The sequence below is a fragment of the Trichosurus vulpecula genome, chromosome 7 (assembly GCF_011100635.1).
Source record: "Trichosurus vulpecula isolate mTriVul1 chromosome 7, mTriVul1.pri, whole genome shotgun sequence".
NCBI classification, from domain to species: domain Eukaryota; kingdom Metazoa; phylum Chordata; class Mammalia; order Diprotodontia; family Phalangeridae; genus Trichosurus; species Trichosurus vulpecula.
Genome location: NC_050579.1, coordinates 262,010,416 through 262,153,168, shown reverse-complemented (window position 1 = coordinate 262,153,168; position 142,753 = coordinate 262,010,416). Strand labels below are relative to the sequence as shown.

General features: G+C 43.8%; 6 protein-coding genes across 7 annotated transcripts; 2 read left to right on the top strand and 4 right to left on the bottom strand.

Moving 5' to 3' along the window:
* Positions 1-32,498: 32,498 nt before the first annotated feature.
* MOGAT3 (monoacylglycerol O-acyltransferase 3) lies at positions 32,499-36,539 on the bottom strand. The gene is made up of 7 exons (XM_036765955.1): positions 36,467-36,539; positions 36,210-36,317; positions 36,040-36,110; positions 35,330-35,534; positions 34,980-35,154; positions 32,740-32,936; positions 32,499-32,653 (listed from the first exon to the last, which is right to left on the bottom strand). Exons 1-7 carry the CDS (start codon positions 36,537-36,539, stop codon positions 32,499-32,501), a joined length of 984 nt encoding a protein of 327 aa, XP_036621850.1.
* A 6,507-nt stretch (positions 36,540-43,046) lies between these two features.
* On the bottom strand, positions 43,047-52,663 carry PLOD3 (procollagen-lysine,2-oxoglutarate 5-dioxygenase 3). The gene is made up of 19 exons (XM_036765951.1): positions 52,215-52,663; positions 51,753-51,844; positions 51,500-51,636; positions 50,536-50,699; positions 50,146-50,258; positions 49,851-49,914; positions 49,510-49,607; positions 48,871-48,972; positions 48,351-48,479; positions 47,925-48,046; positions 47,400-47,504; positions 47,128-47,253; positions 46,385-46,526; positions 46,180-46,293; positions 45,887-45,955; positions 45,404-45,508; positions 44,899-45,045; positions 43,900-44,025; positions 43,047-43,511 (listed from the first exon to the last, which is right to left on the bottom strand). The coding sequence occupies exons 1-19, from the start codon at positions 52,393-52,395 to the stop codon at positions 43,356-43,358; spliced, it is 2,292 nt and encodes a 763-aa protein (XP_036621846.1). The 5' UTR covers positions 52,396-52,663; the 3' UTR covers positions 43,047-43,355.
* A 1,805-nt stretch (positions 52,664-54,468) lies between these two features.
* On the top strand, positions 54,469-57,924 carry ZNHIT1 (zinc finger HIT-type containing 1). Its single transcript, XM_036765960.1, has 5 exons — positions 54,469-54,583; positions 54,694-54,864; positions 56,599-56,678; positions 56,812-56,981; positions 57,258-57,924. Exons 1-5 carry the CDS (start codon positions 54,562-54,564, stop codon positions 57,277-57,279), a joined length of 465 nt encoding a protein of 154 aa, XP_036621855.1. The 5' UTR covers positions 54,469-54,561; the 3' UTR covers positions 57,280-57,924.
* A 6,456-nt stretch (positions 57,925-64,380) lies between these two features.
* LOC118855916 (ER membrane protein complex subunit 3-like) lies at positions 64,381-65,426 on the top strand. Its single transcript, XM_036765956.1, is given in 2 exon segments — positions 64,381-64,710; positions 64,713-65,426. Coding segments are annotated over 2 exon segments (780 nt in total). The 5' UTR covers positions 64,381-64,505; the 3' UTR covers positions 65,288-65,426.
* An 11,996-nt stretch (positions 65,427-77,422) lies between these two features.
* CLDN15 (claudin 15) lies at positions 77,423-95,220 on the bottom strand. 2 transcript variants are annotated; one of them, XM_036765958.1, is made up of 6 exons: positions 94,696-95,220; positions 91,459-91,623; positions 79,975-80,056; positions 79,644-79,757; positions 79,469-79,553; positions 77,423-77,497 (listed from the first exon to the last, which is right to left on the bottom strand). In XM_036765958.1, the coding sequence occupies exons 1-6, from the start codon at positions 94,910-94,912 to the stop codon at positions 77,438-77,440; spliced, it is 723 nt and encodes a 240-aa protein (XP_036621853.1). In that variant the 5' UTR covers positions 94,913-95,220; the 3' UTR covers positions 77,423-77,437. The 2 variants fall into 2 exon arrangements, with proteins under 2 accessions (XP_036621853.1, XP_036621852.1); XM_036765957.1 differs by lacking the exon at positions 77,423-77,497 and having other exon boundaries at positions 79,083-79,553.
* Positions 95,221-97,199: 1,979 nt separating this feature from the next.
* Positions 97,200-101,049, bottom strand: FIS1 (fission, mitochondrial 1). The gene is made up of 5 exons (XM_036765962.1): positions 100,914-101,049; positions 99,861-99,993; positions 98,455-98,531; positions 97,933-98,038; positions 97,200-97,601 (listed from the first exon to the last, which is right to left on the bottom strand). The coding sequence occupies exons 1-5, from the start codon at positions 100,956-100,958 to the stop codon at positions 97,504-97,506; spliced, it is 459 nt and encodes a 152-aa protein (XP_036621857.1). The 5' UTR covers positions 100,959-101,049; the 3' UTR covers positions 97,200-97,503.
* Between the last annotated feature and the right edge of the window lie 41,704 nt (positions 101,050-142,753).

Sequence of the window (142,753 nt, the reverse complement as noted above, 5' to 3'; positions counted from 1 at the left end):
CCCCCAGATGTTGGCTGCCAGCACATACTTTCTAGTATAACCCTTACCATCTCCAATCCCAATCTAGCTTAGGAGAAATTGGTTAACTGTAACTATAGGTGAGGGTGACAGGAACAGATGGCACATGATGTTGAAGCCAGCAAGTCAAGTACCTTGAATGTACCTTGGCACCTAAGTACGATCCCCACAGAAAGCATCGGATGTTGAGGTAGCACCAAGTTCTGGTCTCCATAGTCTATCCACTACTATATACCCTTGGCAACTAGAAGGCTCTTGCTGGGTTAGTAAGATTCCAGTCCCCAAAGTTAATCCTGCTCAGGAAGACATTCTGATGTACCACTGGTGACATTGGTAGCAGAGCTCCATCCCCAACAGCCTCAGACACAACTTCAGATGGCAGCAGAGAGATGCCAGAGGTCCAAGGCTACAACAACCATGCCAGCAGAGCTGAAGCCTTGGATTGAACCAAGAGGATTCTCCGTAATAGGGAAAAAGCTGGGGGAAAGAAGGGAGGAGAAAGTTGCTTGGCCCATCACTTGTCCTCTCTGGGCTAGTATTTTCCTCTATGAAGTGAGGGAGTTGGACTAGATAATGTTTGAGAAATTTTTCTGCTCTGCTATAATTCCATTATTCCTATAAGGGAAAACCTTAGGGAAGGAGAAGATTGGCTAAAATACATTCTGAAAGTTGGCTACCTGGGCCCTGGGGAGAAGGAAGAACAAGTGACAAGTGTGAGAGTACCATGGAACTGATGGTCAGGATACCTGACCTGAGTCCCAAAGAGCAGAGAGAGCATATTAAATTGAGAGTTGAGTCGAAGGAAAAGAAATCTGGCTCTCTGAGAAAGTGGCCAGATGGATTCAGAGCACAATGTCTTTCCTGGGGCACATAATACCCTTAACACAAAATGTTTATTGAATTGTATGACTGGGCCCTTAAAGGGGATGGCCTCTAAGAAGAAAAGGGATTGGCTGGGCATCCTTGAGGCCAGAAAGCAAGTGAAGGATTACTAAGGATCTAAGATCCAGGAGACACAGAACACTGGAGCAGGGACTTCTCTTTGGGATCACCTCACCTGCCTGGTGAGTTGCTTCTTCAGCTCCTGAGGACCTACTTAACCATATCATTGAGCAATACCACCCTGCCCCATGTGTGTTGCTACTTGACCAACTGCAAACAAGTGTGGCAGCAGCCAGCTCTGCTTACAACTTTGCCACATGATGTCAGTCTCCCTGGTACTGATTTCATGAACCAACTCAGAGTGATCTAGAGGGAGGGTAGGATGAGAAGAGATAAGAAGTCTGGTAAGTCCCTCTCTTTTCCCTCAGTCTGAAATTTAGGGCATCATCCACCATACCTACTAACCCCAAGACTTTAATGATCCCTTTTGGAAGAGAGGTTCAAGAGAAAAGCCCCTGGATCTCCTCACAGGGATGCTGTGGCTCCAGGCATCCTCATCCTCCATGGTGGGGCATCCCTCTGGAGCTTGACATCACAAACACATAGACACACATATATACATACATATATAAACACACAACACTCACACAACTTCAATCACTGCTCCCTTCTTGTGTTCGCCCAATTACTCAGTCTGTCCTGTCTGTATCCCTGCCTGTTTTCCATCCCTCAGGACCTAGGCTGGACTTGCCCTTGCCCTTCTCCCACAGCCCAGATTTTCCAGGCTTGGTTTCCAATGCCCCCTACCCAACATTCTGCCAGCACTTGTTTGATTAGATAACAAAATTCCATCTCCGATTTGTCCTGCCCTTAGCCTTTGCCATAGTCTCAGTTTGGCCCCCACCCCCACGCCCTTCAATCTTTTTTCTCTACTCATCATCTAGCACTCTCTGAGTCTAGTTCCAATTTCCTGTTCTCGGGGCATACCCTCTAATAAGTAAGTTATAGCTTGGAATTCTCTTTCTCTCTTCCCTTCTCCACTCTTTTCATTAGCCTCAAGCATTTTTAATCCCATCCCACAGTTCACACCATTAGTGGTTCCTTTTGGCTCCACCATCAGCTTCTTGACCCTGTTCTGTTGATGCTCACTACAGATTCCTATTGGCCTCATTCTCCAGCGCCTCACCTTGGTATCATTCACCCCCTGGTAAATCCACTAGGTCCCACCCTCATGAGCTCACCCTGCTCCTGTTCTCCTTTGCCCTGCTTAGGTAGTTACCATACCTCTTCTGCACGTGAGGAATTAGCAACTGGGCAGGTGGTAGATGCAGCTGTAGATGCCCCTAGGCATAGTATCTTTTAATGGATGGGGACCCTTGCTAGATGGCCACCGCAAAGTCCAAAGGCTGTGCTCCTGCCTCAGGCCTGGACGCTAACCCAGAGTAAGCCTCCACCTCAGCTACTCCTCCCCTGAGCACCACTCCATTTCTGACCCTACTTCTTGTTCCATCTCTAACACTGGTCCTTCAGAGCTCCCTCCACCTCTCTGAGTTTCTAACTTCATGAAGAGGTTAGGAGAACACTGTGGGTGTCCCCTCCCACACACTGTGACAGTGAGGCCCTAAATCCTTCCTTAAAGCCTACCTCTCCCTCCCCACATCTACTTCCTCTCTGCCCTACAGGATACCCTGAAAGGGGAGACTCCTCCACTTTCCACTGAGCTTTCTGACAACTTCTACCTGGCCTCTGCCTCAGTCACCTTTATTCTTCCAGAGCCTAGATTATTTATTTACCAACCAATGTCTAATTTTGGACTACTATTAAAACTTTAGGGATCCCATCTTCTAAACCATTCCCCCCAACACCAACTTCATTCCTCCATCATCATCATCATCACTACACACACACACACACACACACACACACACACACACACACACACACACACCATATACTCCAAGATTAGCAACTTTGGGTAATAGATTACCTGTTCCACCCTCTGCAGGGGCTGGATCCCAAAAGCAAGGAGGTTGTACGTTTCTCAGATCCACTCGCCAGTTGTAAGAGTAATTAAGGTGGGACTTTTTGCTGTTGACCTTTAATGATTCTGGCCTGTTTGAATGGGGCAGATAAAGTGGGATATTTTTGTATTTCTCAGCACTGAGACAATTGGGAGTCATTGATTTGTATCTGATATGATATTGGGGGAAGTCTTTTCTGATCCTTCTTCATGCTAATGCCCTTCTCTGTGTTGATTATCCTTAATTTATCCTGTATATAACTTGTTTTTTTCCTAGTTATTCCCATGTTGTCTACCCCATTAGATTGTGAGCTCCTTGAGAGTAGAGACTGTCTTTTACCCTTTTTTGTATCCTCAGTGCTTGGCACAGTGCCTGATAGACATAAATTACTGACTGACTGATTGATGGACTTCTTCAGTGTTATCAGTTAGTATCATGACCACTTACCACAAGGCACTATTGCTATAATCCAGCAACGCTTCTGCAACCCAATTCTCAATTTCTTATCCTGGAAACCTTAAATTCATTATACACTATCCTTACAGAGTGGCTTCAGATTTGACAGCCAATTCAGCCCCAGAGAATGAAATAACTGAAATTTCCTAGCTCTGCAGTTGACCTTTCCCCCCTCAGGGCCCTGAACAGGATATATAAACCCAGAGGTTAGCATTCTCTCTCGGAGCTCTGTGCCACAGCAGGTGGGGCATGTGACTCTAGCCCAGCCATTGTAATGAGCTCCCCAGCTAAACACTCAGATGTTGATAACTACGAATTGTATTTGGTAATTCAGAGTGCTGGTTTTTTCCCCTGAACTAAGTAAATGATATTTGTATGCTGGATTAAAGCAAGCTTGTTAACCCCTTAACGTTGCTCTCTTTAGTAAAGCAGATCAAAAGGACCTGGGCTTGCAGCATTCTGTGAACTGGTTGTTGTTGGTTTTACACCCTCACAGCAGCTGCTAGCTGGATTGTTGAAACACCAGTCTACAGGCAACCTCAACAATTGTCCAATTAGTGAAATTAACGGCTAGTAATTCAGTGGTAACTAGCTATTTCATGCAAACTTAAAGGGCATAAGACATTGCAGGCTTGTAGATGGGAGGACATATAACTCATCTGAGTTACTGCTAACAGTTTTCTTCTAACAGCATAGGAAGATTTAGGAAGGTAGGTTCCTTTTAATCTTCCAGAATCAGTTTCTGCTGGAGTGGGGGGTGGGTAAGGGAAGGAAGGCCCCAGCATCGCAGCTAATGGAAAGCCTCCTCTGACACTCTCAGTCTCCTCTGCTTTCTCATTTCTAGAAGTTTTTTCACTGGAACTCCAAGTCCCATCAGTCAAATCAACAACTATTTATTATGCACTGTGCTGTCAGGCCCTGAAGCAGATAGTGTCCACAAACAGGAAAGACTTCAGGGCCTAATGGACCGTCCCCACACTCTCTTCCATGCTCTGTCTCCACAAAATCACAAACCTCTTTCTCTTAAACCACCTTCCTCCTCAGAATTATATCTTCCATGAGGCCAGGACTGAGATCAAAGGAGTTAGTCCTGTGCCCCAGAGTTGGAACATGGCACACTAGAGGAAAGAGAAGGGTGGAGAAAGAATGGACTTCCTTTCCTATCTCCCAAGGCCACTGTTCCCTTTCGGTCCTCATGAAAATGAATATGATATGATTTGAATGGAAAAGAAAGAAAGTAGCTGCAGATTCTGATAGGTCTGAAGTTTCCCCGACCATGCCTCCCTGACATACACCTAGAATATTGATGTCCTTAGAGCATCTCAGAATTTTTGAAGAAGGAGATGAGAGGGAACATAGAAACTGATGCCCAGAGAAAGAGGTAGCACAGAGAAAAAGGAGGCAGAGCCAAGAGTAAAGAAAGTAGAGAGATAATGGGAGAGAACTAGAAAGAAAAAAAGATGGAGAAACTAAGGAAAGGCTAGGAGGAGATTAAGCAGGCCATAGGTACCAATACTTCATGATTCCATAGCTAAGGGCCACCACTCCTCTCCTGAGAACTAGAAGTAGGAATCACTATGACTGTCCCCATTCTTAGAAGGGAGAGACTAGAACTAGGTCTGAGACAGAGAAATGTAGAGAATCAAAGTGTGGGGCAGGGGGAGAGAGAGAGAGAGAGAGACTGAGAGAGTGTGTGTGTGTTCTGAGCAAGAACTAGAGACAGAAAACTGAGTCAGAGATGTCCACAGCTGAAGAGGGGTTTCCCAAGACTAGCCCTTCCTCTACCTGTCTCCTGCCCAAGTGTTATTTCCCTAGAGGGGAGATCCAGATGGTGGGATACCTACCCAGTGGTACAGGGCTCCCTAGGGAGTGAAATGGCTACAAGAGGGGGCAGGAAGAGACCAACTCTGGCTATAATTAGTGATACTTCCCCTTCCCCTTCAATGATCTAGGTCAGCAGTTCTCAAAGTGTGCTCCACAGCCCCTAGGAGTACCCAAGACTTTGAGGGGATCCAAGGAGTCAAACTATTTTCATAATAATACTAAAACATTCTCATTTATAATACAGTAAATAACAATAGTTATAACCCACATCTTTTAGCTGGGTGGGAGGTGTACAAGCAAGGTCTTGAGACCAAAAGTTTAAGAACCACTGATCTAGATTACCTAGAAAGGACTTGCCTCACCTCATACCACCACCCTCCAAGAAGGGTCAGAGTAGAGAAGAGGAAGTTGAATTAGAATTCAGATCAAACTTCCCACAATGTCTCTGACTTCAGGTAAGATTCTGCAGATCCTGAGAGTCAATTCATTTGGCTGAGACACACATTTCATGTTCTGCTTCAAGCTTATTAAGCTTAAGGGATTTCAACTTCTAGGCAATCTGCTCTTGGGCTGCAAGGTGAACTGACTTTGAGGAAACACGGGTCAAGTCTCAGGCTACCTGTCCAGCTCTCAAGAGATCAGGGACTTGGGGCAGGAGGGGGGCAGTGAAAGTGAACAGGGGAAGAAATTGGTCCTTCTACTTCCAAAGCAGTTTGGGGGTGAGAGGCCCTCAGATGGCTCTAGCCCTTCCTCCTAGGCTCTGGATCTCCATTCCCTCTGCCCTACTCTTCCTTCCCTGTACCATCCCAATTCCAAAATCCCTCTTGTCTTGTCCAGTCCCATTCTCCCAAATCATTCAGAAGCAGAAGACAAGTAAACAGGAAGGAAAAAAGGAAGTAAGATGAAAAGAGGAAGGAAGGAAGGAAGGAAGAAAGAAAGAAAGAAAGAAAAAAAAGGAAGGAGGGAGAGAGGAAGGAACAAAACAAGACAAATAAAGACAAGACAAGACTTGGGCAGGGACATGCAGAGAAAGACACAGAACTGAAGAAAGGCAGAAAAATAACTTTATTTACCATCATCCAACTTCAGTTACCATCAGCTACTCAGCTTGGTTTTGACTCCAAAGATCTGCTCATCACCTGAAGTCTCATGATCTTGGAGACTGATTCTGCTTTGATACTCAACACCTCCTTAGCTAGAAGCAACTAGATGGATAGAGTGATGGGCCTGGAGTCAGGAAGACTTATCTTCCTGAGTTTAAATCTGGCCTTAGACACTTTACTAAGTGTCTGGGCAAGTCATTTAACCCTGTTTACTTCAGTTTCCTCATTTGTAAAATGAGCTAGAGAAGGAAATGGCAAACCACTCTAGCATCTTTGCAAAAAAAACCCTAAATGGGATTAGGAAGAGTCACTACTGAACAAACTGCCTCAACACCCTAAGTGGCCTCTCCTCTCTGATTGGAAAGCTGAAGGGTAAAGCAATGAACTCCTTCCAAGGACTCCCTTTATAAAGAGCTTAGACCAGAGGTTCCCAAACTTATTTGGCCCACCACCCCCTTTAAAAAAAATTTACTCAGCTCTCCCTAGAAATCTACTTTCTTTAACCCTTTAACAGTGTTTTTTTTAAATTTGTGTCACTTCAAAAATATATATATTTTTAAATGACATCTTAAATTTACTACTTTATTGTAAATTTGTGGGGGTCTTCCTTCATTTAAATTTTAATGATGCAATATTGCAACTGTATAGCATCATACTATAAACAAGTAACCATATAAACATATAACCATGTAAACATATAAACTATGTAAACATATAAATATAAACATGTAACCATATAGTATCATAATGTAAACAAGTCATTACACACACATATTCCTGCCAATGCATGATGGACTTCCCAACAGTATGCAACATGCTCACCTGCCAACACTTGCTGGTTAAGACCTGTTGCTAGACTTGACCATTTTGTGTGCTTATTTATATAAAATATTTATTTATATAAGATAATGTAATCACTGACTTTAACTCTTTTACACAACAGATGAAACATGTAGGAATGGTTTTTCAAAATTTTCTTCTCTTCTTTCCTTATACTTCCACCACCCCCTTATTTTCATTCAATGCCCCCCAATTGCACTCAAGGCTACTACAACCCCCCCATTGGTCCAGCACCCCCCCCAGGGGGCAGTATTGCCACTTTGGGAACTTCTGGTAGACTTGGAGCTTCTTTTTGTGCTTTGTCTTCTTTCCTATTGATGGTAAGCTCCTTGAGAGCAGGGACTGTCTTTTTTTTTATTTGTATCCTGAGTGCTTAATACAGCACCTGGCACCTAGTAGGCACTTAATGTTTATTGACTATTCACTAGGAGGTCAGAAAAGGAGAGGAAGAGACAGAGTTCCGAAGAACTACCAATATTTGGATTATATTTCTAGGAGCCAAGATGGCAGAGTAAGCAGTAAGTAGCTCCCACTCTCCCTTATTGACCTCTAAAAACCCAGAAAATATTTCCCAAGGAAAAATCTTGGAACAACTTAGCCAGCAGAAAGATGGAAGGCAGCAGTCTTTTAGCCCAGGAGGCTTGGGAGATTAATAGGAAAAGTCTCTCTTGGTCTGGTGGAAGGGGAGCAGTACAGAATGGGAGGTGTAAAAGCAAGCCAGCAAGAGATCCTGAACCCCAGGGTGGTGAAGCAGGCAAACACCAACACCAGGACCCCCAGAGTACCTTGGCATAGGCAAGGGAACCAGTAAACTCCAGCTTGGAGAATTACCACATGCGCTGGTGGGCAGGCATCCTCCAGCAGCCAGACCTTCCTATGCTTCAGCACAACTCCAGGAAGCACAACTCCAGGTGGACAGGTGTCCTCCTGTATTTCAGAGCAGCCTGGGTGAGCAGGCATCCTCCAGGGGCCAGACCCCATGCACACACCCTGAGAGCTTCAGTGTAGCCCCAGGAAAATGCAGAAAAACCCCACCTGGACACCACCACTAGGACCCTAGCTCAGCACCAGGTAAGTTGCCAGACCCCTACAGCCTCCAGATGCCAGCACCCAAGCCCCCAGCACACAAAGCCAGTGACCAGGTCCTTGACCCCCAGCACAAGAAGCTTAAGACAGTATTCTCTGTGCTCCAGCAGGAGAACTCAACTTTAAAAGCCAGGAAATAGGCAAACACCATGAGCAAAAAGTAGAAACAGACAATGCATAGATTCTTTCTATAGGAACAGGGAAGATCAAAATACAAATTCAGAAGAGGACAACATTGTCAATATACCCATGTTTGAAACTTTAAAGGGGAATATGAACTAGTCTCAAGCCCAAAAAACCTTCTTGGGAAAACTCAAGAAGGATTTTAAAAGTCAAATAAGAGCAGTAGAAGAAAAATTGAGAAAAGAAATGAGAGGTATGCAAGACAGAGTCAATAGCTTGGAAAAGGAAGGACAAAAGTCAACTGTAGAAAACAATTCCTTAAGAAATACAATTGGCCAAATGGAAAAGGAGGCACCAAAACTCACTGAAGAGAAGAACTCCTTAAAAAGTAGAATTAGCCAAATGGAAAAGGAGGTACAAAATCTAACTGAAGAAAATAATACATTAAAAATTAGAATTGGGCAAGTAGAAGTTAGGGACTCTAGGAGACATAAAGAATCAGTCAAACAAAATCAAAAGAATGAAAAAATAGAAGGAAACATAAAATACCTCATTGGTAAAACGACTGACCTGGAAAAGAGATCCAGAAGAGATCGTTTAAGAATTATTGGTCTACCTGAAAACCATGATCAAAAAAAGAGCCTGGACAGCATCTTTCAAGAAATCATCAAGGAAAACTTCTCTGAGGTACTAGAACCAGAAGGTAAAATAGTCATCAGAAGAATCCACGAAGATTCCTAAAAGAGATCCCAATTTGAAAATGCCAAAGAATATTGTAGCCAATTTCCAGAATTATCAGGTCAAGGAGAAAATACTGCAAGCAGGCAGAAAGAAGCAATTTAAATATCATGGAACCACAGTCAGGATTATGCAGGACCTTGCAGCTTCTACATTAAAAAATCAGAAGGCTTGGAATATGATATTCTATAAAGCAAAGGAGCTTGGATGACACAGCCAAACTGAGCATAATCTTTCAGGGGAGAAGATGGCCATTTAATTAAATAGGGGATTTCCAATCCTTCCTGATGAAATGACCAGAGCTGAACAGAAAATCTGATCTTCAAATACAAGACTCAAGAGAGACATAAAAAGGTAAACAGGAAAGAAAAAAACAGTGTTACTCAATAAGGGCAAACTGTTTGCATCTCTACATGGGAAGATGATACTTGTAACTCTTAAGAACTGTTTCTTTATTATGACATTTAGAAGGGGTATACATAGACAGAGGGTGTGGGTATAAGTTGACTTTGATGTGATGATAAAAAATCTAATTAATTGTGGGATTAAAGGGATTGTACTAGGAGAAATGAAAAGGAGGAGGCAGAAACACAGAACGACCTATTACAGTAGAGGGAAAGAAGGGAGGGAGATGAGCATTGTTTGAACCTTACTCTCATTGCATTTGGCTCAAAGAGGGAATACCTCAGCTAGGTATATAAATCTAACTTGCCCTACAGGCAGTAGGAGGGGAAAGGGTAAAGAAAAGAGAGGGGGTGGATAGAAGGGAGGGAAAAAGTAGCAAAGGAAAAGGGAAAGAAAAGGAAGAGGGATGATAGAAGGGAGGGCAGATTGAGGGAGGCAGTGATCAAATGAAGTACCAACATTCTTTATATACCCTGTCTCCCTGCCCCTGTCCTAGCTACCTGTCCCCAACTAAAAATACAGTATATCATAACATCAACTCAGAACCTACAAGTATACAAGAAATTGGTTTTTTTTTATTTTTTTTCTTTTTTTATTTATTTATTTTTAGTTTACCACACATGGTTCTACATAGTTTTGAGTTCCAGATTTTCTCCCCTCCCTTCCCCCCTCCCTCCCCAAGACAGCATGGAATCTCATATAACTGTCATGTATAACTTCGCATTGAATTAATTTATGCACTAGTCAAGTTGTGGAGAAGAATTTTGACCAATGGACTGAATCATGAGAAAGAAGAAACAGAACCAAAAAAAAACAACCCAAAGACAAAAACAAAAGAGAAGCAAAAAAGGCGAGCATGTAGTACGCCTCGATCTGTATTCAAACTTCACAGTTCTTTCTCTGGATGAAGATAGCATTCTCCATCGTGAGTCCCCTGGAGTTGTCCTTGCCCCTTAGGTTGCTGAGAAGAGCGCAGTATGTCAGGGTTGGTCCTCACGGAATCCATATATCTGTGGCTGTGCACAACGTTCTCCTGGCTCTGCTCCGCTCACTCAGCATTATTACACAAGAAATTGTACAATAGGATCAGCTTGTCTCTTAGCTTAGATGTTATCTCATCTTTCCCTAGCCAGTAAGTTGCCAAAGGCTTTTTTGTTCAACTTACTCCATGATTTGCCTCCTATTACTTTTCTCTCCATTTACACTGCCAAAACCCTAGTTGAGGCCCTAACCATCCTTCCCACAGAAAATTATAATAGCCTTTTAATTGTTCACTCCCCTCTCCAATATATATGCCACACAACTAAAAATAATCTTTCTGTGTCAAAATCCTAACCATGTTATACTCCTACACAAAAACCTCCATTGGCTCCTATTCCCTCTAGGATAAAATTCAAATTTCTCAATCTGACTTTTAATACTTTTTGCAGTCCAACTCAAACCTACCTTTCCATTCCAATTTCAGTTACTGTCTTCCATGCACTCTACATTCCAGCCAACTTAGGCTTGAAGAATGGACATGCCATCTCCCACTTCTGGGCATTCTTTTCCTTATTTTTCAAAAACATTTTTAAAAATTCTTAACTTAAACACCAACAAAGAACAGGTCCACATGAAAAGAGGATTCTATATGAAACCATGAATCACTATTTCATACCACATACTTTTTAAAAGTTTATAATAAATTTTACACATAACTTTCAAAACTGTCTTTTTATCTATGTTTCCTTTACAACAATTTCCTTCTGTTCTCTTCTGTGCCTTTAATGGCCCTCTGTCTTTGCAACACAATTGTTAACCTTTCTCCAAAAGAAAGGGGGGTGGGGATCCCCTTGTAACAAATAAAGATATTTGGGCAAAACAAATACAAACATGTAGATTTTTGGACATGACCATGTCCAAAAATATATGTCTCTGCTCCTTGTATCTATTGCCTTTCTGTCAGAAGGTGGGTAACATTTTTCAGCATAGGTTGGAGACATGATTAGCCTTTGCATTGCTCAAAGATCTTAGACTCTTTCTAGGTTGATTTTGTTTACCATGTGGTTTTCTTGCATAAAATATTCTGATTCTTCTCATTTTGCTTTGCATTAGTTGATAAAATCTTATCTTCTGACATTCCTTACAGAACATTAATATTCCATTACATCAATATACCAAAGTGTGTTCAGCCATTCTCCAGTTGTAAGAGGCAATCTAAAGTACTTCCTTAGATTCCAGTTCTTTGCTTTTCTTTTCCTCCTTTTTAGTCCCTGCTTCAGGTTAAGGGAGTTTGTTTTGTTTGAAACTGTTCCTTTTTTAGATATTATCCTTCCCTATCTACATCTTTGATTATTTCCCTGTTGAGTTGGATATATTTCTGCACTAAACTATGTATATGTATACCCAACCTTCCTTTGTCTATTTTAGATAAGTGAGGTTCATCTGATGCTTGGTCCTCCAATCCTTTTCTCCATGTTTATATGTTCTTCCAACACTCCTCAATTATGACAAATAGTAAGTTCTACCCCTTCTTGCTCCTTTTTATACTAATGCTTTCCTTTTACCTTCCTCTCTCTTTCGCCTTTTACAGATTCCCTGGGCTAATGGGTGCATTCTTGCTCAATGTGTTTACTCTGACAGGTCTGGAAAAATGTGGATTCTCCCTTTTGTCAGACAGGTGATATGGAAATTGATTAGTCTCTTTGACCAAGACCAAGACCAAGACTTTCAGTGATCCAAGTCATATACCCCAAATACCCTCATTGTAATGTAGCCCACCTTCCAATATAATATTCATTCTCTCATCTTACTTCTTGACCTTTTTCAAAAGACTTTATAAATATCCAAGATTCAACAGGTTCAGTCTCTTTGGCTACCAAGGAGACAATGAGCCTGTTTTTGTTGATTCTTTTCTAGAGGTAGTCAATAAAACTGGCTTTAATTTACCCAGAAAAAATAAGACTCTCAGGACCTCTGTTTTTATTTTTGAACTCCCTCAAAATCCCTTGAAGATTCTAAAGGGATACTTGCTCCTTCTCTCCCTATTAAAATGTTATCACTATGTCAACCCACAGCCCCTTTCAATACTTGAATAAATTTATTTTTCTATATTTCTTTTGACCCATGTTTGTATTTCAAATTTCAGAACTGCTTGAAAGTTCTCTATTCTATTAAAGATCCATTTCCTCCCATTATAGTATTATACTCAACTTTGCAAGATAAGTTATTCTTGGTTATAAACCTATCTCTCTTACCTTTTAGAAGATTGTATTCCAAGACCTCCTCTCAATTTTGTAGAAGTTACCAGATCTTGTGTGACCTGACTGTAGTTCTTTGGTATCTGAACTCTTTCTTTAAAGATATTTACAGTATATTTTCTTTGACATGGGAGCTCTGCTACTTAGTTATGACTGTCTTTGCTTTACCTTCTCATTCTAATCAATCTAAGCAGTTCTCATGATTTCTTGAAAAACTGTCTATGCTTTTTTTTCAATTTGGGTTTTCACCAAGTCTAATAATTCTTAAATTATCTCTCTTTGACCTATCATCTAGCTTAGTTGTTTTTTGCATGTAGTGAAGACTATCTCCCACATGTAGCATAGTGGTGTCAGCATATAGCTCTAAGGGAAGCAGAATAGATATCTCTAGCCTCTTCTCTCCTCTCCCCTCTACCCCCTTCTCCAAGGGAAACTTTATTTTCTACCAGGAAAGGAATCAAGAGGTTGGAGGCAGCAAAACTACTCTAGTATCTTTGCCAAGAAATCCTCAAATCGCCTCATGAAGAGTTGGACATGACTGAAAAACAACTGAACAAAAAAGCTCCCTTAAATATTATTTGTCTAGGGGATGTAATTTTCAGGTTCAAGCTAAATTTTTTATCACTGTTCCTTACTGGAAGAAGCAAGTCCCTAAGATTTCTGTCCAAAGCTTGACTCCTTTCCCAACAACTACCAGTTTCACAATGAACATACACAGTAGGTAGCAAAAACATCCATTTATCTAAGTTGATAGCAAAATAGAAGTCAAAAAAGCATACACAAACACACACACAATATAGAGTGAAGGAGCTCTCCCTTTGAGAATGAGGTAACACATCTCCAACAAGAGAGAGTCCTACATTGGTGGAACTGTGACCTGATCCAACCATTCTGGAGAGCAATTTGGAACTATGCCCAAAGGGGAGCCAAACAGAATACCCTTTGATCCAGCAATCTTACTACTAGGTCTGTATCCCAAAGGGATCATTAAAAAGAGAAAAGGACTAAATGTGCAAAAATATTTATAGCAGCCCTTTTCATGGTGGCAAAATATTGGAATTGAGGGTATGCCAATCAATTGGGGAATGGCTGAACAAGCTGTGGTATATGAATGTAATGGAATATTATTGTGCAATAAGGAATGATGAATAGGCAGATTTCAGAAAATCCTGGAAAGATTTGTACAAACTGATGCAAATTGAAATGAGCAGAACCAGGCATACATTATACACTATATTAGAAACATTATGTGGATGATCAGCTATGAATGACTCAGCTCTTCTCAACAACACAATGATCCAAGACAAGTACAAAGGACTCACAAAGGAAAATGCTGTCCATATCCAGGTAAAGAATTGATGGATTCTGAATGTAGATTGAAGCACTTTTTTCACTTATTCTTTCTCATTTTTTTTTCCTTTCACAACTGTGACTAATATGGAAATTTGTTTTATATGATGGCACATGTATAAACTATATCAGACTGCCTACCATTTTCAGAAGAGGGGAGGGGAAGGAGGGAGGGAGAAAAATTTGGAACGCAAAATCTTGTGAAAACAAATGCTAAAAATTTTCTGAACATGTGACTGGGGAAAATACTATTAAAATCAAATAAAAAATAAATTTAATGTATACTTTTAAAAGCAAAAAAAGTGCATAAACCCATAAAAAAGAGTCCTAGATCTCACCCTAAAGGGAAATTCCCCAAAGTCCCTAGTATCACAATCTGAAATTAGAGATTAAGAAAGAAAACATTCTACTAAACTTCTTTTATAAGACAAATAATCAATGTTGGAAGGTCTACAGGAAGATAAGTATATTGATACAATGTTGGTAGAGGTTTGAATTAGTCTAATCATTCTGAAAAATAATTTGTAATTATGCTTAAAAAATTAACTAAGTTGTCCATACACTTTGTCAGATTTCCTCAAATGCCTCAAAAATCAAAGACTGAAAATTCTCGTCTACACCAAAATATTTCTGAATATATTTTTGCATCAGCATTTATTTCCTTGACAAAGATTAAAACATTTGTGGGCTTGTTTTACTCAACCGTTTTTTCTTTTTTTCAATCTTTACTGCAAGGACATAATGGTGAAAGGACATATTCAGAAATGGATTAAGGTAATACAAAATTTAATAGGGGTCTGACACACGTGTAGTTCCCATCAGTTTGCTCAGCTAACGCAACCGACCTCTTCAGGTTGAGAACCCTGGGGAGATGAGAGAGAAAGAGAAAGACTTTGAAGAGTGTCCAGTATACAAGACCATGTGGTAAGGGGTCTTTTGGTCCTTCTTCCCCTCTGACATCATATGGACCCACAAAAAAGGGCCTGGATCCTTGGCCGTTTCACTCTCTTCCAATCTATGTGCCAAAAGTGCAGTCTCCAATTCAAAGGCCTGAAAAAAGAACCACGGGAATTCAGGAGTTCAGATCCAGGCTGGATATGAAGCCAGCAAGGCATCAATGCCCCAAAGAACAAGTAGAGGTTTTTGAGGGTGACCTTTCAGACACTAGACCAGCAGAAAGATTCAGCTTTGGACATGAACGAGGTGGGATCAATGCTATTCAAGCACTAACCTGTTTTGAGCCTACTCCCCTACAGACTGAGGTGGTATAGGAGAGAGAGAGTGCATTATGGAGGTTTGGGGAAAACCATTTATACTTTCCTCTTGCTATATCTTTGAAATAAATGTCCCTTTTATAAAAAGTTATTTACTGTTAAGTGGTTAAATGGAACTAGGGTGCTAGTCACAGGCACAAATGCGGAGAACACAGCCAGTGGGAGCTCAAGCCAATGGCAGCAATAAAGAGACACCCCCAAAACCCCTCAGGGTGCCCTGGATACCTGAAGGTTTATGTAGATGGCCTGGCCCTGAAAGACTGGAGTCCAAATACATACATTGTTACAAAAACAAAAAGTCATCAAAAATAGATAAATCATGTAATGATTATTGTATTTAAGCAGCAGTGAGTACATTATCTTACCTCTCCAAAAATATGTTCAACATTCAACAAGTGAATATATTCTTCCTTTTCAGGTTAATTCACCTTGTGACCCATGAAATAGGTAATCACATTTTTAAAAAGAAAAATCCCAACTTGTCTGAATGCAGACTAAAGCATATTTTTTCACTTTATTTTTCTTGCCTTTTCTGCAACATGTTAATATAAAAATGTGTTTTGCATGTGTATAATGGATTTCATATGTATAATGGATATCATATTGCTTGCCTTCTCAATAAGTGGGGAAGGGACAGGAAGGAGGGAGAGAATTTGGAACTCAAACTTTTTAAAGTGAATGTTAAAAATAAATAAAAAATTAAAGAGAAAATAAAAGGAGTTACTATAGATACCCTTATACATATAACTCCTTTTCCTCTTTGATTTCTTTGGGGCATAGGCCCCATAGTGGTATAGCTGGGTCAAAGGGCATAAGTAGTTTGGGAATTTTCTGCATAAAGTTCCAAACTGCTTTCCAGAATGGCTGGACCATTTCCCACATATTTTCCCACAACCCTCCAATATTTGTCATTTACCTCTATTGTCAGTCATTTTGGACAGTTTAATAGATGTGAAATAGAACCTCAATGTTGCTTTAATTTCATTTTTCTAATTATTAGTGAGGTAGGACATTTTTGTACACAGTTGTTAGCAGTGTAGATTTCTTCGTTTGAAAAATGACTATTCAAATCCTTTGACCATTTGAATTGCTTTTAATCTTTTCAATTTAAATCAGTTCCTTATGTATCTTGGATATGAAACCCTTATCAGACAAACTTGCTGCAAATATTTTTCCCTTCTAATTTTAACTATATTTGATTTGTTTGTGCAAAAAGTTAATTTTATGGATAATTTTGATTACATTAAATTGAAAAGTTTTTGCACAAACAAAGCCAATGCGACCAAAATTAGGAGGGAAGCAGAGAACTGGGAAAGAATGTTTAGAACCAGTATCTCTGATAAAGGTCTCATTTCTCAAATGTATAGAGAACTGAGTCATATTTATGAGACTACAAGTCATTCCCCATTTGATAAATGGTCCAAGGATATGAACAAGCAGTTTTCAGAGAAAGAAATTAAAGTTACCTATAGTCATATGAAAAAAATACTCTGAATCACTATTAATTAGAGAAATGCAAATCAAAAAACTCTTAGGTGCCACATCACACCAATCAGATTAATATGACAAAATAGGAAAATTTAAAATGCTGGCAAAAATGTGGGAAAATTGGAACACTAATTCATTGTTCATGGATTTGTGAACTGATCCAACATTCTGGAGATCAATTTGGAGCTATGTCCAAAGAGCTATAAAAATGTGCAAACCCTTTGACCCAGCAATTCCACTTCCAGGGCTGTATCCCAAAGAGATCATAAAAATGGGAAAAGGACCCACATCTACAAAAATATTTATAAGCAGCTCTTTTTGTGGTGGCCAAGAACTGGAAACTGAGGGGATGCCCATCAACTGGGGAATGGCTGAACAAGTTGTGGTATATGAATGTAATGGAATACTATTGTTCCATAAGAAATGATGAGCAGGCAGACTTCAGAAAAACCTGGAAAGACTTATATGAACTGATGCTGAGTGAAGTGAGCAGAACCAGGAGAACATGGTACACAGTAACAGCCACATTGTGCAATGTCTGACTTTGATAGACTTAGTTCTTCTCAGCAATGCAAGGACCTAAAACAACTCCAAGACTCATGTCATCCACACCCATAGAAAGAAATATGCAGAATTGCATATTTCTGAATCTGAATGCAGATTGAAGCATACTATTTGCTCTTTTTTGTTTAGTTTTGCTTTGTTTTATTTTTTCATTCTCATGGTTCCTCCCATTCGTTCTAATTCTTCTATACAACATGACTAATGGGAAAATATATTTAATAAGAATGTATATTCTAGAGCCTGTATCAGATCACATGCCATCTTGGGGAGGGGAGAGGAAAGGGAGGTGGAGAAAATTCAAAACTTATGAAAGTAAATGTTGAAAACTAAAAATAAATACATTTATTTAAAAAAGGTTAATTTTATAATGATCAAAATTGTCCATTTTACCTTGTGTAATCCTTGTTATCACTTGTTTAGTCATGAATTCTTCTCCATCCATAAATATAAAAGGTAATTTCTTCCTTGATCCTCTAATTTGTTCATGACATGACTTTTTATATCTATGCAATGTATCCATTTGAAGATTATAGTATAAAGTGTCAGTTGAAATCTAATTTCTGTTCGACTGCTGTCCAATTCTCCCAGTAGTTTTTGTCAAACAGAGAAGCCTTCAGTAGTAACTGGGGGCTTTGGGTTCATCAAACACTAGGTTACTAGGCCCATTTGCTTCTGTATATTGTGTACCAAATCTGTCCCACTGATCAACTTCTCTTTTATCCCATACCAAATCATTTTAATGATTCTCCCTTTGTAGCACAGTTTGAGACCCAGTACTAATCAGTTCCCTTGTGGGGGTAGAGCCAAGACAGAGGCTGGAAAGCAGGGACTTGCTTAAGCTCTCCCCCAAATCCCTCCGAACACCTGTAAAAAATGGCTCTGGACAAACTCTACAGCTGCAGAACCCACAAAATACCAGAGGGAAACAGGTCTCCAGCCCAGGAGAGCCTGGATGGTCACTGGGAAGGGTCCATCACACTGTGCTAGGAATGGAGCACAGCCCAGCGTGGGCTGCTCCAGGACAGACCAGACCTGGAGTCAGCCAGTCAGAACAGTCCTTAAGACCATGAATCATTGAGCTGTGGCAGTTACCAGACCTCTCAACCCACAAAAGCCAAAGAGCAGGTTGGAGGGAAACTGCGGGATCAAGTTCAGAGAGTCTGGCCACCAGCCCTGGGGGTGGTGGAGGTGTGCAGCGGTAGCAGTGGCAGCAGCAGGAAGCTCCTGAGGCTGCTTCCGGAGCTCCAGCTTCATCTGCTTCCCGAATCCCTGGCTCACATGGTGGGAGGAATCTAGCAGCAGATCAGAGTGGGAGTGCAAGGAGTGCTTTGTGGGCACACACACTCTTGCTGTGCCCTGCTTGGATCTGGATTGCAGTCCTGGTTGGCAGTTCTTGGGGGAGGAGGAGTACTGCTGGGACAGAGCCTGGGGTGATGGTGAAGTAGAAGTAGCTCTGAAAACAGCAGTGCTTGGACGCTAAAGCTTGGGACAAAGTACTCTCTACTCTACAAGCAATCATTCACTGACAAAAAGCCCAAGGGTCAAGTAGCTGGCTAGGAACATGAACAGGCAGTGAAAATGAACTCAAACTCAAATTCAGACTCAAACTCAAACTCTAGATTCCTTTTTTTGGTGACAAAGAAGATCAAAACATACAGCCAGAAGAAGTCAACAAAGTCAAAGAGCCTTCTTCAAAGAAGCCTCCAAGAAAAATACAAATTGGTCTCAGGCCATGGAAGAGCTCAAAAAGGATTTGGAAAAGCAAGTAAGAGAAGTAGAGGAAAAATTGGGAAGACAAATGAGAATAATGCAAGAAAACCATGAAAAACAAGTCAATGACTTGCCGCTAAAGAAGACCCAAAAAAATACTGAAGAAAATAACACCTTAAATAGACTAACCCAAATGGCAAAAGAGCTTCAAAAAGCCAATGAGGAGAAGAATGCCTTGAAAGGCAGAATTAGCCAAATGGAAAAGGAGGTCCAAAAGACCCCTGAAGAAAATACTACCTTAAAAATTAGATTGGAGCAAGTGGAAGCTAGTGACTTTATGAGAAATCAAGATATTATAAAACTAATCAGTTCCCTTTATTACTACTTTTCCATTATTACCCTTGGGTTTCTTGACCTTATGTTCTGTCAGTCAAATTCTTTTGATAGCAGTTAACTTACAATTTTTTATTTTTTCAATCTTTTAATTATAATATTTTTTGTCTCGTGGAGTCACTCATTTTTCTTTGTTCTAATTTTTATTGTTTGTTATGCAGTAAGTTTTATCACTTTCTTTTCTAAGCTATTTTTCCCTTCATTCTTTCTTCCAAGCTTTTATTTCATTCTTTTATGTCACTTATCTCATTTTTTCCCCCAGGTATTCATGTAGCCCTTACAGAAAATCCATTTTCCCCCTTTGAGGTTGTAGAATTAACCTCTTTCTCTAAACTGGATTTTGGGGCATCTCTAGATCTATTGTGGTTTGTGTTTTCTGTTTCCTCGCATCTTAGGTCTTAGAGCATGAATTGAGTTTTATTCCAGGGTCAGGCTCTGCTTGCTGCTGCACTTTTGGGCAGGATGGTCTGCCCTGCTTGGACTTGACATGGATCACCTAGTTTCCTGTGCTGACCTTCATCTCCCAGGGCATGTCTATACTAAGGGCACTAGTAGGTTTTAGGCTCCCTTGGATATTTAAGTTCAGAGTACTGGATCTTCAGGGCCCTCCATCCCATCTCAGGAAAAAGTACTATGCACCACAGAATCCCTAGACCTGAGATGTTCCTGAACTGGTCACTGCCATTCCTGGTTGTTTCCTAGGCTCTGCATTATGGATTTCCAACCACCTTGGGGCTTTTTTGGAGGAGCTAACCACATTTGCAGCCTCTAGACAGTACCTTTCAAGCTATATGTAGTTCTGATCTATTTCTGGTCATTCTGGGATGTTACACTGTGGCTGGCTTTTCTGGCAGATCCCTTTTCCTATTTCACATGGATTTCTGGTTGACTTGTGCAGTTCTGGGGTAGGTGAAGTCATTTAATATATTTTCTCGATGGATTTTTCAATTATCATTTTTCGTGGAGTAGGGCTGTGGGAGTTTGGTTGAATGGAGCTCATTCAAGCAGTCATCTTGATCAGAACTTATCCCTCCCTCATTTCATTCTTTAGCTTCCTAGTTTCAAGAAATTATACTGAATTCTTTCTTTACCTTCTAGGGAACACTGAATATCTGTGTAAGGTCTCTCTGGACCCATTCACTCCCTTTTTCCAGATAAAACCTGGTTGTTTCCTCTCTCCATCTACCCAATTGACTTCCCTCTTCACTTCAGTATTTTCTTGATCTCAATGACTTGACCTACCCCCACCTATCTGAATGCCTTTGCTCCCTAGGAAAAATATGGTCTTCAGGGCCCCAGCTAGTCTTTACCACCTTACAACATTTGAGGCCCTCTACCTTTCATTGCCCAATGGACCTTTCAAGTCCAGAATTACAAAATGCTGAAGCTTCAAAGTACCCTCACAGATCCAAATCCCAGTGCTTTTTCTATTTGTTGTTGTCTGGTTGTTTCAGTCATGCCCAACTCTCTGTGACCCCATTTGGGGTTTTCTTGGAGTGGTTTGCCATTTCCTTCTCCAGTTCATTTTACAAATGAAGAAACTGAGGCAAACAAGGTTAAATGACTTGCCCAGTAAGTGTTTGAGGCCAGATTCGAATTCAGGAAGTCTTCCTTACTCCAGGCCCGGTGCTCCCTCCACTGCACCAACTAGCTGCCCTCAGGAGACCTTCAGAGATGATCTAGTCCAACTCCCAGTGTTTTTGCTACTACCTAACTCCTTTCCTGGAGGAGGAGAGACCTCAGCCTGGACTCTTCACTGTACATACTGGCTTGGACTAGTATGCCCACCCAAGGATGGAAGAAGGTATGGAAGAATCCTGTGTTCTCTCTTAACTGTTAGCACAGACCACAGGCTTCATGAAGGCCCTCTTCACAGCTTCTGTTTCTACCCTCTCCCCTCAATCTACTAGTGTCACAGAGAGCAGGGCAACGGACCTGGAGTCAGGAAAACCTAAGTTCAAATGGGAATAATAGCAGCACCTACCTCCCAGGGTTATTGTGAGGATCAAACAAGAGAAAATAAGTAAAGAGTTTTGTGAACCTTAAAGTGCTATATAACCTGGGACAAAATCCCTTGACCCTATTTGGGACATGGAGAATGGCCCATCTTCTGGATTTGGGCCAAGGGTACAAAATAGGGGAGATCCTCTCCCACTCCACTGAGCTTCTCTTATATTTTCCCTGTTTGAGGCTGGTCCTACTCCATGAAAATGAACTCTGCCAGGAAAGACAAAGTGAGAGAGTACATGTTTGAAGGCTTGTGTGTGAAAGAAACAAGTGGCAAGGTAGTATATAAGGCCAGAGCTTGTTCAGGACAGCGGAGACTATCTAATCTTGTCCCTTTATTTTAGACATGGAATTGAAACCCAGAGAGGTTATATAACTTGTCCAAGCTCACACAAAAGGTAGTAGCAGAGCCCAACTAGAACCCTGGGCTCAAATGTTTGTTGAATGATTTCCAAAGACATTGGTTAGGCATCTCTCTCTTCTGAGATTTTATACTGCCCTTTCAATCATCCTTCACATTAGGTCACCCAATTATTTTTCCATTCTCTGTCCTAATTGGTATCTCCCCCACAAGAAAGGAAAGAATCATGCCCAACAGAGCTGGCTTTTACCAGTTATCATCTCCCCATAGGCCTGTGACTGGGGCCCTGGACTGCCTAGATTCCTTCTTCTATAGGGGCATCTTAGCCAGATATGGCCTCCTCTGAAAGCCTCCATCATTAACATTTAAAGCTAGAAGGCATGGTATTTGGGGTCAGAAATATCTGATATTGTGAACCAGAACTGGGAAGGTTTAAGCTAATTCTTACATACCTGCCACACCCTGTTGGGTACCAAAATGCTACAGAGCAGATGTGGGGCAGTTTTAGTAAACTTTGCTCCAAGGTGGACTGATTTGGGACCCAGCTGTGGGCCCTTTGAAAAACAGTTTTAGGACTTTTAGAGGGGAGATCCTGAAACACCAAGGAATCTCCTTGCTGATTAATTTTCATTTCCCACTGGAGATTTTTACCTGCTTTTATTTTCCTGGTACTGCTTTTTACCTCTTTATGGATTATGTTTTACCTAGGGGTTGGCAGGGTTTTTATTGTTGTTGTTTTCTGTTTTGTTTTTTAATTAAAGGGATTTGAACCCTTAGACTCTGTGTGACCCATTTCACCAAAAATGGAAACATAATGAGGCTGCCTTTCAAGGTCACTACTAGCTGCAGTCATCCTAACTAGTGCACATCATGGGACACCTTCACCCAAGAACGTGCTGGAGCCAGCTGTGCAGCCTCTGAAGAACTGATTATTAAATTCTCAGTGTGAGTATTTACACTTCAGAAATCAGCAAGTGGTACACATCAGGGCTTCATTTATTATTTTGTTGATCGTCTAGACTTAAGAAAGTGATGGATAAAATCTTAATAATGCAGATTAAACTTAGAAGTATGTCCTGCGCACTTTTTCCCAGAGAGCTGGTTGCTAAGCATTTACTAGCCTACCACTATCTCCACACCTAGATACTGAAAACTTCAGATCAGACAGAGGAGACATGACCTAATTGTAGGCCCAAATAAACAGCTATGTGGTGGTGGTGGTGGTGGTCAATGTGGACACTGGTTACAGTTCCAGGGTGAAATAGGGTGCTTGTGGTCACTTACAGACCAGGGTGCAAGCTAGGAGAGTAATAAACAAACCTTTCCTTCCACTTTGGAAGAACTTAAAACTTATAGACCCCCAAAACTAGCTCTGAAAACAACTGCACAAAAAACCTGAAGCTTAGGACAGTGTCTCCTCCACCCACAGAGCGGAAACCAACTTTAACATAAAGTTAAAAATTAAGAAATAGACTGGAAAAATGAGCAAACAAAGAAGAGTAAACAAAAAAGAACATAACCAAAGAAAGTTGCTATGGTGACAGGAAAGATCAAAACACAAACTCAGAAGAAGACAACAAAGTCAAAACTGCTACATACAAAGCTTCAAAGAAAATGGGAATTGGTCTCAGGCCCAAAAAGAATTCCTGGAAGAACTCAAAAAGGATTTTAAAAATCAAATAAGAGAGTGTATCAGCAAGGCAATATTCACAGCACCAATGGTGACTATGAATATACCGGCATAGCTCTGAATCACAAAACATAATAGACTCCCCATATAGAAGACAGAAGCAAAACATTTATTCAGACACTAGAAAGCCAAATTCCAACACCAGTAAACTGAATCCATCATAGCAACAAAGAAGTTAATACACATTATCACTGCAGGGAGCAATGCCAACCTAAAGCTTTCCCCCTGCTCGAGCCTTCCCACAAACAAAAACTCATAGCTAGCTGCTTGCCTCTCTCTCCCTCAGCTCTAACTGCTCTGACCAACTTCCTACTCCACCCTTCCTGTTCCACTCATTCAACAAGCTCTTCCCACTACATGTGACTCAGGCAGGTCACATGGGCCTATTAATGGATGGAAAGATCTTCAAATTAAGCAAAAATATATTAACAATACAGAGAGCCAAAGAAAAAATTGGGAAAAGAAATGAGAATGATTCAAGAAAATCATGGAAAAAAGTGAACACCTGGGTAGAGGCACACAAAAAAAAAAAAGCCCTGAAGAAAATAACACCTTAAAAAACAGAATAGGCCAAATAATAAAAGAGGCACAAAAATCCACTGAAGAAAAGAACTTCTTAAAAAGCAGAATTGTTCAAATGGAAAAAGATATACAAAAATTCACTAAAGAGAAGAACTCCATAAAAAAGAGAATTGGCCAAATGGAAAAGGAGATATAAAAATCCACTAAAGAAAAGAACTTCTTTGGTTTGTTTTTTTTTTTGGGGGGGGGCAGGCAGGGCAATTGGGGTTAAGTGACTTGCCCAAGGTCACACAGCTAGAATGTATGTCAAGTGTCTGAGGCTGGATTTGAACTCAGGTCCTCCTGACTCCAGGGCTGGTGTTCTACTCACTGTGCCACCTAGCTGCCCCCAGAAAAGAACTTTTTTTTTCCTTTTTTTTATTATTATTTATTTAATATTTTTAGTTTTCAGTATTGATTTCCACAAGATTTTGAATTACAGATTTTCTCCCCATTTCTACCCTCCCCCCCCCCACTCCAAGATGGCATATATTCTGGCTGTCCCATTCCCCAATCAGCCCTCCCTTCTGTCACTCGACTCCCCCCCCACCCCAATCCCCTTTTCCCTTACTTTCTTGTAGGGCAAGACAGATTCCTATGCCCCATTGCCTGTATATCTTATTTCCCAGTTGCCTGCAAAAACAACTTTTTTTTTAACATCTGCTTTTAAAACTTTGAGTTCCAAATTCTCTCTCCGCTTCCCTCCCCACCCACCCTCCCTAAGAAGGCAAGCAATTCAACATAGGCCACACATGTATCATTATGTAAAACCCTTCCACAATACTCATGTTGTGAAAGACTAACTATATTTTGCTCCCTCCTATCCTGTCCCCCTTTATTCAATTTTCTCCCTTGACCCTGTCTCTTTTCAAAAGTGTTTGCTTTTGATTACCTCCACCCCCTATCTGCCTTCCCTCTATCGTCCCCCCTTTTTTATCTCCTTCCTTCTTTCCTGTGGGGTAAGATACCCAACTGAGTGTGTATGTTATTCCCTCCTCAAGTCAAATCCAATGAGAGCAAGATTCATTCATTCCCCCTCACCTGCCCCCTCTTCCATTCCTACAGAACTGCTTTTTCTTGCCACTTTTATGTGAGATAATTTACCCCATTCTATGTCTCCCTTTCTCCCTCTCTCAATATAGTCCTCTCTCATCCCTTAATTTGATTTTATTTTTTTAGATATTATCCCTTCATATTCAACTCACCCTGTGCACTCACTCGCTCTCTCTCTATATATGTGTGTGTGTGTGTGTGTGTGTGTGTGTATTCCTTTCAGCTACCCTAATACTGAGGTCTCATGAATTATACACATCATCTTTCCATGTAAGAATGTAAATAAAACAGTTCAACTTTAGTAAGTCCCTTATGATTTCTTTTTCTTGTTTACCTTTTCATGCTTCACTTGATTCTTGTGTTTAAAAGTCAAATTTTCTATTCAGCTCTGGTCTTTTCACTGAGAAAGCTTGAAAGTCCTATTTTATTGAAAATCCATATTTTGCCTTGGAGCATGATACTCAGTTTTGCTGGGTAGGTGATTCTTGGTTTTAATCCTAGCTCCATTGACCTCCAGAATATCATATTCCAAGCCCTTCAATCCCTTAATGTAGAAGCTGCCAGATCTTGTATTATCCTGATTGTGTTTCCACAATACTCAAATTGTTTCTTTCTGGCTGCTTACAATATTTTCTCCTTGATCTGGGAGCTCTGGAATTTGGCAACAATATTCCTAGGAGTCTTCTTTTGGGGATCTGCGGAGTGCTCTATCTACAGCACTCGCACTACTGTCCCCACCACTGCTAGCCCGTCCTCTCACTCACCAAGTCGCAGCATGATGAGTCTTCGGGGCGCCACCAGCCTCCGCAACCCTTGCGGAGGAAGAACCAGACAGAACGCCTGAGGTAATCAGGGAGCTCTTTATTCCCTCGCGACTACATCCCGGACCGCCGCACTTCCCCGAAGCGAGTGCTCTTATAGCTTTACCCCTCCCTATGCGAGCTCTATCGTCCAATCACAGGCTGAGTCCTACTTTATATCCTAATATGGCAATTACAGCAAGCTAGCTCTAAGTGTTCCCGCCCCCAACATCTCCCGTTCCCGCCCCCAACAGGGATCTTTTTCAGGAGGTGATCAGTGGATTCTTTCAATTTCTATTTTACCCTCTGGTTCTAGAATATCAGGGCAGTTCTCCTTGATAATTTCTTGAAAGATGATATCTAGGCTTTCTTTTTGATCATGGCTTTCAGGTAGTCCAATAATTTTAAAATTATCTCTCCTGGATCTATTCTCCAGGTCAGTGGTTTTCCCAATGAGATATTTCACATTGTCTTCCATTTTTTCATCCCTTTGGTTCTGTTTTATATCTTGATTTCTCATAAAGTCACTAGCTTCCACTTGCTCCATTCTAATTTTTAAGGTAGTATTTTCTTCAGGGGTCTTTTGGACCTCCTTTTCCATCTGGCTAATTCTGCCTTTCACGGCATTCTTCTCCTCATTGGATTTTTGGAGCTCTTTTGCCATTTGGGTTAATCTATTTTTAAGGTGTTATTTTCTTCAGTTTTTTTGGGTCTCCTTTAGCAGCAAGTCATTGACTTGTTTTTCATGGTTTTCTTGCATCACTCTCATTTGTCTTCCCAGTTTTTCCTCTACTTTTCTTACTTGCTTTTCCAAATCCTTTTTGAGGTCTTCCATGGCCTGAGACCAATTCATATTTTTCTTGGAGGCTTCTTTGATGTAGGCTCTTTGACTTTGTTGACTTCTTCTGGCTGTATGTTTTGATCTTCTTTGTCACCAGAAAAGAAATCTAGAGTATGAGTTTGAGTCTGAGTTCATTTTTGCTGCCTGTTCATGTTCCCAGTCAACTACTTGACGCTTGAGCTTTTTGTCAGGGTATGACTGCTTGTAGAGAGTACTTTGTCCCCAGCTTTAGGGTCCAAGCACTGCTCTTTTCAGAGCTACTTCTACACAGCAAGCTCTGCCACACCAGTGCTCCTTCTCCCCCAAGAACCGCCAACCAGGATTGTGGCCCAGATCCAGGCAGGACAAAGCAGGCTTTGCACTCTCGCTCTAATCTGCTGCTTAATTCCTCCCACCAGGTGGGCCTGGGGCCAAAAGCAACTGTAGCTGTAGCTCTGGAAGCAGCCTCAGAGATGCACCACCTCCACTGCCCCCGGGGTGGTGGCCCACCACCAACTCCTTTCACTCTGTCCCAGCAGCTTTTCCCACTAACCTTCTCTGTTGTCTTTGGCGTTTGTGGGTTGAGAAGTCTGGTAACTGCCACAGCTCACTGAGTCAGGGCGCTACACCAGTTCTGCCTGGCTCCTGGTCTGGTTGATATTGGCATGGCCCATGCTGGGCTCTGCTCCTCTCCGCTTCCAGCTCCATGCAATAGACCCTTCCCAGTGACCATCCAGGCTGTCCTGGACTGGAGCCCTGCTTCCCTTTGCTATTTTGTGGGTTCTACAACTCTAAATTTTGTTCAGAACCATTTTTTATAGGTGTTTGGAGGGACCTGGGGGGAACTTAAGTAAGTCCCTGCTTTCCAGACACCATCTTGGCTCTGCCCCCACCCCCAGAAAAGAATTTCTTAAAAAGTAGAATTGGCCAAACAGAAAAGGAGGTACAAAAGCTCACTGAAGAAAATAATTCCTTAAAAATTGGAATTGGGCAAGTGGAAGCTAATGACTCTATAAGACATCAGCTAACAATAAAACAAAATTAAAAGAATGAAATAACAGATGAAACTGTGAAATATTTCATTGGAAAAACAACTGACCTGGAAAATAGATGCAAGAGAGATAAATTAAGAATTATTGACCTACCTGAAATCCATCATAAAAAAAAAAGAGCCTAGACATCATCTTGAAAGAAATTGTCAAGGAAAACTGCCCTGATATCCTAGAACCAGGAGGCAAAATAGAAATGGAAAGAATCTACCATTCACTCCTGAAAGAGATCCCAAGATGAATACTCCCAGGATTATTATAGCCAGATTCCAGAGCTCCCAGGTCAAGGAGAAAATATCACAAGCAGCCAGAGAGAAATAGTTCAAATACCATGGAGCCTAACAGTCAGGATACCATAAGATTTGAGAGCTACTACATTAGAGGGTGGGAGGGCTTGGAATATGATATTCAAGAGGGCAAAGGAGATAGGATTACAACCAAGAATCACCTACCCAGCTAAACTGAGTATATAATCCTTGGGGGAGGGGGGAGAAATGGATATTTAATGAAATTGAGGACTTTCAAGCATTTCTGATGAAAACATCAGAGCTGAATAGAAAATCTGACTTTCAAATACAAGGCTCAAGGGAAGCATAAAAAGGTAAGCGGGAAAGAAAAATCATAAGGGAGTCAATAAGGTTAACTGTTTACATTCCTACATGAAAAGAGAATAGTTGTAACTCCTAAGAACTCTACCATCATTAGAGTAGTTAGAAGGAGTGTACTTAGACGGAGGTGGCGGGTGGCGTGGGCATGAATTGAATAGGATGTGACGATATCTAAAAGCATAAAATTTAGAGGTGAGAAACAGGAATGTACTAGGAGAAGGGGGAAGTAGAATGGGGTAAATTATCTCACATAAAAGAGGCACAGAAGAGCTTTTACAGTGGAGGGAAAGAGTGGGAGGGGGTAACCACTTGAACCTTATTTTCATTGGAATTGGCTTCAAGAGAGAATAACATATACATTCAGTTGGGGATAGAAATCCATCTTACCCTGTAGGAAGGTAAAGAGCGGAAGGGGATAAAAGAAGCAGGGGACTGACAGAAGGGAGGGAAGACTGGGGGAGGCAGTAGTCAGAAGCAAAGTAATTTTGAGGACGGACAAAGTGAAAGGAGAGAGTAAGGTAAATGAGGTGAGGGAAATAGGATGGAGGGAGATACACAGCAATAACTGTGAAAAATTTCTACAGCAAGTTTCTCTGATAAAGGCCTTATTTCTCAATATTTAGAGAACTGAAACAAATGTATTAGAAAATAAGTCATTCCTCAACTAACAAATGGTCAAAGGATATGAACAGGCAGTTTTCAGATGAAGTAATCAAAGCTATCTATAGTCATATGGGAAAAAATGCTCTAAACCACTATTGATTAGAGAAATGCAAATTAAAACTCTGAGGTACCATAGGACAGAAATGTTGGAAGGGATGTAGGAAAAACTCTACTATTGATAGAGTTGTGAACTGATTCAACCATTCTGGAGAGCAATTTGGAACTATGCCCAAAGGGTTATAAAATCACACATATCCAGTAATACTAAGTCTGTATCCCAAAGAGGTAAAAAAAAAAAAACAAAAAAAACCTATATGTACAAAAATATTTATGGCATCTCTTTTAGTGGTGGCAGAGATTTGGAAATTGAGGGGATGCCCATCAACTGGGGAATGGCTGGTGGTATATGATTGTGACAGAATACTATTGTACTATTAAAAATGGTGAGCAGAATGCTCTCAGAAAAACCTGGAAAGGCTTACGTGAACTGAAGGCAAGGTGAAATGAGCAGAACTGGAAGAACATTGTACAGAATAACAGCAATACTGTAGGATGATCAATTATGAATGACTTCGCTATTTTCAGCAATACAATAATCCAAGACCATTCTAAAGGCCTTATGATGAAAAATGCTATCTGTCTGCAGAGAAAGAACTGATAAGAGACTGAATGCAAATTGAAGCTTACTTTCTTTTTTACTGTGTTTATGGGGGAGTGGGCTTTCTGGTCTGTGTTTGCTTTCACAACATGACTAATACGGAAATATGGTTTGAATGATTGTACATGTATTACTAGTAGGGTCCCTATTGGGGAGAAGCCATAAAATACAATAAGTGAAAAACCATAAAAACTTAAACTCTGTGAAAGGTGGAAGCCCAAACATGGTGACCTGTTTAGAATCATAACTTAGATACTGAATTATATTTTAGACACTGAGTCATAACTTCAGATACTATGACCTACGAAAGCCATAACAAGAATATTGTGATATATATGACAGGGATATGATTGATATGCAAACTTATATTTAGGCATAACATTGACTTAACACCCAAACTCACTGATAAGCAGAAAAACAAAAATATCCTCCAGTCAGTAGTGATGCTCTCTCCAGCTCCTCTTGCCTTTGTCTGTTTTCTATAATTACCGCAAGGACTTTTGGAGTTCTTTGCAGGGATCCACTAAACTGTCTGGCTGCTGCTCCAGACCAAAGATTGCCCATTTGTAAGTATTCATAATGATTGATTAAACTATTACCCATAATCAATTTGGAGATACTTGGCCTCTTCCTTTGGTATCAAAAGAATACCCCATGGTTCTAAGGTAAGTACAGGGTTCCCCAGCCAGGGGAATTCTGGACTTACAAACCTGTATCAAATTGCTTTCTGTCTCAGGGAAAGGGGAGGTAAGAAAGAAAGGGAGAAAATTTGGAACTCAAAATTTTAGAAAACAAATGTTAAAAATTGTTTTTACATGTAATATGGGGGGAAATGAAATATCAAATATATTTTTTAAAAATTTTAAAAATAAATGATACGCAAACTAGAGATAAAGAAAGAAAATAGGAGAAGAGTTAAAGGCACTTACAGTAGACCACCTTCACAGGTTTAGCCAACAGAGACAGGAGAGATGGGATATTAGTTAACAGGACTGGAAGGATCAAGTGAGGACTTTTTGAGGATGGAAGAGACAAGGGCATATTTATAGGCAGTAGAGAAGCAGCAAATAGGGAGAGACTAAAGAGTGAGGATGATAAAGGGGCAATCAGTTGGAGAAGATGGGATGGAATAGGATCACTTCTGCATGTAGAAGGGTTCAACTTGGCAAGGACATATAGTAGGTGTTTTATAAATATTTGTTATCCTGATCAAAAAAAAAAAGAAACCATTGAAACATTTTTTAAATTGCACAGAAGAGAACAAAAGAAACATTGACAAGAAAGCACAGACAAGCAAGCTAGTTTTTAGAGTAACATAAAATTTATTATTTAGGTTTTTTTAAACAAGCAGCATAACGTGGAAGTTCATTATAGTATCCTCTTTTTTGTGTTCTGATGAAAGTATGGAAATTCTCTTCTTTGGTGTTTAAATCCAGAATTTGAGGGGAGGAAAGGGTCCTCAGCTGGCAAAGCAATGAGGAGAGGAGGAAGCAAATTGAGGGAGAGTGATATAAACATAGGCAAAGAGGTAGGAAAAGGCATATCAAAGTGTATGTGTGGAACCATGTGAGATCTAGGAAGGCCAGAACCATGTTTTACCAAACCTTCACAGCAATTCAACTTGGTGGTACAGGTGCTGTAGGAACTGAGAAGGAAAATCAGCGAGGGTTAGAGTCATCATCAAAGCCTTAGCAGAAGGGAAACCAAAGCTAGACACTGAAGGTAAGTGGGATGTGGCTACTTGAAGAATATTACAAGTGTTTTGTTGGAAAAGAAATAGTAACATAGGCACAGAGGAGAAAAAAGAAACACAGAGTCGGTATGTAATAAATTCAACTGAATAAACATTTAATTGAATTCACAATTTAGTCCAGGTGAAATGTACAATTATGTATAGGGCAAAGGGGATAAGGCTGAAAAGGTAGGTTACTGTCAGACGGTATAACCTTGATTGTCAGGCTAAATGAAGTTTCTATCTGAAAAATGAGAAAGCTAGACTGGATTTTTTTCTAAGGTCCTTTCTAATTTTATCATCCTACAATTCTAGTAATAAACAAGTCCCTCCTCCATCTACCTTTCCAAGGAATTTCTAACACCTTATCCAAGGGGAGAGACAAATTTAGCATAGCCAGTCCCTAATCTGACCCCATCCTACATAACCAACTTTATTTCTTGCTACTACCCAGGGGGCAACAAACTTTTCCTTCGTAAGGCTGCCCCAGTAGCTAACAAAGCTCACTTCCCTGCCAACAAAGGTTTATATTTTTTATCTACCCCAGCCCCACCTAAATCTTGGATGGTCTCTGAATAGCCAGATTCTACATATCTAATTCCTTCAAAATCCAGCTCAGGTCCCACATCTTACAAGAAGACTTTCCTGACTGCTCTAATCTTTCCTGATCCTATGCAATCTAGCACTCCATTTCATACCATTTTATATAGAGCTTTCTCATTGCCTTGGGTAGGTGGTATTCCTGTCTTCTACCTACGCCAATCACAGCAAGAGCAGTAACATGGTAGGTGCTCATTTCATACTTGACTTATTCTTCCATGTGACCAGAGGGAGGGAAGAGTATAAGAGGGAGAAATCATGTTTTCCAAGCCAGGGCAGGTCTCAATCCACTTCTGAGAGTCATACCTGCAAAGAGGTAGGGCTAGGATGAGGAAATACACAGAGTCAGGGTAGTGGGTGGAGGTGACACAGGAGCAGAGTCCTAGACGAAAGTGAGATGGGTGGAAGGAGAGACCCCACAGCTTTCTTTGTGTTCCTCAAACATCTGTTCTATGGCCTCCATGTAGAGCCTGTGGTACCAGTCAACTTCCTCTTGGGTAGGATTTGGACGATGGGGGACGGTGATGGGGCGGCCCACTGAAGAGGAAAAAATGTTTGTGGGTTACCCAGAAGAGGTGACTGTCATACCCAGAGCAAACAACTTCAGAGGAAAAGGAACTCACCAACAGTGGTGATAGGCACAGGGAAGGGCAACAATCCCCAGGGGAAGAAGAAACCACAGCCCCAGAATATGCAGGGAGCAAAGCCGATGTATCTCTTGAAGGCTTCCTGCAAAGACCTCTGCCAGGACCCTCTCCCAAATGATGCTTGTGTGAAGATCTCATTCTCCCCAAAGGAGTATACAGGAACCAGGGAGGCCCTGTAGGACAATGGTTTGTGATTGCTCCATTGTTTCAGTTGTATCTGATTCTTCATAGCCGCATTTGGGTAAAGATTAGAAGTGGTTTGCCCTCTCCTCATTTACAGATGAGGAAACTGAGGCAAACTGGGTGAAGTGACTTGCCCAGGGTCACACAGCCAGTAAATGTTGGAAACAGGATTCGAACTCAGGTTTTCCTAACTCCAGGTCTGGCACTTTATCCCCTGCACCATCTAGCTGCCCTAAGGGCTGGTTAAAGGAGGTTATAAAGGGAATAGAGAGAGGTAAAGAGGAGACAGGTAAAGTCAGGCCACAGAGGTACCCTAACTCCTCACCCCACCCCAGCTCCCCCATCACCATGCAGGCAATACCCAGGAAGCTGGTGGGAGGAGAACCAAAACAAATGCAAACACGAAGACTGTGAAGATCCTGTTAGTGGCTCTCTAGCCAGCTCAGGGCTCTGTTTGGAGCTGCAGCCCCACACTCCTACTCCAGCTGGTTGCTACTCCAAAGGCATGGACCTCAGAGGTAACTAAATGATGGGATTTTGATGTGGCCTCTACCACGGCGACCTAGGATCTCCCACTTAACACCCCTAGGTCAGAGTTATATGAGGCTCATGCAGATAGAGCAGAAACTCAGGAAGAAGACCTTAGTTCAAATTCCAACTCAAACACTATGTGACCACAAGTAACTAATTTAACCTCTCTGGGCCTGAATTCCTCTTCTGTAAAATAAGAAATTCAACGACCTCTCAGACCCCTCCCAGCTCAAAATCTAAAACCCTCTAACTCGCCCCAGGGGCAAACACCAGGCAAGGCATCATCGGAATGGAGATCTGAGCCCATTAGATGCAGCTGGTGGCGCAGTGGACCAGGCCAGACTCAAGAAGGCCTGAATTCAAATATGATCTCAGACACTTAATGTGTAGTCCTGGGCAAATCCCCTAACCTCTGTTAAATAGGAACCATAGTAACACCTACCTTCCAGGGCTGTTGTGAGGATCAAAGCAGATAATATTTGTAAAGCATTTTAACTCAGTGTCTCGTCCAGTGCTTGTTACCCTCTAACTTGTTCCCTCGCCTTCCTGACTCCAAGTCTAACATTCCCGTTCCCCTATGTCACATTGTCTCAAATAAAATAATACTGGACATTTAGACGGACATCACACACCTTCCCAGCTTTTTATCACATCACTTCCCTCTACATCTTAGCAAAACTGGACTCAAACCCCTCCCCCCCGCCACTGACTGTATACTATTTTCTCCCCAATCCCAGAGATCTCCTCCCTTTTCATTACTGAATTCTTACCTATCTTTTAAAGGCCAGTGCAAATGCTAAACGCCTCCAGCAAGGCTTCCCTGATCTCCCCTGTGGGTGCCATCTTTCTCCCTCATACCTCTCAAAGCATTTTTGGTAACTTAAATGCATTTTATAAAGTAACATGCATTACAGCGATATCTTTTTAGGTATTATCTTCCCCTACTAAACTGCAAATTCCCAAAAGAGCAGGGCCCATGTTTGTTTTAAGCTTTGTATCTCCACGGACAACTAAATATACTTCTCTCTACAAACAGTAGGTGCTTAATAAGTGGTTACTGTATTTATATTAGGATCTAAGACTTTCAGAATACTTTTCAGTTATCTCATTTGGTGAAACTTAGAACCATACATAGCATAGCAAGAGATAGAAGGCACCTTAGTGGAATCCTTCATGAAGGAAAATGAGACCCATTGAGGCCTACCTTAGGTTACATAGCTAAGGTGAGACCAGGTTTTATGTCCCCCTGTCCCAGTGTCTCTCTATAGCACTATACTGAAAGATGGCATTTTCACTGATTGACTAGGCACTAAGTCTCAAACACACAGCCACTAGAGAGTGTGAACTCCAACTTCGTGTGTTTCATAAAACTCAGTTTTATTCCGGCAGGCAACACCACCAGTTCAACGTCTTTGTTTTTAAACTCTAGTTTGCCTTCAACCCCCACGTTATAGCCCTATATCCAGCGCCACATTCTTTGGCCTTGATATCAGCAAACTTACCCATGCCTCAAGGCCAGGCGCACGAACCCCTGTCGGTTACGGAGGGTGAGGCAATGCTTTCCCGGGACCCCGTGCAGTGACTCAGCAGCGCCCCCGACCAAGATGACCACAGCCTGGCCAAGCTGGGGCCCCGACAGCAAGAAGTCCAAGCTGTGACGGCTCACTGTGCACAGCCCTGCGGACAGACTCAGACTCCAGGACCCGAGAGCTCAGTCTTCTCCTCCAACATTCGCGCCGCCGCCCCCCCCCCCGGCCCCGCCCCTTGCCATTGGTGCGATGGTGCGGTGCTTTTCCTTCCCTCCCACCACAAGCACAGACACACCAGGACACACGCATGCACATACACTCACCTAAGCTCATGAGGTACTCCCGGTATACAGGGAGTCGAAAGAGGCCCGCCAGTCCAGCCACGAAAGGCCGAAGACCCGGGAATTGACGGGAAAAGCCATTGCCCTCGGTGGCAAAATTACAGAAAGTCCCAGCGCACATGATCCCATGAGGGTGTGAGGCCAGCACATAGTTTCTGTCTGGGGGCAGTTCTGCCGTCTTCACCAGCTTTGCGGAGAAGGGGCGTGTGTGGGGACGGGGAGCGGAGCGATGCGAGCTGAAACACCCACACCGACCCCCGCCCCAAATCTCTCTGGTTAAAAGCCTTCTTCCTGAGATTAGAGAGCCCTTCCCACTCACCTACCCTCCCTGGTGTCCAGCCCCCCGCCCTCTCCTGGGAGCAAGCATGGGAATCTAAGAATTTATTCTCTACTGGGAGTTAAAAAATACCAAAAGATCAGCCCTGTTGGAATGGGAAAACTTTCTTTTTACCATCCTAACCTTTAAGCTCGAGATTGAAGGAATTAAAAGCGGCGCAGGCACAGATACATTACACACAAACCACTACCCCATCACCACCTCCCTTGTCTTACTGTACCTCAGACACAAGTTTTATGTATTAGCCCATTAAGAGGGAGAGAAGGAACGAACCGGTCAAGAGGTTAGGGTGATTAAGTAGAGACAGACGGTATTAGCAAATGGGGGCCAGGCACGCCCAATATCCCTCTCTCACCTTGATGGGATAATAATCTCTAAAATGTTCCCAAACCTTACACTTCCTCATCCACTCAAAGCGCCGACCGCCTGCAAGGAGGAAAGGGGGAGGTGGAGAGGTGAAGTCTGAGAGGCGCCTTCCCCCACTCATCTCCCCCTCATCATCCCTCCCTTTATGTCATTCCTCACCTCGGTCTGGTGTGTCCCAGTCTAGATAAAGCCACACCAGGTAGAGAACGGAAAGGAACCAGAACGGCGTGAAGAGAAGACAGAGGAGAAGAAGGGAGGAGAAGAGGCCTGTAAAGAGAGAAAAAGGGGTGGAAGTTGGGAGAGAAAGATTAGACTTCTAAGACCCAAATGTCCAGGAGCCCCACCACACTCCCTCGTACCCTCCCCACCCCAAATCCCCTGTCCCTTCAACGACCCAGTTGCAGAGCCAGCCTCACCCATGAAGAGGTAAGTGATTACAAATTGATAAACGCTGAGCATTTCTATTCTCTGCTTCTTCAAGGTCTTCATGGTGGGAGACGGTGAAAGTTAAACCTATGAGGGAAAAAAAGTGACCAGAGGGAGGCTAAGGAATGAAATCTTAAGGGACAATGAAAGTAGGAAGGGATGGGAAAGTAGGAAGGGAAGGAAGATTAAGTGGGCACCTCTCACCAGAGGAAAGGTCTGGTGCGTTCTGAAATATTCCCAAACTTCCTTTGCTTACACTTCAAATTGATCTTTGACCTTTGACTTACTTTTCTGGTTAGTCTCGGGGTGAAACAGAAAACAGCTGTAGGAGGTAGGTCACTGGAGGGGGGGGGGGGGAGGGGAGGTCCAGTGGGATCCTTGAAGGTATTTAGAGTAGCTGGGGAGCTGGACAGCAGAGCCCTTACTGAGGATCAATGGTAGGAAGGATCGTGTTTTTTCCTGCCAGCTCCGTTTCTCCAGACGACCTCCTCTTATATGCAGATCTTAGGTGGGGTGGGTCCAGACGACTGAACTCGGTCGCCCACCCACCCCCCCTGCTCCCATCAGGGGTTTCTTGGGCATCTCAGCTTTCCCTAACCCCCATCCCACCACATACGCATAAGGAAGACAAATACTTTTTATTTGTCCCCACCACCACCACCACCACGCCCCCGCCTTTTTTTTCGGTCATAGAGGGGCGGTGGGCTGGAAGATACCATCTCCCTCAAGGGTGGGGCGTGGGTGGGGAAAAAGAGGACAGGACTTCGAACCCAGTCGCTCCCAGGCCAGGAGGAGGAGGCAGTTGAGACATGCTCCTTGAAGTTCTTGAGAAACTGGAATGAGGCATTCTGTCTTGTCTTTTTTTTTTTCTAATTAATAAAATAATCATGGTAGAGACGTTCATTCTTCTAATAAGCCTGCTGATCTGGTATTCCCAGTTACCAGCATGTTCACTTTCCCCAAAATGTGAAGTCTTTTTCTTCATTCCACCCCTCAGAAAAGATAATTTAAGGGCACGAGAAGTTGTTGGCAGCTTTGAAGTTCTTGGCAACGATGTAGATCTCATGGATCATGTCCTTCCTGCAGATGATCCCATATTTTCCAAGAAATTTTGCAATAAGGGCATTGTCAGGGCAATTCTTGTTTCATGTTTATCAATGGAGTCATTCACAGACTTCACCTTTGGGTAACCCAATGCCATTGCACGGTTCCATAATCCTCTGCATGTTAATTGAAGTCATATTAAGGTTAACAAAAGTGCCGTTGATACCTATGATTCCGATCACAAAAACTAACTTAGTTGCCAGCTTTGTGTGCCATCCTTGTCAGACAGATGTTGTGTCTGTACATCTGTCTGTACTCCTTATGTTAGGCTTTAGCTATTTTGTAGATTTCTCTTCCCCATATCTTATGGGGCTTTTTTATAGCCATCTTTTTCTTCAAGTGGCTGGCCTTCAGTATATTCAGAGGTCTTTTACTTTTTCAGAAGACATTCTGGAACAGATGGTAGCTACTTCCTTTCTTCTACACCTACCATGATTACAGAGAGCTCCAAGTTCCCCTGGTGATAAAGGGGGTGTGCAGGGTTGTGGGATTGCTGACATTCACAAATATGGGGAAACAGAAAAATCTACATGCAACCCAGTTGCAGACCTGGGCTGAGTGTCTGTCCCCAGCCTGTGTGTGTCTTTGTCACTGTAGAGTACAGGATAGTGAGGAACCAGACTCATCCCAGTTTCAGCTGCCAGAAGAAACACAATCAGGTAAACCTGAGCTGAAGATTGGGTGTAGAAGGAAGGAAGCAACCTTCAAGTCCCAGGGGTCAGCATCTCATATTGTCCTGAGAAACAGAGTCCCACAGACTTCAGGAACACTGAAAATTCAGGAACCCCCAAAGCCAGTCCACCCAACAAAATAAACCCCTACCACTCATGGTCTTACCTGGGGCCCTGGAGGAAACCAGGGACTAGAGCAGGGGTGAGGAACCTTCGGCCTCAAGGCCACATGTGGCCCTCTAGGTCTTCAAGTGCAGCCCTTTGACTGAATCCAAATTTCACAGAACAAATCTCCTTAATAAAAGGATTTGTTCTGAAAAACTTGAACTCAGTCAAAAGGCCATACCTGAGGACCTAGAAGACCACATGTGGCCTTGTGGCTGCAGGTTCCCCACCCCTGGACTAGAGAAATGGACTTTCTAGTCTTGTTGTACCGCACACCCTCCCCCTGCTTTGCAATCCACTGACCTTGCTGGTGCCTCCTTGCTGTTCATTATTTCCTGTTTCTCCTGTATATAACTTGCTTGCATGGTGTTGGCATGTTGTCCATCCCACTGAACTGTTAGCTCCCTGTGGGCAGGGACTATCTTTTCCCCTTTCTTTGTATTCTTATTGCTTAGCACAGTGTCTGGCATATAATAATATATATTTAATAAGTGTTATTGGATGACTGACAGTAGAGTCCTAGGATAGTTTCCAGGAGGGAGTGAGATAGAAACAGTCATTTGTCAATTTACAAATCGAGCTCCTATGCTAGGCACTAATGTGTTAGATTCTAACCAGCTTATCTTTCCCACCAAAAAATAAAAACAAAATGAAAACTTTTTTCCCTGTTCCTTATTCCTGAGTCCCCTATGTTTTTAATAAATAAGTTTTTATTGATATCTTCTGTTTCTTATACCATTATAGTATCCCATGTATCCCTCCCTGTCTCCCTCTCAGAGAGCCAACTCATATGACAAATGGCTGGAGGGGTTTTAGAGAGGGCAAAAAAGTCAGAGAAGCCCAAAAACATGTGCAATGTGTAACCCCTGCGGACCTCTCACTTCCACAAAGGTGTCGGTTAGGTGTGATTTCTCATATCTCTTTATTCAAGTCCTGTTTGATCTTTATAATTTTGTTACATTTACTTTTGATTTGGGGGGTGTCATTCCTTCCATTTACTTTGTTGTTATTGTGTATATTGTTTTCATGGCTCTGCTTACTTCATTCTACATCAGTTCATGTAGATCTTTCCATGCTTCTCTAGATTTATCAAATACATCTTTTCTTACAACACAGTAGTTTGCTTAGTCATTCTTCCTCAGTTGATGGGCATCTACTTTGCTTCCAATTTTTAGCTGTCTTGAAAAAGTGCTGCTCTAAATATTTTGGAGTATGTGGAGACTTTTTTTTTCTTATCAATGACTTCCTTAGGGTATAAGCCTAGTAATGAGGTCTCTGGTTCAAAGGATATAGACTTTTAAGTCACTTTGTTTGCACAATCCCAAATTGCTTTCCAAAGTGATTGCGCCATTTCACAGATCAATCAACAATGTGCTAATATACCTGTTTCAACAATTGGGCTAGCAGCTGCTGTGGGGGTGAAAGACCAACACAAAGCCAACAACAGGAATGCTGCCAACAAAGGTTCTTTTGATCTGCTTTACTAAGGAAAGCAACGTTAAGGGGTTAACAATCTTATTTTAATCCAACATATACATAGAAACTCACTTAGTTCAGGAGGAAAAGCCAGCAACCTGAACTTCAGAGCAAATACAAGTACAAACACACATTGGAAGCAGCCCAAATCACAATTCATAGTTACCAAAAAGCTTCAACATCTGAGTTCAGGAGCCAGGGAGCTCAACAACGGCTGGCCCAGAGTCACACACCACTCTTCCTGTGGCTCAGAGCTCCAAGGGAGAACACCAACCCTCTGGGTTTATATATCTTTTTCAGGGCCAAAGGTGAGTCATACATGCGACTCACCCATGTGACCTAAAGCGTCACAAAAATGTGATAAATCCACATGGTCTAAAAGCCTCTGATGTCACAAACATGTCACTCAAACCCACGTAAATTAGGCTTTCCCTTGAGGCAAGGAGGTCATTAAGGACTCCTAATTTAATCAAGGAAACAAAGGCCAAACACTTCAAGGGTACTTGATTGAAGAAGTGTTAAAAATCCATCTTAATTACCAATGCACTATCTTTCTACAACCTCTCCAACATTGACTGTTTTCATTTTTGTCAATTTGCAGGGTGTGAGGTGAAACTTCAAAGCTGTTTTGATTTGCATTTCCCTTATTAGTGATTTGGAACATTTTTTCATGTGCTTGTGAATGCTTTGCAGTTCTCTTGAGAACTGTTTGTTTGTATTCTTTAGCCATTTATCTATTGGGGAATAGCTATTAGTCTTACATGTATTTATTAATTGTTTATGAATCTTGGATACCAAGCCCTTATCAGAAAAATTCGATACAAAGATTTTTTTTCAATTTGACCACTTCCATTCTTATTTTAGGTATATTAATGTTGTCTGTGTAGAACCTTTTCAATTTCAAGTAATCAGAATTACCTATTTTATCATTTACAATTACCTGTATTCTTGTTTGGTTAAGAATACATCTCCTACCCATAGCTATGAGAGGTATATGACTTGTTCTTCTAATTTTTTTATCCTTTATATTACAATATTAAGGTTGCATATCCATTTAGAATGTATTGTGGAGTATGGTTTAAAATATTAGTCTAAGCCTAATTTCTGCCAAACTGCTTTCCAGTCTTCCCAACAGTTTTTATGAGATCGGAAGTTTTTCCTTAGGTAATTTATGTTTTCTACTTTATCAAACGCTGGTTATTACATTCCATTGTTTCTGAATCTCCCTTGTCTTGTCTGTTCCATTGATTTATTTCTCTATTCTTTAACCAGTACCAGATGATTTTGATAACTGTTGCTTTATAATATAGTCTGAGGTATGGAAGTGCTAGTTCCCCCTCATCCTTACTTCTTTTCATTTCCCTTAATATTCTAGATCTTTTGTTTTTCCAAATGAATTTTGTCATTATTTTATCAAGTTCTGTAAAGCATCCCTTTGTTTGTTTGATTGGTATATCATTAAACATGTAAGTTAATTTGGGTAGTATTGGCATTTTTATTATATTGGCACAGCCTAGCCATGAGCACTGAAAAGAGAGAAACTGGCAGCAGCACAGAAAGCCTTCAAGAACAACCAGGGCCCGTCCCTGAGTGGATCTTCAGTGTTCAGCTGGTGTGAAGTGGTAATAGAAAGAAAATGGAGTTTCACTGATCAGTGGAGCCTGGAAAGGCAAGAAGCCAAGCCAATAAGCCTCTGAAGTATATCACAGACCTTCCACTATCCCTCTATGGAATCTATGCTTTATTCAGTAGGCAAAGAGGAGTCTTGAATAGAGCTGTGATTAGAGCAGCGCCCTATAATAATATTTATAGTCTTTGGCAAGACCATAAAGAATAGAATAGAGTGGAGGCCGGGAAGCCATTGACAGTAATTATTGCAATAGCAATGATCCCATTAGATGATACTGCAGGCCTGTATCAGTGTGGTGGAGTGGAAAAGAGGACAAAATGGAAATGCCGTCAAGACCAACAAGGACTGAGAGAAGGCTCCAAGTTTTGTGACTGTTTGAACGATTGGTGATGCAGGTGACAAGTGTTAGGGAAGTCAGGGGAGACTTCCAGGTCATGTGAGCCCCAAGATCGTGGACTAGGCATTTTCTCTGATCCCCATAACCTCTTAAATCTCCCCAAAATATAAATTATGTGTCAAAGATAAAGCTGTCTCCAAGACACCCAGAATTGAAGAGGTTAAAAAAAAAACAACCTATGAACTGAAGCTCACCGAGCAGATCTCACTCAGCACCTGTCCACCAGGTCCCATGTGACTATCAATGAGGCTACACTGGCAGACCCCAGGACACGACACAGGCTTACATCAAAACACACCCTTGTACCCTGGTTGTCCCTACTTCTTTGCAGTGCCATGGAGACCCTGACTCCAAGCTGCTGAAGTCTGCTCAGGCCTTGACAGTCAGGAGCAAAATCCTTCTGGGGGCTGAAACCCAAAAGCACCAATGCTGCAGTGCTCTGAATTGCTGGTGCTGGGCCAGATATCTGAGGAACAGGGAGACTGGGACAGCTCATCAGGACAGAACACCATGGGTGTGGGGGGACTGTGTGGCACTCCACCAAGCCTGAGGGAAAGAGCGGAGCATCTGGCTGGAGCCAGTTTTGACCACTTTAAAAGTCATTTAGAGTACAGATCTAAAGCATGAATTATCCAGTGTGGGAGGAGGTTAAGATACTTTGAGATTCAGCCCCCACAGGAAATCACAACCAGAGGAGGAGGGAGTCAGAAAGTGAATGGTAGGAAAAATAATCTCTTTTTCCAAAGCTGCTTCAGGCCTTCCCTCTTTTTCTCTCCTCTGTCCACTTCCCCTTGGTGAATATCAGTCTCCTTGTATTCAGTGATGTGTGGGGAGAATGGGAAGTCAATAAGGGATAGAAACCAAAGTGTATCATGGATTTAAAGCTAGAAGGGACTTTGGTGTCAACTAGTTCAGCCCCCCCATTTCGCAGATAAGGAACCTGAAACTTAGAGATTTAAATATGTTCAAGGATGCACCGTGAGTAGTAGAGTCAGGATTTGGATATAAGTCCCTGTACTCCAATTCAATGCTCTTTCCACTACCCCAAATGAGGACAGAGGTACAAGAATGGGACACTCTTCCCAGGATGGGTGCATGGTTGTAGGATAAACATATGGACACAAAGGTTACAAATCCTCCTTTATTCAATAACTTATCACACAGGGAACCTCTCCCAAACACACCGCCACTCTACCATTTGTGGCTGAGGGTAGGGAAAGGAAGGACAGGAGTTCCAAGGGCTACCTGAGAGGGCCATGTCAAGGAAAGGTAGACAGACACACACTGAACTGACAGACAGGTGCACAATAAATACACATCATGGGGCAGAACTCAGAGAAATTCTTCTGTCCCCTTCCCCTAGCAATGAGGAAGGGGGCTGGACCTAGGGCCCAAGAAGGCACAGTGGTGATGGGAAAAAGGAAAGTAGTTAACTGTCAGGGATCCACAAAAGACACCATAATGTATCGTGTGCCTTTTGTAGTGGGTAGTCCTTCATGGTAGTGGGTGAGGCGGCCAGGATGCAGAAGCCCCCAGCCTTTTCTTGGAGATGAGACAATGCAGTCATATCGCAGGAATCGGCAGCCTCCTCCCTAAATGAGGAGAAAACCCAGGAAGACAAGATATCATGGCAGATAAATTCAGATCCTCAAGAGCTAAAGCTGGGATAGGGGTGCAGACTTAGATTAATAAGAGACAGAAGTAAGAAGAGGAAGAGGAAGAAGTTATAAGAGAGACTTAAACAAAGAGAAAATAAGGGAGTGTGTGTGTTTACCAAAGAAAGAGAAATGGGAGACAAAAGGAGAGGTGAACATGTATATGAGATGAGAAACTCTGGGGATTTTTTTTTTTTGGACATCTTATTTTTCAGTCCTGGGGCCAATGATATCTCAGAAAGCAGTAGGAAGAGGGTCATTTCATTTGGTTCCCAAAAAAAGGAAAGGGATATCACATGGGGAGGGGACAGGTACCCCTGCTCACCTCATAGTCAAGACCCTTGCTATTGAGTGCAATGTTGAGAGTGAAAGTAGAAGAATCATGATGTGGCCGCAAGGATGGCTGCTCATCTGGCCGGTACCGGACCACAAAGTTCATCACTGCTCGGGTCTGGGGGAAGATAGAAAAGGATCATGGCCTGGGGTCTGGGATGATCCCACAGAATCAGGACAGGAGGATCACTGAGATGGACTTGGGAAGGACAAGGGAAAGTCCTAGGGTCCTCAACTAGCCCCTCTACCTTTCCTTTGAGCTCTACAGCTACAATCCCACGACAAGGGGGCTGAAGCTGGAGAGTGCCTCTGGGAGGCATCAGGCAGGCACTATTCTTGCCAGTGCTCAACGGGAACCAAAGTTAGTATCCTGAGGCTTATGCTAAAATAGTGGAATGTAGACCATTCCTCCTCATCAGGCAATGCTACTCCCCTGGCTCTAATCCATCTCTCAGGTGTGTAAAGGACCATTCTGTGGCAGTTCTTCCCTTTCTTGGGACTCCTGATGGGCAGTGTAGTCAGACCTCATCTGTAGACACAAGTTAGGGATGGATCTAGTGCGGCAGGTACAGTGGACAAAGTCCTGGACCTGTTATCAGAAGAACTGGGAGTCCTGGCTCTGCCACTTGCCTTTTATGCGGTCCTAGACAAGCCACCTCTCTGAGCCTCAGTTTCTTTATCCATAAAATTGGGATAATACCTGTCCTACCTACCTTAGGACTCTTGTGAGCACCAGATGAGATCTGGATACATGAGTTATCTGTAACTGCCGAGTACTATGTGAATATGAACATAAATTACTTGTTTTCTTAATTCCCTCCCCACCAATCCCCGGAGAAGGACCTAAAATCAGAAATTACAGTCCCAAAAGGAAAGACCTCAGAAGCTCACAGGGATCATGCAGGGAAAGGCAGGGTTGATATTGAGATCTGATGGGGTGGGGGGGAGGCTGTGAAGAGAAGTAGTTCCATGTCCCCTTGCACCATCCAACCTTTGTGTGGTACCCTGGGAATAGGTTCTCTGTCATGGGTCCCACATAGGTTCTCAGGAATTGCAGCCATTCATCCTCATAACCCAGCTGCTTCATATGAATGTCTACAGTCGGCACATTCTCATATCCTCCTGCCAGCCTGGAGTCCTAAAGGGGAGAGTTTGGGCACACAAAGGTTGAGTCATCTCTGCTCTCTCCTGGAAATACCCTTTCCCCAAGAGTTTCTTAAGCCCTTATTGCCACCCCTCTCCCACATTGACCCCACATCGCCTAGCCCCTGCCTGGAGTCCGATGTCCCCCTTTATCTCCTGGGTTTGTAGTCCTACGTCCCCCTTCCTCTCTTTTATCCCCTTCCCCCGCCTTCTCACTCATTCCCAAATCATCCCTAATCCTACCTTCCCTGGTCTTTTCCCTAGGATTCCTTCATTTTCTCTACCTCTCCTTTCCAGAATACCCAACTGTCCCATCTCCTGACTTTCTCCTTCTCCAAGTCACCCCATCCTACCTCATGCTTTCCCCCAGACCACTGGCCAAAATTCTCCATCTCTTCTACCAGTTCATCACACATCTGCTCCGACAACAATGGAAACCAGTACACATCTGGACATGGCTAAAGAGGCAGGGTTGGGGGAGGGAAAGGAAAGAACACAGAGCTCTAGAATCCTGATGATTAGACAGAGGAGAAGGACCTGGGCTGAGTGACTCATTTTTGATCTGGTAAAGTTGGTGGGGAAACAAAAGAAGAGGTAAGGGCCAGAATGGGGGGTGAGGTGGGTGATAAGGTAGAGAGGAAGACGCAGTGATAAGGACTAAGAGAACAAAGTGACAAGGATCAGAGGATGAGACAGGGCAAGGTGTGTGTGTGTGTGTGTGTGTGTGTGTGTGTGTGTGTGTGTTGGGCTTGAAGGCTATGGTTGGGATACTCCCTAGGGTATGGGGAGAAAGTCTATGTTTGGGTGATTGGGGATATTCCCTTAGAGGGGCTTACTTGTTCTACCACACCATCTCCATCAAGTGCCCAACTGTAGTTCTCATGAATGTATTGCTCTTGCCAGTCCTACAAGTACATTGTGGAGGAGACACCAGTGATTACCCCCCTTCCCCCCAGTCCCAATAGGCTACCACTCTAATATCAGACACCTCAAGACTGCTTCATTCTTTCACCTTCCTCTGAGCAAGGGCAGGTGGTTATTCCCCTGAAAGATGGGACTTCGGGAGACAGCCTGAAAGGCAACTATTCAGGCAGCAAGAACTGGGTCCAAGGAGGGGCCCCTTCCTCACCAGAGGGTTGTCGAAGATCTGCCAGAGGTCAGGGTACAGGTGGTCTGTTCTGTACCGGGATGTGGACAAAAGTCGCCCAAATTCCTCCTGGTTACTGAGATGGAGGAAGATACCCTAGGGAAGAAGAAAGGTAAAATGAAAAGAATTAGGGAATGGTGCTCCCAGTCTCCACTTGCCCCAGGGACCTAGAGATTGAATTTCATACCTTATCACGGACAGTCTTGCAGAAAGCCATGTCAGGATCACTCTCACTCTGTGAGAACACTTCTCTCTGGGGCAGCTCGTCCCGGAGAGTCTTCCCCTTAATCAAATAGGCCTGGGATATATAGGGTACATTCCATACACCCCTGTATATGTGTTGAAGAGAGCAAAGTTAGAATAATAATAAAGCTTGTACAGTGTTTTGTAGTTACAGAGTATTCTACATGTATTATTTTATTTGATAGCTCATTTCCATATTACTTGGGAGTTTACTTTCCTCACAGTCCTATAGGATAGATAATACAAATATCTCCATTGTACAGAAGAGGAAACTGAGGCTTAAGCTACCCAATTCCCTCAAAGTCCTAGCTGATGCTACCCAGGTCCACAGAGAGCCCTCCAACCCCTGAGGATGCACCTACTTATCCATCCCAGGGCCACAGAGGGACCAACACAGCTTTATCCTTTGTATTCCTCAACAGGGTCTGCCTTGGCCTGCTTCCTGCTTCCCCAAACCCTGCTCCTCTGAGCTATAAACCACAAAGATGAACTGTCAATGGGAATATGTCTGGGAGACTGGCTATTGTAGTAGTTCAGGGGAGAGGAAGTCAATAAACGTTTATTAAGCACCTGCTGTGTACTCAGTGGTGATAAGGGCCTGAACTAGGGTAGTTGCAGTGTCAATGTTGAGAAGGGGATGGGTAGTGGAAGGTAAGGCAGCGATTCCCATAAAGGAAAAAGACTCACACTCGTTTCCTCTGCACCAGCTCCACATAATCCTCAGATCGAGCATAGTACTCCTCAGGACTCAGTGCCCCCCAGAAATTAGACCAGAGTTTCCCATGTCGAGACAGCATAGGAGCTATCACCTTCCTGGAGGGAAAGGGAAAAGGGAGAGTGAGGTGAGAACTAGGATGAGGGGGACCTAGGGTATCCCCTAAGGGTGGACATAAGGGGACTCTTCTTGAGTGGATTTGAGAATCCCTTCAGAGACTTGGGGAGTGACCCAGCTGGGTGACCTGTTCTCCTCAATGAGGTTGCGTAGGGTCTGAGGGTTAGTGATGACGGCATCTGCATCCAGGCTGAAGTAGAATTCACACTCAGAATCCTGACGACAGCTGTCCCTGCAGACAAACAGATGGATTGGTGAGTCCCTAGATGCAAGCCTCCCCTCCTTTCCTCTCACCACCACTTTCAGCTCCAAGAGAAGAGGAGATAAATTAGTTCAACTTGCTACAATAAGATGAATCAAAGACAAAATTCTGGAAAAGATGCTTACTGTGGGGAATGGATAATATAAGGAAAAGCAAGGGCTTCACCTTCCCCAGACACGTCTAGGCATGACCCCACCCAAGCATGGGGATAGTTGGATTGGCTCAAGTATAGGGAGACAGGATGGCACAGGGCAGAGGCGGACAGTATGGAGGCATAAGCATGGCTAGGTTCACCTGTAATTCCGGAGATGGCCAGGATATAGCACTGGGATGATTAAGTAGGTATCAATGCGGCTGAACTGTCCCCTTCCCCACTCCAAGTCTACTCACATGGCCATGTCCCGGGCCTGGGCTGGAGTCAGAGCTTCCTCCGGTCCAACAAGCTTCACAGCAGAGAAATGGTCCTGGAGCTGAGGCCAAGCAGCTGCAATATGGGGTTCGTGATGGACCTCCTAGGGTTGAGAAGAAGGGAAAGACAGACAAAGATTGGGTAATAAGGGGCAAGATAAATGGGGAGATCAGAGGAAATTCAAGATTGGAGTGGTGGTGAGGAGAGGACAAGGGAAAAAGTTTAGAAGTCAGGAAGTCAGGGCCGCTAAAAGAGGCAAGACTTAAATGAGGGCTTTCTTTGAAATTGACAAGCATTACTGGGGCTCTGGGATACAAATCTAAAAGCAAAACAGTCCTGGTCCTCCAGAAGCTTATGTTCTACTAGGGTTAAGTGGGGAGGTGATAAGGAGGATGAGTTTATCTCACATTATTATGCAGGAAGAGTGTAATCCGATCAGGTGGATAGTCAAGGAATAGCAACCTCTGCAGGAATCGTGGCAGGAACGGGGTTGGCTGTTCCACAAATACAGACAGAAGCACTCTGGGGAAAGGCCGCTGTAGAGGGAGCCCACAAGGAAGACCGTCACTTGGAAGCCTGTCACTCCCACCCCCCTCCAGAGGCAGACACTATCGCCCTGATGATACCCACGAATATTCACCAACCTGAAGTCCCAGGGTGAGGGGGAAGTTACCTAAGGGGAAGAGACCAAAACCCCACGCTCTCTAGCAATAGCCCCTTAACAAGCAAAGCCAACAGAAATGGGTTGGGGAAAACCCAGACACTCTTTCTCCACTCTGTCCTCCCCAAGAGCTCCCTCTGACCCACTAACACCTAGCACGATGCTTTGAACACTGTTAATGTTTGTTACATTAGACTAAATCCTACCTAACTCCTCTGCACCATTTCATTTCCCCCTTCCCTTTCTCATCCTTACAATATCCTCACCTGCAGCTCCTCTAGGTCTATCTGGTCACGGTCACAGAACCCGCAGCCTCCCTCTGGGGTCCAGCCATTAGGGATGTAGTTTCCCAAGTAATTCAACTGGAGCTATTAGGGGGAGAAAAGCAGGTGAAAATCTGAGTCCAGGAAGCTAAAGCGGTCAGGAATTTCACAGAAGAGGGCACAAATTGGTGGGGAAAGGCATTAACAAGGGGAATTAGAGAGACATTGCAGTCTCCTCATCTGTCTCATCTGTTCTATTGAAGCTAGGTGGCACAGTGGATAGAGCACTGGACTTAAAGTCTGGAAGACTTGAATTTGAATCCTGCCTCACCTAAATTCTAGCCATGTGACTCTGGCCAAATCATTTAACCTCTGAAGCCTCATTTACTTCATCAATAAAATGGGTTGAATAATACCACCAATCTCACAGGGTTATTGTGAGGATCGAATGAGATAATATATCCAAAGAGTTCTGCAAACCTTAGAGCACAATGTAAATGTTAGCTATGGTTTATTATTATTATTATTATCATGACAAGAGTCACCATGCAAGCACCCAAGTTACAGGGGTACTGTAATCCCTGGGACACAGGGGTTCCTTAAGGATGTTAACAAGTCCATGAGATTGGGGGGGGAAGGTACCTTGGTGGGTCCATTGCCATGGATCACGACAGGGAGTGTATCATAGGCCACATTCCGAATACGAACCTGATTCCGGTCAAACTTTAATACCACCTCATCTAGAGGGAAGAAGGAAGTCAAGCTTTATGCTTCCCATCCCCAGGGTCCATAGTACTACAGACATGAATAAATTTTTGTTCCCCAAAAGTCAGATTCTTCAGGGGAGGGACCTCAGTGTCAACACAGTTACATGAAGTACTCCTCCTAAGTCTGGGATTTTCCCAACATCAGGCAACCCAATTGCCCATGAGAACCTCCCAACCATTCATCAACTTTAGTTGCTCCCTCTTCAACTCCCTGACCTATGGCTCCATTGAGATTCTGAAAGATTCGAGATTTGTGATCCAAAGCCAGGCCAAGTTTTTCCTAGAGGGGTCAAGATAGGGAATGTTAATTGAAGGAATCCCCCCACCCAACTTCTTTCTTCCCATATTTCTTTCATACCCCCCAACACTGCTTTCCATCTTCCCAGCCTCCCAGATTTTTCTCCAGCTACATTACTTTCCCTTTCCCTCCACCAGTGAGTTCCAACCCCCCACCCCAGGAGATAACCCTTTTCTAGGTGTTTCAGACTTCTTCCCAATCCCCTCTCCTCACTCTAAGTCTGGAGTCCAGGTAGAGCCGAGTGTAGAACAACTGGTCATCATCATCATCCTTGTATTTCCACTGACGAACAATATGATGGATAGTGGGGGCAAAGCCAATGAACCCTGTCCAGGTGGGGCAAACTTTGGAACCCAGGTGTTCAACTCCTGATAGACCAGGTATATAACTCCCTTCCCCCTAGTTCTCTATGCCAAGTCTTATCTCTAGGATTCCTAGGGGCCCAGGAGTTTGCCTTCCCTATTCCACAACTTCCTGTCTCAGACCAGGTGTCCAGCCCAATCCCACCCCATCCCGTATTATCTGTCCTTCATTCCAACCCTGAAATTGACCTAGCCCCAGTCACCAAAGTGGCGCAGCTGCCCGGCTCCCCTGCACACTTACCTCCAGAATTGAGGAAACGCTTTCCATTTCCCACAGTGGGGTACTTCTCTGCTAGCCCCCACTCTGGCCAGCAGAAACTCTCAGCTGAAAAGAGCAAGCGGCTGCCACTCTGAAGAAATTTCCACAGCAATTCTTTGGGGCTCCCAGCTAGAAGTACATCATAGCTGTGTGGAGGAAGAGGAGAGCATCTTACTAGAAACACAGCCTTCTCACTCCCTACTTGCTACTTCTGCTCACACATTTGGTGCATACATAGGAAAGACTGTTGGATTTGAAGTCAGAGAACCATCCCTGTAGCCTTCTTGCCCCAAGACATCCCTCTGCACTCAAGAGCCCCCTTCTCCCAATGGTGAGTTCCTCCCGGAACCTCTATTTGGAGGAAGTGCCCTGTGAACCATCACCTTCTCACCCTAGAAGTTCCCTCACTTCCTGTGGTCTTCTTACCCTGGAACATTCCTCTGCCCCTGTGGCCTCCTTCTCCAATTGGTGAGTTCCTCTCAGAACCTCCATTTTGAGAAAGGGCCCAAGACAGTCATTCTTCATGCCTCTCCTGGCTGTGCTTCTGATTTTCTGGACTTTGCCACCATACTTTCCTCCCTCCTCTTCTTATGTGTTATCTTCCCCAATTAGAGATATAAGCTTCTTGAGAGCAAGAATTTTCTTTTTTTTTGCTTGTATTTTTGTACCCAGTAGTTAACGTGGCAGGTACATTTACAAGTGCTTAGTAGATGCTCATTGACTTGACAAGAACTTAAATCTTGCTTCTGTGACCCCTTTTTTATCATGACCCCTTTGGGTCTCACTTTGCACATCTGAAAAATGATAGGTTTGGATGACCTCTACCATCTCCTTCCAGCTCTAAATCTATGATCTCGTGATCTTGAGCCTTCACTCATTCAGGTCTCTCCCAAAGATCTTTCCCTTTCCCCACCCCCAACTCTATCAATCATTCCCAGCCCTCTACCTGTCCACAAACATGATGACCATGTCCTTTCTTTCTGCATATTTCTCCATCTCCTTCTTCAGCCATCGAACCTTCTGACCCCCTCCAACTGTTCGAGCCACATCTCCTCCTCTCCATTCTTCTCCTAGGCCCAGTGTCTGTGGGAGGGAGAGAGAATGCCAGGAAGAAGGGACGTCTTAGCCAAACAAACCCTGCTCCCCTTGAGGACCCAGCACACATTCCTAACTCCCCCGCCCACCTAGAGGTTCCTCACCTGAACGGTGTAATTGAAAAACTTTGCAGACTGCAGGAATCTCAGATATCCTTCTGTCTCCTCTGTGGCAGCGGTGATTACCAGTAGTTTATCTGAAATGGTGACCGGTGAACAAGGAAACCCCCCCCCCCCCCAAACAATATTCCTAGCCCTGAGGAAGAGTAAGAATACCATATGGGGGAGGGGAGCTAAGGGAAGAGAGACATAACCAGAGCAAAAAAAGGGGGGGGGGGCGGGGAGGGCAATGTGCTTGTTGCCCCCTTTCGGATAAAAATAGAAGCCAGAGAAACTGAGTCGGGACTTTGCTTCTCAAACTTCCCACTCCTTTCCACCACCCTGCGGGCTACAGATGGAGGACTATGGGGGCCGTGGCCCGCTCTCCACCTTAAACTCTATCCCAAACCCAGCAAACTTCTTCCAGGTCCCGGGCTACGGCCCCTTCCGCACTCCGCCGCCACTAACCAGGATTGACTCTCTCGCCGCCGCTGTGGCTGGCGCCAGCATCCGCTACCGAAGCTTTCGCAGAGCCCGAGGCGCCTGAGGGTCCCAGCAGCTGCAACAATAGCAGCAGCAGCAGCGGAGGTGACAGTCCCAGCTGAAGCCGGAGCCCGAGCCGGAGGCGAAGCGAACCTGGGGAGCTCATGGCTGGGCGTGGACAGTGACACTGACCAGGCCAGACACCGGCTGGCGCGCCGGCCTGGGCTGCGGAGGAGTTGGCTCTAGAGATCCCAGATCGAGAGAAGGAGCATCGGAGAAGGGAAAGGTCTGGGGGTAGCCTCGGGGAGAGAGAAGGTGGTGTTCAGAAAGACCTGGAAAAAAAAAAAAAAGACGTAACCCGAGGCGACGGAAACTGAAATCCAACTCTGAGACAAGGCGGGGATTGTGCTAGGGCTAGCAGACGCTTTACTGGGGGCACGTCTAGGGAAGTGGGCAGGGAAAATTAGGAAGAGTAGGGCGGGGAGGGGGGAAGGGAGAGAATTTGGGAGAATAGGAGGTGGGGAGAGGGGTTTAGGAAGAAACTGGAGAATAAAGGTGGCAAAGGTTTAGGGAAAGTGAGACTGGACGATTGAGGCGAATTGAGGAAAGAAATTACAGGGAGTAGAGGGGATTGTAGATTTTAGAAGGGCAGGGGAGTCAGGAGACCTGGGTACCAGTCCAGACTCTGCCACTAATTACCTGTGTGACCTTAGAAAAGTTCCTTCCCCATCTCTAGTTCTCAGTTTCTTCACCTTTAAAAAGACTAGATGGAGAACCCCTCCAGCCCTAATATACATACCTACCACGAGTCTTTGGAGAAAGGAGGGTATAGATAAAGGAATAGAAAGGAGAAGGTAAACTTGGAGTATGGAGTGATGGAGGTGAGAACGCTTGGGACTGGGAAGAAGGAAAGGGGCGCCGGGAGGAGAGGTGGTTGGGACGAGGAAGACAGGCTGTAGGCTAAAGAGAGGGGGTACTGAAGTGTATGATACAAAGCTAGAAGCAACCCATTTATTTATCGATAGATAAGAAAACAGGTGCAAAAACGTTAGATGAGTCGCCCAAAGACACACAAAGCACCGAAAAAGGATAAGGATTAGAATTACCCTGGGCAGCCCTCAGAGAGGAAATTTCCCAGGGCCTCTCCCCTCTACTTCCTGAGAGACAAATCACAGATGAAAATTATCATCATAATCTGGATCCGACCTATCTTGGCAGATTTTCATTACTCACACACACAACCTACGTGGCCCACTTGTTCCCCATAAATTATACTCTATCACTCATTTCTCTGTGTTTGCAAAAGTTGTTCCCCGGGGCCTAGAATGCTCTCCCTACTTCCCTCCACTTCTTAGAATCCCTAGTTTCCTTCAAGGCTCCGTTCAAGTGCCTTCTTCAAGAAGTCTTTCCTGATTCCCCCATTTGTTAATGTCCCTTTTCCCAATCACTATGTATTTTTTTTTATTTTATTGATGCGTTTTGCTTTTACTCACAGATTACTCCATTCCATAAGAGGTCTCTTGTAACCAGGTAAAATTGTTAAATAAACCTATTAATGGTGACCTTATCTGAAAGTGGCACACAACATTTCACAGATAAAACACCCCTTCTCTATTTTTTAATAATTAACAGAAAGCGATTTTTTTCTCCCGACACGCCACCCTATGGGGAAAAAAAGAAGAAAAATTCGTTGTTACAAATATGCATGGGAAGAAAAACAAATTCTCTGTATGACCGTATGTAAGTACTGTATATGCATATACATGTATATGTATAGATGCAGATGTACATGTCTCATTCTGCACCCTAAATTTATTAGCTCTCTGTCACTGATAGTGGGTTTCGTTTCTGGTCCTCCAGAATTAGGAATTCTCATTGTATGAATGCTCATAGTTCTTAGAGCTTTCAGAGTTGTTTTTATGGTGGGGATAGCGTATAAATTGTTCTAGTTCTGTTCATTTCATTATTATAACAGTCTCCAAAACTTCCAAACCCCAAAAGTCATATTTTTAAATCTGGAAGGGACCCCAGAAGAGATCCAAAGCTTTCATTTTAACATATGGGGAAACTGAGGCGTCGGTGGCACCGGAAGTGACTTGTCTAAGAAACAAAGTGTAAAGCTTCCTTGTCTCCTAGGCAACACGTGGCAGCGGGAGGGCCCAGCGTCTGATTACGCTCAGGTGCCCTTAAGGAAAATGGTGGCCTCGGGAATGTCGTCCTTCCTCTGACGTAAAGAACTTCCGCCGGAAGTAGCTGTGATCATGGCAAACCGCAGCTTCCGGGGGAGCGGCCGCGCCTTCGCCGCCGGTGTTTGGGCGCTGGCTTAGCCACAATGGTGGAGAAGAAAACTTCGGGTGAGTCTGAGCCTCCGCGGCTGGGTCCGCCGGGCCGGGCCGCCCCTCCTCGCCCCACCTCGGGCAGCCGCCCCCCGCGTGACCCCGCTCTCCCCTCTCCCTCCACCCAGTGCGGTCCCAGGACCCCGGGCAGCGGCGCGTGCTGGACCGGGCGGCCCGGCAGCGCCGAATCAACCGGCAGCTGGAGGCCCTGGAGAACGACAACTTCCAGGACGACCCCCACGCCGGCCTTCCCCAGCTAGGCAAGAGGCTGCCGCAGTTCGACGACGACGCCGACACCGGTGAGCCCGGGCGACGGGGGGCTGGGGACCCCGACGGATCGCTGCGGCCCCGGGGCTCGTCACCCTTCGGCGTCCTGGGCCCTGCCCTCGGCCGTGTGGTCGAGCCCCCGAGCCCTCTGCAGATTGTCTTTAAGTGTCTAAAATGCGTAGAATTGCAAAGGAAACCCATGGTGTCGAAATGTAGTTTACATAAATTGTGAAGGTTAGGATTTAGAGCCGGAAGGGAGATCTTATGGACCAGGGGCTTTTTGGAGTCATTCCCTTCTTCCCAACCTCCCCCGCCTTTGGCAGTGTAATAAAGCCCTCAGACCCTTTGCATAATTTTTTTAAATGTATAAAATACATAGGATTACAAAGGAAACTGATTATATTGAAATAAGTGCAGTTATCAACATATATGTGTGTGTGTATAGCCCCAGGTGAAGAACCTCTTCTTTTCCAACCCCCATCCTGCAGAGAAAGAAAATGAAACCCAGAGAGAAGTAGTGGTTTGCCGAAGAATTCCTAAGGAGTAAGTGGAAGAGCCAAAATTCAGACTCAGGTCTTTTGACTCCACATACGGGCTTCTTAATTCATTTCAGTTAAACAAGCCTGTATAGAGTCCCAGGCACTGTGTTAGGGCCTGGTTTTAGAAAGACAAAAGCATATGGGCCCCATCCTTAAGGAATTCACATTCAAGAATATATAGGTATACATATACATAGATACATAAATACAAAATACATGTGAAGTAATTTTCATGTTGGAGGGTACAAATTTAATATGTAGGGTAGTTTAATAAAACAGGTGCTAGAGGACACAATACAAGGGTAGGGAAGAGTGGGATAGAGACCCTGGACAAAGGGAGCTAACATGAGTTTTGGCAACGGGGAGTGGTAGGTAGTAGAGAGCTTTAGCCTAGGCAGCCTTCTATAAGCATGGATTCCTCATGGAGCCATAGGGCACTAGATTGTCACGCCTTTCACAGTAGAAGAGGCAATATTCACTTCATTATCAGTCCCTGAAAAAGAGGTGATATGTGTGATAACAGGGCAGGTATCCAGTCCCTGGTCCTGCCTCATAGTCCACCCAGGGGTAGAGTTCTAGGGTCAGGCTGGTTGTAGAGAGATGAGGCATGTTGGAGGTGCTGTACTCATCCTCAGCCAGGGGATTCCCTCCAGTGCTTCAGAAGTGAAAGGGGCCAAGAGAAAAGAGAAACTAGACAGGATAGTACAAAACAGCTTGAAAGGGAAGGAAAAGCATCTTGATGGAGGATTGTCAGGGGTACTGTCTTGTTAGCCCCGGTGCTGCCATTCACTCCCTTGGTGATTTTGGGCAAGTCACTCTTGTGTGAGCTGATTCGGTTAGCAGAACCCTTGAGATTCTGAATCCCTTGACATGGTTGGAGCCCTCAGTCACGTTTAAATTCATAGACTACCTCTGCTAGTCTTTGTATCTAAGGCAGCGTGGTCATATAGAAAGAACACCGGACTTGGGGCTAGAAGACCTCTCTAAGCTTTGAGGTCTCTTTAGCTTTCAATCCATGACCTGTGACCTCTGCTTTTGACATAATAGGGGAATGAAGTAGATAAAAGGGGAGCTTAAGTGGGAGGGAGAAAAAATTCTATGATTTTCTGAAAGGGGCAGTGTGGAAGTGGGATGGACTGGGGGGACATTAGCCTCGAGATGAGGAAGAGTGTGGAAAGAAGGACGATTGGAAAAGTCCCCAGAATAACTCCTCCCATTCCCCTTCAGGGAAGAAGAAGAAGAAAACTAGAGGAGATCATTTTAAACTACGTTTCCGGAAGAACTTCCAGGCCCTTCTGGAAGAGCAGGTGAGAAGAGGGGGGAGAACTTAGGGGGTAAGAGGTTGGTAAAATAGAAATTATATCAGGGAAGGGGGCAAACTGGAATTGGACAATAAGGAGGTAACTGACGATCCAGGTCCTCACTCCTTTCATTTTCCAGAATTTAAGTGTGACTGAGGGCCCTAACTATCTCACAGCCTGTGCGGGGCCCCCTACCCGGCCCCAGCGCCCTTTCTGTGCAGTGTGTGGCTTCCCTTCTCCTTATACTTGTGTCAGCTGCGGAGCTAGATACTGTACTGTCCGCTGCCTTGGCACACACCAAGAGACTCGGTAAGACTGTACCTCATCCTTCTTCTCCCACAATTTTCCTTTAAGCCAGTCTACTACCGTTTCTCCTAATGTGTTTTGTGCTAGGGAAACCTGAAGATGTTCCCTTTCCCCTTATCCTCATATATACTGTCTAGTCACAATTGCTTGCTATGAAATAACCAAGGTAGATTCACTAATGGGGAAAAAGACCAGACCTCCTTTTCTGTCTCTGTACCCTACCTCCCCACCTTCCCCTGTGCCTTCTCTGTATAACTGATGCCTCAACTCTGTCTCCAGGTGTTTGAAGTGGACAGTGTAAGTCTGTGACCTTTCCCCAAGGAAAGAAAACCCTGCCTTGCTCTCTCCCAGAGGGAAAAGATGAAACTGTTGGGACCTTACAGCTTCCTAGACAGAACTATTCCTCAATCTCTCTTTTTTAAAAAACTTTTTATTTTGTCATTCTGTACCCCACAAATATCATCAAAATCAGCATTTCCACATACACAGAAGTCACAGAATATGGTAATACATAAAATTCTTATATACATTTTGCATTCTTCAAAGGATATAATAAATGCAACATGTTAATTTCAGAGCTGTCCTGCTAGTCTCTCCTTCTGAACCCTCTTCTGTGCATTTTTAAAAGCTGTAGTGACCTTCATTTTTTGACATATCTATTACTAGTTCTCGTCTTCTAAATCCCTCCCATTTAAAAAAAAAAGCAACCTATTATAATAAATAAGCATAATCAAACAAAACAGATCCATACCTTTGCCTTGTCTGAAAAGGCATATCTCTTAATCCTGTTTCTTTTTGAACAAGGAAGATAAGAACTTGGGAAATGAGAGCGCCTTCTCTCAGTCTGCCTCCAGTGCTTCTTTAGATGGGGGAGGTAGTATGGGACTAAATCCACAAAACACTACAGTTCAATCTATGTGTCTCTAATAAAGCCATAAGAAAAAGCCTCGCTGTGTCAAGTTGACATTTTATTTGTTGGGGGTGGGCATGATGGTTGAGGTCCTTCTATTCCTTCTCATCACTCCATCCTCATCCTTCCCCTTTCAGTGTCTGTTTGGTCCTCAGTAGCTCTGCTCTTAACCATCCTCTGTCATGCTCCTGGTTTCTCCTTTAGTGTCTATGCTCTTTCTTTTTACCTAATTTCCAAACACCCTATATGTGCAGATGACTGGGCCTCCTACTGAGGTAAGAGGGAGTGAATGGAGGAAACTGTGCAGAAGAAATTGGAGAGTTTACTGACCCTGCTGTGCCCTTAGGGTTTTCCAGTCAAATGGACAAAAAGACTTGGCCCTTGTAACTAACTCTCAAGCCATTTGGCTCCTGTTACCAGAAGTAATGATGTTTGAAATGTCCAGAAATGGGGTAAAGAGTGCAAAGAATCACACAGGTTTTTTTGTTGTTGTTCAGTCATTTTCAGTCATGCCCAGCTCTTCCTGACCCCATTTGGGGTTTTCTTGGCAAAGACACTGGAGTGGTTTGCCATCTTCTTCTCCAGCTCATTTTACAGATGAAGAAACTGAGGCAAATAGGATTGAACTCCTAGAGTCACACAGCTAGTAAGTCTCTTGAGGCTAGATTTGAACTCGGGAAAATGAGTCTTCCCAACTTCAGGCCCCACACTCTTCCTGCTGCACCACCTAACTGCCCTCACACAGTTTTTAGACCACCCATAAACTCTTAAGTATTGCTATTCTTAACATGAGATTCTTGTCCAGTGGCCGAATATGCTGGAGGAAATGAATTATATCAACCTTGACATTCTCACTGTAAACCAAACCAGAAGAAAGAAAGAAATTTAAGCTAAAAGGTCAAAATCAATTTTTTGAGATACTTGAACATTATATATTGCAGAGCTAATAAGTATTTGTCAAAAGAAAACAATGAAAATTTCTCTTTTTGTACCTCCATTGGTTATTGAGGATGCAGAGGCAGAGATGAATTTGATAAAACCTTCCAAATTAAATCTTCATATGCTCAGACAGTGATTTAATGCAAAAGTGGGAATGGGGGAAATATGTGTGTATACACATACATACATGCATGCACATATGTGCACATCTGTACATGTGTGATATATGTACATGTGTGAATGTAAACGTGGCTTTGGAATAAAGAATGGTAGTCCAGTGATACATAGGTTACACAAAAGCCTCATGCTTTTATAAATCATAAACACTTCGAGAAAAGAATTGATAAATACAGGTTAGAAAAAGTGCCAGTAACCCCACCAAAAAATGAATTAGAAAATATTTTGACAGAAAAAGAGTTGTTACTGATGGAGGAATTACCTCTTGATCAGCCCTTTGTGGTGACCATCAGCTCACTGGATCTAAGATTAAAATTAACTTTAAAAAAGAAAAACATGAGACATATAATCAAAACCACTTAATCTCAAACTATTTAAATAAATAACAACCAAAACTGGGGAGTAGACAGTAGAAATGACATCAATATTGTGGGCTGGTTTAGCTATGGAAAGGCAAAGTCAGGACCACAGCTTGTAAGGATGGTGGTAGCATCAGGGAAAAGGTTTTTAAGTCTAGAGCAGGGCTGTCCAACTTTAGGTTTTATTGAAACAATAGACACTATATTTTGATTTGCCATTTTACTGAGAGCTCTGTGGTAGCGGTAGCAGTAGCGCAGCTTCATTTACTAAAGCATTTATGTAAATTTCTATGCTTGTAGGCGGGCCGCATAAATGGCTCTACAGCCGCATGCGGCCTATGGGTCGCATTTTGGACATCCCTGGTCTAGAGGACATCTAGATATTTGTAGGTAACTGGCCAGGAGTCAATAGATATAGAAGGAAGACGATCCTTGAAGGTGTGTGTGTGTGTGTGCCCATGTGCACATGCTCACACATAATGTTTACATTAGGGACTAGATGACCTCTAGGGTCCCTTCCTGCTCTATAAAGTGTCATTGGGACACAGTCTGGGCATGGGAAAAGTTAGAACAATACCAGGGTTTCTCTGAGCCTGGCCAAAGCTTTAAAAAGCCTAATCTCCATTGACAGGGTGATGCCTCTTCCCCTTCCTACCTGGGTAACCTTTAGCAAGCCAATAACCTTCCTGGGCCCCAGTCTCTTCACCCACAAAGAGACCTCCAAGGTCCTTTCTGTCTTCAAATCTATGAGCCTATGCCTAGTACTGAAGAAGCGCTCACTAAATACTTGTGAAGGCATGTATGTAACAAGGTGTTACCAGGATCACCTTTAGAAGGGAGTCTTCATCTGAGTAAATGAATGAAGCACTAACAAGTACTGAGTTACTCTGTGCTAAAACAATAGGGATCCAAATCGAAGAGCTGACATTCTGATGTCAATCAGTAAACATTAAGTGCTCACTATGTAACAGGCACTGTGGTGAACACCAGGGGCACAAAAAAAGGCAAAAGGCAGGCCCTGCCCTCAGAGCTTACAGTCTAATAGGGGAGGAAACATGCAAAGAACTATGTGCGAACAACTTATATGCAGGATGGATTGGAGATAATTGTCAGAGAGAAGGCACTAAAATTGAGAAGACTTTTAGAGTCTAAAGTTTAGAAGGGATTTTAGCTGAGATTTAAAGGAAGCCAGGAGCCAGAGGAGGAACATTCTAGACATGGGGTACAACCAGTGAAAATACCCAGAGTGTACTTGTTGAAGGAATAGCAAGGAGACTAGTGTCACTGGATTAAAGAGAATTGGGTCGGGCTGGTGGGGAGAGGGGTGGAGTGGGGAGGAGTAGGGTGTAAGAAGACTGGAAAGGTGAGGGAGTGAGCATGTTATGAAGGGCTTTAAAAGGCAAACAAAAGATTTTATAATTGATCTTGGAGGTGACAAGGAGCCATTGGTGTTTATACAGTAGTGGGGGCTGACCTGTGATTTAAGAAGATCACTTTGGCAACTGAGTGAAACTGTGGGGTCCGAAATTGTCCAATCTGCAAGAAAAACCACTGAGGCAGAGCTCCAAGCCAATAGCACTTTATGAAGGGGTCCATGGACCTCAGATCATTCTTATGATCTGAGATGCCCCCTGGTCTCCAGGACCTTGTTTTAATAGAGTTTGGTACCCAGACACTCAGGAGAGGCAAAGTAAAATACATTTGAGAGCCAGAAAGGTATCGACAGGGGGCTATCTCTGCTGACTAACTGATCCTAAGATGGATGGGGTCCTTCTCCTTTTGGGCAAGAGGAGATGGTACTGGAACAAAAACAAATTGGGGGCCTTTCCATATGATGCCAGAGTTTCCCACCCACCCTCGGCTTGGCCATCAGCATTCTTGTGGTTAGGCAAGTGAACTTCATAACTCTGGGGCCCAATGTATAGAACTTGTGGGATCATATCAAATTGATTAATACTGATTGGAATAAATAGGGGTGTAATTTATCATCTATCACAAAAGATGGACTGGGGAGTTGAGAGAGACCTGTAGCAGGCTATTTGAGTAGTCTGGGTGTCAAGTGATGGGAGCCTGCTCCAGGTCGGTGATAGTATCACTGGCAACAGATTAGACAGGGGGAGTAAGTCTGACGACAGCTCAATCTCCAACCTGTGTTACAGGGACGTGGCTAGCATCCTCAAAAGTAATAGGAAAGCCAGGAAAAAGGGTTTGGAGAAGACAACATGTATAGAAGGTTTCAGTTGTATGTCAGATGGGAAAGTCCCATGGTTCTTACTTAGGTGCAATGACAAAACAAGTGTTAATGCTGCTTCTCTAATGTCATTTCTGCCGATAAAATCATATCAGTTTCTGATATCAAAACATTTGATAGTGCCAAGGGCTTTGATGTCAAGAACTCTTTTTTCTGGGTCATTAGCTTATGGCTGCAGCACCTCAGGAGCAGTTGCCAGGCTGCATCTCCACAGGGGCTGTTGAGGGCACTGGGCTGGAAGCATCGCTAATCTCAAAACTCTTGGGTTTAGGGTCCTGGACTGTTTCCTTCAGTAACTAAAGGGAGATAGTGGTCAAGGTGGTGACGATAGCTTGACTTCCCTGACACATGCTGCCTCTTGTTTCTCCCTGCCTTGAGGCTTCAGGTAGGCTGGCTTCCCTGCCGTGGGTGTGGCAGTTAGTTGACAGGGGGTGAGGATGGTTGTCTCTGTCTCCAAAGGAGTTGCTTCCTCAGATGATGCCTATGAGGGCTGGGCAGAAAGCATTTCTGGCAGTTTGTGGGACATGGCTATTCCCAAGGCTCTTGGGCTCAGGGTTCTAGGCTATCTCCCAGGGTCTGAGGGGAATGAAAAAAAGGAAGGCAGGAAACAAATATTTATTAAGCAACTACTATGTGCCAGGTACTGTCCTAAAGCGCTTTGCAAACATCTCATTTGATCCTTACAACAACCCTAGGGAGGGAAGTGTTATTGAAGAAACTGAGGCCAGCAGACTGAAGTGACTTGCCTAGGATCCCACAGTTAGTTAAGTGTCTGAGGGTGGTTTGATTTGCCTAATGCTTCCTGTAGCTCCCTCAGGATTAGGGTGTCAGACCAGTGATCTCTTAAGTTCTCTTCCAATCCTATATCTTGTGATGCCCACAAAACCTGGAAACTGTTTGGAATATTTGTGCATAAAATTGTTGAGCAGAGATAATGGTTGCCCTTTGCTTCTGGGCCAGGAATTGTGAAAACAGGCAAATGAGGGAAAAAGAACTTGGTGGTGTGGAAATTGGATTAGAGGTAAAATAGTAGATTTCAATTGACTGATAGAGATCCCTGCTCTAGGCCTACCTCTATTAAAAAAAAAATCGAAGTCTCAAGTACAACAAACATTTATTAAGAGGGGAAAGGGCAGCTTGAATATAGAAGAGCCTAGATCTCCTGAAAATGCCCCAGAGGGGCTTAAAAAGTCACTCAAAAACAAAATAACAATCTATAGACTCCTTCACTTAGCCCAGGAATCCACAGAGAGACCCCCAGAAACCTTTAAGGACCCTGAGAGAGGATGGGGTAGGCAGCCAGGGGAGTGCTGAGTGAGTCTGCTCAGTACTAGCAGCCTGAACCATCCTGGAGCCTGTGGCTACAGGATCCCGGTTCAAAAGAGATCAGCCCAGGGAGTTGCAGGAGGGTGACCAGAGCCCAGCCTTGGAAGAAAGGCTCTAGACAAAATCCATCCTGAGTAGTCCCTGAAGCTTGTAGTGGGTGCTCAGCAAGGAAGTAGCCCCTGCTCCAGCAGCAGGAGGGGAGGCTTTCAGGAGGGGCCTAATGGAGGAGGAGGTCCCAGAGTCCTGTAGCAAGAAGAGTCCCCAGGCAGACCCCAGCACCAAAGCAACTCCATAGAAAAATTCCAAATACCATGAGGAAATACTTTGGTTTGAGAGACACCTAAGGTAAGTAATACCACAAGTCCAAGTAAAGTAATAAATAAAAATATTTCCTGGACATAGAGGCTATAGGAATGCCTGGAAAAAATGAAACAAAAGATAACAGAATGGAAAAGCTGGGAGGGAAAGAAAAAAACGGTTACCTTAGAACAGGCAGTGGAAAACTTCAGCCAAGACCAAAATGCCTTAAAAATTAGGATGGGTCAGAAAACAATGACTCAGTAAGACAAAGTATATAAAAATAAGGTCAAAAGATTAGGGGAAAAAAAATGTAAGAAATACATCAAAAACAACTGACCTGGAAGATAGTTCAAGGACTATCTGAAGATGATTTTTTTAAAAGTCTGGATACCATATTTTAAGACATTACAAATGAAAACTGCTCAAATCTCTTAGAAGCAAAGTAAAAATAGAAATAGTTAGCTCCTAAAAGAAACCCCAAAATGAAAAATCACAGGAATATCATGACCCAAACCAGAGTATCCAGGTCAAAGAAGAAATACTGCAAGAAGCCATAAAAGTAATCCAAACATCAAGGAGCCACAGTCAGAATCACAAGAGACTTAGTCTGCCCTATGTATGAGAGCAGAGCTTGGAAGACAATATTACAAGAGTCAAGAAATAAAGGCTTATAGCCAAGGATCCTTATTGAGAAAAATTAAGTATATTGCGAGGGGTGGGGACACTTTTTTAATAGAGAATTTCTAAGAATTTCTGAAGAAAAGGCCAGAACTGATTAGACATTTGGAAATGGAAAGATAGGAGCCAGGAAAAACATAATTTAATTGAAAGAAGATGAATTGTTTACATATTAAAATGGGGATAAAAATCAAATGTCTTCTCAGAACCCTATAATATTTATAGTAATAGAGAAAAGTATAAATGACAGAGTTTGTGTTCTGTTTAATGGTCTTGAGAGGACAAAAATGTGAGGCACAGACAACTACCGAAGAAGAAAGGAGGAAAAAGAGAAGGAAAATCATCATAATTGGTACATAAGGGTGGGCGCCGTCACTGTCACTGCGGGCCCGGACGCGGCCCCCGGGACTCTGAGAGGAGGGGTGGGCAGGGCAGGGCAGGGGAGCTGGCTGGCGCAAGGCGCTCGGGGAGGTGAGGAGGACACAGCGGAGGTCGCGACTGCTCGCCCCCAGGGTCCTTGCGGGGAAGGAGGCTCGGAAGCGGCCGGAGTCCCCCGCGGGCATCCCTCCCCAGTCTCCCCGTCCACGATGGCGGAGCCCGAGCTGCTGCTGGACTCCAACATCCGCCTGTGGGTGGTCTTGCCCATAGTCTTCATCACCTTCTTCGTGGGCATGATCCGCCACTACGTGTCCATCCTACTGCAGAGCGATAAGAAGCTCACGCAGGAGCAGGTTTCCGACAGTCAAGTCTTAATTCGAAGTAGAGTCCTCAGGGAAAATGGAAAATACATTCCCAGTCTTTCTTGACGCGAAAGTATTATTTCAACAACCCTGAGGATGGATTTTTCAAAAAAACAAAGAGGAAGGTGGTTCCTCCATCTGCTATGACAGATCCTACCATGCTCACAGATATGATGAAAGGAAATGTAACAAATGTACTTCCTATGATTCTTATTGGTGGATGGATCAACATGACTTTCTCGGGATTTGTAACAACCAAGGTCACATTTCCTCTGACCCTCCGATTTAAACCCATGCTACAGCAAGGAATTGAATTGCTCACTTTAGATGCATCCTGGGTGAGTTCTGCATCCTGGTACTTTCTCAATGTGTTTGGACTTCGAAGCATTTATTCCTTGATTCTGGGCCAAGACAATGCTGCAGACCAGTCTCCAGTGATGCAGGAGCAGATGACAGGAGCAGCGATGGCCATGCCGGCAGACACCAACAAAGCTTTTAAGACTGAGTGGGAAGCTTTGGAGCTCACTGATCATCAGTGGGCACTAGACAATGTTGAAGAAGAGCTTATGGCCCAGGATCTCCACTTTGAAGGCATGTTCAAAAAGGAACTACAGACATCCCTTTTCTGAAGGCTCAGGTGGTGGTTAAACCAATACTGACATCTCCAGCATGCTGCTGGGGGCTCAAAGAAGTCATAAGAGTTTTTTTGTTTGTGTTTGAAAAGCTCAGAATAAAGAGGAGCATGGGCTGGACACCTAAAAAAAAAAATTGGTACATAAGATATGATCATGGAGGAAAGGGTGGAGGAACAGGCATCCCAAGAATCTAACTCTTTTCTGAATTAGATAAAGAATGATTGAACACTGCCCTTCCCCCCTCCCCTACCACACACACACACACACACGCACACACCGATTTTGGTGTAGAAATACATTAAATGCACCAGAAAATAAGAAGAGGCAGGGACAAGGTGTAATATTAATTAAGGTGGGACTTTTTTACTGTTTTCTCTTTTAGCACTTATGAGTCCAGCTTTTGTTTCTTTGATTAAATTAGGAGTCTGATGACCTCCTTGCCTCAAGGGAAAGCCTGGTTTGCATGGGTTTGAGTCCCAGGTTTGTGATGCTTTTAGGTCATTTGGGTGAGTCACATGTGTGACACCCTTTGACCCTGAACAAGATATATAAACCCAGAGGTTGGCATCTTCCCTTGGGGCTCTCAGCTACTGGAAGAGTGACGTGGGACTCCGGGCAGCCTCTTTAAGAGCCCCTGGCTTGCAAATCCAGATGTTGATACTTTCCTGGTAACTATGAAATGTGATCTGGTCTGTTTATATTGTGTATGTGTGTAATTTGTTTGTATTTGCCCTGAAGTTCAGGTTGCTGGCTTTTCCCCCTGAACTAAGTGAATGATATTTGTATGTTGGATTAAAGTAAGATTGTTAACCCTTTAACGTTGCTTTCCTCAGTAAAGCAGATCAAAAGAACCTGTGCTGGCAGCTCTTGTTGCTGGTCTTGTTGGGTCTTGCACCTCAAACAGCAGCTGCTAGCCAGATTGCTGTTACACAAGGGAAGGGTAAAAAGGAGAAAGTAAGAGAGAAGACAGGCTAGACAAGGACATACCTATAAACAAAAACATGTTGGATAGAGGAATGTGAAGTAGGGATTCAAAGGAAAAGTAAAAAATTTAGAACTGGGTAGAATGAAGAGAAGAGCAATAGAGAGAAAACAGGCTATCTCACTTTTTTGTTTTTGTTTTTTTCTGTTTCACTTATAAGATCACGAGTGTCTGGCAAATTCCCTCTTTATCACCACCTTATTCTTTGTAAAGTGGGACAGGAGCAAAGGATACATTACAAGAGGATAGGATGTAGGGAAATAAACAGTCACAACTATAAATGTGAATGTTTGCCCCCAAAACAGAAGAAGACAGCAAAATGGATTAGAAAACAGTCCAACAATACGTTGTTTACAAGAAACACACTTGAAGCACAAAGATTCACAGTTAAAATGAAGGACTAAAGCAAAATCTTCAGCTGAATTCAAAAATGCAATTATGATTTCAGATAATGCTACAGTGTCTATAGGGATTTCCTCCTGGTAGAAAATTGCTAAAGAAAATGTTTATAAATATAATGGAATATCATTGTGCCACAAGAAATGACAAAACAGAGACAGTTTCAGAGGAAACTGAGAAGACATTTGTGAACTAATACAGAAGCAAACTACGCAGAGCTAGAAGAATGGTTTATGCAATTACAACTTTATAAAGAAAAGCAACTGTGAAAGACTTTAGAATTCTGAACAATAGGATGACCAGCAACTGTTCTACAGGACTATAGATGGAACTACATCACCCACTGCCAGGAAATCGACAGACTTAAAATTAAGAATAAGACATACGTTTTTGGACATGGCCAATGTGGGAATTTGTTTTATTTGATAGCGTATATTTGTCATGAGAGCAGCTAAGTGGCACAGTGGATAGAGCACCAAGCCAGGGGTCAAGAAGACCCGAGTTCAAATCCAGCTGCAGACACTAGCTGTGTGACCCTGGGCAAGTCACTTAACCTTGTTTGTCTTAGTTTCCTCATCTGTAAAATGAGCTGGAGGAGGAAATGACAAGCCATTCCTGGTATCTTTACCCAAAAAATCTCAGAGGGGGCTCACAAAGAGTCAGGCATGGCTGAAAATGACTAAACAAAAATTTGTTATCAAGATTTTAGGTTTTTTTTACTCATTGAATGGTAGAAAGTTGGAGGGAGAAAAATAAATGTTTGTAAAAAATGTAAATATAAAAATAGACTCATCACAGTTACACAGAAACAGTTTGAACTCCCTGGATTATTAGGAAGTAAGGCCCCAAAATTCCATTCCTTGGTTCCCCAAACCCTTTCTACAAAGGAGTTGTCTGAACTATCCTGGGAAAAAGAGACTTGCCAGTAGAGAAGGACATGAGCCATTTCCCCAGGACATTTGGAACTCCTGGGAGGGCAGGGAACACTGAGGTCTGGGTGGCTCCATGCAGGGCACAGAGCAAGCAAAGGCCTAAGAGAATAAATAAACATTGGTTAGGTCTGCCTGCAGGCAAGAATCAAGAAGCTCCTGGACCTGAGAGACCTTGTCCTTTGTTGGATGGCATAGCTTCGTTAAGGACACACCTTCTGGCAGGTGGATGATCCAGCAGCCATTGGACCTGAGGAACATGGGGAGCCCCACTGAATCACCTAGTCTTCTGAGCCCTCTGTGGCCAATGGGAGGTTTAACAACCCTGAATCATACTCCCACAGAGGCCCCCAGGACTTAAAGGAACCAGTGATTCCACCCCTTTTGACCCTTCTTGTGGAAGAATAAAAGGAATGCCCAATGAGGGGATGCCCAGGGCTCAGGCCTTGACTATACCTCTTAAGCCATTGGGCCTATGATTATCCAGAACCTTCTGCACTGGGGTCCAGCCCGTAGGGACAACTCCAAGAATGACCTTCCAAATGGATGGGGCCTGTGGAGGGGCCAGTAGCCACCATCCATTTAAGAGCATCTGCTGGCCTAAGAATGTCCCTGAGCTCAAGAAGGTAGGCCAGGAAGGTGGGAGGACAGACAAATCCTGCTACCCTGTCTGCCACCACGTCACAAAGGGCCACTGCCAATATGAAGATCTTTATGTCACCTGCCAAGCAGGAGTTAATGGACTCCTGTGGTAAGACTGTGCCTTCCACTCCCCAGCTTCAGTGGGTCTGCCCAGCACCTGCAGCTGAGGTCTAGGAGGATTAGGAGAGGGAGGAGGGTTAAAAAATGTTTTGTTGATACTTCTGGGTTTTTATACCATTTCTCAGTAACACCTTCCATCCCCAGAGCCCTCCTTTATCAAGCAAAACAAACCATCAAATTGGCTACACCTCACTGTGTAGACCTCACTTCTCACTTGTGGTGATCTGTTTTCCAATCACTAATATGCAATATACACTTTTTTATTCTGGTTCAATGGGAAGGAAGTGCTTGTATACTTTCAAAGCCATATCCCTTCACTCTTTTTTTTTTGGAGGGGTGCAGGCAGGGCAATTGGGGTTAAGTGACTTGCCCAAGGTCACACAGCTAGTAAGTGTCAAGTGTCTGAGGCTGGATTTGAACTCAGGTCCTCCTGACTCCAGGGCTGTCCCCATATCACTTTACTCTGGAGAAAGAAAGAGCAAACCACTCCAGTATCTTTGCCAAGAAAACCCCACAGGGTCACGAAGAGTGAGACATGACTGAAAGACTGAACAACAACAAACAGCAATTCCATGGCTCTCCTGCTAATAAGTAGCTTTTATCATTTAAATCTTAAATTTAAGATAAATCTTAAGAGTAAGATCCAGTATTTGTTCTTGACTCTTTTGGGCCCTGGAATAGTTTGGAAGGACAACCTCTCTATCCACTCTTATCAGCCTTCTCCCATGAACCCCTATTGTTGGGGGTAGGAAATCCAGAGTTAACATTTTGGGGTCTCTTCTGTGTTACAGAACATACACTGAAAGATCAATGTTCCTCTACTCCAGGCTACACCATTTGCACCCTGAGTCCTTGAGCAGCCATGTATATGAATGCCTTCTATGTTACTCCTGGTGCCCTCCAGCCCTTCCTCACTCTCATCTATAGGGGATCTGAGAAATATCCCTTGACATCTCATGGGTTTATTCACTTCCTCTTGCCACAGTCTCAGTCATTCTGAGCGTGATACAGTTGGTCCCATTCCATATAGTGAGACACTATCCTTTTTCACCTACCTCTGCCCTACTCCTTTCTGTCCCACTCTCCTATAACAAATCATTTGTATTCTGTGAATCTCCACCTAGCACGGGATCTCTATCTATATCTCTTGTGCTGTGAAATATCCTATCTCACATTAGAGTGAAATGTGGCTCACACTGTGGTTGAAGTTGAGAGAGAGTGATGCCAGCAGACAGGGTAATCAGATAGCCAGATGAGGCAGTGTACCACCCAGTAGCAAGGGACCTGGTGGCATATGGAGTCTTCTCAATGGAACCAGAGAGCAACCCTCCACTGACTCAAAGCAGTTAGCTAAATAAGGCTGACAGAAAAAGTAAAGAAAGCACTAGATTTAGCATTCCTTAGCTATTATAAACTGTTCTGGAGAACCTAGATTGCCAGCATAAGAAAAGTGAAAGTAATTTGGCCCAGCACATTCAGAAACTAAAGATAGCTTTCCATTTGTTAAGACTACGCAGAGAAAGCAGAAGGCAGGTAGCTGATGGGTCATTGGCAGAAAGTACAATCTCTGACCCAGAGTTTTCTCTGGAAAATGTGCAGCATCCCACTGAGATCAGAAATATAAGACATGGGATTGAGAACACAAGTGAGTTGAAGACTTGGGAAGTAAGCTTAGCTTATCATTACCTGCCCACCCCCAAGTGTGATTTTCATTCACAGAGGAAGCAGAAAAGATGAGCTCTCATCACCAAGGAACTGGGAAGGTTACAAGAAGTTTAAAAAGCAACCTGAGAGGTTACTGGAAAAGTAGCTGAGAATGGTCCAGTGGAGTTGAATCCTCTCCACAGCAGAGTTCCATCAATTTGGAGAGCTCTCAGAAGACTTACTTTTCGGAAGATATTTAAATCAATTTATGCTCCAGATGAAGACTGCTTTCTGTCCCTTTTTAGATGGCTAAGAGAGTCCTGCATACTTGGTCCCATAAAGATGAATTTCCATTCCATCTGGTGCCCTCAATAGGGCTCTGTAAAAGTCAGGGATGACATTCCTAAAACAGATGGATTTGATATACTGGATCTATGCATTTCCCTCCCCTCTCCCCCCACTCCCCACCATATTCTGACCCACAGGGCAATTTGGTCGGTCTTCCGGGTGGAGTCACACTCAAGTAACATCAGGTTTTAGCTACAAGTCTCCCCACCAACAGTCATACAGATCAACTAGGGAAATTTGATTGTCAGAGTGGGGTATCAGTGGTCATCCAGGCAAATACAGCCCCATGAACCAAAGTGTGAGGGAAGAGCATTTTTCCTGCACTAGTCTTGACCACAAAGAGCACAGTCTTTTATTGTCTAGTCCTACTCCCTCCAAGCTAACAGGTCCATGACCACCATGCAGAAATCAGTGTAGAAGAAGATTTCATACCCTGTCCCTCAAGACTCTCTTACATATCAGCCATGGGACTCACAGCTCAGCCCACTGAGAACACTTGTCAGGACCCCCATATCACAAGATATCACTTATTACCTGATGAATTGCTGCTGAGGTCCAGCTGCCCATGACTATTAGTACATGGAAATGTCAATAACCGGGGGAAAATGGCATTACTCAGGAGCCAGGTCCTGATTGTTGGGGACTCATTGGGCTATCTGAAGAGGGATTAAACTGAAGGCCTCAGTCTCTGTTGGAGTCATAACCTGTTTGTGTGAGGTACTAACACCCCCAGGGACCCAGGCAAGCATGATCTTGAATGTACCATTGCTACTGAACAATTGAACAGGGTCCTCCTGTGCCCTACCCCTATGACTTAGAGGTACCATTTTCCATCGTTTAATTCATAGTGGGCAGATTTGGGCAAAGGTATGACCTTGCCTTATCTGCTCAGTAGTAACTAGGGTCTAAAGAGTACCATTCAAAAGTAGGATAGTGAGTGGCTGCATCAGGGTGTTTGCAGCTCCAGAAGCCTAATAGGGACTTCTGGCCACCCCTTGGTGCCTTCCAAAGGTTCCATTCAACTTGGTTTTTATGGACAAAGGCCTCGAAGGATTGTAAGTCAAAACATGAGCCCCAGAGGATCATAAGTCTCCAGAGGAAGAGCCTACTGGATAGTCTACTTTAGGTCTCACAGAGTTTTAGTGTAGTCTGGGCTTTAATCAAAAGAGTTAGTCTTGTGTAATCTTGTGGGTGACTGAGTAAATGGAATCATCAGGATGCCCAGGTTGGGAATATGGGTTCTGAAAAACCCAAAGATTCCAAAAAGCCCCTAGACTTTCCTCATAAATTCTGAGGAAGTATCAGTTTTTTATTTTGGACCTTTCCCAGCATTATCCACTGCATTCCCCAAAACCTGACAGTCTGGACCCTGGATTTTCTTAGGATTGATTTCCTACCTCTTGTCCTACAATGGACCACAGTCTAATCCAGGGCCTCCACCAGTGGTCACCATCGCCTCAAGGCCCTTATGAAAAGAAGCCTCAACCTACCAGAAGGTGGCAGTATGAGAGAGAATTCAGGTATCCCTTCCACATCACAGGGGTTAGAGGTGTGGTGATCTGGAAAATCCACGTAAAACTTTTTGGGGCTCTTTTCATACCAGAGAAGTAATCCTATTTTGTTTTCTTTTATGAGGTGAGCACAGTATTAAAAGATAAAATATGTTCAATACTATACATATATTTTATGCATTTCTGAGTTTCTAAACTTTTTCTGTGTCATCAGCTGGCCTTCCTGTGTCATCTACAGCTTCCACATTTAATTTCTTATGCTGACCCACGATATATCGAAACCATGACGGGGAATGTCGCAACATGGACTTCTTTTCGATTGTTTGTGATCTTTTCTTTCTACCTGTCTACTCTTTCCCAGAATCCTTTGCTGGGTCTTCATCTACTAAATACAGGTGTCATGCATAACCTATATCAAATTGCTTACCATCTCAGAGAGGGGAGGAAGGGAGGGAGAGAATATGGAACTCAAAAATTTTTTTTAAATGAATGTTAAAAATAACTTTTTATGCATAATTGGGAAAATAAATATATTGTTCAAAAAACAAAAAAAAATAAACATGGGTATCCTCCAAGGGTCTGTCCTGGGTCCTCTTCTCTTGTTATTCTGTACCTTAACAATTTCATCAACTCCCCGAAGTTCAATTATAATCTCCATGCAAAATGTTTCCTGGATCTATATATTTAGCTCTAATGTCTCTCCTGAGCTCCAGCTCCCATCTCAGCTGCCTTTTGGACATCTCAAACTAGATGTTCCACAGGTGTCTCAAAGTCAACATATCAAAACAGAATTCATCATCTCTCTGAATTCACCTCTTCTGAATCTTCCTGTTACTGTAGAGAGCTTCCTCCCACTTACCCCAGCTTGTAACCTTGGTGTTCTTTCTACCTTCACAACTCTCTCTCTCTCAATCTCTCTCTCTCTCTCTCTCTCTCTCACACACACACATATGTACACACATATGTATATATGTGTATATGTATACGTGTGTGTGTATATATATAATATATATCCTCTTCATTCCCACAGCCACCCTCATCCCCTCAGTTCTAGATCATTTTAATAGCCTTCTTATTGGTCTTGGTATTAAGTCTCTCTCCAATCCAATTCAGTGAAGGCGTCATCTCATTCCTCCAGACATGAATGAAGGAAAAGAGGCAAGAGGGCTGATTTAAAGCAAAACAAAACAAAAAGTCTTCACTTCCAGCCTTCTCTCAGCATGTGCTTACCATAACCAGAATGAGTCCCAGAATGTACAGGAATGTCCCACAGTCTCTCCAATGCACCTCCCTTGCTGAAGAATCTTGACTCCTCCAGAAGCCATCTCCCTAGCATGTTCCACATGGAGAAATGCCATTGGTTGGATCTGTACTTACATTATGCTTTTAATTCCCCCTTTAGGATCAGTAAATTTGTTTTGATTCTGACTATTCTCTTCCCAGGTACTATCCTCCTTAACCCCTTCCTCTTTCTCTATTTGTTTCCTTCTCTTATAACACATGTACCATAGCTTGTGTGGAAAAGAGTAAGGCCCCAGAAAACATGAAGAACTTTGAAGAATAGCTACCCTGATCCACCTCCCTACCCCCCGAGCCAGCATAACCTGTATTTACAAGTTATCCCTGAACATTTAGAGTACTCTCTGGCCTTAATCTGCCAGAGCTAGACTGACTACATCTACCCCTCAGGTTCTAAGGGTATGAACTCAAGTCCCCATTCTATATTCCCTCCACAGTTAACCACCAATAATTAGCACCCCAGTTCTATTTAACCAATTAACATCGGTCAGCTTTTGCAAAGGAATATTTACTTCAAAAATATAGGAAGAAGTACAAACATTTCCCTCCTAAGATTGTGGGAGTACATCCTCCCCTATACCAACTTGTTCTCTGGGAAGAGCTGGCTTAAACTTCACTTGATTTCTACATAGTATTGACCCCACCAAGTTCACATCCAAATATAGTGTTGCTACTGGGTGAGCCCTTATCTCAGCTACTGTTGGCTAGGTACCAAAGGTCACTCCTTACCCCTCAAAGCTGAACCAGCTGACTGCAAACCCCATTAAGGACTCAACTTACAAGCACCAAGGCAAAGAACTTGAGGCCTTTATTCATGGGCCATATGTCTGCTTTGGATAAGGAGGACCCAAGACCTCTTTCACCAGAACACCATCTAACTGGAAGAAGTCAACCAAAAAGAGCAAAGAGGCCAGCTAGGGCCTTCTGAAATGCACCTCAATTTAGGTTACACTGTCACAGCCAATTAAAGGGCTTCCTATTCAGCATATGGTTAGGGACCAGAACCAGTTATGAAATAGCCTTCAAATCTCCCTAAGGTACTTCCATTACAAGTCATCACAATTCTTCCAGAATCAGGCTCCCCTGGAGAATTGCATTGTTGCTACTGTCATGCAAATCTAAAGCAGAATTCAAGTGAATTTGTACAGTTACGTAAGGATCAATTAAAATGGTTTATTTGTATTCACAGCCAAATGTGGTCCGGAGGGTATGGACAAATGAACAAACACCATTTCAGGCAGAGACAGACTTGTGTGTCTCTACCTTCACCCCTACCGTCCTACGAAGTAGCATTCTGGGTGGTAACCCAGATAAGCAGTGGGATATGTCCTCTAGTTAAAAGTACAGAGCTGCTAAGGGTTTCGATTTATATAGGATTTTCAACAAAGGACCCGCCATTATAGTTGTCATATGATGAGATAAGGGGGTCAAGGAACATGGACCAGTAACAAAAGGGGTGGGGATGCTCTAAAAATTAACCGGGAAGGCCTACTTAGAATGAGGAATGAGGAACTATAACTGTGTCACAACAGAAAATTGCTGGAGAGTATAGTTTAAACCTCAATTGTACCAGTGAGACAAAGAGATAAGCCTATGAGACTTCAGGCTAGTCAGGTACCCCGTACATGCTCGTAAAGACTGGACTCAGCAGCTGGTCCCCCATTGTAATTCCATTTCTCACCCACGTGGGTCCCTCATATTTATCCTTTCCATTGCCACTACTGTGATGGTCCTCTGTCTTTCTTTCCGAACTCCTTGCTCTCCTTAAGATATCCCCCAATCTCCCAGTGGCTTCCTCCTGTGGGACTCTCAAACCCCTTCCATAACCCATGCTCTAAACCCCTCCCCTGCCCAGTCGCAGTATGGTATAACTTTGTGTGGTATAAGCAACATCTCCTAAAGTTTCTGCCATTTAGATTAGGCAAGTTTTCCCATAAGTCAATGAAATTGTGTTGATTTTTCTCTCTCTTCTCCTTCCGTTACTTTTTCTTATGATACTTTGCTGGTAGTACAAGACTGTCTTTAGCCATGCTTCCTGAAGACAGCACCAAGGAGATGGTGAGCCACAGCCTCCTCCCTCCAATTCTGTGGGGACAGGTGGAGATAAAAGGTAAATGAGGGCATGAGGGCCCCTCCCTTAGAAAGCACCAGAGAACATCTCTGGCTATCTCAGCAAGAGGTACCTCAGGTCACCTCCACAGCTTGAGGCTGTCCCAAATCCCACGTCACAGTCTCTGTGGCTAGGTAGGACTCCCAAGTCCAGCCAAGGGGAAACTATCTCTTGATGGGAACTCAGCCCCTCAAGTTCGCAGAATCCTACATCTCACTTTTCTTACAGCAGCAATCTGCTTCTACTCGGGTCTGTCCTCTATTGCTCTCACAAGTCCCTTCAGCCTCAATGTCAGGGCAAAACTGGGGGAGGAGTCAAGGGAGAGGATGCTGGGAAATTTCTGCTGGAACCAGCATGTATCCTAATCTCCTTGGAGATGACACGCAGTTTCAGCTTGGCCAAGATAGGACGTCTCTTCCATTAGTTTTTATTATGGTACTTTAATGCCAGTCTATTTTCACAGGCTCTCTTCCTCGACCCCCACCCCCGCTTTCCATTTACCTGCCCTATCCCAAGTTCCTTGAACTTATTTATGTAATAGGGCATGCACAAAGCTGCCCTGACTACTTCAGCAGACCACACGTGTTAGCTCAGTGCGTGGGTGCTTTGGGGATGATGAAACTTTGATGTCTCCAGCTGGCCATGGGTGACTCAGCACTGAAAAACTCAAGCACTTTAGGGATAACACAGCAATCCGCACACTGGCTGCTAATACAGGAAGGGCCTCATCAGAGACGTTTAAAAAGAGACTGTAATACTGCCCCTGTCTCTCTTTTTCCTTTGCCTCTCATTGTGGGGGGTAGAAGGGGCTGCCCCCTACCTTACCTCCCGTTGCATGGCAACCACTCCCACGTGGCAGCTGGAAGAGGTTTTTGAAGAGGCTAGGTGAGATAAGCCTCGATGCTGGGGCTCCTGGCTGTGTTTTGTGCCTTGTGTTTCCTTTCCTGAGCGCAGGTGGCCAAACGGCAACCCTAATTTGGACATGTTTTGTCTTGTGAGCCATCTTGTGAGTTCAAGAGGTTTTGGAGATCCTGGGTCTTCGGTTGGAATTAACTGGTGGGAAGAAAAATGTCATCACTTCACAGCTAGAATTTCTATCCTGCTTCAAGATGTGCAAAGCACTTTACAAATAGTATCTCGTTTGATCCTTAGAAGCAGTCCCGGGAGATAGGTGCTATTACCGAGCCCATCTTATAGATGAGGAAGCTGAAGCAGGCAGAGGCTAAGTGACTCGCCCAAGGTCACACAGCTAGCAAGTGTCTATCGCCAGACCATATTCACCACACCACCTGGCTGCCTCAGAGTTTCTGTACCTGACAGTTGCCACCCACAGGGGAAGGAACTCAAACTCTAGCCTGACTTCCCAGATAACACGACCCTGGAAGGAGCTGTTTGAACAGTGCAAGACCAAAATGACAGTGCTGTTCAGCAGTCTCTTAAACTGCTTCATGTTCCAATGTTTAAGTCTCAATCTGGTCATATCTGACTCTGTGATCCCTTTTGAGGTTTTCTTGGCAAAGATACTGGAGTGCTTTGATATTTCCTTCTCCAGCTCATTTTACAGATGAGGAAACTGAGGCAAACAGGGTTAAGTGACTTGCCCAGGGTCACCCAGCTAAGTGTCTGAGGCCAGATTTGAACTCAGGGAGGTGCCCTTGGTATGGTAATAGTTATTGGGTATTGTTTAACTTTCTAATGCCTTTATGTTTAACATTTCTTTTATGTGGAGGAAATCAGTACCTGTCTAAACCTGACCCATAATGTAGATCAAATATATTTCTATTCCTCAGTTTGGGGAGACTCTAGACATGATCCAAACCTAACTTTTACATAATTTTCCCTGTGGATATAATGAAGCAAAGAGTATGAAAAAAAGAAGTCAAACCTTTCTTTTAGGCAGTCAGCCTGGTTGGGACCACATGTATGGGGCCAAAACAGATGGACCTGTTAGTTGAGAGAAAGAGCACAAAATCTAGCTCCTTGAACCCTGCAGTGCTTCTAATTGCTATGTAAATTGCTAACTTATCTTTCTTTTTATTTATGGAGGTGGGCTGGAATATACCCCCATGGAGTATGTAAGGAGGTGGAATAAAAGGGTGCCCCTCCACTGGGCTTGCTCTGAGGTGCTCTGGCTGCATCCAACTGACCGTGTGTGCCTCATTACTGGAGTACCTGGGTGCTTTGGGATGATGAAGCAATTCCCTTGAAGGTCCCCTGGTCCTGTGGTGGCAGCAAAGGGGTGTTTGCACCAGGAGGATTCTCTGCTGATCCAGGAAGAGCTGCCTATTCAGTACTTTCAAAGAGGAGACATCTCCTTGCTCTACTTCCTCTCCCTGGAGCATGTGGCCAAGTAGTTCTGTCTCCCTGGATGTCCCATGAGAAGCTGAGGAGTTTCTTCTCCCTCACCATAAAAGAAACGCCAAACTTCTGGAGCATGACAGTCAGCATATGTGCTGACTTAGACGGGCTTGAGATTATATCTTATATCATAAAAGTCCAGCTTCTTCTTTTGCTTTGTGTTTCTTTCCTGAGCATAGATAACTGAACAGCAATCCTGAGATGAATGTTTCCAGACTCCTAAGCAATTTGGAGTTTGAAATTGGTGCTGGCTGCCCTGTGAAAGGGTAAAATTTAGATAAGTCATAGGAACTTACACTGTAGTATCCAATATGTCAATGTGGCAGGGATCTAGGGATGAAGGGAAGATCCTAAGTTATTATCATTGGGATGATGCTTGTCTTTAGACTGTTTGCCTAGGCGTTAAAAAAGAAGCTTTTCGAGTCTGCTGAACTGGTAGCATTCTTTGTCTTGATACCTATCTCTCCTTAAGATCAGCTATCAAACAGCCTTCAGTATCAGTATTATCAAGAATTTCTGCTACTAGCATTTAGATATTGCTTTAAAGTTGGTAAAGTCTATTATCTTACCTATCATCGCTCTTAATCACAACGATTCTGTGTGTGTTACTACAGCAATTATCCCCTTTTTATAGATAAGGAAACTCAAGTTTCCAAGAGGTACAGACTTGCCCATGTTACATAGTGACACAAGTGCTGGAGGGGGGATTTGAAACCAGGTATTCCTGACTCCGAGAGGAGCACTCTATCCAGGACAGGCTAATGACAATCTGGTAAATTCCCCCAAAGAGGAGGTATTTCAAGATGGCATATGTAATCCCCCCAAAAACAACCAAAAGATATCCACTGACTTCCTAAGCCAGTTGAGTTCAGTATTAATTTGGGGGGGGGGGGTTTCACCTTTTCAGAAATAGCTTTAATACCCTCTGGCTAACAATAGTATCTGACACTTATTTGGCACTTTTCAGTAAAGATTTTTACATCCATGTTTCATTTAATCCTCACAACGTGAAATAGTAATTAATTGAAGCATTCTCATTTTACAGATGAAAGAAGGAGCTTCAGAGAAGCTGTCACTTGGCGAAGCTGGAATGTGAACTCATCTTCTGATTATACATCCATGGTCTCCCTCCCGCTCCTTCCCCCTCCCCCTCCCCACACACACGCCCATTTGAGCCCTATGCCCCCACAATTCACCTACATGTATTTGCCTCCTCCCTCATGAGCCCTCCACCCACCTGCCTGTGCAGCCCCTTTCTCCCTCCCCTCCCCCACCCCGGCACTATGAATCAGCTATCCAACGGCCTTGCAGAGTTCAGCATCAGTATTATAAAGAATTTCTGCCACCAGCATTTACATATTGCTTTAAAGTTGGTAAAGTCCAATTATCGCTCTGAATCACAAGGATCCTGTGTGTGTTACTACAGCAATTATCCCCATTTTACAGATAAGGTTGTAATAGAAACTTTTATTTATACAAAATACACATAGTCAGTGGTTTCCCCGCCCCGTATCCCACAGGGTCTCTCAAAGTGGGGCCAAGGAAAGAGGCAAGGGCGAGAAAGCTGTGGTGGGGGGGGAGGGGCGGGACGTGAAATTCGGGGCGAAGCCCGGTATCCGGGCCGGAGTAAGGGTGGGGTCTGGATGGATGATGGAGTGCTTGGAGCTTGCTCAGAACTGAGGCGGAGCCAAAGAGCTGGGGGCGAGGGCTGACTTTGGGGAGCTCGTGCTCTCTCCTGCTGCTCCTTCCAAGCTGGGTCATCAGAAGAGAGCAGAAGCCACCGCCTAAGCCTCTCTACACGTAGGCGTTTTTCCCGTATTTGCCGAAGCTTGCTTCGCTGTCGTCTGAAGCCCCTTGGGGCAAGCGAGAAGTGGGGCCCACGGAGGGCAGTACAGTCACGGAAGCCTTGTAGGGGACGCTGCAGGATGGGGAGAAGAGTCAGGCGATGAGGGCCCTTCCCCTCCTCTGTGCCCCCTCCCTCTCTTTCCTGCCCCCTCCCCAGGCTCACCTGTTGGAGGAGCTCTTTGAGGAGCAGCAGCAGTGGCTACAGAGAAAGATCCCCCCGAGGATGCAGAGCAGGGAGGCGCTCCAGCCTAGGTACAGGGCAGGGCCCAGCTCGTACCTGGGGGACAGCGCAGGGAGGGAATGGTGGGTGGGTGGAGCCCTGGGACCCCTGCCGAAGAGGGGAACTGAAAGGGGTGGGGGTCCTTACAGATGGGTTCAGATGAGGTGGGCAGAGCAGACCCGAGGGTCCAAGAGTGGAACAGGACTGTGAAACTTTGTTGCTGGGGATGGAACGTGAGGGCAACTAGAATGCTAGAAAGAGTTCCCATACTTACTTGGTCCCAGCATACGTAGGGTCAAAGAATTGTCGGGTGATATTAGCGGCATACCAGGAGATAGCCACCATCCCACAAAGACCTAAGAGAGGAAAGATGGGAGGGAGGGAGAATTACACTGACCCTCCTCAAGACTCATTCCTCCACTGAACACCTCCAGGTTCCCCCCCTTACTCCAGGGAAGGAAAGAGAACAAGGAAGAGAGGAACCAAGCCGTGGGAGGGAAATGGGAAAAGAGAGAAGCCCTAAAGAGAACCTATGCTATCCAAAATAGGGGAGACAATGGATGGTTCAGTGAAAAGTGGAGGCATGGGTCCTAAAACACTTTCATTTGCCAGATACTCTATGAAAAACTGTGAAAAGCGACCCCATTACAATAAAAGTAAATTTCCTGGGCCAGGAATTTAAGGCCCTCCACAATCTGGCTCCTCCACCATGCCACTCCCCACCCAAGCCTCATTTGTTTACCATGAATCTAAGTCAAAATGATTTTCCCTGACCATGCCTTGCATATTCTCACCTCTGAACCTCTGGCCCCTTTCTTCTCCCCTGGTTCAAATTTTCCCTGTCCTTCCAGTTCAAGGCACACCTCTTACACGAAACTTTCCTGGAATATTCAACCAAGAATGTTGTCTCCCTCCTATAAACTGCTAAAGCATATTTTGCCTTGTACTGTTAAGTATCTTTTTTTTTCTTTCCTTATCTACATAAACAGGCCTCACTTCTGACCCCATTACTACAAGTTACAATACAATAAACATTTATTAAGCACCTGCTATGTACATGTGCCTGGGGATACAAAAAGAGGCAAAAGGCAATCTCTGCCCTCAAGAGGCTCACAATCTAATGGAGGAGACAACATGCAAACAAATATATACAAAGCAAGCTATATACAAAATAAATGAAGGCACTGGAAGAAAGGGAGACTGGGGAAGCCTTCCTGAAGGAGATGGGATTTTAGCTGGAGCTTAAAGGAAACCATTAGGTTAGTAACCACAGTGGAGAAGGAAGGGTGTTCCAAACATGGCAGGCAGCCAGAGGGAGTGCCTGGAGCTGAGGGAAAAGCCAGAAGGCCAGTGTCACTGGATCAAAGAGTATGTGTTAGGGAATAAAGTGAAAAAAGACTGCAGAGGTAGGAATGAACGGGGTCAGGGCTGTCCAACCTTAGATTATCTTAGGGCTGCATTAAAATAAAATAATTATTCGAGAGCCGCACCCAGAATAAAAAATACAGTACGCTAATAAAAAGTGGGAGAACGTGCGTCATCGATACGACAGGCGAAGGCTCGAAGTGCGAAAGCAAACACAAAACAACAAAGTGACAACACAACAGTATAAAGGTAGATGCGTACTGCATCGTACAGATGGAACATATCCCACAGATCAATTGAAAATTCCGTGCGATATGTTCCGTCCGTAATACTGCCTAAAAACACCAAAGAAAATTAACATCGATGACATTATTTATTAGTGATGGAATTAAAAAATATAATACACATTCCATGCAAATTATTATTTTATTTTTTCACTCATGAAAATTAAAACCCACAAACGGGCTGCATAAAATCGCACTGTGGACCGCATGTGGCCCGTGGGCAGGGCTTTGGATGCCAAACAGAGCTTTTTGTATTTAATGTATGTAATATATATGACGTATAATAAGAAGCCACAGGAATTTATGGGGGGCAGCAGAAGAGGGAATGTGTATAATATGCTCAGCCCTGCATTTACTTCACTGGTAGAGGAAGTTTTCTCATCCAGAAGTTCCCTATACCAGTAAAATCACAGGCCCAGTCCGCAGGGAATTGTGGGAATTGAGTGAACTACACTGACTCCATCTCGTGACTCAGTTCTGGATCTAGCTCTGTTCCCTTTATATCTAATTATGGGTCTAGTTCATTTTGTCTTGTGAGAAAATTTCATTCAATTATAGGAATTGTGAGAAAACTTTATTGAGTTGTTTGAACCTAGCCCTGCAAGGCTGGGAAGCTGTACCTCCTCTCCCTGTTGCTTAAAGGCCTTTTACTAAGGACCTAGGTTATGCTGACCAGGAATCTAGTCAGATCCAGAGCTTGGTGCAAAGACTTTTCTCACAATTATACAGCTCAAGCAGCCCATATCTCATCTGAAACTCGGCTCCATACTAGTCAACCAGTTACTGTTTTCTTGTTCTTTTGATCAAATACAGAAACTTGCAGGGGACTGGGACACCTCTTTTCCTGATTTTGGGAATTGTACCTGTTCACCACCACCACCACCGCCACCACCACCCCTTCTTCACCTGGAAAGCCCCTAATTAGAAATCCTCCAATTAGAAATCAGATTACTTAATCTTTTATCCTGGTTTTACAACCTGTTAATTCTTTTCTTTCAATGCATAAAAATCTGTGGCCCAAACCTGACATACTGCGCTTTTCTCAGCAACCTAAGGGGCAAGGACAACTCCAGGGGACTCACGATGGAGAATGCTATCTTCATCCAGACAAAGAACTGCGAAGTTTGAATACAGATCGAGGCACACTACATGCTCGCCTTTTCTGCTTCTCTTTTGTTTTTGTTTTTGGGTTTTTTTTTTGGTTCTGTTTCTTCTTTCTCATGATTCATTCCATTGGTCAAAATTCTTCTCCACGACTTGACTAGTGCATAAATTAATTCAATGCAAAGTCATACATGACAGTTATATGAGACTCCATGCCGTCTTGGGGAGGGAGGGGGGAGGGAGGGGAGAAAAACTGGAACTCAAAACTATGTAGAACCGTGTGTGGTAAACTAAAAATAAATAAAGAAATTTATAAAATAAAATAAAAAAAAAATCTGTGGCCCCCTGTATTCAGGGTCCAGTGCCAAGCTGAGGAGGCCTGGTCCCAATTTGTTATACAGTTGGTATGCATTGCTTAATAAAGCAATATGCTCAAAAGCAGGAACCTTTGTTTCCTCAGTTATTTCACATTTCACTTGTCACAGTCCCTATCCCTGAATTCCCTATTTCACTCCACACATTAGACACTCCAAATTTTGTCTCCTCAATCCTACCACATTTGTCTCCCACCCTTTCATTTGAGAACCTTGGATCTTATTTTAATTAGAAAATTTAGGAAAATTTTCACCATGAACTCTTTCTTTTCTCCTCTTTATCTTAAAACCACTCGATTAACATCATCCCTCTCTCTTTTCTCCCAGTGTCTGATGGGGTGGCCTTTTTCCTTTCCAAGGTCAAATCCTCAGACAATTAGCATTTATTAAGCATCTGCTATGTGTCAAACACTGTGCTAAGTTCTGAGGATACAAAGAAAGGCAAAAGCCTGTCATGGAGCTCTAATGAGGGGGTCAATATGTAAACAACTATGTACAAACAAGATATATACAGGATGAATCAGGGTAGTCTTTAGAGGAAAAATTAAGGAAGACTAGGGAAGCCTTCTTACAGAAGATGAGACTTGAAGGAAGCCAGACTGGAGATGGAGTGTCATGCAAGGAGGCCAGGATGTCACTGCATCAGAGTACATGGCGGTGTAGGAAATGTAGGAAGGGAACAAGTTACTATGGAGGATTTTATATTTGATCCTGAAGGGGACAGGGAGCCACTGGAATTTATTGAATAGGGAGGTAACACGGTCAGATCTGGGTGTTAGGAAGATCAATTTGACAGCCTGAGTGGAGGATAGATTAGAGTAGGGAGAGAAAGGACATGTGTGAGATGTGACAAAAGTAGAGACAACAGGTTTTGACAGCTGGTTGGCTATGATCTCATCCCCTCCTATATTCTCTAGCACATTACCCATTCAAATGTACCCTCCTTCTCTCTAATCATACATCTCTCCCTATCCACTGTCAATAAGTCAAACATTTGTTAAGCACCTACTACGTGCCAAGAACTATACTAGGAAGCACTGGGGACACAAAAATGAGCAAAAGACAGTCCCTGCACTCAGCTCATAAACTAAGGGAAGAGAAAAGCAAAGAAATATGTACAGACAAGCTATAGATAGGATAAATAGGAAATAATTAAAAGAAGAAAGGCACTAGACTTAAAAGGATTTAGGAAAACCCTTCCTGTAGACAGGATTTTCGATGGGATTCAAAGGTAGCCAGGGAAGTCAGTGGGCAGAAATGAAGAGGAAAAGCATTCCAGGTATGGGGGCAGCCAGAGAAAATGTCCAGAGCTGAGAAATGGAGTGTGTTGTCCTTACAAAAGCCAGGAGGTCAGCCTCATTGGATCAAAGAGTATGAGGCTGTGAGGTGAAAGAAGACTGGAAAGGTAGGCGGGGGCTAGGATATGAAAGCCAAACAAAGAATTTTGTATTTGAGGCTGGATTTTAATACTGCTTCCTTCCCTACTGTCTTCAAATAGGCCCAAGTGTCCTCCACTCTTTAAAAAAAATCCACTAGACGATTCTATGTCCTCAAGCTATCACCTTTTCCTACCAAAAGCTTAGAAAAATACCTCTACACTCTCATTGACTCATTCCTCAGCCCTTTTACTTCATCACTCGGCTGAAACTACCCTCTCTCTAAATTTACCCGCTGGCACTTGACCCTGTCGACAGCCTTCACTTCCTAGGTACTCTTGACTCTCTGGGTTTTGTAAGATTTCTTTCCAGTTCTCTTCTTACCTGTATGATTGATCTTTCTGTTTCCTTTGCTGGTTCATCACCCATCTGAAAACTTTGGGTATTCTCCAAGACTCTGTCCCGGCCCTCTTCTCTTTCTACATTCTCTCTCAGTGATTTTCATCAGCTCCCATGGGTTTAATTATCATCTCTATGAAGATGACTCACAGAGCTATCTATCTAGCCCCAGTCTCTCCCCTGAGCTTAAGTCCCACATACTAACTGGTAGACCTTTCAAACTGGATGTCACAGCCATCTCAAGCTCAACATGTACAAAACGGAACTTAGAATTTTTTTTCCCTCAAGCCCACCCCTCTTCCAAACCTCCCTATTTCTGGCCAGCCTTCCCATTTTCCAGGTCATAACCTTGGTGCTATAGTTTAACACCTCATTGTCCCTCATCCACATAGCCAATCAGTTGCCAAATCTTGCCATTTTTATCTTGGTAACATCTCTACAATCCAGCCTTGTCTACGTACTTAGCCACCATCTTAGTTCATGCTCCCATCACTTCTCCCCAGTGGCCTCCTACTTAATCTCATTAATTCAAGTCCCTTCTCACTCCATGCAGCTGCCAAATTCATTTTTCTTAAGTGTATATCTGACTATGTTACTCCCTTATTCAATAAACTTCAGTACTTCCCCATTGCCTGTAGGAGACAACAAAAATGCCTCTGAGTCACTTTTACAACCCTTAACGACCTCGCTCCAACCTACCTTTCCAGCCTCACTGTATATAACTCCCTTTCCCTAATGCTGCTATCTGGGCAAACTGGGCTTATTGCTGTTTGTCACATGTAACACTCTATCTCTCATTCTCCTAGGCTTCAGAGGTAAGGAACCTGTGGCCTCAAGGCTACACGTGGCCTTCTAGGTCCTTGAGCATAGCCTTTTGACTGAGTCCAAGTTTTACAAAACAAATCCTTTTATTAAGGGGATTTATTCTGTGAAGTTTGGATTCAGTCAAAGGGCTGCACTTGAGGACCTAGAGGGCCACATGTGGCCTCAAGGCCAAAGGTTCCCCACCCATGCCTCCTCTGGGTTTTTGTCATACCCCTTTTTCCTGGTTCTCCTCCTTACCTGACCACTTCTTTTTGGTCTCCTTTGCTGATTCATCGTCCATATCACATCCACAGGAACCAAGGAATCTTCTCAGATCGACATCTCCCTCCATGCCTAACCACCCCAGCTGCCCTTGCCCCTGCCCCTGTTAAGAGTACCATCAGAGGACTCCTTCTTCCAATGGCCTCAACTAGATCCCAGCCCATCCAAATTCCACCAAGATTCCTCCTTCCTAATAGTACCATCTGAAGACAACCCCACCCCCACCTCCACCCCTACCCCAGGCCTTGTCACTAAATTACTGCTGCACTTTTTACCACAGCTGAACTATTCCATATTTGCTGCCTCTCCCACCTAGAAGGTAGGCTCTTTGAGAGCAAGATTCCTTTTACTTTCCTGTTGGTATTTTCAGTACTTGGTAGCATTTGGCACATTGCACACACTCAATAAATGCTTTTTCATTGCATTTACACTGTAATGGGCTGTCCCCCGTTCCTGGAATGCACTCCTTCCTTACTGCCACCCATAGAATCCTTATCATCCTTTAAAGTCACAGCTTAAGTGTTACTTTCCACACAAAGCTTTTCTTGATCCTTAACTGCCCTGTACTTAACTTCTAGCATTTATTTGTATTTGTTCCCTTTACATTTATTCTATATATGCTTAAATATGTACTTCTTGCCACCCCCATTAAAATGTAAGTTTCTTGAGAGAAGAGATTGTTCCATTCTTGATATTCCTATCCCCAAGGCATAGTGTCTGGAACATAGTGGGCACTTAATAAGTGCTTACTGATGGATATGCACCTTGAAAACCTCAAAAACTATACAACAGCTATTTTCACTTATATGTGTCTTTTCTTTGCAACTGGACTAAATTCCACAAAGTGGCAGGACCCATGCCTTACTAAAATTTGTATCCTCCATAGTATCTCACAGTGTCTCTTAACATGTACTAGACGCTTAATAAAGATATTCTTTGGATAGCATCCACTCCTATACTTCAATTATCATTTCTAAGAAGATAAATTCCAATCCTCTCGTGAGACCTGCATCTCCAAGTGCCCACTGGATATCTTCATCTGGTTATTCTAATGTTATCTGGACTTAAAATGTACAAAACAACTTACTAATATAAGTACTATCCCTTTCATAAGTGAACAGTTTGGTTGCTAAAAGGGAGCAGAAAAAAAAAAGAATCGTATAGAGCGAAAGGATGAAATCAACTTATAAAGAAACACAGTCTCATAAAATATGGAAGGCCATAAATTGGTCTGTCAGCTTATTTGTATGTGACTGTTTTTGGAGTCTTAAAGGTTATAACTGGCAAAGCTATTAATTAAATAACTTATTGGAGACTATGGGAAGATCAAATAAAGACTGTTGGTTTCATTACTGATAGAAAAGCTAATTTCTTGAGTTTTACTGACCATCTCTTATTTGAAGCATTGAAAGAATGAAAAAACCAGCTGTGAAGAAGCCAGCAGAGGAAGAGAAGCTGACAGGAAGGCCTCAGGCCCGCTGAAGAAAGGGACTTCTCTGCCAATGGCCTGGAGAACTCATTGGAAGAGAACTGAATTCTTCTGTTTGAACTTAATGCCTTGATAATCCATCTACGGCTTAAGACAAGGGAGACCACTCAAAGTTGTGCCTGCTCTCTACTGCCCTCTTTGGTTTGAAAGGGAGAAGAGGGGGAAGGAAATTTTGAGAGGGGGAAGAAAATTTTTGCATCTGTTATGCTGTGAGCTCTGCTCTTCTATGAAGAGAGACTTGGGTGAGGATTGGACAAGACAGAATCCTGTTGAGTAAAGAAGTAGCTAAGCTCATCTGCATTAAACAGAAAGTGACACTGAGGAGCACAGCAGTTCTCTGGCTTAAATGAACATAGTCGTGTTATGGGCAGCTGGGAGCTTTATCAGTTCAAGAGCATAAGAGTGGATTTGTCTTAGAAGAAATAGCTATGAGGACCAGAAGGGGAACAACTAGCAGAGAAGAATTTCATATGGTTGGCATTGTTCCTGAACCCTCTAAGGACATCCCGACCTGCAGTGCTGATTGGTGAATTGCCCCCAAGCACATTCCCTTGCTAGATTTCTATAATGCACACACTACTCCATGGATGCTATGTACATTGGTGAGAGAATGTGGCCCGGGTTTATGAGTGGATTGTAATGTATTAATTATTTCTGAATTTTCCTTATACTGACCGTAATGTTAATGACTGCTTTTTGCCTTATCATTAAGTAAACATTTGTCAATGGTGTCATGGTGGCCCATTTCTTATAAATAGAAAGAATGATAAGGGCTTCGGAGCTACAGTGCTAAGTAGTAAAAATGTCTGTCTCTCCCCCCAACAACAGGATTACCTCTGAGACCCCAAGAGAATTGGTCATAACCCCATGATGGTGGTCTCTCTCTCTCTGGTAACCCCAGATCTGCTGATATGAGAGCAGGTTAGTGTGAGTAAGTCAGCCCAGGAGTGAGAGTGGGGGTCCGGGCCAGCCCCAAATGCTATATTCCATTTCTTCCCAAAACCTGGATTTCCCCCTAACTTTCTGATGTATGCTAATGGTACCGTAGTCCCAGTTGTCCAAATCAAACGTTCCAAGTCATCTTCAACTATAAACTTCTCAGACTGGCCTGCAAAGTCCTTCACAATCTGGTTTCAGCTTATCTTTCTGGACATATTTCACACACCCCTTCATTCACTTTGCCTTCCAGCCAAAACGGCCTACTTGCTGATCCTTGAATTTGTTATTCCATCTTCTGTCTCCATGCTTTTGTAGACACTATCCACAATGCCAGGAATACACATCCTCCTAACTTTTCTTAGAATCCCTGGCTTTAAGACTCAGCTCATGTGTCTCCTCCCTTGGGAAAACTTTCCTGATCCTCTTAGTTGCTACTGCTCTGTCCTTCCTTAAATAATACTATATATTTATTTGTTTATATATCTCCCCAGGAGAGTGTTAACTCCTTTAAGATAGTGCTGTTCTTCACCCCACCCCCACCCCGTATTCCTAGCAGCATATAACCAATCAGCCTCCAAGTCATGTTTTTTTCTACCTATGAAATTCGATTCCTCTTGTTTTTCATTTCCGTTACCACCACCGATATTCAGGTTCTCATTATATCACTCAATTCAACAAACATTTATTAAGCACCTACTGTGTAAAAGGCACTACGGTAGTCACCAGGCAAAGACAAAAACAAAACAGTCCCTGTCCTCGAGGAACCTAAGTTCTCCTGGTATGATACAATATGTACGTAAATAAATACAAAGTAATTTTAGGAAAGCAAGTGCTAATTAACTGAGAATGTGGATGGGACCAATAAAGGCCTCTTATAGGAACGGGAAGTTGAGCTATGCTCATACACATGTGTGGGAGATTGTCTCTTTAAGGCCCCTTTCATAAGGAGCTCTTAATGATGAAAAGAAAAAGTGTTTTTGGTGAAAAGGAGGAGATTTATATTGATCATCAAACGATTTGGAATATTGGCACTGTTATGGATGAATATTTTATATTTAATGAGTAAAGGAGCCTTCATTTTAATGTAAACTGTTAAAATATGTGTATGAACAAACATAGCTTTCGAATGGGATTTGGGCAGGTTGGGAGAGAAAATGTTATGTGCTATAGATTTGAGGACTCGGATCACCTTGTTAACAATGTGTGGGAACAGTTGAATGTCAAAGAGGCAGATCTACTTAAAAAGATATACTTAAAAAGTAGAAAAACGTAAATATGAAGAAATATAGTTTCAAGGGCACCAAAGAGGCAGACCACCTTGTTGGAGGCTCTAGAGCTGGGCAAGATGGGTACATGCCCTAATTTGCATAGGTATATTTTACATATGAGAGACTAAGAAAATGAGAAATCATTTAAACACTTGGAGGCTGAGTTATGATTTTTTAAAAGACTCAATTTAATAGGAAAAATTGGGGGAGCTGAGATTTTTTTAAGAATCAAGACAGTTCTCATTTAAGCTATTCAAGACAAATAGGGCAAAACTCCTAAGAACAGTAATAATGGGGGAAGGGGAGACACCACGGGAGGGCAGAAAAGCTGCTCTGCCCGAGCTGGGGCAGAAGCAATCAGCTGAGAGGCTTCAGCTGACTGAGTCCTGATTAGACCAAGAGAAGTGACGTTTTTTAGCCATAAGCTAGTGACAGACATGGCCCGTCAGCGCCACTCAGAGTTGGAGAGGTGAAGCTTTTCATAGGGGCTTGCTGGTCTCTACTGCCACCTCTGGCTTGAGAAAGAAAAGCAGAGGGGGATTGGAAGGTTATGGAAAATTCTGGTGGCCGGGAGGGATTAAAAAAAAAAAAGAATCTGAAGCGTGACTGCAAGCTCCTTTGTGATTAGACAGTGCAGCATCTAGATGGGTAACTGATAGGGCTGGTTTGTATAGCCAGACCTGAGATGGCCAGTCTGATAAGCTTGGCAGTAGTCTGCTATGCGTATTAAGAGGTAACCCTTTCTTATTTTATGCATTCAAAAACATTATTCTGAGGAGGGCTCTGTGGGTTTGAGCAGATGGCCGGAGGAGTCCAGGCCACAAAAAAGTTAAGCACACCTTCCCCAGGACACCCCTCATTCACATGGCTGGCTCCCGATGCCCAGCCACATCACTTCGAATCTGACATCAGAGATGCACACCAACATGGCGCCAGTCTTTTTTTCCCACCTGACTTCACATACTTGCTTGCATGTATTTACCCTGGGCTCCAGCTGCTCTGAATGACTCGCTGTTTCCTTACCTCATCTGCCCTTTCTTGCCTTTGTGTCTTTGCTTCTTCATCTTCTCACATCCCATTCAACCGTCTGTGCTGGCCCCAACTTCATCGAGTCCCTGCATCTACTCCAAGCTTTGGCTTCTGCTCCCAAAGAACCATCTGACCTCCAGAGACCAAGCCCTGAGGGAATTATTCTATTCAAAGTGAGATGTCCAGATTGATGATCAAGAGCAAATTCACACAGCCCAAGCCATGCTTTGAACCAAATCCAGATATCCACTTGGCTCCCCCCTCCCTTCCCCCCTCCCCGTAATTAAATCAATACAGCCATTGTTTCTAGATGTCAATCAGCTGCCCTGTCCTACAGCTCCACTCTCGATCCTTGTACCTTCCCAGACCAAAACACCCTTCCCTAGCCATTACTCCCCTATCTGTGTTGTCTCCACATTAGAATAGAAGCTCCTTTAAGGCAGGGGCTGTCTCATACTTGCATCCTAGCACTCAGCACTTTATTCTTACCTTTCTTCATTTTGAAATCTTTCCCATATTCCATGACCCATTTTAAATACTACTTCCTCCAAGAAATCTTCCATTACCTCCTCAGTTGAAAGCGTTCTTTCATCTGAACTCCAATATCACTTTTTCTTGCATTTTCTTCCGTATTTCGAATGGTCTCTTCCTCCTCAAATCTTCCTGTTATGTTCTACCATACATTACATCCACCTGCATGCATGTTGTACCTCCTCTCCCTTCCCACTCCAGTGTAAATTAGTTTGTTTTTAATCTTTATGTTCTCTATACCTTGCACAAAGTAGGGACTTAATAAATCGAATATTTTTCATCATAGTTACCTGCGTACATATTTTATCTTCCATATTCGATTCTAAGTGCCTTTGAAAGCATGGACTAATATTTCATATCTCTTCTCAATACCTAGGATAGGCAGTTGAGGTGGAAGATGATAGTAGCAGCTGTGATACTGCTTGGCAGGGCTACAAGATAAAGAGGGCAAACCCAGTCAGGTCCCTCCAGAACTTCCCAGGTTTCCTCTGTGCCAGTTGTGCCCTTTTCTTACCAGCCAGTATGTTCATGGCCCCTGCAGTAGCAGCCAGCTTGGCCTTGTTCTCAGGTGTCAGAGACCCAACTTGTGTACAGCGCAGGCCAATAATGCCCAGAAAGAGGCCCAGGAAGCCTAAAAGGATGGCTGTGATCATGAGTGCCCGGCAAGCCTGGATGGTTCCTAGGGAGAGAGGGGTAAAGGGAAGGTCATAATGGTTAGCCCCATGCCTCTATGCCCCATTCCCATCCTCTCAAAGACGCTCCTTTCTGCCTTCCTTCAGCATCTATTGCAACATTAGCCCTTGCAGGACCTGTAGAGCGGAGGAAATAAACAGAGCAGGTTCTCCTCCCCCAGGCCCAGCTTTCTAGCCTGAGCCCCCACTTTCCCCATGAGCTCCCTATGATAACCCCTTCCTTCTTTACAATGGTTCATTCCACCAGCCCTGACCTCAGGATTCAGGAAAAGCCCCATCTCACTTTGTCTTCCTGTGAAAGAGGGCCAACAGGGCCTGGGGCTGAGGTACCAGGTATTGTACCTTTCCTAGTCTGATGCATCACATTTTCAGGAACTGAGCACAAGTACCACCTGTCTCTTTGACATTCTCTCTCCTTTCTCTCAACAATTGCCAGATACTCCTAAGGACCTTGGCCCCCTCTCCTGGGGTGGGGCACAGCTGCTGAAGGGAGGTAAGGGACTGGCTTATAGCCAGCAAAGAGACTACAGAAGTGGGGGGAGGGAGGGGCAAAGTACTCTGGGAGCACCCACTCCCATTCCAAGCCTTTCACTTCCCTCCTAGGATTCAGGTCCCTTTGTATAACTGCTCTCCATTCCTCTTGCCATCTTCTCATGAGACCGCCCTATACCCTCAACTCCGGACCCTCAAAGCTTTGGGTGAGGGGGAAAAATAATCTCAGACCCATAACTTCAGAGGTAGAAGGTACCTTAAAGACCGACTCTCAACTAACTCCCTGATTTTTACAAAGGAGGAAATTGAAGCCCAAATTGAAGCCCAGATTTTGCAGCAAATTAGATCACAGCTTACGTCAACAGTAATTGCGATATGGGGAGGGGGTGACAACCAGGAGGGGCTCCCCGCCTCAGACAGTAGGGTAAGGAGGTGAACAGCTCCTTCCTCCCTATCATCCCTAGGCAGTAGTGGGGTCACACTCCTACCAGAAAAACCTGAATCCTCTCAGACCCACAGAGATAAGAGGTGGTCTTGAGGACTACGGGAAAACTAGCATCCTCCCTAGAGGACATGATTAGAGGAGACAGAATGGTACAGTTGGCTTGGTCTGGGAGTTAAGGAAACTGCTCAAGCGCAGTCTTAGTGTATGTGGGCTTTGGGATTCTTAACTATAACGAGTCCCTTCCAACTCTGATGATCTGTACTTCTAAGGTCCCTGGGGGTTAAAGACAGTTTCCAGAAGGGATTCTGGGAACAACAGAATTGTGCTTCTACTATTCTATTTCTAGTCAGGGAAATGAGCGGAAGAACAACCTCCCATAAGGGGAGCAGTCTCCCACCAGAGCACTGGAGAGAATCTGTTGTGGTGGAATGGGGTGAATTTGGGTGAAGCTTCTAGACGCTTAGGGGCTGCAATAAAACCTTCCTTAAGAGTCTGTAAAACACATTGATCTTCCCCCTGCCCTCAAACCCTTGGAAGGTGCATCAGCCTCACTGGTAGGTAGTGGAAAAATGGAAAGACATTGGATTGGAGTCAAGAGGAACAAAGTTCAAATGTGGTCTCTGCTGCTTACTACTTGTGTAATTTTGGGGACCTTCTCAGGCCCATTTTCTCTTCAGTAAAACAAGGGATTTGAATTCAATATCTCTCAGGTTCCTTCCAACTCTAAAACCTTTAATTCCATTGTCCTACGGTGTCAATATCTTTCCCTCTCCATTTTAGGCGACAGCCCCATGCGGCTAGCAATACTCCTGAGTGTGGCCAAAACCAGATTAAAATGTACTTGGGAAATATCTAACTAAATAAATAAAAATACAAGAAAATATAGATAATGTTAATATATGGCCCACAGAGGTCCTTATGTACAGTTTAATGGCCCACGTTTCTGTTCGAGCTCAACACCACTGACCTACAGGGAATGAAGTGTTAGGCCTCGGGTGGGGGAGGTTCCAGGGTAGGAGAAGGTAGGGCCCCGAACCCAGAAGGATTAGACTCCCATCCTAGGGAAGAAGCTAAAGTGAAGCTTGAGAAAGAGGAAGGCAGGACTTAAGACTTGGGGCTGTAGTGAGAGTGTTATATGTGAGAAGCTAAAGGCCACAAGACATCATTTTAACCTTCACTCTACTCCTCTCCACCTAGGAGAACTGTTTGAGGAGCTATAAGCAAAGTTGTCACATTGTGGACACAGCAGCCTGTACTGAGCCTAGAAAACTGCCACAGAATCCTGAGAGACCCTTCTGATTGTCTGTGGGCATAGAGTGAGAACCACTCCCAGGCCACTGAGGACAGTGAGAGCTGAAAGTCATTCCCTGTGAATACAGTTAGAGAACCAAAGAATGTCAGAACTAGAAGACATCCCAGCTCCTTCAAGTCACTATTATGAGCCTTCAAGGTTACAGAGCAGCAGATGCCATTCAAGGTACCACTGTTATTCCCCATTCCCAGAGCAGTGAGAGTTATAGCAAGGTATGCAACATGCCGATCCCAGACATAGGGCTTCTCACCAGTAATTTCTAGCCACAGTCCTTGCCCCCCAAGGCATCTATCAGTCAAGTTAAAATGTGAGGCTTGAGAAGCAGGTGCTGCCCTCCCCACTCCCCAACTATAAAACATAGAGTCAAAACTTGAAGAGACCTTAAAACACAGAACAATAGTGTCAAAGCTCTTAGAGATCTACTCTCCCCATTTTAAAAAAAGAGGGATTGAAGGCCCAAAGAGTTTACACGGTAAAAGCTGGGCAAAGTGGCCAAATCATTCAGTGTCCTTCCCACTACACCAAGTTGCCTGCCAGCCACAATGCTTTCCCATTTTTCTCCCTTGTAGAGCACAGGATGTAACTCTAAGAACACAGATTCCAAGCTGAAAAATGACATTAGAGAGATCGTCTAGCGCTAAATCTTAATACAGAAGAGGAAACTAAGGCCCAGAGATTAAGTGACTTTCTCAAGGTCATCTAGGTAGTAACAGAAATGAAATTCAATCCTGTCCCTCCCCCTCCTAGGGCTCCTTTTTCACTTAGTCAAGTATCCCTCCCCCCCTTTTCCCCCCACACCCCAAATTGTACCAGACAGGGAAAGCATGGAGGCAAACTCCCAGCAGTTGTAGACACCAGTGGAGTCTGTGGCGCAGCTGTACCAGAGGTTCTCAAAGATGGTCGATGTTGTGATGACATTGCCATGGACAGAAGACACACGCCAGTATGCATTGGTAAGTGTCACTCCAAGCATCAGTAGCCCCAGCACACCCAAGAAGGATCCAAATGTCTCTACAGCAACTGACATGATGGGAAGACAGAAGTTTAGGGGGACCGGGACCTGGGAGGCAGTGAGACTAGAGTCCGAACCTCTGCATGCCCCAAAGGGTGGAACCCCAAGAGAGCAAATAGAAACTGCAAGCCAGGAACCTAGGTCGGGGAATGAGAAAGGGGCTGGGGGGGAGCTCCCTTTTAGACTGACTGGGGTTCTCTCTCTCTTCACGTTGGGTTTTTCAACGTCTCCTTCTCTGTTCTCTTTTGGGGCTCTTCTCTCTGCCAAGTGTCTGTCTGTCTCTGCTCTCCGGTTAGTTTCGGCAGAGAGCTAGAGCTGCTGACAAGAGATGAGAGGGAATGAACAGGCCAAAAGTCCACCCTCTCCTCTCCTCCCCCACCCCACTCCACCCCAGGTCCGCCTAGGGCTCCCCACCCCCCTCCCACCCCCAGGAGGAGGAATTGACCGGAGTTAACGGAAATACCCAGGAAGATACCCCATGGGAGGGGAGGGGCCAGTGTGGGGGAGGCAGAGGGAGGTGTGTATCTATATAGGAGGGGGAAATAGGAAGACTTAAGAGAAAGGGGAGATCAAAGCAGAGAAACTGTAGTCCTCTCTTTCTCCTCCTCCACCCAATCCTGTTCTCCTCTTGTCTATGCCTTCCTAAGACTTAATTTTAAGGCAGAGATGCTGAAAAGGGCAGGGAAGTGCCTAAGGTACAGAGAGGGCCTGCCCTGGCACAGCCAGAGTGAAGGGTCTTAAGACTCCCTTACTAGTAGCCCCTGCGTGATAAGCACAACCCAGTCACTCCAGGGCTTGGAAGGCAGGTTCTTTTGGGCCCTCACTGAAGGGATGGTATTAGAGACTGGAAACATGTTGCCACAAACATGTTGAGAGCCATGCTCCATTCACCACCTCCCTCTCCCTGCTCCCCCTCCAGAAGGCTCAGCTTTTTTTTTTTTTTGGAATATTAATTGACCTTTGATTCTTGGTGAAACTTGATCCTGAAACAAGGGGCGCCCAAGGAGGGAGGGGAGGGAGGGGAATGGGTCACAGGCCCAGAACGTGATTCTGGGTGGTTCATCTCCTTTAATGAGCCCAGAGTTCTTAGGATTTGTCATCAGCTGTAGTAATGAAGATGGATTGGAAACTAAATACTGTACTGTGCCCTGCCCCTTTGGAAATGGGGGGATCCTGCTGCTCAGCACCTGCACCTTCCCTTAGGGCCTAAGGATTCAGCTTTTTAGGAACAAGGACCCATTTCCTGTCACCTAGCAGCCTGCCCCAGGCAGGACATCAGCCTTACTCTCCACCTTCAGTTAAAGCAGGTGATGTTCTTGAAGTTAAGTACCCGGGGGTTGTTGAGTCTCTTAAGAATAGAGCCACTAATGCTTAGAGTGACGCTCCCCCACGTCCACGGCTAGGTCTTGGTTTGGAGTCCCCCAAAAATCCTCTGACAAGATCACATGCTGTCAGACACAGCAGGAATTGGTTAAAACTTAAGGGTCTGCTCCACCCCATCTTGTACCTTCCACTCATCATCACCAGGTATCTGCTCTACCTCCCCCTTCCCTCCTCCCTGTGCTTTCCCTTTTAGGCCCTTCCCTGCACTCGGCTGGTGTGGGCTGTGGAACGAGAAGTATGTGATGAAGCAAGTAACCCCATGCTGGGCCTGGCACCAGAGATGTGAGACACTGAAGAGCAGGGCAGTAACTGAGCTGGAATGGGAGAAAGTTGGACTGTGCATCTTCTAATCCAAATCCTAATCAGCGGGGATCTGAGATCCCAAGTCTTTTCTTAACATGTTTTCATGCCTGGGTACCTCAGTTTCCCCTTCCTCCTCAAGAGGAGGGACTTGATGGAGGAAGCAGGGAGACAAAAGGAGGGGAAGGGTGGGGGCTATAAAGGAAGCTGAAAGGAGGAAACCCATAGCAACCAGTCCCCACCCACAGCCACCTCCTTCCACCAAGTTGGTATGGAAAGCTACACATCCTACAGCTGCAGCTGAGTGGGTCAGAGGGCAACACTTAAGATTTAGTCCTACTTACCTCAGTTCTTCCCCACGGCAGCCCCTAGTTTCTGCCCTTCCTCATGCCTAGAGATCTATGCCACCACTTCTGGGTGCTACCACTGTTCATCATAGGGGAGGGGAGCTTAGAGACAGGCCTCTAAGTCTATTAGTAGTTTCTGGGCAAAAGGGGACATAAGACAAAAAAAGCACAAAACAGGGAAATGCCAGATAGGGAATGATATCCCTGTTCGCCACTCTATTCCTCCCTCCCCCCAACAAGCCCCACCTTAATTCAAGACACAGAAGCCTCAGTCCAGAGTCCTCAGTTTTATTTACATTCTACCAAAGCACAAAATCCCAGGGGAGGGCAAGTCTTGGGAAAGAAATTGAAGGGCATGAAGTAACCAGGGAGGAAACTGGGAAGGGGATGAAGATGGAGGGTGGAGGGTGGAATAGAAAGAAAGGTACAAAAGAGACAGGGCCCTCCCTCTCCCCCCCTCTCTTTAAACATCCTCAGTATCAGCATCTCCATGGCCCCAATTGGCTGCTTCATCTCCGAGGGGGGGGGGGCAGGCAGGTCAGAGGTGTGTCCCGAGGGTAGCAGCGGTCTAGCAGCTCAAGACTTAGACTTGGCCACAGCAAGTCCAATTAGCCCAGCAAGCCCAGCCACACCCAGAGCCATGCCCCCCACGATGGCCATGCCTACCAGTCCATCTGGGGAGAAGAAAACAGTGTGAGGACTTGAATGAGATCTACTCGATTCTCCAAATCCCCTTCCCCCTGGTAAACCACTGATCCCCCCTCAATGACTCCTCAAGTGTTTGCATATGAAATAACATGGAGAAAGGAATGGGGCCAAAGGGCAGAAAGATTTCTGGGGAGGATGAGGGCTCAGGGCTAAGAGAAAAATGCTAAGCAAAGGGGAACTTGGGGGGATCTGATGATGGGGGAGCTAGGGTTGGGAAGGTAACTTGGGAGGGGTCAGGAGTTCAGAAAAGAGCTGCAAGGTGGAAGGCATAAGAGGCAGGAAAGGAAGAAGACTCACCTTTCTTCATAGCCTTATCAATAAGGCTTTCTAGCTCCTTGGCCTGGTTGTTCTGGGGCTCAGTCTGCAGTAACCCTCTCACATACTTCAGAGCCTTCTCATATTCCTGTGTGGAGTAGGTGGGTGTTTACAAAAAGGACATCTCACTGTTCTTCCCTTCTCCCTCTCTTCCTGGACCATACTCCCCCAAACCTGTGCCCATCCCAAGACCGCCTAATGCAGTGTAGTTCATAAACAGCACCAGCTGTGTGGGGGAGATAAGACAGGAGAGATAACAACCTGATACCTGAGGTTGCACTCCACCTCAGCACCCTGACCTCACTGCACTCCCCATGCCCTCAGTATCTATTTCTATCTTTCCCTTATCCTTCCCACCAGCTTCCTGACTCACCCTGACACCACCCCAGCAGTCCCCCCTCCCCATCCAAGTGGCATTATTATGAATTAGGAATGCAGTAATTCAGAATGCAGCATACTGAAGACAGAAGGGAAAGTGAGAGAAAGCTGGGAGGGGTCCCTCACCTTGAGGCGGTAGTTCCCCACAGCCAGGTAGAAGACATAATCTCGCTGCTCCTCTTTGCTTCCTTTAGGTAGCAGTTCTGGGGAAGAGGTGGAAGGAAACCACATCCAGGCTGAAATGCCCTCTGTGACCCTGGGAAAATCAGTGCCCTAGTCTAGGCCCTCAATAACCCTTCCTACCCCAAACTAGCCCCCTCTGATTCCAAGGATGGCATTAACATGACAGACACTGCTTCAAAGTGCATTGGCAACTGATCCAAGAAGTATTAGTTTCTCGGTCAACTCATTAATCTGCATGAGGGAAAGTCAAGGCACAGATAACACTACAAAATAATAGTATCACACAGCTAACTTCTACTTGGCTTTGGCCAGTACTAAAGAATTGGCTAGAGTTCCTTCCCCCTTTTCAAATATCGGCATAAAAGCTGCTTCCAGGAAGCCTTCCTTGACTGATCCTACCCAAGTTGGATGCTTTTTTATTCTATGACTTCTCAGTGATTTATAGACTGAATTTGCACTACCTGTACTAACACTTATTGGTGTGTAGTTTTGCTGTGAACTCTTTAAAATCTCTACACATTGTTCTTTCACACAACTACAGTAAGATGCCTGGAGAGCCATCCTACTACTGTGTTTAAAAAATCTAGGGCAGTTAGGCAGCACAGTGAATATAGCACCGGCCCTGCAGTCACAAGGACCTGAGTTCAAATGTGACCTCAGACACTTGACACTTACTAGCTGTGTGACCTTGGGCAAGTTACTTAACCCCAACTGCCCTGCCTTCCCCTATCCAAAAAAAAAAATCTAAGATTCTGAAACATATAGAGGGGTGCTTTTTTGCAACATTGAAAACATCTTACTTTTATATACACAGAGTTCTTTTTACAGACCAATTTTTCAAGTAGGGTTAGTTGTTTACAAATCATTAATTATTCTATAAAAGTCTAGAAAAATTTAAAGCCAGTTTCTGAGCCAATAAAGAATGATGAGTAGAGGGTCTCTTTATCAATGAGAAACTAGGATTCTCTGTATAAAAATGTCATTTACTCATCATTTTGGAGAAATACATGTACAAGTAAATCTGTTACACTGCCTCCAGCTACCAATAAAAGGCTTCAAACACAGAAGGTATTTAAAAGGAATGAATATCTGAGTATTTACCAATGACGAGGGTAGTGACAAGTAAAGTGCTGAAAGAAACCTGTCTGGGATTGTCTTGGGAGAATTCACATATGCAGAACTGAGAGCTGATTGCATTATGGAGTCTTGTGTCGAAAATAAGACCTCTGAGACAAGAGGATGAGTCAAAGGGCTAAGACCAATGGCAGAGGAGAGGGATAGGAGGGTTATGATGGTCAGCAAAGAAAAAACTGGGAAAGAGAGAGGGACTAGGGAACTAGGCACCTCACCCTCCAGCAGGCTGATGCCTTTTCGGATGTCATCATTATATTTGCTTCTCACCAAACACCAGGCATACTCAAACTGAGTGCTGTGTGACACAGAGCCCCCTGCCTGCTCTGTCTGGAACTTCTTCTCGAATTTCTGCCACCAGAGAGAAGAATGATTCAGAACAAGCAGCAAGGAAACAACATCACACCACAGCATCCTCCATTACTACTGCTGCCTAATCTGGAAGACCCCCTCCCCTCTCCCCTTCCTTCAACTAACCAAGACAGGCAACATCCCAGGCCCTGGCCTGTCTCCATTTGCAGGGGCTTCCACTCACTAACACCATCCCTCACAGACACCCTTAAGAAAGGCATTGCCAGCTGCCCGCAGGCATGAGGTGAAGGAGCCACCTGGTTGTTACTCGAGGCGCCATCCCCAAAGCCGATCCCAAAAGACAAGGACTGGATCCTTCAGTTTCCACCTCTGGTGCAAAGTCCATGAGCCTCCCCTACCCTCCGCTCCTCTTCCCCTTCCCTTAGGGAACACTCAAAGCTGGGCACTCAAAGTACATCCCCACCCTCTCCAAAATTCTCAAGAACTGGAGACCATCTCTATCCCCACCCCGAGGGGCCCCGTTTCCCTCTCCCCTCGGGGACCCAGGTGACGATCTCTCCCTCTCCCATTCCCTTCGGGGACCCAGGAGATCATACCCCCTCCCCAATTCCTCTCAAAAGCCAGGTATCCATCTCCGCCCTATATTCCTCTCCAAGACCCAGGTATCCACCCCTGCCCCCAATTCTCCTCAGAGACTCAAGCCTCCATCTTCTCCCAGGCTCCCTCAAACCCTCTGACAAAATTCTGGGGTGCTGAGGTCAAAAAACTACAATCCCCACCAAGCCCAGAGCAAAGAGGCAGGTATCCAGAGGGCGGGGGGCCCCGAGTGCTTCTGGGATTTGTAGTTCTATCGTGTCCCCACAGGAGAGGAGAAGGTACATAGGCCCAACCCAGTCTTTCATCCCTTCGGGACACGCGCCTCCGGATTCCTCCTGCCCTCTCCCGAAGCAGGGCCTCACCACTAAATCGTCCACGGCCACCAGCTCGCTCAGCACGGCCTCCATAGCCACCAGACTACCCTCCGTACTTCTCAAACCCAAGTCACCACAACCTTCGCCATCTCTAATGCTTCCTGAGAAGGACCGGAAGTCAATTGCGGTGCCCTACTATACATAACCAATCACCGAGTGTAGCCTAACGTCAACTTCCCGCCTCCATGCTGTCGAGAAACATTAATAGCCACATTTCATCTCACTCCCGAGGCTGGGCGGGGTTAGGGGAGGGGACGCATCACCAATGCGCAGACTCACACAAGATAGGGCCACCGCCCCGAACCCTGAAACCAAGGTACTGGGATACAGCGCCACACGGCCCGGAAGTATACACGCCCTGACGCTCCCCACCCCCCCTCCGCCCCGCCCCGGTTACTCTAGGACAACAGCGCCTCGTCTCGATGGTAGGCGGTTGGAGTCGTGTGAGGGAGGCGTGGGAGGCAAAACAAGACTCGCATGGAAAAGAAAGCAGGGGTTGTCTACTCCGGCACCTTCATTTGAGAGATGGGGAGACTGAGGACCGAAGAGAATAGACCTCTCCAGGCTTTACTTGCGTTAGTAGCAGAACTAGAATTAGAATCTGGATTTCTGCCCCGCCCCACCCAAAGTCGGCTTGTCTGCTCTCAGCTTGCCTTTCTCGCAATTGGGCAATCTAGAGGTCGGAATCACGTCTTCCTTACAGTACCGCTATGCTAAGGACGTGTTTTATACTCTTTAAAATATCATTGTTGATGTTTACACCACCCCTTGTAACAAAGTTGCAAGCAGAACAAATAGAAACAGTGACAGTGCATTGTCACCTACATTCCCTATCCATAGTCCCCCATCTCTTCCCAGAACAAGAGAAGAAAAGTTCATCTGTTCTCTGGAGTTAATAGTGGTCAGCTTTAATCTCAGTGCAGCTGTTTTTTAGTCTTTTTTCTGTGGGGTTTTTTTTTTTAAAGACTACAACTACCATATATACAGTCAGGTCCCTATTAGTGTGAGTAATCAGTCCATACTATTAAAAGTTATAATTAAGTATTTCAGCCCAGTGGAAAGTATTCAGTACGTTGTAATAATTTGACCTGGAGAATTCCTTATTCATACTAATTGGGACCAAGCTGTACATAGTGTAATACAAGGAAAATTAGGAACCCCTGAGTAACCCCTAGCTACTGACAAGCCCCCCCAGAAAGAATGGATTCAGATATCTTTGGTATTTAGCAAACCCCCTGGGACTCCATGGCTCCTTCCTGAAATGTCAATAGATAGGACCATCCCACTGAGAGATAACCTGGCAGATCCTGTCTAGCAGATATCCCTGAGACTCCTTGGTTCCTTCCTGGAATGTCAATAGATAGGACCATCCCACTAAGAGATAACTTGATAGACCCTTCCTGGGAGATATCCCTGGGACTCTGTGACTCCACCAAGGAATGTAAATGAGATTATCCCACTAGTACGATAACCTGACTGAATCTTTTGATCAGCCAGGACCTTTGTTCCTCTTCCCCCCTACTCTGTACCCCCATATCCTATATAAGCCAAGCCATCACCCCAACACATTTGCCATTGATTTGTGGTGCCGTACCCCGATGGCCGCCGGCTAATAAATTCTCCACTTAAAACTTATACTCTGTGGTGTGTCTCGCTCGCTTCTGGTACAACATTTTGGAGGCCCCAGCGAGATGTGGCGGTATTTCGTGTTACCGCCCTGGAGACACACACAGAATTCCGGACCTCAACAGGGAGTCTCTGCCCCCGATCCACCTTCTCTCACTTCAGAGGGCCGGCTCCTGGGGATTTCTTTTCCTAGGACTCTGATGTGGAGTGATGGTCTCGGAGAATGGACTCTTTGCTGACCTGTCCCTTTTCGGCCTACGGAGAATTCTGGTTTTGTAGACCTCTAGAGGTAAGGTTTTCTGGTTTGGTTTCTGGTTTGGGGCTAGCCATTTGGGTCTCTGATACCATGCTAAACCCTGAGGAGGCTGTGGTACAGAGCTAGGAGGGCTGGGACGCCACCCTTCCTATTGGGGTGTGGGAAGATTGGGGTGTTTTCCTTGAAGAGGGAACCTGGTTTATTTTCTTTTCTCTGAGGGGACCTGCTTAGCCCCAGTTAACTCATGCCATTGGTTATATGTTTTGTGTTGGGTGTGGGAAGATTGGGGTGTTTTCCTTGAAGAGGGAACCTGGTTTATTTTCTTCCCTCTGAGGGGACCTGCTTAGCCTCAGTTAACCCATGCTACCGGGTCTGTTTGGGTATGGGAAGATTGGGGGTGTTTTCCTTGAAGAGGAAACCTGGTTTATCTTCTTTCCTCTGAGGGGACCTGTTTAGCCTCCAATTAGCCCATGCTGTTGGTCTCTGTTTTGTGTTGGAGGTGTGAGAGAGATTGGGGGTCGTATCTTTGAGGAGGAAATCTTTCCTCTGAGGGGGCCTGCTTAGCCTTCAGTTCGATCCACACCGTGAACTTTGTTGTGTTTTGAGTTCGTCTCTGTTAGCGTGTCTGTGTCAATTGTGAAATGTCTATGTTTTGTTAAAAAAATCTGAAACTTAGGCAGCCAGAGATATCAGGCTGCCACCAGGGAAACAGACTCCCTTCCTTGTGGCTCCCGTTTGGCCAGCGTGGAACTACGGGGTATGGGTTAAAATTTGGCAAATTCTGGGTTTTAAATTGTTAAAAAGTTTGGAAATTGGTTAGTTGAATTTGGGAAGAAAGAACTCCTGAAATTGTAAATCCATTCCAGGAGCTCACTCTTGCTGGAAACATCTCCTCCCAATGAATGCCTTCTGGCTAAAACCTCAGTTAAAGTCTTCAGCGGGACTCTCGCATTTGTCTTGGTCCCAGATTCCCTTAGATTCAAGTACAAAAGAGGTTTTTGGGAGTGAGCAAGGGGTGAAGTTTACCTGAATTACAATCATTGAGATCTTTTCACTAGGGCTGCAGTAAAAGTTAGAGCAGTTAAATCAAACTCCTCTTCTCCCGGATCAGATTAGTAGAGAATGCAGGAGAACTGTAGGGAAAAACTTAAATCGCCCTCCCCACTGGGCAATGAGGAGAGGGATAGAAAGTCACAGACTGACAGTCAGTCCTGTGCCCCTGAGTACCTTTGTAGCCCGTCCTTGTGGTAAAGTTTAAAAGGTAAATTTATGAAAGAGAGAGATAGAAAACCTGTATAAGGAATTTAGGAGGGTTGTAGAATAGCAGCTTGAGATTACCTGTCTAGTCAGGAGTCCATGTGCTCCTCTTGGCTGCCATGTGCTGCTCCTGGCCTCACCCTTCCCCCACCCTCCACATTGAAAGGTTATCAGAGCTGAAGCTAAAGGAAACTTGTAAAGAAACAGGGCTGGTTAGTTAGTGCTTGGAAGGGTAGGCTCCTTGCCCTCAAGGGGCTGCCAGGCCCTATCTAGGGAGGAGCCCCTTTAGAAAACTAAAAGGGATTTTTTCCTGCTCTTATCTTCCTTGGGAGTCCGAAAAAATCCTTTTAGGCATTTTTGTATAAGATGAAGCTTGGAACAAAATTAAGTTTCTCTTTCTTTCATAAATTCATTCATGGCCAGGCAAAAGTTCCTATACCTGGACCAGAGGTAGTGGTGCTGAAGAATATACAGCTAAATAAAGTGTATTTGGGATGTTAATGTATTAGTATATGTGATACATGTATTATATATTGATACATTAATATATAATACCAAAAGTAATAAGCTGAATAATTTTTATATGTGTATCTGGAAATGCAATAGACGTCATCTGAAAATTATTGTTTCTGTATTTCTAAACTTGCATTGTGTTCCCAAAATTCTCTTAGATTGTGAAATTTGAGAAGACCATTGTGTGGTAAGAAATGATATTATAGCAATTTTAATCTGATTTTGATATATGTGAATTGGGTTTTTAAAGGGATGTGATAAAATTTGGAACTGTTATATGTGGTTATAACAAGTAAATAATTAATAATACTAATATTTAACCGTGAGAACAGACTTTTTGTGTGAAAAAGTTTTCTATTATGAGACTATATCTGGTGATTTAAAGTTATAGTTTCAAATAATGATATGAAAGATTCTCTGTGCAAGGAGATTTAGAAATGTGATCACCTAAATTGATAAAAGGGTTGTTTCAAGTTTTAAAATGCATAATTATGTTTAGGGCTCTGGTACATTTCTAAATTGTGTAATGTGACAAACAGATGTATCAGCAATATTAAAAATGTGGTAATCTTTTACAATGCAGAGAGTATTGGGCCTTAGAAATTAAAATGTTACCACTAGTGGTTATGAATCAGATTTGATTTGCTTATCCAACTCAGTTATAATCACTAGATTGGTAATTAATTGGAATCTGTTTCAAGTCTTAGATAAGTGCTTATAGTGTACTTATTTCTAAGTTAGTTATTATATACAAATTGGTTAACATCGCATTACCTGTGCTGTTAGAGAATAATTCTCTTATAATCTGGATGTTGTTAGATTGAGAATCGTAGTTAGTTAAGATGAGGTTGTTAACTGGAACAAGAACTTTTGAAACCATCTAGTCATGAATTCTTATCAATCTTGTGTGGTTTTCTGTGTAGAGGAATTCTTATGAAAAAAAAAAGCTTTTTCAAGTCCTGGTAAACCTTATTATTGTGATAAGGCTAATTAATTGAGTATGTAATTTATAGATATTAAGTGTCCTCCCATTATAACACTTTTTGGTTAAGGAACTTTGCAATGTCTAGGAATTCTGTGCAATATTTGAGAATGAGGACATTTGGCACCAACTTAGTTAATGAATCCCAGCATTTAAGGGTTAATTTGCTTTAAGGAAAAAGGAGATGTCTATCATTTTAAAACCTTCTAAATAATTGTGTTCAGGAAAGTTTAGCGAGCATGCCTTTTAACATCTGGATAAAAAAAAAATCCTTATTAGAATTATTAGAATTGATGCTTACTATAGAAGGGCCCATTCAATGTCTTATTCAAGTTTTTTTTTTTTGAGTAAGGAGGTTCCAAACGACAGTCTGAATTCCTTACTCCTCCCCGCCCTTAGTTTAGATAAGAAGAAAAGAATTTCACCTTAGCCCACCTGTCAGAAGGGAAGGAAAGGAGAGGGGCAGCAATAAGAGGACAGTAGGGGCCTAGAAGCCTCCAACCTGGCTTCTTTTTTTAAAAAAAACTGATAAGATTAGACTAAGACTTGAGATGGGTTTGGCCTGGTAGTTTAATCAGTGAAGTCCGCCAACTGATGGAGAAGAACCCACCTTCAGGGGGAGATGAGATGGCAGATCTTTTTAATAAGTGTTCCTTCTTTTAGAATGAGTTATCATGAAAAACAAATCCCCTTTTTTTTGTATCTTTGTGTTTAAGAAGCTGGAATGGGATTCCAGTATACACAGTTATGACAATGAAAGTACTAACTTATGAGTTGTTTTGTCTTATGGTTGAAATGTAAAGAAGACTTAGTACTAGGTTTGAAAGATTTGGAAAGGTGAATTAAGGTTGAGGGAAAATAGGAAAGGCGGATAAGAAAGTTTGGGGACAAATGGGAGTTAGCTAAGCTTCTCCTGACCCAAGAATGATAGTTTCAGAAGGTCAAAGTAAGTTGGAGATGAGTGTGAGGAAGTTTTTAGAAGATGGAAAAGTTATGTAGCTTGATTTGATAATCGTTAGCTCAATAAAATTTGGGCAGTCTTATCTGAAGGATATTTATTTGCTATTTAAGATTTTATGGGACTACAATTTAATATTGTCTTAAGCTCTGATTACAGGACTAGGTCACATGAAGCCAGTAATGGCATGGCAGGCGTTACAAGCTGAGAATTTTTTAGGTGGGTCTGCCTGGGAGCAGTTGTGAAGACGACCTTGGACACAGCCTAGGTAGGATCTTCCTGACTTTATTTCCCAACTCTGCTATTTCCTTTCTGAAAAGGAAAGTCCCCACCTGGTTACACCTAAGCCCTGCTTTCAGCACCTGGTGACTATAAGATTGGCTATCAGATATGACTCGTGCCTGGAATCAAACAGAGCTAAGGAAGTAAGTTTTTTCCTTCTGTTAAGATATATGACATAGTCCCTCATTTCTTTCATAGCAAATTTAAATTGTCAAGAAGTTTTGTAAGCACTATGCTAAATCTGTTAGGTAATAGATAGATGGATATTGAAATATCTCTGAGTTATTATAATAGGATACAGGTATGAATAGCTTACAATTTTAACTTAGGTTCATGACCAATAAGACATTGAAATAATATAGGGATAACATCCTCCGAAAGGGGAAAATGATTAGGCAAAGCAAATAAGGCAAAGATGTAATGTGATAAATGTCTAATAAAAGGAAGGGATAGTGAATTTTGAAAAAAAAGGCAATTGATTGATTCCCCTAAGAATTATGTACAGATGTGTATGATTGGCTCTAAAAATTTATCAATTCTGGAAATTCGAGCTGTTAAGTGTGTTTTGGTAATACGATCTTAAATTTGGATGCTAATACAAGAAAATTGTATAAGATAGTGGTACAGGTGAAAATATATCCCCTTTGTAAGGTATCTGTAAGTTATAGTAAGTTAAAATTGCCTAGAATTTCTAGATCTGAACCAGAGAAGCAGCACTCTCTTTTACTATCAAGGGACCAGATAACTACAATCAGGCATCTGGGATTTTAAAATACTGCTTTAAATGAACATTGTGAGGAGTGGACATCTGGGCCTATAGAAGACCTCGCCCTGCGGTTCCAAGAGCCTGAGAGGGACAGCACCAGACGCGGACGGCTTTCTCACGGGATCCGGAACCAGAACCTGAGCAAAGATCTGCTTTTTTCCCTTCTGCGTCTTTGTGTTCCCAAGACTGTTTTTTCCTGAACTTTTATTATGTTCCCTCTGCTTACTTACAATTAGTTTACAATTTCTGCCCATCCCTGGGGATGTCCAAATACAGAAAAGGGAAAACCTGACTCCACCTAGATAGGGATTTTAAAACTTCACCCTGTGGAAAATAGAGTTTTTTTTTTTCCATACCTTTAATTGGTCTTTAGGCGAAACTTTCAGTTTGCCTTTGACCAAAAAGGGGGAAATGTGGGATGTTTTGGGAAATGTGGGATGTTTTATACCATTTTTAAAAAATTTCTGGAGTGCAGTACCTGGGGAGGCTCCTTGGACTCTCCTTGAGTCTTCCAATTAGGTCTGGCCTTCCCCTGGGGCCAACGACCTAGCATTCCTTTTATTGTCACCCCTGCTTAGCGTTTTGGTTGGCCTCCTAATTTTATTGCTATGCCCCATCAGGTCGTTCCTTTTTCAAGGATTTGAAATTCCCATGAAGAAAAAAGTGGGGAATGTAATACAAGGAAAATTAGGAACCCCTGAGTAACCCCTAGCTACTGACAAGCCCCCCCAGAAAGAATGGATTCAGATATCTTTGGTATTTAGCAAACCCCCTGGGACTCCATGGCTCCTTCCTGAAATGTCAATAGATAGGACCATCCCACTGAGAGATAACCTGGCAGATCCTGTCTAGCAGATATCCCTGAGACTCCTTGGTTCCTTCCTGGAATGTCAATAGATAGGACCATCCCACTAAGAGATAACTTGATAGACCCTTCCTGGGAGATATCCCTGGGACTCTGTGACTCCACCAAGGAATGTAAATGAGATTATCCCACTAGTACGATAACCTGACTGAATCTTTTGATCAGCCAGGACCTTTGTTCCTCTTCCCCCCTACTCTGTACCCCCATATCCTATATAAGCCAAGCCATCACCCCAACACATTTGCCATTGATTTGTGGTGCCGTACCCCGATGGCCGCCGGCTAATAAATTCTCCACTTAAAACTTATACTCTGTGGTGTGTCTCGCTCGCTTCTGGTACAACAATAGCATTTTACAAATATCTCAGTGTAGCCTCGTAACAACCCTGAGAGGTATATGCATTATGTGTCAGATACTGTGCTAACCTCTCAAGATATGAAGACCATAATAGTCCCTGTCCTAAAGGGTTGTACATCGCAGGAGACAACATGTAAATAACTAGGTATACATATAAGATATATACAGAGTAAGTGGAGGGTAATCTCAGAGGTGAAATATTATTTCATCTTTATCTCATCTATAGAGCCATTATGGTGGCTCCCTATTTATAATGTCTGTTTTTGTGTAACTTTTATAAAGTATATAATTAGTAGAGAAGTATATGCATATAATTTACAAATAAGTAAATTTACATATATTGGAGATATACAATCAAGAAAATTTGTAAACCTTTGTATTAGGGATGACTCTGGGTTATACATTTGTTAACTCCCTATATATTTTTCCTCTTTATTTCCTCTACTTTAACACCAAAAAAACATAATTTCTACAAACACCACAGAATATAGAATGGAGATTCTATAGAAAATCATGAATCTCCATTTCCTACCCCTTGCTTTCTTAAAAAGTATATAATGAATTCTAAATGTTATTTTCAAAACTTCCCTATTTATCTGCATCATGCTCCATACTATGATCTCTCTGGTTTTTCATGATATTGCTCTCAATACTCCTCCTACCTCTCTGACTGTTCCTTTTCAGAATCTCCATCCAGGTCCTACCCACTAACCATGGATGTGCCCCAAGGCTCTGTCTTGGGCCCTCTTCTCCTTCTATACAGAGTGTTCCAAAAATCTTGCTACAATTTTAAACTATTAAAGCATAAAACTGCACCAAGACTTTTGGAACACATTTTACTGTTTCTCTTGGTGATCTCATCAGCCCCCATAGATTCAATTATCATTTGTATGCAGACAATTTTCGGATATGTTTATCCAGTCCTAATTTCTTTGCTGCCCACTACTCTCATACCTTCGACTACAATTGATAGACATTTTAAATTCAACATGTGTAAAAATAAATTTATCTCTGTGAATAGAGAATTGTACCTACCAGAAGAAATACCTGAGTTGAAATCTAGTTTTAGATGTTTACTAGCTATGTGACTTTGGGCAAGTTATTTAACCTGTCTGCCTCAGTTTCCTCATCTGTAAAATGGGGATAATGGTAGCATTTGCCTCCAGGAGTGGTCATGAGGATAACGTGAGGTAACATTTGCGTTTTCGCCAGCTTTAATGCACTACATAATTGCAAATTGGCATTGCTATAAATGTTAGCTATTAACTTCCCCTTTACGTCCTCCCCTGTTCCTCTTTCCCACTACTGTCAAGGGCATCACAATTCTTCCAGTCACTCAGGCTCACAACCAAAGTGTCACCCCTGACCCCTTACTCTCTGTCACCTCCCATGTCCAGTTAGTTGCCGCATCCTGTCAATCCCAGCTTGGTAACATTTCTCCTATACACCTCCTTCTCTCTTCTGACATTACCACCAACTTGGTGTAGGCCTTTATCACCTCACACCTGAACTATTGCTGTAGCTTCCTGGTTGGTCTCCTTGCTTCACGCTTCTCCCCACTTGGGTCCATCCTCCATTCAGCTGTCAAAGTAATCTTCCTAAAGCATAGGTCTGACCATGTCACCTCCAACCCCCACCCCCAGACCACCCCACCCTGCCCCTCACTATTGTATAAACTCCAGTGGCTCTTTATCACCTCCAGGATGAAAAATAAAAACTTTAGTTTTTAAAGCTCCTTCCCTTCACCTAGACATTTCCTGCCTTCCCAATCTTCTTAGACCTCAATTTTTCCCCCTCCTCTACATACAAACCTTTGAAACAAATATGAAGTCAAGAAAAACAAATTCCCATATTGTCCGTGTCCAAAAATGTGTGTCTCCTTCTGCATATTTAATCCATCACCTCTCTGTCAGGAGTAGGCTTTATCATTGGTCCTCTGGGATTGTGGTTGATGCCATATAGCTTTCTAAGCAGGAGAATGACAGAGACATACCTTTCTATCACAATATATAATTTTTGTTGATATGTGAAGAATATTTGAGGCAGAGAGACAAAGTAGGAGGCCATTTGCAACAATTCAAAAGAAAAGGGATAAGGACCTGAACCAGGGCCCAGTCCATTTTATTTCTCTGTACCTAAAATTACTTCCATTTCCTGGTCTGGACATTGACCTCCTTGCTGTTTCTGAAACAAAACATTTCTCACTCCAGGCATTTTCAATGGCTGTCCCCTAAGCCTGAAATACTCTCCCTCATCTCCTCCACCTCCTGGTTTCCCTGACGTCCTTTAAGTGCACTCTAAAATCCTGTCATCTACAACAGGGCTTCTTAAACCTTTTCCACTTGCAACCCCTTTTCACCTGAGAAATTTCTACGCTACGGCAGGTATATAGGCGTATGAAAATAGGTATACAAATCAAACACTTACTGATAATAAATCATGAAGACATTTATTTGAAAACAATTCTTTGGTATACATGTAATTTTACCATTTATTAAAGATGAAAGCAAATTTGCATATTAATGAGATGGATATGCTTGTTTACTTTTCCATAAAACATTTTGTCAGAGTTAATAGACATTTTGAATCGACATTTTGATTTTATAATCGTCATTGCTGAGAATGCAGCTTCACATAAATGTGTAGTACAAAATGACAGAAGTATGTTTAGGGCCATTTCAGAAATTGTTGGAAATTCTGTCCTAATCCCAAGCCAAAATTCATCTAATGATTTTTTAGGAAACTCAAGTTTTAAACCTGTGTTGCTTGACAACTTGGCAAATTCTTCATGAACTTTTAATGTCGGATGACTGACATTTTTTATTTCAGTTGAGTATGATTTATGAACACAACTTAGTTTTTCAAAATCAAAATTTGAAGGGAAGTATTTCTGAAACTGTGTCTCCAGGCACTTCAGATGATTAATTATAACTCTTACAATTAAATCTTTGGGATGGTTATTTTCAATTATAAAATCATCTGTAGCTGTAAACATTTCTAAAGAAACATTTTCCACCCTGTTCTTCCATATGTTAACTTTTTAAGTAAAACTTTCAATTTTGTCTTTTAATATAAATATGTTGCAATTTTTTCCTTGAAACGACATGTTTAAATCATTGAGTTTTTTGAAAATATCCAACAAATGACAGTTTTGAAAGCCATAAGTCATTATGAAAAATATTCACAAAACCAGATTTCTGCTCATTCAAAAATATAACAACTTCATCTTTCAATTTCAATAATCTGTTTAAACTTCACCCTGGCAGGGTGGATGGTGAGATGAAATCTTGTTACACTATCCAACTAGAAAACCTTATAAAGAATTTAATCTAAGGTGAATTCCCACCCATTGTGTTCCACTCAGCCAGGTCTTGTCTAGATTGCCCTAGGTGGCATCGCGTAGTATGGATAAGAAACAAGTCTCTTTGTTCAAGACTGAGTGATCAGTCCTGTACCCCAGACCCTCATTAGAATAAGCCCACCTCTCATTATAATATTCATTATTTTCATTGATTGTTAACCAATCAGAGTTGATTGCCATTCTCAGGAACATCCATTCTTCCACTGGCCTATAAGTGTTGAGTGGGTTCCATGAGGGATCTTTGGCATTTGAGAGTGCCACTGACCCCTTTTATCAATTATCTACTAGCATGATTAATAAAATGATTAATTATCCAGAAACTATGACTCTCGAACTTTTTATGCATCACAGTATACACATTGCTCTTCCTTTTAAACTGAGCTCCTTGAGCGCAGAGAACTTTTTTTTTTCTTTTCTTTGTGTCTTCAGTAATTTAGCAAAGTGCTTAACACATAACTGACCCTCAGCAAACATTTGTTGACTTGACTCAACATGGCTTAGCTCCTTCTCTTCTGTTCATTTTTTAAATTAAAACAATAAAACAGAAGATGAGTATTGCACATGAAAATGTGAATCCCAATTGCGTACAGATTGCTTTTCCTTTTAAGTACATAATAAATTCAACATGTAAATTTCAAAGCTATCTTACTTGCCTGTATTTCTTGCTGGCCTTCTTTCTATTCTCTTCTGCGCATTTTTTTTTCTTCTTTAATCTATCTCTCCCACTCTCTGACCCCGCCCCCCTCCCAACCCCCCCCCCCCACCACATACACATTAAGCAAATATATTTAAAAATAAAGAAAAGTAAAGACCCCATTATATACATGTACAGTCTGGCAAAATATATTCCCATATTAGTCATATATGAAGATGCATGTCTCTTTCTGCATTTTAAGGTCATGACCTCTCTGGAATAAGGTGAGTGACACATTTCATCTTCATTCTTTTGGACTCATGGTTTATCATTGCATTGATCAGAGTTCTAAAGTATTTCAATATTGTTTTTCTTTATTATGTTGTTATTGTCGTGGAAAATGTTCTCCAACGTCTGCTCATTTTGATTTGCATCAGTGCATAGATGTCTTCTCAGTTCCCTCTGAAACTATTCATTTCATCATTTCTTTATGGCACAGTAATCTGTTACAATCTTTCTAAAAATGTTTCAAACTCTTCTTTATTATTGAACGTCCATCTTTTCTCTTGTGTGGCTAAACTCAGATTTGCAGGATACATCACCCTGGGCTGCATCCTCAGCACCAGTGCCCCTTAGAACACATTATTCCATTCCTTCCTTCTTTTTCTAGTGGGCACAGAACAGTCTTGTGCTATTTTGAATGTCTTTTCCTTTGTATCTGAAGGTCTTTCTACCAATGGCTTGTTGTTTCTGAACTAAATTGTTCAATTTAACCACAATGTGTCTTGGAGTTTGCAGCTTTGGTTGGTTTGTTTTCACAGTAAGCATATTTTCCTTTAATGTTCTTCTAGAATTGTCTTTTACTTCTTATTTGCATTCCCAGTCTATTTGTTTTCTCTTTTGTTTCCTCAGTGAGGTTTGCCACTGTGGATTCTAGTTTTTCTATTCTGTTCATTATGTTTGCTATGCATAAATTCTGCCCTCATAAGTCTCATTTCTCTTTTGAACCACTCGGGAATAGCATGTTGTGGTTCCATGTTCTCCTCAAATTTCACAGGGTCCTCTGTGTCATCCATTGCTGGATCATTTTCCTTCATTTAGCAGTATTCATTCATAGAGACCTGAACTCATTTATGAGATCTGGAAGCCATATTTCCTTCTGTTGTTAGTGTTTTTCCTATTGATTTATCTGTTTACATTCAAAGTCTTTGAGATTTATTCTTCCTGGAATCTTTGGCACTGAATGGCAGTCTCCCCTCCCACCCCCCACCCCCACCTTATTTTCCTTACCACTCATTTTCAGACTCCTTCCCCTCTGATTGTTTTTTCCTTGGGGGCTGGATCCCAAAGCATCTCAGCTTCTTCTCACAGTCTAGGTTCACCAGCCTAGGTCTCTACCCAAAGTGACTTTTGGGCGGTCAGAACTGCCCTACCCCAAGCTGGATGCTATGGTCCTTTCCTCAGGCCTGGTGAAGTGCTAAATAGCAACTCCCTTCTTCCCCTCCCCGGCCCCACACATGGTGTTCTCTCCTCATGATCTGTCCCACTCCCTCAGTTCCTTAGTTCTCTGGTCTGACACCACCAGTTCAAAGCCTGCCTTTCCCAATACTGGCAGTTCAGAGCTTTGCATCCCCCACCAGGGTTTTGCTTCTGAAGGGCTGTGGCCAAGCTGGCTGTTGAGGTCCAAGCAAACTTCAACAGCCTAGAGCTGAGATCTCTGCCACTAGAAAGAGAGAAGGGGGAATGGGGTACAATGAGTGTGTTTTGATGCAAGCTTGTTTTGTATCCTAAGGTCTGCTACTGTAGCCTCACTGCCAGTAGCATAGAAGGTGGGGGAGGAATACTGAGTAAACTCAGGATTAGTAAGCTTCAGTTCCTGGCTTTGAGGGTTGTTGGGTTTGTTTGTTTTTTTAACTCACTTTTGGCTAGATATCCTAGCCCATGGAAACAGCTAAAATTTTTTTTATCTTTGGCATGAAGTTTCTGTTTTGGAGAGGTTTGGGAGGTTGTAGGGATTGCAAAAAATGTCTAGTCTACCATCTTATTGCTCCCATGATCTGGAAGCCCTCCATTACAATCATATACCACAATTTGGTTAGCCATTCTTCAGTAGAAGGAAATTCCTTTAGTTTCCAGTTCTTATCTACCATGAAAAGAGTTGCTATAAATGTTTTTATACACATAGTTCATTTTCCTCTTTCTTTTGTGGTGGGTAAAATCTGAAATGACTGAGGAGACAAAGTTCGAGCTTCTGAGCATATTGATTTATGAAGCAATGCATGTCAATTGCATAACAAATTGGGACCAGGCATCTTCAGCTTTGGCACTGCCCTGAATACAGGGGGAGACAGATTTTTTTTTTTTTGCATTGAAAACAATCAAACAAGACCAGTAGCCTTCATGGTCAATGACAGGGTGAGAAAAGCACTAATGGGGTATAATCTCAGTGACAGAATGGTACGTTTGAATCCAAGGCAAACCTATTCAAGATCACAGTAATACAAAGTCTGTGCTTCAACTACTGATGCCAAAGAGGCCAAAGTTGATCAGTTCTATGAAGAACTACATCTTCTAGAAATAAACCAAAAAAGATATCACATTCAACATAGGATTGGAATGCTAAAGTAGGAAATCAAAAGATAATTGGAATAACAGGGAAGTTTGGCCTTGGAGTAGAAAATGAAGTGGGGCAGAGACTAATAGAGTTTTGTCAAGATAACTTGCTGATATCAAGATACTAGGAGACCCCGTGTTTTCCAGAGCTAAGGCCGGGAAAGCAAGCTGTGCCCTGAGCTTGGCATAACAAGAACCTTTTGCATTCACCCTCTGGATGATCTCACTCTCTGGCAAAATTACATAATTATTGTATTGCTCATTGGGCAACCATTGGTATCAGTATTTAGATTTGGCCACACTTAAGAGGGTTCCCCCGCTACCTACTAGGGGCAGGGCTCCAGCTATGTGTCCTTGCTTTCAAGCTGTTTCCCTGATTTTGAAATTAAACTTCTGTTTGATTCCTGACTCTCCTGTCTCTAGACTGCTCTATTCCATTTCAGCTACCCACAGATTAAAGGCCAGTTCCCTCCGATTGTCACTGGTCAAATAAATCCTCTTATTCAATGACTCAAAAGCTGACTTCACGCATGGACATCACCAGATGTTCAATATATCCTAATAAGCTGTATTTTCAGATTTAAATTTGGTTATTACCTTTAATCCACTTCCCTAAGAAAGGCTATAGCTTTTTTTTCTAAGTACTTTCCTAATGGGAAGTCTGAAAAGGGTTTTAGGCTAGAGAAATTTTATTTCTAAAGAAACTTAAAAGATCTTTAATATACTTCCACAGCAGAGTATGGAAAATCATTTGCGGGATGTTTGGTTCTTTCTCATCACAGAGAATTCACAGTAGAAAAAAAAACTCCAATGATTGAAAGGAAAAAATGTAGGAAAGCTGTAAGTTGAACAGCTTTTGAACATTTGAACATAATTGAACATTTGAACATTTATACTAGTGGAAAAAACTTTGAATGTGAATGTGAAGAATATGGAAAAATCTTTACTTCAAGCGCATACCTTATTAAGCAGCAAAACATTCAAAGGGAAGTAATTCATATGGGAGGATGAAGAGAGAAAGAGCTAGACAGCCTAAGTGGTTTGCAAGCTTGGGAGTTTTCTAGTAACCAATAGGGGTATTGCAGATCATTACAAAAGTTATCTTTTGCACTTAAGGCAGAGAGAGACAAAAGAGGCCCTAGGTTGTTAATTTAAGTAATTTGCCATCTGGTGGCCAATTTGTATACTGCACTTATCTAAATAAAAATCTTTGACTGGATAATGGTTTCCCAGTACGATTAAGGGAGTGTCAACCAGACCCAACTGGCCTCTAACCTGCCCATGGCCAGAGCCAAATAAAGCAGACTGGAGAGTAAAGAGTCAGAAGTTTAATTTCAAAATGAGGGAAACGGCTTGCAAGCAAGGATACATGCTGGGGCCCTGCCTCTCGTTGGGGGAGGGGGGAACCCCAGGCAGTGTGCAGAGATCTCAATCCTTATACCAATGACTGCACAGTGCCTGACAATAAGGGGTAACAGCAACAATGTGACAAGTTTGATTCATAACAGGGCTTCATGACCAGAACATGGATACAGCAGGTACCTGAGATCAAAGAATACCTGGTGCTTATCAAAGCAATACAATAATTATGTGATTTTGCCAGAGGGTGAGATCATCCAGAGGGTGAATGCAAAGGACTGTTGTTATGCCAAGTGCAGGTTGCAGCTTGCTTGCTGGGCCTTAGCTGTGGAAAGCAGGGTGCCTCCCAATATCTTGACATTTCCCCCTTTTGGACGAAGGGAGGGGGTCTGAAAGAACCCTTACCCTTCTGGCCAATAAAGGAGAGGCAGGTATAAGCTAAAATGCCAAGAGAGGCCAGTTGGGCCAGGATCAGATGTTGCCTAGGGGGTTACTCCCTTGGGGGAACCTCTCAGAGAAGTGTGTCCCAGGTGTTATTGCTAGCCATCGTTTGCTTGCAAGCAGAAAAGAGTGGGGCAAAAACGTAGAGGGAGAAAAATGCCAACATGCAATTGAATCAGGGCCTTGGTGGTTAAGCACGTAACAAAAGGGAAGAGGACAGTATACTCAGCCCTCATTCAGAATCTTAGGACAGCTGTCTCATCTAGATGTCAATTGCTTCTGGGTCTGTATTTGATGAACCTCGATGTCCCTAGAGGATTCTGCTGTCCACTCAGGAGCAGGGTTTTCTTCAGATGATCCAGGAGTACACACCCATAAGTTTGGAATCTTTGGATCTGAGTTTCTGGTCAGCATAACATAGGTCCTTGGTTAAGGATCTCTAAGTAGCACATAGAGATGGCCCAGTTTCCCAGCCATGCAGGGCTAGGTTCAAACAATGCAATAAAGTTTTTCATAAATTCATTATCATTGCATAATTACATTAAGTCAGGTACAGATCAAACTACTTAAAGGGCTCATAATGGATTAGTTCTGAGAAAGAAGATTTACATGTCACCAAGGTAACCAAGAAAACTTTAACATAAACTAAGATCTCAAGGCTGAGATCAGAAATCAGTCTCAAAAGCTGAGACTAGAGTCACCCAAATCTCCTTGAATCACATTAACCCATTCTCAATATCCATTTAATCAATATAATTTGAGTCCCAGATGTCTCATGTAGTTATCTGGTCCCTAGATATCTTTCACAATAGGCTTTATTCTCAGGACAGTTCTGAAGGGGGCTCTGCTTCTCTGGTTCCAAATCTAGAGGTTCCTAGATAATTCTGAATTAATATAATACAATCACTTAAATTTGGTTCTCCAATTTTGAAACTTCAGAGAATTTCAGTTTAGATACCATTTGCTGTTTCTAACCTTACCTAAATCCTGTACTTGATAGAAGACTCTTTTAAAAATTTATGAGGGTCCAACTGCAAAGTGAACTCTGCTGCCCTTTAAGATTATCACACAGATACCTTAAAATAATGGGAAAATATTTTCACTTTCTTTACCATTATCCATACAATTTATGTGTAAAATCTTAATCCATTTTTGAGAGCTTATTACTCAAACATAGTCAAAGCCTGAATTTCCATGACAGGTAAATTCAGAAGCCAATCATATAATCCTGTTGCTTTTTCAAAATTTTCCATTCCATTTATTTAGAAAATTTTTATGTTATATCTTTGTCTTATTACTTTGTCTAATCATTTCTCCCTCAGGGAGATAACATCCTTTTATTATAATCTGATCACAAATACAGTTTAAATTTGCAAGATGTTCATACTTGCATCCTATTATAGTAACTCAGAGATGTTCCAGTGTCAATCTATTATTTAATAGATTTAGTGTTGTACTTACAAAACTCCTTGATTATAGAAATATGCTATAAAGGGGAAAGGAAGGACATAGTTAGGGGGCAGCTAGGTGGTGCAGTGAGTAGAGCACCGACCCTGGAGTCAGGAGAACCTGAGTTTAAATCCGGCCTCACACACTTGACACATGTACTAGCTGTGTGACCTTGGGCAAGTCACTTAACCCCAATTGCCCTGCCAAAAAACAAACAAGAAGGACATAGTTATAATGATGTCATATTATAACAGAGAGTAAAACTCCCTTAGCTCTGTTTGATTCCAGGCATGCGTTACATCTGACAGCCAGTCATGTAATCACAGTATATCAGAAGCAAGGCTCAGGATTCACCAGGTGGGAAAATTTCCTTTTCAGAAAGGAAATAGCACAATGGGGAAACAGAGTCAGAAGGATCTTGTGTAGGCTGTGCCGTGGTTGTCCCCCAAACTTTTCACAGGCACAGATATCCACCTTTAGCAGTTCTTAGATTGGAGCACATGCCATTTTCTGCCACTGGCTTCATGATTATTTAGACAACAGTACTAAATTACGGTCCCAGGAATTTTACCTTAAATAGCAAAATTTCACTAACCACAACTTAGGGCTTGAATATCTTTCCTGATGTTTCCCTAACAGATAATGTTTCCTTTATCCTTTACTTATAAATTTAAACTACCCATGTTCTGGGGCTTCAGGCATACAGCAAATACCTGATAGTTGACTCATCATTAACATGCCAAAGCTACATCTTTAAACCACCCTATATACTTTAATAACATCCAAGAATTTCAAATGAAAATTTGCTACTATGTATTGTTATTATCTGCTTCATAACAAAATATACCTCGTTAAATATTTAACAGTTTTCAAAGTTTTTCAAAGCCCTTTTGACTGAGTCCAAGTTTTACAGAACAAATCCTTTTACTGTGGGGATTTGTTCTGTGAAGTTTGGATTCAGTCAAAGGGTGGCACCACATGTGACCTCAAGGCCACAGGTTCCCCGCCCCTGGTTTAGACAATATTTTCTCTTTTCATGGTCAGAAATGTCAAGGAAGGGTTAACAAGAGGTTGCCATAAGGTGCAAACTGTTCACCTATTTTTTTTTCTTTCCTCACTCTGTGATTACTTCTAAACTAGCTGCCTTCCTTCATTGCCTTAGAACAAAGAAGCCATTGATCTTGCCATTCACTTTTAAAACTTTTAGAATTGAATTCTTATTTTTCCTTAAAACAAATTCTACAGAGTGATACCCCAAAGCTTACTAAGATATTTCAAAGGGAGTGAGTTCCCAGAATTACCCCAAAGCCTCAGAAGTTCTCCCCTACAATCTTAAAATGATTAATCTTTAAACTCCTTAATCTACTAAGATGTTTTTTGCAGTTCCACAAACTTTGATTATCTGACATTATTTCTGTAATTCCAACATAGCCAAAGTTGAAATGATGAAAAAAAAGTGTCTTGCAGGTTTTTTTCTTTTCTTATAACCTAATCTCCTGTGGAAAGACTAAAGTGGGAGTTAGTCCTACTTACTGGGACAATTGCTTCAACCATGAAAGGTCATTAATCTTTCCCAGTGTTCTGAACTCTGGCTACAGCCCTTAACAGTTTTCTGGCTGGCTGCATTTTAAATCTTTCAAGGTAACAGAATCTGCACAGACATTTCGCAGGACACAGACATTTTACATTTTACAAAGACATAGGCACAGACAAAATGACAAGACAGACACAAACAGACACAGACGGTTCTAACAAAGCATGCAGTTACAATCTATAGCCAGGGAACAGAGGCATGAAGCTAACTTAACCTTCAGGCATGGGGCGGGGGTGGGGGGAGGCGAAGCCAGAACAGTGCAGGTAAGAGCCTCCTAGACTGTGGGGGCTGGGGCCAAACAGAGCAGGCAGGAACAGTTAGTTAGCAGAACAGAGTGTGCAGAAAGGATATCCTTACCAGAGAGACCCAAGACAAACTGGGTCACCAGAGCGCCCAGGAGTTTTCCTCACAATGAATGGAGCAGAGAACCCACCGGACCGAGAAGGGGGAAGGAAGGGAGGGGGGAGGGGGGTGTTCTGACTCTGGAGAAATAAATCTCTGGTGGTCTAGTCTGTTCCCACTGGTACTGCAGAGTCCTTCGGCCCAGTTTCACATCCAGTCCCACTTCTATCCCTGCCCCTAGTGGGGGAGTGTGGGAGGGATCTCAATACTTATACCAATGGCAGCACAGTGAGCTGTAGCCCTGGCAGTGAGGGGTAACAGACAAATTTGATTCACGGCAGGGCTTCATGACCAGAACACGGGTACAGCAGGTGCTTGTCTAAGCTCAGAGAACACCTGGTGCTGGTAAAAGCAATACAATATTATGTGATTTTCCTAGAAGGTGAGATCATCCAGAGGGTGAACACAAAGGATTGTCGTTGTGCCAAGCTTAGGGCACACAGCTTACTTGCTGGTCTTAGCTCTGGAAAACACGGTGTCTCCTAATATCTTACAGGAGACAACACTGAGCCATAAATATCATTTATGTGAGACAGTGATTGCAAATTCACATAGAAACAGGGCCACTAAACCATCCAGAAACATCTCCGACGGCCACATATTAACTTAGTTTTAAAATGGAATGTTATCTATGTATTATATTCTTATTTTGCCGCGTTCCCCCTAGGCCTCTTCCTGGGCCGGGGGTCGCGGGCAGTCCTCCCCGGGGGACCTCTTCTGCTCCTACACCGAGCCTTCGGTCGTCACCGGCCGGCCTGGCCTCCACCCAGACCGGAATTCACCAGACAGAACGCCAGAGGATCTCGCTCACGGTCTTTATTGGTACATCTTCCACGGCGACTGCTGGACTCGACTCGACTCTGCTCACTTCCCCTATCCCCGTACATTATATAACCTATTGCAGCCAATCCAGTGGCGAGAGCTATAACATTGCCTTATATGGACGGGCTTCATCCTAAGCCGGCACCGCCCAGCGATATACCCGGAAAAGCGTTATACCCGGAAAGCTGTAGTCCCTGCCCCACCCTCCACCCAGCCCTAAGCGGCGTCCCACCCCCACCCAAATCCCAACAATTCACCCCTTAAACTAAAATTAAAAGGAAGAAGGGGAAACATAGGGCAGTGCTCACAAAGCGGAATCAAGATCCAACCAACCTGAGGGGTCCTCCCCCACACCTACGGCCCGCAGGGCGCGGTAACCAACCCGCTGGCGGCGAGAAAGCAGGGAGATGCGGGCGCAAAGAACGCGGACCGCAATAAGCAGGGCGAGGAAGGCCGCCGCAGCAGCCAGGTAGGGCCACCAGGAGAACCACGGACCTGAAAGCCAAGAAGGCCACCAGGAGGAGAGGTTGGGCGGGACCCATGGGGAGACCCTAGTGCCATTGATGGCCTGGTACTCCCGCCGAAGGTTGTGCAGCGTGTCCCAAAAATCCTCATCCCAGGTCCCGGTCAGGGCCCGGGAAAGGTTGCGGCTGAGCTCGGCCGCGATAGAGGAGTTAGAATAAGGGGCATTCGTCACACAGAGGCCTTCGCCCACGCGACGACGACAAGAGTGATCTACAAAGGAGTCCAACCGCTCCACGACCAGATCGAGGCGCGTGTTCAGGGTGAGCAGTCCTCCCCGAAGATGGAGGAGGGATGTCTCCACAGTCTGCAGGGCCTGCGCTGTCTGGGCGGTGGCGTTGTTGAGGGCCTCGGCCGTGACCGCAGAGCCAGCCATGGCCGTCGCGGTAAGGCCAAGGGAGGCGAGAGAAGCCACTAAGCTGATAAGGAGTCCCACCACGAGGAGAATCACCCCCACTGCCCGCGGCTTACGCTGTTTTCTCCTCCCTGGCGGTAACGGGGAAAAATCTGGGGCCCCTGTACCGGTTGCGGGCTCACCGGGGACGGGGCGAGGGAGATGGGGAAAAGGGGGATGGTCTCCAAGAGTTTGGGCAAAGGGCCGCCGCCCACCGGGACGTCAAGCAGTGTCACCGCCCACGCCCAGGACGCCTGCATCAGTTCAGGAAGGACGGGAACAAGGTACGGTGCGTCCAGGGTGGGCACACAGCCTAGCAACGCTAGGCAGCGACGCCGGGCTGCTATTACAAGGCGAGCCAAAGCGTCCAAGCGCCCCTCCAGCGAGGAGGCCGCGCCTGAAACATAGATCCACTCAATTACTCCATGGGCCTGATACAAGGCACCCCATGGTAATAGGCCGTCTTGCAGGGGCCTAAAATAAACTGTCTTATTTGGCTCATATCGTGTCAGCGCGGACGTGGCTCGAGCAATGATGCGATGCAGTGCATCGCGGGCTGCAGGGGTCCAAGCTCGAGGAGATTTAAGGTCCGTGGGTCCTCTGAGAAGGTCATAAAGGGGTTGCATATCCCCGGGGGGAATAGGAAGATAAGAGCGGACCCACTGCACCGAGCCCACAAGTTTTTGAAAATCATTAAGAGTCTTGCAGCGCGCCTCCTGTAGCACAGGAAAGGGGCGCCGCACGGAGGTCTCCCCCACCACCGAGCCAAGATACTTAGCCGGGACCGTAAGTTGGACCTTCTCAGGATCCAGGAACAGGCCTGCACGGTGTAGCGTCCTCCGAACATCTCTCAAGCAAGGGTCCAACAATTGCTGAGTAGGCGCCGCCACCAGGATATCATCCATATAATGAAGAAGGAGAGCTGAAGGGTGGTCCCGACGGACCGGTTCCAGCACCCCGTCCACATGTCTCTGGCACAGCGTAGGGCTGTTGGCCATTCCCTGCGGGAGAACCTTGAACTCGAACCGCTGGCTTGCCAGCTCGTCGGCGTGGAATTTGAGGAGGCCACTGGTTGCGGGGCAGCGCGGAGCGATCGGCTCCCGTGTCTACGAGACCCCGCACTGGCTGTCCCTCCACCAGGAGGATCATCATGGGGCGGTCCATTGTGATCTTCTCCATCCAAAGGCAAGAATCAGCCTCTGTGTCCTGGAACGGCACTGCCTGAGCGAGGACCTCACCTGGGAAAATATCAACTAGAATAGGGTGTGGGTTAACTACCAGTAACGGGTCACCGGGGGCCAGCACCTGGGTGGGAACGGTATAGCGAGACTGAAAAGGGTTCCCCGTGGCCAGGAGCACTCCTGCTGGCCCTTGGACCGGGATTTCTATTGCCCCCCACGAGGGAAGGGTGGTTGAGTCTCGGGCCGTAAGGACTGGACCCGGGGGGGGCGAGTTGCCCGCTTTCTCGGCCCCCCGTGCTCGTTTCCCGACTCCTGGGTGGGGTTCCTTTGGTCGGAGCGGCAAAATTTCGCCATATGGCCAGGCTTTCCGCAGCGGAAGCAATTTGGGGTGCCTCGTCCCGACCCGCAGCTTTGTGGACACTGGGCCCGAAAGTGACCCAGCTGACCACATTTAAAGCACCGACGGTCGGATCCGGAGTCCCGGGAGACCGCGAGGCGGTTCAAAGCCTCTACCAGGGCGTCATTTCTCGCGGCCTCCTCTTTCAAGCGATCCCTCCGGTCCCGTTCTATGGCCGTCGCCAAGACTTCCATGGGACAGGGAGGAGCGAGGGACATCACCTTTTCTATCATTTGGTCCGGGGTGGCGTCGGGGGGCAAGGCCGCCAGAGCTGTCTTCGCCTCCCCCCGGAACCCCTCTCGGAGGATCTGCTTAATGATGAGTTCCCGGCCCGGCCCTGCAAACGTGCTGTCCACGTATCTCCGCACTCGCGTGGCAAACTCAAGTGCGCTCTCCCCTGGCTTCTGGCGCATATCGGCCAGGCCAGCTGGGGTTCCTGCAGAGGTACGCCCCAGCCTTTGCCATGCCTGTTGATGCACTACCCGCACATCCTCCAGCTCCTGGTTACTAAAAGTGGCCTGTACCCGGGGATCACTGTATTGTCCCCGGCCCAACAACAGGTCTACCCGCCCCGGGGGCCCCCCGGTGCGCGCTTGGAGCGCTCTAGCCTCCGATTCTTTGATAGCCTGGAACGCCGTGTAGTCCACAGGGCTCAGGACCCCCAACGCGAGGTCATCGAAATCACGCGGGGTCCAGACTGTGGAGACAGTCATATTAGAAAGAAGGCGCTGTGCCAACGGGGAAGCGGGGCCATTCTCCTGCACCGCCTGCTTAAATTCCCTAATGGTCTTCAGCGGCAGGGGCTGAAAAACTCGGGTACCATTATCCAGAAATAATGGAAATGCCTCAGAGATTTCTGAGTCCACCACCTCTCCGGACCGCATAGCTTCGCGGATCGCGCGAGGTATCAGAGGAAGGTACCCGCCTGATCTATCCCCCGGGCTGAGCCGCTCATAGCGGCTTTCGCTTTCGCCGTCAGAGTGGGGAAAAGAGGAAGTAGATCTGCGTTCCTGTTCTGGAGGGCGGGGCAGTGGGCGGCCCTCTGGCACACCACCCCTCCCTCGCGCCTCCCCTTCCCCGCAGGAGGGAATCGCCCGCGACTCCTCCCTCGGCCGGAAACCGGCGCCATCTTTGCTGGGTGCGCCCACCGCTCCAAAAAGTCGAACTGCGCCTGAAGCGTGGTAGCAGTTCTCCGAGACTAGTCTTTTCGTCTCTAAAAGGGGCCATTGTCCTGTATGTTCCGCCTGAGGCCGCTCATTTCCCGCCTCCTGCATATCCTCCCAAGGGTACAACGGGGGAGCAGAGGCCGCGGGCCTTGGCCCAGTTACCACCACCTCAGTCAGATCAGTCTCTCCTCCCGGGCCCCCACCGAGCGGCCGGGTCTCCGTCTGAGTCTCTGCCGTGCTGGTGTCCGGAGGAGGCCTGGGGTCGAGCAACCCCTTAATGGCGGCCATCAAGCCAAAGTCCTCCGGAAGAAGAAAACCCGGGCACTGTTTTTGATAAGACAGCATTTGCTGCTGTAAGACCGGAAAACGGTCCGGCTGAAACCCCGAGTGTATGAGCCACGGAGCCACCACCAGCAACTTTTCCACGAGCCGCTTTAGCTGCTCCGTGGAGGCGGACAACCCCCGTTTAGACAAAGCAGTTCTGACCTGTAAAGTTAATAAGTCCCGATCCTCTGGCCGCAGCAAAGGGAGGCTGCGCGCTTGCCCCATCTCCGGGCCTTTCCCCCGTTACCTGCACGGAGAAGCTGTCTGGTCCGCCCTAGTCGGGCTAGTCCCCCCTATCACCGGGGCTCTTCCGGAACTCTGCAACGGTCCAGCCGTCCTAGGCCGGTCCCTGTTCGGGCGCCAACCTGCCGCGTTCCCCCTAGGCCTCTTCCTGGGCCGGGGGTCGCGGGCAGTCCTCCCCGGGGGACCTCTTCTGCTCCTACACCGAGCCTTCGGTCGTCACCGGCCGGCCTGGCCTCCACCCAGACCGGAATTCACCAGACAGAACGCCAGAGGATCTCGCTCACGGTCTTTATTGGTACATCTTCCACGGCGACTGCTCGACTCTCTCACTTCCCCTATCCCCGTACATTATATAACCTATTGCAGCCAATCCAGTGGCGAGAGCTATAACATTGCTTTATATGGACGGGCTTCATCCTAAGCCGGCACCGCCCAGCGATATACCCGGAAAAGCGTTATACCCGGAAAGCTGTAGTCCCTGCCCCACCCTCCACCCAGCCCTAAGCGGCGTCCCACCCCCACCCAAATCCCAACATTATTTCTTTTTAAATATAGTTCTCAATTATATTTGGATCTAGTTGAGGTGCACTGGTTAGCAGAGGTGCTTGCTACCTTTGACATAAGGTAATCCCAGTGTGGAACTTCTTCCTTCTGGGAAGATCAGAACCTTCAGGGTTCCCACGGGGTTCTTGTCCTGGATCCTCTTCTCTTCTCAGATCCCATGGATTTAATTACCATCTCTAGGCTGATGATTCTCAAATCCACCTATTCTTCCCACACCTCTTTGCTCTCTCTTTGCTCTTTTGCCTTCAGACATCTTGAGCTAGGTGCCCAGTAGACATCTTAAACTCAACACATTCCAAACTGATCTTTCCTCCTCAACTCTCCCAAGCTATTAAGTTCTCTAGTACTGTCAAGGGCAACACCATTTCCAAGTCCCTCAGGCTTACAACTTAGGTATCATCTTTGACTCCTCACTATCTCTCACCCCCCACATCCAATCTGTTGCCAAGGCCTATCACCTTTGCACCATCGCTCAGATATTCCCCTTTCTTTTCTCTGATACTGTCACCTCACACCTGTACTATTGCAATAACCCCCTGGTAGATCTGCCTGCCTCAATTCTTTCCCCTACTCCAATCAATCCTCTTTCCAACCACCAAAGTGATTCTCCTAAGGAGCAGGTCTGACCATGTCACCCTCCCCCTCCCCCCCACTCAATAAACTCCAGTGGCTCCCTATCATCTCCACGACCAACTACAAAACTCTCTGGTGCTCAAAGCCCTTTGCAACCTAGTCCCCTCCTACCTTTCCTTGTTCTTACACCTTCTTCTCTGACATACACTTTTCAATCAATCCATCGATACTGGCCACCTTGCAGTTCCATGAAAAACCCACTTTCTCTCCTCCACTCTGGCTACTGGCTTCCCTAAAATCTTATCTCCTACAGAAAGCCTTTCCCAAGTCCTTTTAATTCCGGTGACTTCCCTCGGTTATTTCCAATTTATCCTGTATTTAGCTTCTTTGTACATTTGCTTGCTTGTTGTCTTGTCCTTTAGACTATGAGCTTCTTGAGGGCAGGGGCTGTCTTTTGCCTCTTTTTGTATTCCCAATGCTTATCACAGTATCTAGAACAGAAAGAAAATATCCCCGCCGCGTGGGGATGGGAGAGTGGGATTGGGCAGGTATCCTTTTTCAAGCACAAACCCAGGACCAGGGGAATGAGAACGCATCTCAGTACCAATAAAGGCAAAAGCAAGGGAGAGGAGGCACCCACAGCAAAAGCCCAAGGCAGAGATTCTGGGCTGCAAGCCGGGGCCTCCTCCAGGCGGCCCTACGAGCCCCGGAGGACTCTGCACATTGCGCTTGCTCGGAGTCGGCGGCTCCACACCCAGCGTCTTGAAAGTGGCAGCTCCGCCCGAAGTGCTAGCAAGGGACCAGAGCCCAGCAAAGTGGCGCAAAAGAGGGCGTGGTCAGTCGCCACGAGGCCCCGCCCGTGAAGCCCCAGGTGATTACGTGCACCGGGCGCAGAAGGTCTGCATGGAGTCACCGCGGCTTCGCAGCGGAGCTCGGAACTCGTCGAGGTCCGGAGGGCGGCAGCGTCTGCTCGAGGGGCCGGGGACGCTGGACAGCTGCTGTGCGGAGTAGGCGGGAGGCGGGGAGCGGCGGTGGCTCAGAGATGAGAGATCGCACCTGTCCCGAGTCCCAAACGAAGGGCGCTGTGCCAGGGACCCTGGGGATGGGGGCGGGACTTCTCCTGCTGGTACGGTTCCCACCTCCATGTACACCTGCCTACACCGTACCGCGCCCCATCCCCGTCGGTGCTGGTGCTTACTCGAGTATACACTAATCCCTCCCCCGCTTTCGAGGGGCTGTTTTAGTTATACTAGTAGGAAACAAGATTCCTGCCCATGGGGCGCACGCAGGTTTGTTGGAGAGAGGAAGCTCCTACATGCGAAGCAGTCTGTGGGACAATTAAGTGCCGAGGTGTGTGGGACAGGATTCAAAGAAATAAGGAGTGAATTCGAGCTGGGGCTGGTCCTGGAAGGGTCGGTAGCATTTGTGTAGGCATGAGGGAGGGTTGGCATTGGAAGAGCTCTGAATCCGACCCCTGGCACTTATGTGACTAAAGGCAAAGGGGAGAGGAAGAAGAAATGTTTGAAGAGACAGAAAGAGCAGTGAGAGAGGTAGGAAGAAACCACGTTAGTGTGGTGATATGAAAACCAAGCCAGAACTTCCTCTGTTATATAAAGCAAGGTGGTCGGCATCAGATGCTGCAGAGATGTGGGAAGATGATGTCTCAGTCTGCAAAAAGAAGTTTGAGAATTTATGGGCAGGGTTGTGATGCATTAAACAATAGTACGACTTTTAGGGTGACTTGTTTTGACTCATGCAAGGGAAGACTCAAGGAATTGGCTGGGAAAATGACCAAGCAGAGTAAAAGGACTCAGACTAAGACTATAGAATCCTTTTTTGGTGACAAAGAAGATCAAAACATACAGCCAGAAGTCAACAGAGTCAAAGATCCTGGAACTGAGACCCTGTATTGTTAATGTGATTTTGTTTAATTTGAAGATCTTTCCCACCCATTAATAGGCCCATTTGCCTTGCTTAAGTCACATGGAAGCCTAAGTTACATGAAGCCTGTGGTGGGAGGAGCTTGCTGAATGGGTGGAGCAGGAGGGGGTAGAGCAGAAAATTAGAGGAGTTAGAGCTGGAGGGTTGTGATGCCTTCTGACCCTGAAGAAGTGTATATATACTCTGAGGTTAGAATTTTGCTTTGGGGCTCACTCATGGGAAGAATGTTCATGTGATGTAGCCAGATGAGACTCTGGGTAGCCACTAAGGAGCCCCCCAGCTTGAAAAGCCCAGATGTTGGCACCTCTCTCTCTGGTGACTATGTGTGTATTGCTTTGGTCAGACATTTAGAAGCCCTGTCTGTTGATTTGTGTTAACTTCTGCTTGTAATTCCTGTTTGTGTTTTCTCTGAAGTTCAAGATGCTGACTTTTTTCCCCTGAACTAAATGAATGATATATGTATGTTTGACTGAAGTGAGATTGTAAACCCCTTTAAGTTTCTTTCCTTCAGAAAAGCAGATCAAAGAACGTGTGCTAGCAGCCCTCCTTTGTGCTGGTATTATTGGCCTTACACCTCTACAGCAGCTGCTGGTAACATTGGTGATACAGACCCTGCTGTGCTCCTGGGGTCTGAGCCACCCACTGCTTGCTCCTGAACTTGCTCCTTTCTTGATAAGCTGCTCAGGGCTTCTTCAGGTGGAATAACCATCCCCAGTGGAGGTCTACTCTATCTGCCCTGGTTCAGCAACCTGGAACTATGTAGTGGGTGACAAAACTGTCAATTGTCACCTGTCTCTGGTGCACAGACTTTTCCTGGGCACTGGAGGGTCATACAAAATACACACACACACACACACACACACACACACACAGATACACACACACACTTGCACTGAATAAGATTAAAAAATTGTTTTATTGATTTCAACAATGGATACATTACTCATTTGAAATACAGAAGTGTGAGATAATGAATAGAAAGCTAGCCTTAGGAAGTTCTGGGTTTAAGTCTTATCTCTATCATCTACTATCTGAATGACCCTGGGCAAGTCACCTAACCTGTTATTAGTAGGCTAGCCACCTGGCAACTTAGACTGTGGGCTAGTCTACTTTCTCCCCAAGGCAGAACATATACCCACATTCCAATAATGAGGGTTTCTAAAAACAACAACTAAGGACCTGGCTGCCTGATGGTGGATTTTGTGGTTGTGACTCTTGGAGGTAGGAATGGAGTCTTCCCCGATGGCTCAAGTTGTGGGAGCTTTAACACTTCTGGGGGGAGAGTGAGGTAGGGAGAGCAGAGTTGGGAATGTCAGTGGCAGTGTCTGAGGGAAACTTGGGTGGGGAGGTGATTGGCTCTCCATAGCTTTGGCTCTCCTGGCCCAGTGAAATTCAGCTCAGAAAAGTTGCACAGACTTTCCCTGGGCACTGGAGCACCCCAATCCCTAGTGCCTGCAAATATTTCTGTCTCCCTATGCTGACCTTTGCTGGACAGAGGACTCACTGTGACTTTTTCTGGATTTCTTCATCAGGATTGGGTCTGGTGCTTTTTCTAGGTTGGTTTGGAGTTTTGTTGAGGGAAGCTCAGCTGTATTGCTTCTTGCTTCTTCACATTCCTTTTGTCTTGTAAAGGACAATAGCCACTTATACGTAATCACTAAACCTCAGTTTCCTCTACTATAAAGTGGGGATAATAATAGCATCTACCTCACAGGGTTATAAGGATCAAATGAGATAATATTTGTAAAAAAAAATACTTAGCACAGTGCCTGCCATATAGTAGGTGCTATATAATTGCTTCTTCTTTCCCCTTCCCCTTCTCTACTCATACGTGATATTTGGAGCTCATACTGTTCTCAGGCAGAGACGGAATTGACAGGGGGAATTCATTTGGAAAGTGCGAGTGTTCTGTTCACAGCAGCACTGGACCCCTGCCTTGATCAGAGAAAGAAGAATGGAAGTAGTATGGGTAATAAGGACAAGGAGAAAGAGTTCTTGGAGGATCCACTTGCCCCTTCTGAAGAGAGAGTGATTTAGGACTAGGGGACCATGACCACTGAGGGTGGAATTTGTGGCCGTGGGTCTTGGAAATGAGAATGGAGTCTTCCCTGGTGGCTGAAGGGAGGCCAAAACTTTGGGAGGTCCTATTATTGTTAATTAATCTCACCCATTACTAGTTTATATATGTGTAGCCCTCAAAAGTCATTCATGATCTTATAGTCTCTTTCTTCCTCCCTCACCCCCAACCCCTGTGCTCTACCAGAAGGAAGAGAAGGGCAATTCAGTTCTGGGGAATGATCCTTGTGAAGCCGTTGGCTTTTTTCTGCAGGTTTTTGCTGAGGGTGAGTCAAAGGAAAGAGAAATCAAAAGGGAAATATGATGGTTAGGACAGATTGCAGGGAATATACTGCCTCTCCTAGGTCACAGCACAACCTGAGGTTCATGTTGGCTACTGTCCAAAGGGCAATGGCTAGAAACACAGGGGACACTAGTCAAAATGAGAAGGTGGTCCTCTCATCTTAACCTATAAACAACTCTATTCTATGGCCAGTTCTATCACCCCAGGAAATGAAACTCCTCTCTTTCCAAGTTTGTGCCGGTCAAGTGGGTCCTGCATTCTTTTTTTTAAAATTTATTTATTTAATTTACTTAATATTTTCAGTTTTCAGCATTGATTTTAACAAGAGTTCGAACTACAAATTTTCTCCCCATTTCTACCCTCCTCCCCACTCCAAGATGGCATATATTCTGGTTGCCCCGTTCCCCAGTCAGCCCTTCCTTCTATCACCCCACTCCCCTCCCCATCCCCCCTTGCCTTACTTTCTTGTAGGGCATGATAAATTTCTATGCCCCATTGCCTGTATGTCTTATTTCCTAGTTGCATGCAAAAACTTTTTTTGAACATCTGTTTTTAAAACTTTGAGTTCCAAATTCTTTCCCCTCTTCCCTCCCCACCCACCCTCCCTAAGAAGGCAAGCAATTTGACATAGGCCACATGTGTATCATTATGTAAAACCCTTCCACAATACTCATGTTGTGAAAGACTAACTATATTTTGCTCCTTCCTGTCCTATCCTGCTTTATTCAATTTTTTCCCTTGACCCTGTCCTTTTTCAAAAGTGTTTGTTTTTTATTACCTCCTCCCCCTATCTGCACTCCTTTCTATCATCCCCCCTTTTTTATCTCCTTTCTCCTTCTTTCCTATGGGGTAAGATACCCAATTGAGTGTGTATGTTATTCCCTCCTCAAGTCAAATCCAATGAGAGCAAGATTCACTCATTCTTCTTCACCTGCCCCCTCTTCCCTTCCTACAGAACTGCTTTTTCTTTCCACTTTTATGTGAGATAATTTACCCCATTCTATCTCTCCCTTTCTCCCTCTCTCAATATATTCCTCTCTCATCCCTTAATTTGATTTTATTTTTTTAGATATCATCCCTTCATATTCAACTCACCCTGTGCCCTCTGTGTATATATATGTATGTATATGTATATGTATGTATGTACATATGTATATTCCATTTAGCTACTCTAATACTGAGGTCTCATGAATTATACACATCATCTTTCCATGTAGGAATGTAAACAAAACAGTTCAACTTTAGTAAGTCTATTATGATTTCTCTTTCTTGTTTACCTTTTCATGCTTCTCTTGATTCTTGTGTTTGAAAGTCAAATTTTCTATTCAGCTCTGGTCTTTTCACTGAGAAAGCTTGAAAGTCCTCTATTTTATTGAAAATCCATATTTTGCCTTGGAACATGATACTCAGTTTTGCTGGGTAGGTGATTCTTGGTTTTAATCCTAGCTCCATTGACCACCGAAATATCATATTCCAAGACCTTCGATTCCTTAATGTAGAAGCTGCTAGATCTTGTGTTATCCTGATTGTGCTTCCACAATTCTCAAATTATTTCTTTCTTGCTGCTTGCAGTATTTTCTCCTTGATCTGGAAGCTCTGGAATTTGGCGACAATATTCCTAGGAGTTTTCTTTTTGGGATCTTTCTCAGAAGGCGATCAGTGGATTCTTTCAATTTCTATTTTACCCTCTGGCTCTAGAATATCAGGGCAGTTTTCCTTGATAATTTCTTGAAAGATGATATCTAGGCTCTTTTTTTGATCATGGCTTTCAGGTAGTCCAATAATTTTTAAATTCTCTCTCCTGGATCTATTTTCCAGGTCAGTAGTTTTTCCAATGAGATATTTCACATTGTCTTCCATTTTTTCCATTCCTTTGGTTCTGTTTTATAATATCTTGATTTTTCATAAAGTCACTAGCTTCCACTTGCTCCAATCTAATTTTTCAGGTGGTATTTTCTTCAGTGGTCTTTTGGACCTCCTTTTCCATTTGGCTAATTCTGCCTTTCAAGGCATTCTTCTCCTCATCGGCTTTTTGGAGCTCTTTTGTCATTTGAGTTAGTCTATTTTTTAAGGTGTTATTTTCTTCAGTATTTTTTGGGTCTCCTTTAGCCAGTCATTGACTTGTTTTTCATGGTTTTCACACATTACTCTCATTTCTCTTCCCAATTTTTCCTCTACTTCTCTAACTTGCTTTTCCAAATCCTTTTTGAGTTCTTCCATGGCCTGAGACCAGTTCATATTTTTCTTGGAGGCTTTTGATGTAGGCTCTTTGACTTTGTTGACTTCTTCTGGCTGTATGTTTTGATCTTCTTTGTCACCAAAGAAAAATTCCAAAGTCTGAGTCTGAATCTGAGTCCATTTTCGCTGCCTGGCCATGTTCCCAGCCAACTTACTTGACCCTTGAGTTTTTCGTCAGGGTATGACTGCTTGTAGTGTAGAGAGTACTTTGTCCCAAGTTTGAGGGGCTGCACTGTTGTTTTCAGAGGTATTTCTACACAGCAAGCTCTGCCACATCAGCGCTACTCCTCCCCCAAGAACCACCAACCCAGACTGGACTCAGATCTAAACAGGCTCTGCACTCTTGCTTAGATCCACCACTTAATTCCTCCCACCAGGTGGGCCTGGGGCCAGAAGCAACTGCAGCTGTAGCTCTGTAAGCAGCCTCAGAGCTGCACCACCTCCGCTGCTCCCAGGGCAGTGGCCAAACTGTGAACTCTTTTCACTCTGTCCCAGCAGCTTTTCCCAGTAACCTTCTCTGCTGTCTTTGGTGTTTGTGGGTTGAGAAGTCTGGTAACTGCCACATCTTACTGATTCAGGGCGCTGGGGCCTGTTCTGCCTGGCTCCCTGTCTGGTTGGTCCAGGCACGGCTCACACTGGGCTCTGCTCCACTCCACTCGCAGTTACCTGTGATAGACCTTACCCCGTGACCATCTAGGCTGTCCTGGACTGGAACCCTGCTTCCCTCTGCTATTTAGTGGGTTCTGCAGTTCTAGAATTTGTTCAGAGCCATTTTTTATAGGTGTTTGGAGAAACCTGGGTGGGGGAGCTCACGAAAATCCCTGCTTTCCAGCTGCCATCTTGGCTCCGCCCCAGGTCCTGCATTCTTATACAGTTTTTCAAGCTTTTGTTAAATTTTTCACACAGTCCCAGATGATCATCCTTACTGTGATAGACCAAGGGCCATTGTTAACAGTGCAGAACTCATATTGTGGGTCCCAGCTGATAAGACAGTACAGTAGTTTTGATGGGTACATTGGTCAGTTTTCGGTGGGGCTGGTAGGACCATTTTGCAAAGGCTGGTGTGCACTTAGACATGAAGTCTAAGGATAGGGGTCCTTTCTATGAAGTGAGCAGTGAGCATTTTTCCCTTCCCTTTTATGGGTCATGGTCTCCAGTGGTGAGTTAGTAGTAGCACGGTCCTATAAAATCATTCTGGAAGAGGGCCTGGAGCTAGAAGTGAGAAGACTGAAGACAACTCATGAAAGCATGGCAGTAATAAAGAGCAGCTCTCGTCCTCTAACTATTTCAATTTACTCATTTCTCCCAACCTCTTTGCTTGTGGTAATTATGAATAATGTGTGGTTTTGAGAGGAGGGTGGAGCTAAGTCCTAGATGCAAGTCCTTAGGATTCTCCAGGCCAGTTCATCAACTAAGGCTCACCTGCTGTTTCCCTTTAATAGGCTTTCCAGATCACATCAACATCATTGAGCATCTGGGATCACTTACACTTGGAAATATATAACCAAAAGATTAGAGTTAGGTCTGGCTTACAACTGAATGGTATGTCACCTCTGGTTGCCTAGATCCCATTCAGATATTCATCCTGTGGTTCTCAGTTACCAGATGCCTTATGTACAAGTCCCAAGGTTCCCTAGACACCCTTTGTTATAAAACTGCTATCATGGCAAGCTGTTCCTGTAATTCTCTATATTTTATATTTGCCAAGTTATTTACACGTTGTATTCCCTACTAGAATGTATGCTCTTTGAATGTACTCTCCACCTTCTTTTTCTGGGCTTTTGCGCCGGCCGTCCTCCATAAATGGAATGCTCTCACTTCTCAACTCCATCACTTAGCTTCATCATTTCTCCTAGCACAATAAAATTGCATCATAATCATGTACCATGACTTGTTCAGCCATTCTCCAACTGATGGGCATCTCCTCAACTTCCAATTCTTTGCTACTTGTTACATTTGACATTAAGGTAAACTGAGGTACAGAGTTCTGAACATTATCCGTTTATTAGTAGAGCATGAATCTATTAACAAGGTGGGTCAGTGGCTGCCTCTGTTACACCAGAGACAAAAATGAGCAGAAGCAGCTCCTTTTTTAAAGAGCAAAGAACAAGATGGGAGAGAACAACATGATTGGTGGTAGGGCTGACATCATCATGGGGACAGGAACATTATGATTGGATTTCCTGAGGAATTCAGGCTAGTATCCGTGTGGGGCTATTGACCCCTCTGTCATTAAAGAATGCTGTTTGATTTATGGGATCCATCTGCAACCTGTAATCTTTGCTAGTAGATCAGAGTTAGCAGACTCCCTGGCACCTAGAGGGTTTGTTAGGGAGATAATGGCTTTTCTTAATGGTACAAGGAGAGTTCAGGGACAATATATCTCTTAGAGCTAGCTTCAAGACTTAAAGATAACACCAGATGTCTTGGTATTTACCCAAGAGCTAATGATATAAAAGATGACAATCCTTTCCTTTTAACTACAATGACTTATGATCAGGCTGACCTTTCAAACTAGCTCTGAAGGGAAATCTGAATTCCTGAACTTAACTAAAGGGTCCTTAAGTAGATGCAGAATCAATTACAATATGAAATCAATACGGCGAAGAATCAGTTATGAAGTAGAATCAATTTGAATTTCATAAACAACAAAAAGAGATGCTATAAATATTTTTGTAGATATAAGTCCTTTCCCTTTTTCTGTGATTTCTTTGGGATACAGATCTACTAAGGTTTGGGAACTTTTGAACATGGAGGTGTACATTTGTCGGTGATGGCAAGATTAAGGATGTGACCATCTTTGTGGATGGAGGAGTTGGTCATGGGAAATGAGCAAGCAGAGTTACTGAGTGATCAAGATGTTTGAGGGAGAGTCAGTAAGTATGTTGAAGTCCCCTTACTATGAGGCCAGGAGTTGGGGAGGAAAGAAAAATTGTGAACCAGATACCAAACTGATTTAGGAAGGTAGGAGAGTGACCTGGGAGTCTAGACAACAGGTACCAGGAATTTGAATTACATGAACCTCAAAGAAGAAGAGGTTACTGAGTGATGCAAGCAGTGGGAGGAACCTAGAGGTGGCAATAGGAAGCAGGAAGTATTCCAACTCACCTCACCTTGGCCAGTAAGTAGAGGGGATGAGTGAAGGTGCAGCCATACTTCCAAGCATGGCCAAGGAGGCTGTATCATCGGGGGGAACCAGGTTTCATTAATAGCTAGAAAATGGAAGGAGTGGGAAAGGAAAACAACTAGGACGAAAAGAAGTTTGTTGCCTAGAGAATTCCAGAGGGCACAGTGGGAGGGGTGGCCAGAATTTGATTGGAACTTTGGGGTGGGAGGGTTGAGGGGGATGGGAAAAAGAAATCTGGCGATGGGAGATTGGGAGTGAGATTTGGATGGTGACTTACACGTATTCAGAATCACTGGGATGTATAGGGTGTACAAGTCTGAGAATATTCATTATCAAGTGGAAAGTGCTAGTACTCTTCTCAGAGGAGGCTGGAGACAAGTAGAGCTCAGGATGGAAGGCAACTGGTCAAAGAGGAGGCCTTGTTTTACTACTTCTTTTCCCTCTAGTGGGAGGGAAGGATGAGCAGCAGATGGAAGTCCCACTGCCCTCCAATTTTCTTCTTCTCATTCCCTCAAGGCACAGGGGTAGCAGGAGATGGATGGCCTGAGGTCAGAAAGGAGGTTGTTCTTCTTAGCACCAGTGGTTCTCCATTTTCCAGTTGGGAGATCAGACTGGCAGCAGAAGGTAGAAGTTTCCTTGAATAGCCTTCTCTCGGGGGAAGATATGGACCTAGTTATTTAAATATTTATGTATTTACATGTTTCACGTATTTACATTAGACTGTGAGATCTTGGAGAGCAGGGAAAGTTTTCGCCTTTCTTTGTATCTTACACATAGTAAATACTTGATAAATTATTATTGTCTGGTTCCTAGAGATTTAGGGGTGACCAGTGCTCAGTCTTGGACCTGGCTGGCAAACTGTAAGTATTATAATAGTCACCTCAGGTATAAGTGGATAGGGATAGCTTTCCTCACAATGTGGAGGAATTGGTCCCTGCCTTACTGCCCCACGATCTTGTCAGGACTCAAAGGCCCTTGCCCTAGGAATGGTGAGAAAATTGGGCAGAGTAGGGCATCTTCTACCCGGGTTAACAAAATCCCTCTGAACAAACTGTTCAGAAAATTCACAGACATTCTACACTGTGGGCTCTTTAATCAGACCATTTTCTGAGTTCACTAAATCTAAAACAATGAACCTGAGGCAAAATTGAGTTCCTAGCTTAGAAAAGGAAGTCAGTCCCTTTGCTTGCCAAGGCCCAAGTAAAGGACTTTTTTTTAACATTCATTTTTTAATTTTGACTTCCAAATTCTCTTTCCCTCCAGTCCCTCCCTATCCATTGAGAAAGCAAGCAATATGATCCTATTATATATGTATATATATAATATATATATTATATATGATGTCATGCAAAACATACCAAATAAAGAACTTTTAAAAGATGTCTCCTTACCCTCAGAAATGCTGTTGATAATTGGGAAGCAGGTGGTCTGGTTTCAAGAGTACAGAACCAGTGAGAATTATTAGAGATTTTAGTGGAACCTCAAAAAATTATTATGGAATAAAGACCACTCTCTGATTGGCAGGCAGGTCAGATTCAGATTGCTTGAAGCTGTAATTCGACAGCCAGATTTTAGCAAGATGGTGTCTTTGCAAGACTGCTCCATCAGGCCTCAGAATACTGGATTCTGGTGAAGAAAAGAACCACAAACAGAGTAGGAACGTCGAAGGGTCAAGATAATAATAATAGCTAATATTTATAGAGTGCTTACTATGCACTAGGCATCATGCTAAGTGCTTTACAGTTATCATCTCATTTGAGCATCAAATCAGCCTTGAGAGGTAGGTGCTATTATCCCCATCTTACAGATGTGGAAACTGAGGCAAACAGGTGACTTGCCCAGGGTCATACAGCTCCTAGGTGTCTGAGGCTGGATTTGAACTCAGCTCTTCCTGACTCCAAGCCATACTCTATCCACTTCTCCATCTAGCTACCAAAGACTTAGTGAATATAAAAATTGAAGCATTTCGCAGTTGCTAAGGCAAAGATCAGAAGTAGCAACAAGTTTTCTACAAGTGCTACATGTTCACTAGCTCCAGGGCTGATCCAAGGCAGTTTCTTAATATGGAGTTACTTATGGTAAGCCTGGTTCTAGAGGCATCTGCTTTCTCTGCAACAATTTTCCCCTTATTTATGGCTATTTATCCCACTTTTATAGCAAAATAGTTTTGCCTCTCTGGTCTTGTATCCACTGTTGTGGCTTACATGATAACGAGGTCATGCTTACTGTTTTCAGGGTCTGCAACGACCTCCATCTTTGGCCCCATCTTCATTTCCTGGTGCTGATTTCTTAGAATTCAGTCTCTTGTACACCAACTCTGCATCCTCTCCTGGATGTACTGTCACTCCTATGTCCATCCAGGCCACAGATGTAAAGGAAGAAAATTCTGCTTCTTTACTTGTACTGTGCCGGTGGTGATCTTACATCAGACCATTGGATTTCTGTCTTCCCACAGAGGGCCATATTGTCAAAAATTCTATAATTCAATAGATTTTCTATAAGCTTTTGCCTTTCAATCTGTGCTTTCAAAGTAATAACTCTTTTGCTGTGTCAATATCCTGTACACACAAAAATGTTCCAGAGCTAGTTGAAGTTGAGTTTTTCTGAGTTGGGTTTCTAGGTATATTCTCAGCTCAAATGCTCTGATTTTTCTAGTAATTGCATACAAATCAAATATTTATTATCTGATACAGCATTTGATATAGATGTGTCCTTAACCCAGGCTAGCCTTGTCATACTCTGTCCACTTGGGTTATTCTCACTCTCTGGACTGCTCTTTTGGTTTGCGCCATGACTTTTTCTACCAATATGAATAGTAGGTTATCTACCAGCATTACATATTTGGATGACAATTCTTTATCCTGAATGGTATTGCTGAACCTAACAAATACTATTTCAGCACCAAGAGCAGGCCCATAATGTCACTGTAGGTTTTGCAAACATTGTGATATGTGCTTTCTGGTTTTTCTGCCTTCAGAGGCCTCACAAATTCAAAAGCAGATATTCTGGTACTTTTCACCAAATAATAAATTTTACTCTTTTCAAATGCCTGCCTGTCTTTTAGTAGTTCTGCTGCATGCCTAGTCTAAATCTCAAGCAATTCTTCCCTAGGAGGACAAGGATCTTGTCTTGATAAGATTCCTAACTTGACCCTATCATAATTTTGTTAAGTGGGAAATCTGTACTCAGCATTTCCTACATGTGAAGCATACCTCTCAATTTTTTTAACAGGCAAACCTCAGTTCATAAAGTCTTTCAGTTTTGTAATCGATGTCTCTTCAGAAGTAGGAGTCCTATATATTGAATTCCAGTTACTATTCTCTACTGTTACTGTATCAGGAATTTTTGACTAATCTACTGAGTCTAGTAATTAACTGCATAATTCATCCCAGTTTTATCCTGCTAGTTATCACTTTATATTTCTCCAACACTTTCACAAAAAATCTTTTAATGTCCTTATTTTTATACTCATGATCTACCAAGCTCAAGAGACCTTAACATGCATAATGAGTATATATCAAACATGTCAGCCTCCATTTTTTCAAGTAGTTGTATCATGGAAATCATGTTTAGCAAACTAATGATGCTCAACCAAGCATTAAACATGCAGCGTACCTATAATATGAATAGGTAACAATATTACTAAATCAGCATTACATACCCATGAATATAATTTTATCAAAACATAATAGCTTTATATGTCAATCAGCAGCAGTACTGTCAGATACTTTGCATTTATAATTCTACAAAGCACACTGAGTTAAGAGCGACAGTATCCATTTGAGGGAAGAATATTTAATAGAACAAAAATAGTTTTTTTTAAAATCCCAGATGAAATCCCCTACAGATAGCTTTCTTGCACATGACAACCCTTCAAATATTTGGAGACAACTATCATGCCCTCCCCAAGTCTTTTCTTTTCTATTCCTTCAACTTCTCATTATATGGCATGTTTTCCAATTCTCCCAACATTCTGGTTGCCCGCTGGGTACTCTTTCTCTATGACCTTTTTAAAAATGTGGCCAGAACTGAATATAATGTTCAGTTCCGTAAAATAGGGATAATTATGGCACCTTCTTCACAATGCTATCATGAGGATCAAATGAGAGAACATATAAACACTTAGCAAACCTATATACTGTATTGTTAATGTATTTTTGTTTAAAGGGAGTTGCTTAATGGGAAGATTTTTCTCATCCATTAATAGGTCCATGTGACCTGCTTAAGTCACATGGAAGCCTGAGTCACATGAGTCTGTGGTAGGGGGAGCTTGGTAAATGGGTGGAACAGGAAGGGGTGTAGTAGGAAGGGTGGAGCAGAGCTGAGAGGAAGGAAGTTGGTCAGAATGGTTAGTGCTGAGAAAGAGAGAGAGGAAGCAGGCTGCTAGCTGTGAGTGTTCATTTGTGGGCAGGCCCTAGCGGGGGGGAAGGCTTGGGAATGGCGGTGCCCCCTGCATTGTTATTGTATATAGACTCCTTTGTTGCTATGATGGATTTGGATTTCTGGTGTTTGAATAAATGTTTTGGTTCTGTCTTCCATGTAGAGAGTCTGTTATATTTTACATTTCAGAACTATGTCAGCATATTCATAGCCACCATAGGTGCTGTGAATATCATGTTGGAGCTACAATTACATAAATGCTGTTATTATTACTTTAGCTGTTTTGGATACTCTGTTTCCATTAGTGCAGCCTAAAAGGGTAGCAAGCAGCATTTTTTAACTACCTGTTACAAGGTTTTAGGTCTGATTGCAGTCCACTAATTCCCATAGAGTTTCACACACACACACACACACAGGAGCTGTTATCTAGATACATCTCCATCATCCTGTCATTTTGAAGCTGATTCTTTGAGCCCAGATATAGAATACTCATGATCTCAGAGAATATAAGAGCAAAAACAGACCTGACTGGGAAACTACAGCTACATTTTTCTGAAAAGTATCATAGGTAATGAATAAATTTCAATACTTAACACATTACACTGTGAATGGCATAGCTCTTAAGTACTTAAAGAAAAAGCTAAATGAGTTACAGGGAGATCTAGTAAAACTGTAATAGTACAAGACCTCAATATGTCACTCTCAGAGCTTGACAGATTTAAAAAAAAAAGAAAAATGTTAATGCCAGTTAATAGAATTTTAGAAAAATTAGATATGACAGACCTCTGGTGATTACTGATTAAGAACTGAAGGATATGTACATATTTCTCAGCTGTGCATGTCTCCTTTACAAAATAAACCATTTAGTAGGGTGTGAAAACCTCAAAAAATATAGACAACCCAAATATTAAGCATCTTTTCTTGATCACAGTCAATAAAGAGCCATTGAAGAAAGGATCAAGATTAATTGAATACTAAGTAATTTAATCCTAGAGAACTGATGGGTCAAAGAATAAGTCATACAAAGATAGATAATTTCATTAAAGACAAAAATGAGACAACATACCAAAAATTTGGGGATATAGCTAAAGTAGTGCTTAGAGAAAAATGTTTATCTCAAAATATTTTCATCAAGAAAAGAGAGAGAATAGATCAACAAATTGACAATGCAACTAAAAAACTAGTAAACAAAATATTTTAACTCAAATACAAAAATATAAATTCTGAAAATCCAAGAAAACATTAATAAATTTGAAAGTTAAAAAAATTAAAACTAGAAGCTGGGTCTTTTTTTGGAGAGGAAGGGGAACACTAAAACTAATGAAACAGCTAATTTTAGTTTTAAAAAGAAAGGAAAACCAAGTTACTAGTATCAAAAATGAATAAAAAAATCACAAGTGGAAAAGAAATGAAGTATATCAGAAGATTTTGCTCAATTATATGCCATTAAAACTGACCATCTAAATTAAATAAATTAATATTTACAAAAATATAAAATATCCACATAATGGAATAGATCATTTAAACAATGCAATCTCAGAAAAAGAAATTAAATAAGCATAAATGAGCCCTCAAAGAAAAAACCCCAGCACCAGATGTATTTCCAAGTGAATTCTGTCAAATGTTCAAAGAATAATTCCAGTATTACATAAACAAGGGGTCAGCAAACTTTTTCTGTAAAAGGCCAGATAGTAAATGTTTTAGGCTTTTCAGTACAGGAGGCAAAAGTGAAGCTATTATGTAGGTGCTTATATAACAAGACATAACAAATTTCCACAATTTTTCATTGATGTAATTAAAAATATGATAACTGAATACAGTATTTTGTAATACATACTCATGAGAAGAATGGAATTCTTTTGGGGGGAATAACAGTTGGGAT

Excerpts from the sequence above, each read along its gene's own strand:
- MOGAT3 (XM_036765955.1), bottom strand. The coding sequence starts at position 36,539 with ATGAAGACCTTGAAGAAGCAGAGAATAGAAATGCTCAGCGTTTATCAA. Across the intron at positions 36,111-36,209 it reads CTGGGACACACCAGACCGAG|GCGGTCGGCGCTTTGAGTGG; the intron begins GTGAGGAATGAC and ends TCCTCCTTGCAG. Across the intron at positions 35,535-36,039 it reads GAGATTATTATCCCATCAAG|CTGGTGAAGACGGCAGAACT; the intron begins GTGAGAGAGGGA and ends TTCTCCGCAAAG.
- PLOD3 (XM_036765951.1), bottom strand. The coding sequence starts at position 52,395 with ATGAGCTCCCCAGGTTCGCTTCGCCTCCGGCTCGGGCTCCGGCTTCAG. Across the intron at positions 49,608-49,850 it reads GAATCTCAATGGAGCCATAG|ATGAGGTGGTATTAAAGTTT; the intron begins GTCAGGGAGTTG and ends TCTTCCCTCTAG. Across the intron at positions 48,973-49,509 it reads ATGGCAATGGACCCACCAAG|CTCCAGTTGAATTACTTGGG; the intron begins GTACCTTCCCCC and ends TCCCCCTAATAG.
- ZNHIT1 (XM_036765960.1), top strand. The coding sequence starts at position 54,562 with ATGGTGGAGAAGAAAACTTCGG. Across the intron at positions 54,584-54,693 it reads GGTGGAGAAGAAAACTTCGG|TGCGGTCCCAGGACCCCGGG; the intron begins GTGAGTCTGAGC and ends CCCTCCACCCAG. Across the intron at positions 54,865-56,598 it reads CGACGACGACGCCGACACCG|GGAAGAAGAAGAAGAAAACT; the intron begins GTGAGCCCGGGC and ends ATTCCCCTTCAG.
- CLDN15 (XM_036765958.1), bottom strand. The coding sequence starts at position 94,912 with ATGTCAGTTGCTGTAGAGACATTTGGATCCTTCTTGGGTGTGCTGGGG. Across the intron at positions 80,057-91,458 it reads GGCCATGAACATACTGGCTG|GTCTTTGTGGGATGGTGGCT; the intron begins GTAAGAAAAGGG and ends TTCCTCTCTTAG. Across the intron at positions 77,498-79,468 it reads GGGCTTCAGACGACAGCGAA|GACCAGGGGACCTTCAAGGG; the intron begins GCAAGCTTCGGC and ends CTGCCACCACAG.
- FIS1 (XM_036765962.1), bottom strand. The coding sequence starts at position 100,958 with ATGGAGGCCGTGCTGAGCGAGCTGGTGGCCGTGGACGATTTAGTG. Across the intron at positions 98,532-99,860 it reads AGGCATCAGCCTGCTGGAGG|AACTGCTACCTAAAGGAAGC; the intron begins GTGAGGTGCCTA and ends CCTCTTCCCCAG. Across the intron at positions 97,602-97,932 it reads TGATAAGGCTATGAAGAAAG|ATGGACTGGTAGGCATGGCC; the intron begins GTGAGTCTTCTT and ends TCTTCTCCCCAG.